The sequence below is a fragment of the Chlamydotis macqueenii genome, chromosome 3 (assembly GCF_036417535.1).
Source record: "Chlamydotis macqueenii isolate bChlMac1 chromosome 3, bChlMac1.mat, whole genome shotgun sequence".
NCBI lineage: Eukaryota > Metazoa > Chordata > Aves > Otidiformes > Otididae > Chlamydotis > Chlamydotis macqueenii.
This window is the reverse complement of record NC_141558.1, coordinates 109,479,973-109,613,032: the sequence shown is the minus strand read 5'-3', so window position 1 is coordinate 109,613,032 and position 133,060 is coordinate 109,479,973. Positions and strand designations below refer to the sequence as shown.

At 41.8% G+C, this 133,060-nt stretch overlaps 1 protein-coding gene across 2 annotated transcripts; it reads left to right on the top strand.

Annotated features, from left to right (window-relative positions):
* The first annotated feature begins 23,550 nt into the window (after positions 1 to 23,550).
* CNKSR3 (CNKSR family member 3) lies at positions 23,551 to 89,223 on the top strand. Of its 2 annotated transcripts, none has more exons than XM_086743519.1 (13): positions 23,551 to 23,658; positions 57,841 to 58,004; positions 65,658 to 65,860; positions 67,225 to 67,312; positions 70,912 to 70,953; positions 72,869 to 72,988; positions 74,761 to 74,820; positions 77,607 to 77,675; positions 78,447 to 78,593; positions 80,948 to 81,072; positions 83,478 to 83,686; positions 84,168 to 84,257; positions 85,782 to 89,223. In XM_086743519.1, exons 1-13 carry the CDS (start codon positions 23,607 to 23,609, stop codon positions 86,078 to 86,080), a joined length of 1,668 nt encoding a protein of 555 aa, XP_086599645.1. In that variant the 5' UTR covers positions 23,551 to 23,606; the 3' UTR covers positions 86,081 to 89,223. The 2 variants fall into 2 exon arrangements, with proteins under 2 accessions (XP_086599645.1, XP_086599644.1); XM_086743518.1 differs by having other exon boundaries at positions 78,447 to 78,680.
* Positions 89,224 to 133,060: the final 43,837 nt, after the last annotated feature.

Genomic DNA, 133,060 nt, shown 5'->3' with positions numbered 1-133,060 from the left:
AGGTCTCCCCGGAGCCTCCTCTTCTCCAGGCTGAACAGCCCCAACTCTCTCAGCCTGTCCTCATAAGAGAGGTGCTCCAGCCCTTTTATCATCTTCGTGGCCCTCCTCTGGACCTTCTCCAACTGGTCCATGTCCTTCTTGTGTTGGGGGCTCCAGAACTGGACACAGTACTCCAGGTGGGGTCTCACCAGGGCAGAGTAGAGGGGGAGAATCATCTCCCTCGACCTGCTGGCCACGCTCCTCTTGATGCAGCCCAGGATGCGGTTGGCCTTCTGGGCTGCAAGGGCGCATTGCCTGCTCATGTTAAGCTTCTCATCCACCAGCACTCCCAAGTCCTCTTCAGGGCTGCTCTCAATCCATTCTCCACCCAGCCTGTATTTGTGCTTGGGATTGCCATGACCCAGGTGCAGGACCTTGCACTTGGCCTGGTTGAACTTCATGAAGGAGCCAGAGGTGACGCTGCAGCACATTGCACTAATGGGGGTTGCCTTCACCTAGGTGGGGATGCAAGACTTGCTGGAAAGGGCTGCTACCAAAATGATCAGAGGGCTGGAGTACCTCTCCTATGAGGACAGACTGAGAGAGTTGGGGCTGTTCAGCCTGGAGAAGAGGAGGCTCCAGGGAGACCTGATAGCGGTCTTTCAGTACCTCAAGGGGGCCTACAGAAAAGACAGGGAGAAACTCTTCAGGAGGGCCTATTGTGATAGGACGAGGGGTAATGGTTTTCAAACAGAAGGAAGCAGATTCAGACTGGACATAAGGAAGAAATTTTTTACCATGGGGGTGTTGGAACACTGGAGCAGGTTGCCCAGAGAGGTGGTGGATGCCCCATCCGTGGAAACATTCAAGGCCAGGTTGGACAGGGCTCTGAGCAACCTGATGTGGTTGGAGATGTCTCTGCTCCTTGCAGGGGGCTTGGTCTAGCTGAACTTCAAAGGTCCCTTCCTACACAAACTATTCTATGATTCTATGGTTGTCCCTGCAGACTGTCGCACTGGAGTTACAGGTCCCACCTCCCCCTTGACACAGCTGTTGCCCTTGCAGGTTGAGATGGACTCAGTATCTGTGCTGTCTGTGGACAGACTCTGCCCTAAAGGTGAAAGGAGAAGTGGATGACCTTGTCCATCACGAATTCCTACAGTGGGCCTTTAATCTGCCTTAATCCCCAGGTGCTCTTACCGACGCAAACTCCTGAGTGCCCCTGCATAGAATTGATTTCCTCCAGGAACTGAATGAAGGTGTTCCAATGTTTTTCAAGGTCAGTCTCAGGGACTCGGGGCACTCCTCTTTTCATATGACCTGGGCTAACTAGTAATATTTCCTGGGATGATTTTAGGCTTACTCCCTAAATTTGAATTTCCAGGTGCTGGCAAAAGAAGATTCTTAGTGGAAAGTCCCTGGGACTCATTTCCTCTTTTCATTTCCATTAGGGTCCAGATTTTCTGACTTGCAGCGTGCACAACCAGGAATGCTTATTTAATATAGCATTCCTGAGTCTAGGCAAAAAGCCAGGAATTTATTTTATCAGTGGGTGGGGTGGGCAGATGGTGGCATGGCTTTGGGCATGTGCCAGGGGTTGGCAATTTTGTTTGTTTATTTTTCTTTAACTGTGCACTCTGCCTACACATGGCGTTATGATGATGGGGGCAAATACACGTGAGCAGTGCTGAAAGAGATCAGTTTCTAAGCTCTCCGTTACGGTGGAAGGGTGTTAAACTCATAGCCTATAGTCATCTGTATGGACACCACGCAGCCTATTAGCCCAGTTCAACAATGCAAGTTGGTTAAAGCATCAAAGCCCTGCTCAGGATAAGTTTCTCTTCAAGGGTAGCAGGAAGTCTTTAAGTTTAAGTCAGTGGGATTTAAGCATACGCTTGTTTCCTGAAGTAGGACTTTGCTAAGTTTCATTCTTTCCAGCTAAGCCGCAGCATTGCTGTCTATTCTGCAGGAAGAAAGAACGTTTTCACTAAGATTAGCTCTTGCACCCAGAGCCACTAGACTGAAATTCCATTTGGAAATGGACAAAAATAGGGGGGAAAGGGTCCTGTTTCCAGGACAATTGCTGGACTCGTAAGAGCAGAGGTACTGTATAGTAAAGAATACAAGAACAATGAATATGTTCCTGTAATAAAGACTAGACTAGTTGCAGGCAGGGCACAATATGCAAAGGAAAGTCTCATTCAGTGCCAGTAAAGCTCATAGAGTTGAGCCCAAAAAGCAGCATCTGGAGGACAGGAAGTGCCAGCTGTGTCACACACTCCGTGTGTGTTAGTTACCCTCTTGTGACGTTGCCTGAAATTGCTCCCACGCTTGCAGGCTTACAACACTCCAGGAGACCAGGGTGGGTAGAGCAGCACTTCTGGGGTCCAGCGTTGCCCAGAACGTGATGTGGCCGTTGCCTAGGATGCAAAAGGCTGCAACTGATATTCATTAAAATGCCATCAATGCTTTTATCAAGGCCATAAATAAGTAGTTAGCCACTTCTGTGCACCTTTTTAGGATAACACTTGCTTGTGTAAAGTTGATTACTATGAAAACTTGCAAGGGATAAGCTTCAACCCAACCTTGAAAAGGCAGACTGTTATACGAGCATTGCTGGTAGATGTGACAGCCTGCATTTGAATCTCAGAAACTTCACCTGGCTTTTTTTTTGAGTGTTGCAGGTGCTCTGATCATAATTCCAGCCCACAAACACTCAGTACAGTACATAGCCAGCACTCTGTGGTGCAGCTGAATCTTGGGTTTGCCTCATGGTGGTCAATATTAATTCTATTTTAAGGGCCAAGCTTTCTGGTTAAGTGATACCTCTCATTACAAACTGTATTCAAGTGAATCCTGTGATGTGCCATGTCATACTGTCAGGTGATGGCTGTTTTGCATCACTGGAGTTGCTGTAAAAGCACAATGCCCAGCCCTAAAACAGCAAGGTGTTTGGTCTAGAGCTCATATGAGGCAATTGGCCATAGGAAGGAAAAACAATTTAGCTAACTGTCCTAAAATGAAACATCTCAAGTCAATTCAAGAACTCAAAATACTACTTTTCCCTCCAAAAATGATATTTAAATATAACTTTCCTCTGAAAAGCAATAGCTTTATGGGTACTGCATTTTCTGTTGGAAAGGCATTACAGTGAGAGATCCTTGATCGGCTCTAGTAACTGAAGCACTGTAGCTTTATGGGTACCATTATTGACTCTGGCAAATAAACAAATGTGTCCTTTGTTCCTTTTTTTTTTTAACCTGCAGTGCCCTCCTTTCCCTTTCTCTGTTTCCATTGCATTGGCCCTAAAACGCTGAATAGACAAACAGATCATTTAACCTCACCCATCTAGTCATTTTTCAGCTAATTACTTTGTGCTCCCAACCCCCAAGCAGTTTTCATGTAAACATGTTTCAGGAAATATGTTTCATTGTGGAGAATTCTCTTGCCAGCTCAAGTTCAGGCAGGTGTTTGGTTTGGTTTTGTACAGATTCTTATTCTCTATCATTAGTCTTTGTAAGTCATTATTTTTGTTTTAACTGCTTTGATCTATTCATGAACTTCAAACTAGCCTAAGTAAAAGTTGACTCCTGTATGTTTTCGTTGATTGATTTTCATGTTATATTAATGTTCCTAAACACAGCTTAGCTTCATTCAGCTCTTCAGGAGTGCTGAAATAAATGAGACTTTTGCCACAAACAGGAGCCACAGATATTTCTTTCCCACAAGAAGAAATACAGACCATCTCACGGCAACAGCTCTCAGGTAAAACCCCAGCCTACATCTCACTGGGGATGCAGGTACTGCATGGTGACCTGTGGGAGATCTCCTGCGGCTCTGCTGGATGCTCACCTGTGGCAGGTCATGCTGCAGCAGTCCAGGTGTTTCAGAAGAACACCAAAGGTGTCCAGAGTGATAGCCCCACTCCAAATGCCAAACTTCAGCTTGCACAAGAGGGAGAAATGAACTCAGGTGAAGCAAATTTATGTCTTGAAATCTTCTTTCTTACCTCCAACTTTTACCTTTCTCATCTCTTATCTCCAGCTGAGACTAAGCTTGGCTACATATAGATGATGTTGATTATACTGAGGTATGTAATTATTGTTCAGTATTCTCCAGCAGATACAGTAGGTCATGCTCCTAGTAGTTCAAAAGTAGTTCAAAAAATTACACAATCCTAGAGGAAAGGCAGGGCCTTTTAGTCTATACACCTTATGAAGAGCAGGTAAACATGCTGCCTAAAAATGTGAGTTTTCAGAGATCAAATCACATGACAAAATAGACTACAGGGCATTAGTTTGTTGAGGTGACCTTCGAGTCTTCTCTCTCTACATGCTGAAAGCTGAGATGACGTGTCAGATCACTTCTAAATTAATTGGAATTTTGTGTTTTATTTATTCAAAGTCCCTTTAAAAACAGAAAAAAAAATTGTTGTTTCTCTAAAACTGCCGAAGGGAAGGTGTCAAGCTAAACTATTACCAAGTTTTATTGTATTTAGTGAAGAACATAAAGAAAGGATGCAAAATCACAGAGGGAAATAATAGTATCTACCTAAAGCCTTTCATGCCTCCACCTGGTGTGGTCAGGTATACACAAACCTGTACCAATGCCATTATGCTCTTTCTTCTTCAAATGAGCTAGGTAGGGTTATTCTGTTTGTAAAAGGGAAACAAAGGAGAATTCTTAGGACAAGTATTCTTCTTCATAACTGATTTTAGTAACATCTTCGTTAGTCCCCAGTGGGAAATACATTGAATCCTTTGTAGAAACCCTGTTGGCTTCAGCCAGGAGAGCAGCAGAGACACTGCAAGTTTCCAAGACCTAGCTGTCACATACAGCATGTAGAAAGCTATGATTTAGAATTTCCTCTCCAGGGTTTCCTGGTAGAGAGTCTAAATGTAGAGTGTGGCTTAGGGAACCCACATTCTCTCCAGGGAGATAAAACAAACACACCCAACAGTCATAAAATAATCTGTTCTCATAATATTTCCAGCTTGCTTTCAAACCAGCTAGGATTTCCGTGCTGTGAAACTTGGATCCATATGGGAACAACCGTATATTACTCTGACCCTAATTTTACTTTCAGGCTTTGGAGTTTTGTCCACCTCAGGGAACAAGGCAAAGCGGAATCAGGATGGACCTGGAGGAATAAACACACTTGTGCAACACAGGCATTCTTGCCACTAAACTCAGTCAGCAAGTCATTCATAGCTTTCATAGAAATTTTTGCCTCTTAGTGCAGAGATAAATAAATGCAAATATTTCGTCCTTCCCAGAAACAGAAGAGGCATGATTTGACTTGACAGTAAAAACAGCGCTGACGTGGCTGTACCACCAGGGTCTAATGGGCTAAAGCTTTAATTCACTAGGCTATACTGCCAGCTTGGCTTTCCCTTTCCAGCTGTTGTGAACAGAGAACTACTCTTCCCCTCATTCCTTATGCCAGCCTGGTTGATGTGCCCTTCGTATGAACATAGCAGACCCCACGATAAATCAGTACATATTTTGTTATTGATATCTCCAGATTACTTCAAAGGTAGACACTTTTACGACACACTGGAGGGAAGGGATACCATCCAGAGGGACCTTGACAGGCTGGAGAGGTGGGCCTGTGCAAACCTCAAGAGGTTCGACAAGGACAAATGCAAGGTCCTGCATATGGGTCTGGGCAATCCCAGGCACAAATACAGGCTGGGCAGAGAATGGATCAAGAGCAGCCCTGAGGAGAAGGACTTGGGTGTGCTAGTGGATAAGAAGCTCAACATGAGCCAACAATGCGTGCTTGCAGCCCAGAAAGCTGACCGCATCCTGGGCTGCATCAAAAGGAGTGTGGCCAGGTCGAAGGAGGTGATTCTCCCCCTCTGCTCTGCCCTGGTGAGACCCCACCTGCAGTACTGCATCCAGCTCTGGAGCTCCCAACGTAAGAAAAATGTGGACCAGTTGGAGCAGTCCAGAGGAGGGCCATGAAGATGATAAAAGGGCTGGAGCACCTCTCCTATGAGGACAGGCTGAGAGAGCTGGGGCTGTTCAACCTGGAGAAGAGGAGGCTCTGGGGAGACCTTCTAATGGCCTTCCAGTAGGTAAAGGGGGCCTACAAGAAAACTAGGGAGAGGCTTTTGACAGGGGCATGTAGCAACAGGATAAAGGGTAGTGGCTTTAACCCGGAAGAGGGTAGGTTTAGGTTAGACATAAGGAAGAAATTCTTTCCTGTGAGGGTGGTGAGGCACTGGAACAGGTTGCCCAGAGAAGCTGTGGATGCCCCATCCCTGGAAGTGTTCAAGGCCAAGCTGGATGGTGCTTTGGGCGACCTGGTCTAGTGGAAGGTGTCCTTGCCCATGGCAGGAGGGTTGGAACTGGATGATCTTTAAGGTCCTTTCCAACCCAAACCATTCTATGATTCTATGACTTTATTGCTGTAGGATGCAGGCAGGTCTTTTCCAGGTAAGCATAACTGCATTTTCAAGGCATAGTAGAATGTATTGCCAACATTGTGTGTCAGGACAGGAGTAGTAGCAATAACGTTACTATAGCTATGATGATTGCAGATATGAGAGGGCATTTTCTTGAGTGCTTGGAAGCTTTCCTGTGTCTTCTACCTACATCACACAAATGAATCTTTTCCTGCAATGCTTACTCCTTTTTGCTAGTAACTTTAGAGAAAATGTCCACATAAATTCATCTGTAGCTAGGATTTTAGTTTACTCCCTTCCCTAGGCTTCTGAAACTAATTAGGACTCAACTATTTATTAAATAAAGGATCCCTTTACTTTTCCATCAACTTGCAGATCTAGAAGCAGGGTGGAAATAGACCTGACTCAGTGTAATCTGTAATATTACTTACTTTCATTATCTCTTTTTTTTTTCCCCTTGAAATCTATTTCCTCAGGGCTTACAAATTCGTAGCTAATTGGCTGATGATTTCTTTCAATAATTTGTTGATGGAAAAGGGTGCAAACTGATCCATGTAATCGAATAAGTTTTAAAATAAGTCTTCCATGACACGCAAAGCCCTGGTTTGTCTTCACAAAATTAGCTTGTTCTTGTAAATAGGCAGTGCTTAACAGAACACAGAGATTTTTTTTTTGAAGTGCGTTTTATTAGTATTGCAGTGTAGTGTTGTAAGGTCATAGCAGCAGAGAATTGCTTGAATTTACTCCAGATGTTGCTTAAAAAAAAAGAAATTGATTTTTGGCAGATGTCTGAAAACAAAATACAGACCAAGACAAGTAAGAACTTTTGAAAATGCAACTCTATGTTATAACCGTCTCATCAAGGTGCAAAGGCTCATTGAAAGTGTTTGGTGCAGAAGAGAAGTTGTGCCCCTGTTGAGGGCAGCTTCTATAAACGAGCTCAACTATAACACCAGCCACTAGAAAATGCCACATGGGAGACAGACGATAGCAATTCAGAAATGCTCTGATCAGACACCGCGCTTTGTTACAGAAGGAAGTAAATCACATGTCATACAGAGACATACGAAACTGATCTTCACAGCTCCCACTGCCAACCAGTCCCTTTGATTTAAATGAACGGTGTTGCATACATCACTGTTGAAATATTATTTTGATAAAAGCAACAAAAGTAGGCGGCTTAGATTAACATTTAAAACAAGACAGTAGGATGCTAGAAATCTAGAACACTATTTATTCCATCTTTTATTGATTTTTTAAATTGTACGAAACCTATAGAGCACCTTGTGCTGAGCACTTCTGGGACTGACGTTATCACTGGTTTCTAAGTTTCCAATCTTCATTTGAGGCTCTGACAGATCCCTTGCATTGAATATATCTACTTCCCCTAGCTGCACCCCCACCAGCTGTCCACTGCACCTTTCTACTGGAGCTTATCTTCTCTGCTGCCGAGTTGCCATGCAGCCTGAGTGTTTGTGCCTGGGCTGTTCCAGTGCACACAAATAAATAAGGCTTGAGCTAGGGCCAATAGCCGTTTCAGTATCCTAATTTAAACCATCTTACCTATATTCATCAGTGGATGGTGGCCAGTCTTGTGAAATAAAGATGATTTCTCTTCTTTGGTCCCTTGCAGTGATGGCTGTGTTTGGATGAGGCAAGCCGCAGCCTGGATCTTTTTTGTTTGCTGACTGAATGGGTACAGAAGTCAGATGTGGTGTAAGCTTCACCAGGCTCCCTAGCAAACACAGTTAGATCATGATTCAGAAACGTGCTTAGGTATGTTCATTGCTTTAAGCACCTGAGTAGTGCTCAGATACTCAAAATGAACCTGCATGCTTAAGCCAGGCATGATCTTAAGTGTGCTACTGAATCAGCAGCGTGGCTGTTGGTGCAGCCAGAAGATGAGAGCTCTGGGCCTTTCTCTGCTACTGATTTTTGAATGACTGTGTGCAAACCAGTCAATGTTTATCACTTTCTCTAGTCTCTGAGACTCACTTAGTTATTTGTGAACTTTCTTGAGCTCCTCAGATTAAAGTCTATGCAAGGGCAAATCAAAATACAGCATCATGATGTAATTCAGTGAAAGGAAAATATTCCTTCTGCTTAGCTTTGCCTGATAAGGTCAACATTATAGGTTTTCCTTTCCTTCTGAAACCAGACTCCTCATGTTTGCAACATCATGATAAAACAGATGAACAAGAGTCCTCTTTCTTCTCTGATAAAATACATGTGACATTGTGATATACATGACTCTTCTTTCATCTCCACTGATATACACGTGATACGGATGTCCATCTCAACTTGTTGCATGAGAATTTGGCTGCTCAGTTTCCACTAGCATGAGGAATTCCATGTATTTATTTGGCAGCTCAGATTTTGACCCATGACAACACTGCTGAAGTATTTGGGGAGAAAAAAATGGATAAAAGCCATTATCTTTCTATTTAAACTTGGACCATGTTCTGTCTTACATCAAATGACAGTGTTAATTATATTTCACAGAATTACTGAGCCCAGTGTTACAAAATGACCTTTGAGAAAGAGCTGAATATAGACAAATGGCCAAAGATCACGGTAAATATCTAATTGGTATTATCTGCTTTATCAAAAAACAAATTCTCCTTTTGCTTCTTCTCCTTTCTTTCTTTGTAGAATGTTTTTTTTCCACACATTTCCAGAAATATGTGATGAAATCCAAGTGGCTATCTTGCTCACTCCTTAGATACATGAGTCTTATGTACGTGACTGGGCACTAACGTTTACATTATCTCATTCCTTGGGATTTGGAGTACAAAGGACGGCTACTGGGAGACACAGAAGTTTAAGTTGCCAAAAAGTAGGCATTGCAGGCTAACTGCCCGAGTACCCTGTTAGGTATTATTACTTTCCTCTGCAGTATCTGTGTTTTTGTTGACGCTCTTTAGTTTTATGCTCTTTGACGCATTGGGCCTGCCAGCTCGTTTCCCTAGAGTTTCTCCATTGCTCTCTCAGGCTGTCCCTGGCAGTGGGAATACCCTCCTGCAGCGAGCGCCGTCCCCTCGAGCTTTCAGTTCCTTCTCCAAAACACATGAATGTTGCAAGGCCAGTACCAGCTCCAGTGTACCGCTAACTAAAACTAAAACTAAACAATCCTGCCTTCTTCTGTGGACACCTCCACGTGTTTTCTCCACCGCAATGCTAGACAGGTGCTTGCAGCTTGGTGGTTATCTTGGTCTGGTTAGAAGCTGAGCTCCCTGAAGCACAGGTTAACCTTAGGCTATTGTCTATTAGGCCAAGTACACCACTGGCACATAGCTCCAAGTAATAAATGTAACACCAGCCCACAAAAAACAGGACCTGTTATGCTGTTAAAATCTTTCCAAGCTGCAGGTTTCAAAAGTGAAGTGCTCAAGGAGTTGTGACTCATATTGAAGGAAGAGGAATAAGTCAAGTTTAAAGAGTTATTAATGCATATGGAGACAACGTTTTAAAAATTAAAATAAGTTCATCCGGCTCCTCAAAGCTGAGTACAGACCCAATATATATTGCTTGCCCTGATTGACTCATTGGAACACTTTGGCTGCCTCAAGTTCTTTCTTTTTCCTTCCCACAAATGTGTAAACAGCCAGATATTAGGACAAATAAAAACAGATCAATCCTTTTGCAGACTTGTGGATAAGCTGAACGTATCAGGACTACATGAGAACTGTTTGGTTAGAGATGCTGTCACTTCTATAAACTTCCTAATATACATCTGCCAAGTCACTGCTGAAGCCACCAAGAAGACTGAGGTAATTATTGCCACCCCTTGTTTCAAGCAGAGTCTGTAGCACAGTTAAAACCACAGAAGCAATGCGTTGCTTGCAAAATGAAACCAAAATCTCAATAGGTTTGGAAGTTTTAATATCAGCTCTTAGCAAGTTATCAGAAGGCTAAGGAGTTAAATGGGGAAGATAAGTTGGTGGGAAATCTGTAAAGATAATTAACCAGTGATAGCTAAAGAGGGATGTGACAGCAAATCTCACAGTCAGTACTTACAGCTTCGACTAAGTTTCAGCAGACTTTGGCAAGAACAAGACCAACATGGGATATCAGAGATTAACACAAAAATGTGGCTTAGTTCATTTAAAAAGTTCCAAATAAGACCATTGGTCTTTAGAAATAGTAGTTGCTCAGTGTTTTAACAAGGTTCTATATACTCAGGAGAGTCTACACAGAAGCTGCCATAAACCACACATGTGATATCTCAAAACTGTCTGTACAAGTGTAAAAACATTGCATGTTTTAAGAGACTGTGGGAAAAATCGAATGTAGTGGTATGTATCCAGGGAAAGATTTATCTAAGGCCTGATCTTATTTCTATTGGATTGAACAGTTAAATATGTCAACAATAAGTCATTCAAAGGTTTAAAATATCCTAAAGACCTCATTCCTTAATTTGTAAGAAAATCTTCTGAGGCATGATTTTAAAAGATAAAAAAAAGTAAAGAACTCACAATGGCTAAAAATGAATAAAATCTTGTAATTTTGCTGCCAAAAAAAAAGGATAAACTAAATGCAAAATCAGGCTAGCTCCATGAATGCATTTCTGTACTTTTTTTTTTTTTAAACAGAGATCTGTGAAAAATAGCCCCAAACTGCAGCCATTAGAGACTTTGGTTTACTTGGCAGAGGAAGACAGTATTACTTAAATATGGAACTTTTGTTCTGGTTTGTTTTTGTTTTTTTTTTTTTTGTTGTTGTTGTTGTTCATCTGCAATTTTTGTTCCTGCAGCTACAATGTTTGGAAGAGCTACCTGTTGTAAATGGCATTCATGAAAAAAAAACATATGGAATCAGAAAGACCCAAGAACGCAGTACCTGTTTTTGTTTCTGAGATATTTTGTGTAGGAAAACAAACAGTAAAAGTAAAATGCCCACTTGAGCCTTACCAATTTTGTAAATATTCCCAAATGCAGTGCTAAGAATTGTTTACACAAGTTATGCCAGCTGCTTAATGGTTAAAGACTTTACCTTTCTTCACATGGAAGCAGCAGGGAAGGAGAGACATAGAGGAGGAACTTGCAATTAAGAGCAACGTAATTGATTGTCCAAAGACCATCTGGAAAATCTCCCTGCTGATGGACACTACTGCTGAAGGTTTCAGGATGTTTAACACTTAACAGCCAACGCTATCCTATGCTCACAGAATTCATGGACTTAGGAGCAAACTACCTGCCACCAGTACTTTCTGCTTGGCTTTCTGCGTTACTTAAAACTATGAACCTCAATTTTCAGAACTGTTTCTTCATTTGAAGTTAGCTAAATGCATTGATCAGCTATGGTTTGCATTAGAGAGATTTTCTTTAAGAAGCTAATGAAGTATCTCCTGTTTACATTGATCATTTTTTATTGCTGCTTATGAAGTGAATCCTCTTAAATCACATATTAATGATACTACTGAGGTTTGTTCTTCCTGACTTACAGTGGTATAGTCAACTAAGAGAAGCTCATCTTTGGAATTTTAGTAAAAGCAGTTATTCGATGACTTATCAGGAACTGGGAATATTTTTTCACGTATATGAATTTTTCCCTTAAATGAGTCATCTCAGCTTAGCCCACAGCATTAAGGTTTGATTCCACAAAGGACTTAAACACAAATGTAACTTTAAACATATGACTAGTGGTACTGTTTCAAAAATAGCACCATCAGTCATGCTCCTAAATTTACAAACGCTGAAAGACCTTGTTGAATCAGCAGCTTCAGCAAAATTGGCAAACTTGCATGGCTCTGGATCACATTTAGCTGCCTTTTTTTTTTTTTTTAAAGCATAGGTCTTCAAAACAAGAAAATTAGTGGGAAAAATCCATGGTTCAACTGACAGTAAACAGAGGACATAGTGATAACAGCCAAATGTACAGTACTGTGAAACTGCCTATTAGCAGATAGTTACACACAAAGATAGAAAAAGACTCAAGCCTCACCAGGCAAGTAGTCCATTTCTAAATCTATTTTGTTCAAACATATACCGGCAGCCTTAACTACAGATTGAGTTACCAAACATAGAGTAGTGCAATAAAACCCCAGCAATTGATCACAATAAAGTTAGAATTTCATCAAAAGATAGTAAAATATTGCTACATGAAATAATTTTCCAGTACAGTAACACTGAAAGAAAAGGGAGTCCTGAAGTCTTTGGGATATATATTTTATTTTTCCATTGAATTTGGCTCCTTTTAGACCATAAACAAAGTGTTCACAGTGCTGCCCGGTTCTCCCCTACTTTTTTGGGAAAAAAGGTTTCTGTTGATCGCTTTCATGTGCAGTATATGTGTTCACCTTCTTCATCAAGAAGAAATTGCCAGGGATCCGAAGGAGGCAGGCTTCATACAAACCTGCTGCAGGCAGTAAGGGAAGAATCTCATTCACGTTAGTCTCGATTAGGCCTTTATAGGGCACATCCTGACCATGCTAAGGGTCAGTGAGTGAAAAAGCTGCTCCTGGCCTCCAGAGACAGAATTCACCCCAGAAATCCACTGGGAGTACTGCATGGAAGTATGCCCTTTCCACTTCTGGTGTTAAAATCTTGTAGCATCTCTTTCAGTCATGGTTAAAATTACCTCAAATTTGGTCCCATGGGACATGAAGTTGTTCAGCTTTGAGATATCTGCCGACTCTTTCCATCTGCAGCCATGGGGAGGGGTGAAATAAACAACACAAGAGCTTAGAGGAACCCTAGTTCCTCGTTCTTGAGCAAATTTGAACAAAACCTCCTTAGTCTTTCCTTGAAACCATCTGAAAGTGTCCCAAATCAAGATGTAAATGAAAGAGAAGTATTTCAAGATCGCTGGAAGGACTTAAGTGATCAAATCTTGCTAACAGTTGACAGGAACTTTGCATACAAATTGGTGGAGGAGGAATTCATCCCACCTCCTTCCCAACCCAACACATTTGCCCACTCGTGATCTCTCCCTGTGACTACAGAAAGGGAGCAAAGCTGCTGGGCAAGGCTCATAGGTGGCTCATAAGTGAAATCAGTCTTTCTCTTGGATATGTTTTGAATGCTGATGCTTAGGTGCTCACACAGGATTTGGTATTAAAATGAGCATCTCCCAGTGATGGGGTCAATTCCCCTCTGCTTTCTTGAAAAGGTAAGTTGTTTTGGGAAAACACAAGGAAAGGTCCTTACAAATAATAGTCTGTATATAGCAGGGCTGCAGTGCTTTGGCAAGGCTGAGCAGGGAAAATGAGTTTGTCATGAGCCTGATCCGAAGGCCACCGCTGCTGATGTGCTCAGCACACCATACCTTTCTATGCCTTGCTCCATTAGAGCTTTTGGTCTCTACATCCTCCCATGACCATGAAAATAACTTTAAAACAGAAGAACAAATGCCAAAAATATATAGTGCCATAAACTAAACCGAAACCACAATAAAAAAAAAGTAGGCCCCAAACTAATAAGTTGCAAATACACTCTGTCTGTGTGGGAGGGACGGATAATTGAGGGCTGAATGAGGATTTTGAACTCATGCCGGATCCTTGCAGTGCTGTTTCTCTTTCAAGGAGCATGTGAGAGGTGCCAGCCTTCCAATGAAACACTAAATATTTAAAAACAACAACCCTACTCATCTGGTGGCTGGGTTTGAAAGAACAAACATCAGTCCGTTGTCTGGCTTCTGCCGTCATCTTGCAAACACAGAAAGCCAAAGACTCTAAATAATTTTGTGGCCTCAGGCATCAACAATAAACAATGTATATTTGATGTGCTGGCCTAATTTCTGTCCACTGTATCTGCTGTTTTAAAGCCATTTCCATGTCTTTTTTTTTTTTTTTGTTATGTTCAAGTCTTTATATGCCCTGCGATCTTTTTTTGTACCTTTCTCAAGTCTTCCAGTTTCACGTTTAGGATGCTGTGACTGAGGAAGATGTGATCAAAGTTCTCTTTTACACTAAAAGACCACTGTAGACATGATTCCTGAAGAAACTTGCAATTCCAGTCTGGCGAACTCCTTGCCTGTCACTACATTTTCTAATTATATTATCAAATTTGGGGGAAAAGGTCCTGAAAGTAGGGGAAAGGAAACATAATTATCTTTGCAGTGGAGACAAAGAATATGTACTGAATGTGATTTCCAAAGTTTTTTTGCCAGACTTCTACTATGAAAATTATTGTCCAGAAGGGAGGCTGTAAACCTATTTTTGAAGATCAGTATATTTCAAGAAGGACTATTGTACTTCAGATAACTGCTTTAACCTTTCTCATGTGATTTATAAGGTTTTCCAACACTTTTGGTACCAACATTTGTTTGTGAGTTTTATTGCTCTCAGAGCAGTCACTGATTCAAATGACAGACCTACTCCTTGGTCTCTGCAGAGCTGTATTTTCCGAGGATTAAATGTCCCCTTTTCCCTCTCCGTTCCTCTGAGCTCCTCTCCCCTGTGGCTTCACTTGCATCCCAAGCTCAACACAGCCAACGAGTCAACTCTTTGCACAAGTAAGAGTAATATACAATCTAAGGAAGCGTTACACATAATGTAGTAATTTATTAAAGGAAAAAACTTGTGATGAATGTACAGGAAATATTTCAACACTGCTCCTCAAAGAAGGAATGACAGGTATAAACTTCTCAGCAATGATGATAAAAAAGCTGTAATGTACAAAGCGAACTGTTGAGTGTGATTTACCATTTCATTTTAAAGCAGTGTTTTATAATAGCGGTACTTTGCCAGTATCAACAGCACTTGCCACAAGGGCAAGTGCTACAGAGCTAAGGCATTTGCTTTCTCCTCAGATTACGGAGGCAACACATGAGGAGAGCTGGATACATAAAGGGTATAAGCCACGAAATCTAAAAATCTTTGAAAAAAACTAGCTGAGCCAGCCCACGAAGAAACACTGCTAGAGCTAAACTGGGGAGGTGAAATCTATAGCTGGAAACGGCCCTGGGAAGCAAACCGAAATCCTGTGGGGCAGAGGTGGGAGCTGAACTGAGATGCCCCACAGCCTGGGTGAGGCTGTGGCTCGCCCAGCTGGTGGATGGAGCCCCAGTGTTTTCACCCAACTGGTTTGATCAGACCTGCTCTGAATATGCCTATTAACTCAGGATCCCCACGTGCCACAGGGAAGTGAACAAAGCTAGCACGTGAACCCAGAAAAGGCCTGGGTCAAGAGGCAGTCATTGCTCTGTAGAGCTTGGCCAAGCCTGGACCGAGGGCCTGGGCAGATGTGTGCCAAGACAGCTGCTGATGTAGTTAAACAGTTGTGTTTCAAGATGTTGTTTCTCTCCCTCCTTACCCCTGCTCTGCTCCTTCCAGCAGACCCTCTGCCACAGATCCTCCCTCTGCAGGGGAGTATGTGGAATTATTTTTGGAAGCTCCTCAGGTGCTCCAGTGGACAGTCGGAGGAGAGGCTGCTAGCAGCTGCAGAAGGGTTGTGTGGACTTTGAACCCAATGGTACCCTTAAATCCCCTTAATCTGAAAACATGTAAGCACGTTCTTCCCACTGAATTTAACAGAATTACTCTCATGCCTAAATTTAAAGCACTTAAGGATCAGAGTCTTTCTTAGTCTTGCATGAGCTGGCTTTGACAGATCAAGGCTTTGAACCTCTTTCTTTTGAAATTGAGTTGGGCTGTCTCAACCACAAGACCACAGGTATTTTGTGAGACTGCTCATTAATGTTTGCAGCATGTTTTAAGATCTAAAGATTTTAGAATGCTATAGGAGATACTACAACAGTAGCTTGCTTTCCAGCTTTCTAGATAAACTGTTGCTAAAGTTAATGAGGTCTTTGATTCTTGATTAGGTTTATTTTCTTGGCTGCAGTAACCAATTGTGATACTGCTGCCAATTCTCCTTAAAACGTTTAAATACATGACAACTAGTGAAAAAAAAAATTCAAACCTTCTGCTTGGATTTCAGGTATTATTTTTAAAGATAAGCAAATATTCAAATAATTTGTTTATTTCCTATTACTTTTTTTCCCCTTTCAACTTCTGTTTGCAGGCAAAACTCTAGCAGGTAGAGTTAATGCACCTTTCTTACATTTCAGACTCTGCAGATAAATTTAGGGTATTCAGAAAAATGGCTGAATTATACATGCATATCTAGCACCCTTTACAAAGCAGAAACAAGAGGAAGACTGCAAATGAGAGGAAGAACTTCTGTCTTCTTTTTAAGGCCACACAGCTTTCCAAAAAGCCTGTTTCTAGCTCACAGTTCCACTGCTGCATGTGCACAGAGACCCAGATTCAGGCAGCCTGGCTTTAAATCCCTTTGGCCTTTGTTTCCTAATGTCTTAAGTAAGAGAGGGAGGAGGAGTTAGAGAGATATAGGTAGAACATAGGCTTCTCGAATCAGGGTCTTTAAATACAATATAAAAAGGACTGTCAGCAAGTTCCATGCAGGAATAGCTCTAATTTTCCATCAGTAAATTTGTATCTCTTAGATCGTATTTTGAGCAAGTTTCCAGAGAAACGTGGGACAGGGTGTGCTGGTGCCATCTCTGATGGTGTTCCCTGCTTTGGCCCACATGTTCCCCTTCAGCAGGAGGAGGAGGTTTCCACCATCTTCAGGGGTGGTGGGGACATTCTGTCTGCTCCGGTGACCCTTCTCCTCCACACCGCCTGCCATCGCACCCTCACTCTCCATGCTTCCTCAGCCCGGGGCAGCATGGTGCTCGAAGGAAGCCGAACAGTACCTCTGCCTCCTCCTCTGCTCTTGCACTGGGGCTCAGCACCTCAGGCGTCAAGCAGGATTGGGTCCGAGTCCACCTCTGTGTGCCTTTGATAAATGACTGCTGGACAAACATCCACAGCAGATGGGGCAGGTGCTGCTTCTGCTAATTTTGCAAAGTGCTTTCCCTGCTCTATCAGCAGAACCTTCTCTTTGCTAGTGTTAAACTCCCAGCAGTTGTTTTCCATTTGGGAACATAATTCTTCTGTATCTGATCAAGCTGACTGACAGGGTGCGTGCAAGACAAATCTTTCTCCTTGTGTGCCATTTGGGCAGGGAAACGAGGACCAGGTAAAATCCTCTCCCTGTTTCTGTATACAAAAACACTGCTGCTTGACTTTAAGTTTCTGTTTAAGCATTGGTGAGTTCTGCAGTTTTACACAAATAACTTTTGTCCTCTATTTACCAGAAACTCAGATAGTTTCAAGCCAGGTAAAGGGACCCAAGACAGGTCAAAATAAATTTAGAATCCAATTTCTATTAACTATAAAATACATTTTTAATAATTTTATATTTTGCAAAGCAGATTTGTGATCCTCTTCTAAAACATGCTACCTCAGCACAACGTGTAGTGGAGGAAATTATTTCTGTGCGGTGATTTGAGACTCAATTGATAAAATCTCCTAGTGGATTAAAAACTTAAATATATGGCAATTCAGGTTCTATTTCTGCAATCTTGAAGAAAAAAAATACTCAATAAATCTTAGAGGATGTTGCTTTGAGTAAAAACTTCAGGAGAAGACCTTCCTTCTTACTGCTTAGCTCAGTTTAACACAGTGTACATACACACACACACATATATTTAGCTGCAGACATATATATACACCTATGACAGCAGGCAGTGGCAACTTTTGCCCAACTAGGAACTTTGCGTTGTTTTAAAGGTTGTTTTAAAGCTGAATGGAAGAAAATAGGGACAATCCAAATAGAGGATTCAATACAGCTCTATCCTTAGGAAAAAAAGTAGTGCAGGAACCTTATCATGGGAAAAAAGAATAATAAATCTACAAAATCTACAAGAAGTCTGATAGAGCCATTGACATATGTAGGTCTTCCTAGCTCAACTTTGGTTCCTGATAAACCAGCCATAACCATAGCCCTCATTATTCAATATGTGTTGTGCTATGGCCAACTGTAGGTACATGTAAAATTAAATTAATTTAATAAAATTGTTAGAAACACTTCACATCCATCCCTTTATCCAACTATTCGTTTCTTACTCCTTTGTACCCAGAAACATTTCAGGGCCTAGAAATCTTTCAATTAACTGGAGTTAGCAAGTTAGTTTTGCTTCTATAGATATTTCAATTATTTAGAAAGGAAAGAATACAGCGGATAAAGGAAAATAGGGTATTTCTCACTAATGTGAGATTATTAACCTTTGAGTGGTGAGGAGATGGAAATACAGAGATTAAATTACTTGATCCAGGTCACCAAGGGAACTGGCACAAAGACTGAGGCCAGAATTCATACCTTTCTGATGTTTCCTTTTCTTGGCAGCCAGTATTTTGTTTAAGGCAAGACTTTTTACATAGTTGGTCCAATTTGAAATTATTATTTTTTGTTTTACTGAAAATTTAATTGCTTTATCAAAATCATTCTGAATTCATGAGAGTATTACATGAAATGACAGTACACCTTGGTCAGTCAGTTGTCTCCAGGGCACCAGGAAGGCACGGCCAAGACATTGTTTTTCCAAAGTAAATTCCAAAGTAAATTCCAAAGAAAAAGCCAGGAAGACCCTCAGGCTATCCTTACCCTATCCAGTTGGAAAAGACTCCCTTTGAATACACTGTATTCAAAAAAGGAGGAGGCAGACCTATGTCTTTCAAAAGGCTACAAGATCTCCCACTCTCCCACTGTCATGGATGGAAGAGATCCATCACTAGCAATTCCAGTATAAAGGCGAGAAGTAGGATGTTGATTCTTGTGTAACAACAGTTTCCCATTAGTGTGAATTTTAATTACATGCTTGTAGAACCAAACCCAGTTCTGAACCTGACTCACTCTGACTCAGTTAATTTACCTGTTGCAATTTCCAAATGAACTTAAAATACTCACTGACCTTACTGGGAAGCTCTGAATTCTAGTTAAGTAGGGTAAAATTCCCTTGCTATTGTGCAAAAAGTCCTACTGACTTCTGTGGACTGTGAGTAAGGTAATGCTTGGAAAATCATATGTAAATCCTAATTTTTTTTTTTTTTTTTGTAGTGACAGTAGTAGTGAAACACTATGAGTGACAAAAGGTCAGGGAATGACTATTCCCTAATGATCATCTGTGGATTGTCAATAGAGGCAAACTGCATTTTCTACCCGTATACTGGCTTTTGTTCATGATGCTTTAAATGTGTCAGTTTTCACAGTTTTCAACTGTGAGTATTAAATAAATAAATCTAAAAGCCTTTCATGTATTTCATGTGCTGAAATACAGTGAAACTTTCTCAGACAGCGCTTTGCCAAACAGGATAAATGACCCTTTCACTCAAATATATAAATTGCAATACGCTGACCCCTCTAAAAAATTTGAATCAGTAAGAAAAAATAACTTTTTGTGGCTCTGAACAGAAACCACACTTTTTAAACTTGGTGTATGGCTTTTTGCTAAACACTTGTTTCTCCACCCCTCTAGAGATAAGTAACAGCAGTTACCACTCTTTAGGAAAGGAGTTTAAGACTCAAACCTGCATCCCCGCAGGCAGAGAGCTCTGCAGCTGTGCAGAGCTGCTGCTGCCTGTGCAAATCCGCAGGACGCGAAGGGACCTGCAGCTCCGGCAGCTGGTAGCAAGTCTGGTAAGTGGCAGACTGCGATGCAGCGGTCAAGGGACCGGACACGAGCAGCCACATGTTGTAACATTATAATCTGGTCCAAAGTCACTGAACTCTGAACTGTTCAATTGATTTTGTTGTGTTGTCTCTGTGCTGTATTGTCTTTGTGCTAGATCAACCGCTGTCTGTCCCTCTGATGCCAGCTTAAAATTTGAATACAATCCTTGTTTTACACCTCAGCTACTTTGTCAGAAATGTGGTCATCTACCTATCACGCATGATTCAGATCCAAGCTGGTGACCTGGGAGCGCACAGATTTGGTATTGAAAACTATGGCCCAAGAGGCAGGGTCAATCAGACTGTATTTAGATAAAATGGTAAGTCCAGTCTTAAGCCAGACTAGACCGAACACAGCTGCTGAAAGGATGCTAAGCCTTTCCAAAGATTCAAATATACTTTTTTTTTTTTAAAAGAATAAGTTTTTCCCAGCAGACCTTCTGTTATATAGAATCACCTGCCCTCCTTCTACTGCCCAGCTGCCGAGACAGAAACATGAAGGTGACAAACACTGTGTAGCTTCCTCTGCCAACTTGACAGGGGCGCAGCGGAGGGTTTATGACTGTTTCGTAAGTCTTTGCTGTGGGGTGATAGGAGAGCACGCAGTGCTCTGTCCCTGGCTGTGGAACCACTGAAAACCTGGTCTGCAAGGGGAACCAAAAAGAAAGAAAAAGCAAGCAGGGAATCAGCAAACAGTATGTCTGAATGTCCTTCTCAAATCAAATCACTTTTATTGCTGGAAAAGTATAGCCAACGAAAAAATGTGCACTTCTGGAGAGCTGGTAGTCTTGTCCTTGCCGCAGCAACAAACTCCGCACAAGGCTGCAAGCAGGGAAAGGGAAGGGACATCTTTCCTGATACTCCATACTGGCACAAAACTTGTAAACTAACCCACAGAGTGTCTGAAGACAGGCAAAGGGGTGGTGTTATTTTTTTTTTTATTTGGCATTAACAGAAATCAGATAAAGGTTGGGTTTTTTTTCTTTTTTTTTTAATTTCTTTTGGCAATGAGGATTTTTTTTTAACGAAAAGTACCTTATTCTACAAACAGAACTTCCAATTGCATCATGCCAATTGACGACTAGTTAATCTAAAATAAAGACAAGATTGAGGTGATGAAATCATGAGAAAAATCAAGTCAAAAGAAGAGTTGCAATCTGGGCTTTGAAAGAGTAACTCAGCTATGAATCCCTTTGAGAAACTGGAGACATGCTGTCTCACTCCCTCAGCCCCATTTCATTTGTCCAGAGCAAGCTGTAAAGCAGCTGGTGTTGGGGGACATACTGTAATAAAAAACCAGAGTCACTGCAATATCGTCCTGCTTAAAAAAAAGAAAGAAAAAAAAAGTTGTCATGTTGCAGATTACAAAAAAACACTATCAATGAATAACGGATTTATCAGATTGGCAATCTGCTAGCAAGTGACCAGATCTGCATGCCTTACTCACAAAATAAGGTGCTCATCTTATCCAAACCGGACACAGGGACCGGCCCAAGAGGTGTGACAGAGAAGGATGACAGCAGATGAATGCTCCAAACACCAACAGCGAGAGACATTTGCTTTCCTGCCTGCAACCTAGGAAGCATCTGTGTAGTTAAGACAGAAGCTCTGTTACATTAACCCTTGTGAAACCATCAGCAGGGCATACAGCGAGGCCCATCTGTTTACTCAGGCCTCTGGGATAGGGGAGGGCTGCTGGTTTTGTTGCTCTTTAAGTGCTAATGACACACGTTTCAATGGGGAAACCAGAGACTTTTGGTTATTGCACCAGTGTTAAAGCTGTGGTGAACTGCATTTCAGTCTTTTAAACAGGCAGAGAGGTTAACTGACAGGCTGAATATTTCACAAACTAAAAAGTAAATAAATTTGCTATAATGAATTGACCTTATAACCAAGAACTAAAAATACACCTTCAAACACTGTGTAACCAAAAGAATGAACAAACTACTAGTTTTCAGGTATACATGCAAAAAGTCCATTTTTTTAGCTATTAATTCCCAAAACGAGAACTTGTGAACTGTCTCTTCTTGACTCCGTGGCAGGGCTCTGCAGCAGCGCGTGCAAGGTGGCAGCTGTTGGTGCTGTGGTGGGAAAGCTGGGCGCTGCACAGCCACTTGCAGAACTGACAGCCCCTGTCCCAAGGAGCCTGTGTGTCAAGTGCGTGACTGGGGATAACAGATGGATGGAGATGGGAGCCGATGAAAACAGTGGGATACTGGACAGGCTGAAATCCGAGCTGCTTACCCGCTCTCTAATATTGCCAAGTTAAAATTTCACAGCCACAGTAGAGTTCACTCTGCTCTTCCTCACTGAGGAAGAGGAGCAGTGAGATCTTCGTGCGTGTTACAAAAGGGCTTTGGGCTGGAATCTGTTGCTGAACCAGATCCGCTAAGTGATGTGGGCGACAAAAATACCAGGTTTCCCTACGTCTCCTTTGCTGCTTTGCTATTGGAAATGTGTTTGTAGGCTGAGTTACATGTTTGGGAGCACGGAACAGTGGAGGTCAGTGCTTACACCTCTGAGTAGAGGCTGAGACTCACTAAGGGCTTGCATGGGCTTCAGGAGGTGGCCAGGACTCAGGAGACACATTTCTGACTATGAAAACCAGCCTGAGATGCAGCTGATAGTTTAACGTAGCTCCCAAGGGAGAGCAACAACACAGAGGTAATCTGGTATGGTGAAACGGCCTCCACACCTGAGGACTATTTTAAGTGCAGGATTCAGAATTAAAAACCCCAAATGCCAATACGGGGACAAGCGCAGCTGAAGGCCGTCTCCAGTTGCTGCTAAAATTGTCATGGGGCTATGACCCACACAGAGGCACCACTGAAGCGGGGTGAAGAGCCTGCTCCCGGGGCAAGGACGCCCAGGTGGCTCACAAATCATAGAATCATAGAACAGTTTGGGTTGGAAGGGGCCTTTAAAGGCCTTCTAGTCCAACTCCACTGCAAGGAGCAGGGACATCTCCAACCAGATCAGGTTGCTCAGAGCCCCGTCCAACCTGGCCTTGAATGTTTCTAGGGATGGGGCATCCACCATCTCTCTGGGCAACCTGTTCCGGTGTTCCACCACCCTCATTGTCAATTTTTTTTTTTTCCTTATATCCAGTCTGAATCTGTTTCCTTCTATTTTGAAGCCATTACTCCTTTTGCTATCACAACAGGCCCTGCTGAAGAGTTTCTCCCCATCTTTCCTGTAGCCCCCTTGAGGTACTGGAAGACCGCTATAAGGTCTCCCTGGAGCCTTCACTTCTCCAGGCTGAACAGCTCCAGCTCTCTCACACTTGGGAGAACTTTTGACAAGAAAAGTGAGATTTGTGTCACCACACGCTCCCAAGCACGGTGGCTTTCGGGCATGAAACACTTGAAGGGGAGAGGAGAGGGAAGTCTTGGGCCCTTCTCAGGAGAAGGGTCCTCCTCGGGCCGGGCCGGGCGCAGCCGTTAACGGACGGTTCCGCCCCGCAGCGGACGCTGCGGGGCGGAACCGTCCGTTAACGGCTGCGCCCGGCCCGGCCCGCCTCGGGCCAGCACCTGTGGGCGGAGCGGGAGCGGGGCGGGCCCGGCCGCAGCCGGCGGGAGGAGCCAGGCCTGAGGGGGAAAAGGGGGCGGCCCCGGAGCGACGCTGCCGGGATGGGAGCTTGAGAAAGAGGGAACGAGTCGGGTGTCCGGAGGAACGGGGGCTGCGGGGTTTTGAACTCAGCATGGAGCCGGTCACCAAGTGGAGCCCGAAGCAAGTGGTGGATTGGACTAAAGGTAAGAGAACGGCCCGGTTCGGTTTGCGGCTGCGGGAACTTTCCGGTTAACCGAGGCTTCTCTCCCCGGAGCCGGGCTCCCCGCCGGGGCGAGCGGGGCCTTTGCCAGCGCCACGCCGGTGCCGGCCCCGGGCCCCAGTGGCTGAGCCCTCCCGGGACCCCACCTGCCCCCCCGGCAAGTTGGCGGCTTTACCGCTTCCTCCTCACTCGTTTCTTTACCTGTTCGTGCACTTGTGCGTACTTCGCCTTCTGGAGTCGACTTTTAATTTTTTTTCCTCTTTGGGTGTTTTTTTTTTGTTTTTTGTTTTTTTTTTTTGTTTTTTTTTTTTTGTTTTTTTTTTAGATGTGGGAAAGCGGGGGGAGAACAACTTTGCACTGGGCTGTGTGGGGTGAGAAGGTTTGCAATGGGGTCTCCCCGGGGCTGGGTCCCCTTCTCCTGTGGCTGATCTGCTTGCGGAGATGGTGACTGTTCTCCTTCAGGCAGTTGGAGTAAGCTAACTTCCAGCTTTTCAAACAAAAACTGTTCGCTGGTCAAAAAAAAAAGAACTTCGATTCCGTAAGTTAAGCAAAAACTTTATAAACCAGCTCAAGTAAGCAAGAACTCTTAATCCCGTTTAACGGTGATGGCATTAAAACGCTGGGCTCCCGCTCGGTGAGTTGAATAGCGGCCCCTTTGTCCCTCTGTCGCTCTCACCTCTGGTGTGCTGTCCCTCTGTCGCTCTCACCTCTGGTGTGCTGTCCCTCTGTCGCTCTCACCTCTGGTGTGCTGTCCCTCTGTCGCTCTCACCTCTGGTGTGCTGTCCCTCTGTCGCTCTCACCTCTGGTGTATGCGCCTGCTTCTCTCCTGCCTGTCAGAACTTCCCGCTCCGCTTCGAAGTTTGTCTGCGATGTTGACATGGCTGTGGAAAGCCTCGGCGGGACTGGTGTGCAAAGGAGAAATTTGGGAAGCCTTGCCACTGCATCCCAAGGAAAAGGGAAGGTGGGGATGAAGTGGGTGCTGGGCTGTGGGGTGCCCTCCGTTCCTGCCATGGGGGAACCTCTGTGGTGGTGGGTGTCTTTGGGTTTTCCTTCAAAGGCAGGTTGAACCTCAGTTTTGTCAAATCTGGTTGGACTCTTCAGTGCTTTCAGAATGCCGGTTGGGATATTGCCGTCACAGTTCCCACTCTACAGGGAGTAAATCAAAAGGGAAATAGCTATGAATTAGGTGAGGGATTTATGAGTTAGGAAATGTCCTACAAGAAAACAGAAGTACTACAGTTTAGTGTGATCATCTTTCGTTATGTAAAGTATCCTCCCAGGCTTTGCTGGAGTTGAAGTTGAAGTGAAGTTAGGAATGCTTTCAGAGGTGAAAGTTTCCCCGGATTAGAAGCGGCATTTACTTGGAGCAGCCATTACCCCTCTGTCTCGGGACCACAATGCTGATCAGCCTGCGTGCCTGTGGTCAGCCCTTGGCAGTAGCTCGGCTCAAGACCGAGGAGGATTTGGAAAGCAGGCTCGTGTTTTCACAGAGCGAGAGATGGATACTCCTGGCCCTCCTGAGCGTGAACATGTGCGTGGAGGGGCCGGTGCCAGTGAGGGACTGTCCAAGCAGCCCTTGTGAGAAGAGGATTCCATGCAAACGTGCTGTGAAGTTATGCGTTAACATACAAATAACTTCCACAGAGAGAATTTGGTGTGTGGTTTTTTTTTTTTTTTTTTTTTTTTTTTTTCCCTCTCTCCTCTGGTTGGTATTGGTTTAAACAGGAATGCTTTGTTCCAATGAAATAAGCCTTTTGCTTTGGCATGTGGAATATTTATATAATGCTTTTCCCTCATTGTTTTGCTATTTTTTTTTTTCTCTTGAGTGCTGAAAGTTTGTTACCTTGCCAGATTGAAGAGTAAACCTGCAAATCATTTTAAAAGGCTTTATTATACTTAAGCATGCTTGGCTTGCTTTCTTGCATAATTTATTTTACTCGCAGGTTCCTTGAACAGGTAACTCTTTAGCTGGACCCTCAATTAGTGTTGTGCAGAGTAATATAAGGGCTGGCTGGAGTTAGAAGGTGGATCTCCTGACTAATGCAAACACGTGGCCTTTGAAATGCAAAGGAATAAATTAAAGACTGCTGGTGACTCTTGCTTCTGCTGTTGTTTTTCAGTTTCTAGGTAAGCTTTTGACCTCCTTGGTGTACAGAGTAATTTTATGTCACTCCCAGCATGACAAGACTGTATTAAAGAAATAAGATGTGGAGAATTTTTTTTTTATGGTTATGCTTTCATCTCTGCACATTAAAATTGATACTTTAATAGGTGACTAACAGCCTTATTAGTGCAATGTTTCATAGTTTAATCTGAAATGGTTATTTACTGTGTAGCTCGCAACCACTGGATTTTATGCTTGGCCAAAGACAACAAATATTCTTTATTTTACATTATGAAGAATACATTTAATTCACAAGGTTAGTTTTTTGGAGGGGAGCTTATAGCATTTGTTTTCTTACACATGCCATCTAGGAAGGATGACACCATGATCTTCACTGAACTGGTCAAGCTCTGGGAGAAGGTATTTGGCTGGTGATGTCTGCTGCCCGTAGTGAGTGCTGTAGTGCCATGAGGATGTGTTCTAGAAGAATGACATAAATAACTGTGGTGGGAGATGCCAACTCTCACTGGGGAGACCAGTTTTGCAGATAATGATGCATGTTTATTGTACAGTGATAAAAACATCTTGGACAAACGTAGAGAGTAGCAGACATAAGTGGTCTGATAGTCAGATTTAGTCCATTTTAATGTTCAATCTAAAACTGAGAATATTTATCCAGGAACCTTTTTTCATTTTTTTTTTTTTTTTTTTTTTTTTTTTATAACTCTTCCAATCCAAAAGAAACACAGAAACTTCACCTATGTTCCATGAAACAAACCTCAAAAACTGAAGTCCAAAAGTAAACTATATGACCACTGCTGGACAGTTAGCTTATTTGTTCTTGGTGAACTTGCCTTTTTTTTGAACTAACTTCTTTAACAAAGTAACTCTTATCCTGAAATGTTTTTTTTTTTTGTTTTGTTTGTTTTTCTGTGATTTTTGAGCTGTTCACTCTTAGGTAAACACTGTAAATAGCATTTGTCTAGAATTTAAAATAGAACCTATCAAGAATTAGTAAGCTGAACATGAGTAATTTTAGATTTTTGTAGTTAAGCTTTAAATAAAAAGTGCTCTGTTCATTGTTACCAACATTGGCTGGTACAAAAGGCAGTTGCTTGTCTTCCCTTGCTAATTCAGACTAGAATGCTGCTATTTTTTTGCAAACAAGGGTGTTTTTTGTGGCAGAGTGCACTGTACTGACAGTAGCAGGCTATGTCAAATAAGAGTGGGTCTAGTTAAACCAAAGCTGCTGAGGAAGAGTTGTACTTTTAGTCACTAGCAATTTTCTGTGTAGGTGAAGCATTTCTCGAGCTTTGACCGCGGATGTGATAATGTTTTAGCTACAGCATCAGTGTTTGAAAACTATTCGTTATTTTTATAAGCATCTCCTTGGTTTCTGTCTGAAGAAGTGCTGGTGTAGTTGAAGGTTTCTCTTGAAGTGTGACACAAATTCTAATAGTATTTACAGGCCATGTTCATCAGTGAAAAATTACTTCTTTGTCTAGGATGCTGTGTTGATTTGACTTGTGCCTGGCTTAACATGGAGTTTACGCTCTTGCAATGGTATAGCCTACAGTGTTTTCCTGACTATTCTGAGATGATGTAATTTTTTTTCTTTCTTTGCGTGGTGTGTGGGTGGTTTTTTTTTTTTTGTGTGTGGGTGTTTGTAATTTTTTTTTTTTTTTTTAATTGATCCTTGTTAGAGTATAAACTAACCTCTGGGTGGTGTTGTGGTTGACCTGCGGTCTCATTCCTGTGGACACCAAGATGTTCACGAGCTCAAAGTCCTCACCTGTATTTCACAGCAGTCCCTTGTGTGCCCGTGAGACTGAATTCACCCAGAGCTCCTCAGGAGGGATTCCTGAAGTTATTCAGGCCATTATGGGACAGGTGTATGACCACAAAAGTTGCTGGTATTTGTTTGATTGTGGGCTTGCAGTTTTCTGGGCTATCATGGGTCTGGAAAACGTCAGGAATCCATTTATTTCTATAGAGCTATGCACATGGAGAAATCTCCAGCACAAAAGTGGCGTAACTTTATTGGCATAGTAGCAGTTTGCAAGAAGGAGAGCTATCTGATCACGTAGAGAAACTTTCTCCGGTCTTGGAAGCCTGTGGCTACTGAAAACCCTGCAGCTAAGGTCATTCATAAGAAGATGTGAGAGGAAGGAAAGCTGCATATGGGATAGAGACTCCCGTGTGAGAAATGTCACTGTCTTATTAGAGAACATCACTGTGCCTCCTCTTTGTTTGCTGTAGCCTGATCTGTCTCTTCCCCACTGGCCCCAGGCCTCACATACTTATGTGAGTTGTGACTTCAAGCCAAATTTTACACGGTAAAGACAGTTTGACGTGCTTGTGGTTAGGTGGCTCCGTTGTTGTGAGGCTCTGTTACAATTTGGCCTTTGTTGCTGTAAGTGTAGGCTGAGCTCACTGGGGATCACGCGTCTGCTTTGGTCTTTATACTGCACTCCAGGTTTGGTTATTCCCTTCCTCAGTAGTTCATGGATGGCACTTATTCCTGTGCCTGTTATATCATGAAAGACTCTGATTTCCATTCCTGGTAAAGCTTTCAGGCAACTATATTTATTTATAGATACGGCTGGGAGAAGAAGGGAGAAATATGCTAATTTATTAGTAGTTAGTAATTAATTGTGAGGGCCTGTTGTTCTTTTTTTAGAGCTATCTTGCTTACACAGGGAGATTTCAACAAGGTCAGTTGTGTTAGCTGTGTGTGCTGGGAGCTGAAAACCATAGCTGCGTGTTAGAAACAACTACAGATAACGCACAGTACTGAAGTTGGTTGTGTTTTTTGGTTGGTTGTTTTTTGGTTTTTTTGTGTTTTTTTTTTTTTTTTTTTTTAATCCTTCATTTTCTTTTTAAGTACTCTTAAATGCTATTGTGTTCAATAGGTTCAGGAAAATCTAAGAGTAATAAACACCTGGTTGGTTTTTTTTTTTTGTTGTTGTTTTCTTTTTTACTTTCAGTGAACAGGAGTTGAGAGCCACTTCTAAGTGGGGCTGCAGAAGAATCCTCTGTTTACTTGGTTACTTCAAAATATTTTTGAAGAGTATTTGTTAAATAGTTCAGAAAATGACATTGAATGAACACTCTTTTCAGAGCTCAGCCAAAATTCTGAATATAGCTGACCCGTAATGTTTTGTTAGCAGAAGGTGAACAGACCAACTAAATCTACTTATATTTATTTGTGGGTTGAAACAGAGTAAAAAGTTGCACAACAAGTTTGTACTACTGCAGTCTTAAAATTATTCATTCATTGTTGCTAAGATCAGTGAGTGTATATGAGGAAAAAAAAAAAAACAACCCAAAAACCAGAGCAGTCAGCCTCTATGTTCATGTGTTCAGAACATGTTTTCATGGTATTTTGCTGTGTTGCACTTTCTTGAGTTGACTGAGTCCTGTGATTTTTTTTTTTCAATTTTTTTTTTTTTATTTCCTGGTCTCTTCATGTTATCTCTTTATTTGCCATTAAGTTGCTGTTCAGTCTATGTTAAACAAACGTCAGAAAGTCTAAAAGTTGAATTCTGTCAACATAATGTCTTGGAAAGCAGCATTTTCAATGCTAAAATCACTATGGGCATTAGTGTAAAGTAGATTGTAAACTTTGTAGAGGAATGTAGTGAAACTCTTGACAGTGAATTTTAGGATACAAGGTAGTAGGTGATACAAAGTATATTTATGTAGTACGTAAACATAGTAGCATTAAGAGCCAAGATGCTGGCTCAGTATTAAACAACTTGAGGTGTAAGATGGTGTACTTATTTAGAGAAGTTTCTTCTAACTGCTCGGTAGAAGGTGCAGAGATTGGCCAGTGAGTTGGTTCCTTTTTTCCTTTCTTTCTTTAAAGCTTTTCCTTGAGTGATAGGAGGATTTTGTATCTGTTGCTGGAGACTTCTGTAGAAGCAGCCTAATTCTTGAAGAAATGTTGTGTCAGATTTTCTTCTTAGGTGCTCATTCCTTGCTCACTCCTTGCACTTCTGCCTGGGATCTCGTGTTTTCAGCATGTAAATCCTCTTGGCTAAGGACCATGCCTCTCTCTGTATGTTGTCTAGTACAAGATAAAGCACAAGGCACTGGATAAAATGCATGTTGAAATTTGTCATGATGTTTTATTTTCTTAAGTAAGAGACCCTGACAAAAGGCTGTTATCCAACAGATGCTACTAGATGAGATGCAGTTATGAATGATGCATGCATACAGCCTGTCAGCAAGTATTCAAAAAAGTATGTGGGTTTTTTTGGGTAGTGGTTGTTCCTTCCTTTTGATTTCTTAAATCTAAACTTCTGGATTGCATGATCTAAGTCATGGTCTAACAGATGAGCTCCTTCCAGGCACATCAAACAGACAATGACTAGTGACAGCTAGGGATTGCAGAAGAGCTGGTGAGACTGCTCAGTCTTCAGTTTGCTGCATCGTCTTAGGACAAGATTTTCGCTTACAGGGAAGCTTCACACAGAGGGTATGTTGATGAATAGGTCCAAACAGTGCCTCTGCAAATTAAGTGGAAGAAGTTGATTGCCATTGTGTTTTTTGGTTTTTTTTTTTTTCACTAAGTGATTATGTTGGTCTTAATTTGTACCTTGCATTTTCCTAATAATGCAGACTCTGTTCTCACCTCCAGAGAGGGATGGTGTTTCTGCAGTGCCTCCTCACTCTATCCTCCGCATACTTCAAATATGTAAGTCCTGGCAAAAGGAGGAGGTAATGAGGTACTCATGTTTTCAAGGCTAACCTGGGGAGAGGAAAAGCAGGGTGGACAGAAGTTACTGGAGCTGAGGCCTCTATAGCAACCTCTCACATATTTATGATAGTTCTTTAGGACCTAGTTTCTTGTGGTCACGGGATTGCTTGCAGATTTTAGTGTGTTTGTCCACAGGGCTGCAGTAAGAGATGGGAAATTCAAATAAAAATGCTGTTTGACTGTGGATCTCCATCTGATCTTAGGCAGGGTATACAGTCCTTTTGTCATTTGGGCTCTCATTACCAGAGCGAGATGACTTCGGAGTTTGAGGCTATCATTCAGATCGCTGGGCCACGCTTCGTTTGCATGAGGAAACTGCCTGCAGGTTTCCATATGCGTGCCCTCATCTTTTCAGAGTACAAGCAATAACATTTCACAGCTTGGAGGATCTGCAGGGGGTACACTGAATTAGCCTGATCCGTTTCACTGGCTTTAAACATTCATTACCTATTAAAATAGATATTTATGTTATTAGGAAATGTAGCTAATTTTCATCAAATGTCACAGATGCTGGACAAAACCAAGCATCTGTGTTTGATTTGTTGAGATCAGATCACTGACCTCTGTAACTTCGGTCTGCAGACATGTATGCAGTATCTGGCTGAATTATGTTATAATATTGCATCAGTGCTGAGTTGATATAGTTTCTTGTACGTGTTTCTCTAATATCATTTTACATCAGGACAGTTCTTTATCACTGTAATGACAGAATATTTTTTAGTTTTTTTTTGACTGTTTCTTAAACTAGTAGTTAGGTGTAGGTAAGCAAAGCATCTGGTGTGCTGTTGCAATCAAAGCTCTGTGGCATAAATGTGATCTTATCTTGCTCCCTGATCAAAGGAAAGAACTCCATTTAAAACTTAATTGGTACTCATCAAGGGCTAAGGCTTCTGCTAAAGCAAGTGTTGGTACACGCTTCTAGGTTAATGATCCTGATGTCTCTGTCTTGTGTGAGCAAAATGAATGTTGCTTATGTTGCCATCCTTTTATCATTAATATCTTTCCTTATCTCCCAGAGTCTTGTATTACTGGAATGAAGTTTGCTGGGTGGATGCTTTATGAAAAGCTCTGCAATATGCCCATTTTGTCATTAAATACAAGATACCTGGTCTAATACAGATGCTTTCCTAGCCAGAACAGAAAGGAGAGGCGCAAGGTATTGCCTCTGTTTGATGTATCGCGAGTGTAGTGGGCCAGTGAGGCGGATTGGTTAAGGGCTTCTGTTGGACTTTCTCGCTTTTGTAGCTTGTAAAAGACCCTTATCTAATAAGGGAGAACTTCTGCCTTCTGTTGTGATATTACTGCTCTTCCCACTTCCAAAGATGCTTTGTTCTGAGCTGCAGGTCTTGGCAGTACTTTTTTTTCCTCCTCCTGGATTAGCATTGTGAAAGAGCTGTGTCCTTGCTGTGATGGCCAAAAGGCAACCCTTTGGTGACAGGTGGACATGTAAGTAGAACAACAAAAATCTCTCAGTCTATTTAATCAACAGCAATATCATAACCTCAGTACCTTGAAAATTTAATTTTGAGTTGGCTGCTATCCCATTGTTCCAGGAGTCAGAATGCTGTACCTGAGCAGGTATCTCAGTGCTGCACTGCTGAGAAGACATGTGCTTGGCTATGGGTCTGGGGAGGGAGAAGGGAACAATAAGAGATGAAGATTTTTTTTTTTTTTTCTTTTCCTCCCCTCTCTCCTATGTAGGACTTCTCCTAAGGAGGGCTATAAGAACAAGTTCAGACATGCCTGAAGAATGTGGACTGAAAAACATGTGCATGGACCAGGGGATGGAGCTGTGCCCAGAGAGTATTGTAGAGGAAAAATGGGAACCTAGTGAAATGCAGATACCTACTCTGACATGAGTGGGGTTGTTTTTATGCTTTTCTTATTGCCCCTGAATAGTTCTAGTATTCATGTGCATTCACTGCTTCACTCACTTATCCTTTTCAAGGTGCAGGATTCTTGCTGTTTGTAGTCTGTTAGCTTCAGCAAACAGAATTTTAAAAGGATTATGGCAAAACCTGAAACATAGTGATTGTTGGTACTCCTAACACAAGCTGTGATGAAAACTTTGGAAGAAAGAGGAGACAAAAAGATAAATATGTTATAAATTCTGAGTGCTTGTATTTTTTTTTTCTTTAAAATTTGTAGTATTCCATATAGTATTTGGACTTAGGCTGTACTCGCTAGAGGATGTAATATTATACCTCTTGTGAAATATAATTCCTTTGTAAACATAGAAGCATCATAATTATTTCCTTCTATTTAAAAGCAATCCTTAATCTCTGCTCTAACTTTACATACTTCACGCTACTTCAGACAATGACACTAGATAAATCCATATGTGATCAAAACAAGAACATGGTTTGCCCTCAGTTATGATTACGATGTAATGGTAATCTTGGAGAAACATGTAATATTGGCAATTGACTGAGAATGAGATTCATTGCTGATTTGGGAGAATAGGTGAGGGTTTAATGCAGCAGTGCTGAAGCTGGAGCATTAAAATAGACTGAGATGGATGCTGTGCTTCCATAGCAGGGACTCGCTGGCTAGTTGTGGTACTTTTATTCAAATTGTAAAAGTATGGAGAGAAATGACCAGAGTAGAACCTTGAGAAACTGATGGGGGCTGATGAAGAGTTGGCTTTGTGTCATGTGCAATTCTTATCTTGATTTAACTTTAAACACATCATTATCGCAATATCTCTGGTGCTTCCCAGTCTTTATTTTATTCTTTCAGCACCACTCAATAGGAATTTGCTGTTATTTTCATGTTAAAGATAGGGAGTGAGGAATTTAGGGTGTGCCTACTTTACACAGTGCAGATCCGACTAACCTGAAGTACTTTATCTATGTAGCAGAAAGAGCATTAACCATGATTGTGTTGGTTATTTTCATCCCCTAATGCAGTTACACTGCTCATAAACTCCTGAAATGTCTGTTTGGGCTACTTCAGATGTCCATTTATGGCTCTGCATTGTGGAGCATATGGTGAAAGAAAGTGATTGGCCTCTGGTCATACAGTGGGTGGCATTCAAGTCAGGATTAAGACATGATTAATTTAGATGTCTCCACTCCTGTTATAGTCACTGGAGCCTAGAGAGTGGCCCAACAGATCTTGTGCTCGGTGTCTGTTTCAGGGCGAGTTGAACCATGCTCTGGGCTCTATCGAGTACAGAGTAGGTCTCTGAGTATCCTGGGAGTTTAAGCATGTCAGTCTCCAAACAGGTCTATCCCATGATGTTTGCAGCAGGGGAAAAAAAAGCTTGCAGACCTTGGTTCAACACTGTAGTTATTGGATCCTCCTTTCTCCATCAGTCACCTAAGAACTGCCGGGCTGCAGGAAGTCACGACAACAAATGAGGGGGCATGCTCACTTAAAAATTGTGGGTATGCTTGCTTAAGAAAATAAGGCATGGCTGCATTTAGGGTTGTTGAAATACTACTGGTCCGTAGGCATTGGGTGCACAAAAGAGTTGTTGAATGTAATCAGTGTGAGCTGTATGTGGGAGAGCTGTAATTATATGTTGTGCTATTCAGCCTCTGAAAAACTTGATATGTTTTAACACAGGGTTCTTAAAATATTGCATGTGAGAGAAATAACAGATGCAAGTGTGATAATAACTGACCTCTTCTGTCCGTCTAGCTCCAGTGCAGTGTCTTTAATTGGTGGACCACCTTGTAAAGCTACATAGAAAGATGAGCAGCATCACATGTTATTGCATGAAAAGGCAGCATCTAACAATTGTAATTGAATCAGGCGTTGCTGATACTTTGTAGATCTTTGTGGTATAATTAGAAACACTTGTAGCAGCCTTCTGGGGTTACTTTGGTTTCTTTTTACAGCAGAAACCCTCCTCTGTCATGGTGCTAGCCCTGATGGGAAACCAGTTGGAAAAAGTTGGTTTCCATTGATCTTGTTGGAACCAAATCTTTGATGAAGCAGCTAGTCTCGAATATTTTGGGAAGCTGTTTAATATTTTGTCATCTTAGACCACATCATGGTGCCCACATTCCAAGCTTGTGAGCATCTTTGTTGTATAAAATTGTCTCTTGAAACAAAGCAATTGACAATTGGATATTGGGATGTGGCCATAGTATCACTATGCAACACTGTATGCTTTTAGTGCAGTAAGATCAGTACTGGCTCCTCAGGGCAGTGTATTTGGAGCGGATTTTCATCTCCTAGTAGAGTCAGTCCCGTGCTGGGCATGCCTGGAGACTTTTGTTGGACTGTCATTCACAGAAGTACTCATTTCCCAGATTGTCAGTTTGTACGTCTGCTTTCAGGTTTTGCTTAAATTAACGTGGCTTGATTGCTGCAGAATACTGAATAGACTACGTGATTTCTAACCTATGTATAATTGAGCATAATGCATGTAATTTTATTGTCCACTATCACCCTCAATTTTCCAAGCATTAAGAGTGTGTTCAAATGATAGTTAGAAACTTACTTAAGTGTCTCTTGTGGCTTTACTGAAATACATTTTGCTCTTTAATATTCTCCCCTGCCATTGAGTGTTCTCAAAAATCTGTTAACTTTTGAAAACTAGTTTTCTATTAAGACTTTAAACTATTTTCATTCTGCCTGCAGCATCACTGTAACAGCTTTGTTAGCCATATATGTGAGGGCCCTCCCTAGAGATGCTTTGGCATCTAGGAGTTATGCAGTCCCTGGAAGCTGCGCCAATAAAGTGGTATTCTGTAACAGATCTTTCAAAAAAAAAAAAAAAAAGCCAAACAAACAACCACCAACCAACCAAACAAGACCAAATTTAGCTGAAATGCTGTGAGAAAGAAGCAAGTAGCCATCAATCCAATCGACTGACTTCCCTAAAAGTACCTGATGGTGCCTTGAAATTATCGGGAAGGCTTGTTTGAAACTTCAGTGGAGGGTCAGACATACTTTGTCACCGCTCTTCTAAAAGGGTGGAATATCTATTCATACTTTTCTCTTCATAATCACAAAAAAAAAAAATACTATGAGGATGTCAGATGGAGTGGCTGAGATAGATACAGGGCTCTTCCCTGCCCTCCTCCATTTCACTTTACATCTGGGAAGAAGATAGGGCTCCTGGTCCAGTTGGTGGTATTTTGGACTTGTCTATGATTCAGAGCCCTCAGTCAACTTTGCCACCATTGATCTTGAATGCCTTTGGCTTTCTTACAGTCACATCTTACAGCTGGGCTGTTGCACTTGAACTCTGAAGGGGTCTCTGCTATTTTACGTAGTAGCATCATTAGTGCACACCTAACTAGGGCTGTAAGACGATGTGGAATAATGAAAATGTGTCAGACAGCTAATTGTTTGAAGCAATCATTTTAGATATTTAAAGCAATTATAAAAATATAGAAGCTGAGAGATTTGGTGATTGACTGCTCAATTGATAAGTCTTGCTTTTTTACACAATCTGTTCAAAGGAAGCTGAGATGCTTCTGTGATATGCTTTAAAATGCCTATTGTACTGGGTGCCTCAAGGCAAATCTCTCCTGTCACTGGGACAATATTATCAGCATGTTTTACTGCTGCAAAGTTGTCGTGGTGTGTGTGGTGTGTGTGTTTTTTTTTTTTTTTTTTGTCTAGCTAGGTGTGCTGCCTTTACTGCTTCAAATGTATGCTGGCTGCTTTTGCTCTCAGAGATCTTTGTGGCCAGGCCTTTTCCTACCCTTGCTGTGCACATCTTCCCTCACCAGGTGTTGGGAACCCAGTGGCTACTTCACATGAACACCTTTAAGCTTTCTTATGCTTTTCACATTGCTGCGAAGCTCTCCTCAAAGCAATCAGCTGTGATGGCATCTACCTTCCCAGCCCTTAGCAGATGAAGGCTGATGGCCAGCACAGTGAAATAGTTGCCTGTCCAATGAGGTGTCTTATGTTCCTCTCTGTTTCAAGCTTCCTTTGAACAGGAGTTGGGATTTTTACCCTTGGTTCTTGAGGCTCCTTGTTTGTCCTGGCTCATGGAAGGGACTCCATTGTGCTATATAAAGTAATGCAAACAATAACATTTAAGAAGCTACAATTCCTGACGTAAATATTGTGGGGATTTTTAACATGAAGTAATATATGTATCCAAGTAACGACAGCGTCTCCTACAAGAATCCAGTAGTGAGTCCTGGGGATTAGTCCATGATGGAAAGAGGTATGCACTGTCAGCATTTTTCTGTTAATGTCATTCAGCTTGCTATGACATATTAATGTGATTAGCAGGTGCTGATGGCTGGTGACTCTCATGTGCCTGTACTTATGCCGCCCTAGTGACCGTGAGATTGTAAGGTGCTAGTTATAAGTGTTTCATAACCATGTAGGAGGTTGTCACCTGAAAGGCTGGCTATCTGGCAGCTACATCGGCTGTTGCTTTACAGCAAACTGCTCCCTGAGTAGCTCATGGGTGTAACAGTAATCACAACGTTTGCAAGGGTGCATACACAAAGGAGAGGCCGATGTGAGTAATGGACCTTGCTGCAGTCAGCCAAAACAGTTCCACATGGTGGTGCGAAAAGGCAGCCAAACCAAATTAAAGGGATCACCCCATTTCTTCTTGGGAACCAAGAGGCAGTAAGTTTTGCAATGTTCCCTCTTGTTTCCACTGTGGGAACAGACAGCAGAGTGTTAATTACCAGAGTTCAAGAAAAGGAGCTCTTCTGACTAATGAGCTACTCCTCCAACCACAAAAACCTTGAAACTTTTAAAAAGCGAGCTCTTAATTGCATGCTTGAGATGAAGGCCCTAGGGCGGGGGGGGGGGGGGGGGGGGGGGGGTGTTGTTGCACCGTATGAACCACACAAAGCTATTGGGCACCCAGGCTTCATGTGCTAGGCACAAACAAGTAATGTGGAGCGTACAGTTACTGCTTTTAGAAAATGAAATTACTTCAGGCTTGACCTGTTGAAGAATAGTATTTATTTTTAAGGCCAGCAAAGGCCTTTTCTTTTTGTACTTGTTAAGGAGCATAAAAATTACTCTTGCTGCAAAGACCTTGACCTGTTTTCCTGATGGAGGAGGTCTAACCTATTAAAGTTGACAAGCCATGGAGGCAGCCACTCTGGAAAGTATGCTTCAAAGGGGACAGAGCTTTTGTGTTACCTGTAGTCAGTGTATAATTACTGTGATTAATCTTAATATTGCATGTGATTGAATTCTGTGCTCGTACTTGCTTCTATTTTATTTCTTTGTGAGGACATTTATCCATCCTGTTATAAAGAATTTGTTAGCAATAGTAAACCAGATGGGCAGAGGCTTGGTGAGAGGATGTATGGGCTGATGGAAGTCCAGCTTTGGTTAAAGAGAGATTAAGCTTTTATTTTTGTCTCTGAGTGGAGTGAGTTGACTGTTTTTTAAGTTGTCACTTTGCCAGAGAGTTTTGCTATGCAATTGTCTCCAAAGGCTTCCCTTGCTGGTGGTTTCAGCAGGGAGATGGAGAGCGTGGCTGGATGAGGGTCTGGCCTGTCTCCTCTGTCCCAAAGCTCCCCAGGCCCAGCCACTTCCCCCTCTAGGAAGCAGATGTCAGCTGCTGCTGTCAGCTCTGGGTCTGCAAGTAAATGCATGGTTTTGGTTTCTCCAGCTTTGACTCCAGCATCTTTCATCAGGTTTAGCGTGTGTGCGTGAGAGGGGAAACAACAGTTGAAATTTAGTGTCTGCAGACCAAAAGGTTTGTGACAGTTTTGTATCAATTAGAATAAAAAACATTGAGAGTAAAAGAAATGACTGTCTTATTTCACATGAATGGGATAGGATGTCTCGAGAGAGTAACTTGGGGACTTCTATGTTATCCCATTTACTAAATGTCTGTAATGCTCTTCTGTGGATTGCTTGCTTTTGAGGTATTACTACTTCTGTAATTTGAAATAAACACTAATATAAGAAAATAATGTAAAAAAAAAATGTCTACTTACTGTAGTTGAAGCAGTGTGACTGTTTAAAGGTCACTTAAATTGTCTCTCTTGGGTGAATTACTCAAATGAAAATTTTCAGTAGTAACTTTTCCTCATCTTTCCTCTTGTGGCTGTATTCCCTTCATTCCCAATATTTTCCTGTTAGGTGGTCTTCTTTCTTGGATGGTACTTTGTCACATTGGTCTTAGTTGGGTAGGAGCAGCCTCACAGTCTCCTGATTGTTTTGTAACAGTTTTCAGAGGATTTCAGACTTTTTGGTTTTTTTTTTCTCAGTAAAGAAAATGCTTATAGAAGTGAGTAAGAGCAGAAAATGTTTTGATGAATTGCGTTAGTCCTTTGGTGAGGAGCCCTCATTCTTTTCCAGCTAATAGTAAGCAGAAGACAGGAGCACCTGGTAGCCTCTGTGATGACAATTTGGAAATAAGTTGGTACTTCACAGCTCTCTGCTTACAGATATCCATTACTCGTGGAGAGGGCATTGCTGGAGTAGTTTTGATTTTTGAAACGTGAAGCTGAGTCTGCATAAAGAGAGAGAATCTGTGCGAGATACTGTGTCTCTGCTGCTGTTTTGATAGCTTGTAAAAATCACTAATGCCTTCAGTTTAGAAAATAAACCCTCCTTTCCCTCTCTCTCTCCATGCCTTACCTTCACCCACTGTTCCCCACCCTCTGTAAGACCTAATGATTAACTTGGGTGTAAATAAGGTCACTACAGTGTCTGTAAGTGAAGAACAAAGATAAACAGTGATCAAACAGGCTTCCATAAATCACCATCCTAAAAGTCCATCGTCACAGAGTTGACACACAGGAGTACTCTCAGGGGTTGAAGAGGATGAACCTGGTTGCATGTTCTCTTTCCCCTTACAGAGCAGCACACTGAAATGTTGCTTCTGAGTTTGCGTTTCCAAATACATTCCTGGGCACAGTAAGCAATTTCTTATGATTTGAACATTTGAAAATTTGATCGCTAGCTGGAGATTGCTACACAGTACTAACCATGCAGCAGATCAACTTGCAGAAGTCCAAGCTGTGGCAATAAGCTCTAGCTTGAAGAGGGTATTTGATCTCTTTAGCCTTTGGAAGTAAGGCTCTGTAATACTTGACATAGTGTATGCATCCAGAAGAGAGGCTGCTTAGGCAGCTTTAAGTTGGTCAAAACAAACAGATAACAGTGTATGAATAAAACTTATGCTACCTTCAATCCAGAAATTTCTTGTTTTTATTAGTGGGCAAACTGCTTTTTCTAAGTTTCTATCCCTCTCAGTGTTATACAGTCTTTATACCTATCAGATAGCACATTTACAAAAATGATGCAACTTTTAAAGACGAGAAAGGGAGAAGGAGAGAAAAAAAAGGGTTTGGTTTTTGTTGGTGGTGGTTTTTTTTTTTTTCATCTTAAGGAATTGTGAAACTCTTTATGTATTTTGAATTAATGGCTCTAGTAAGTCTATTCTGTGATTAAGGTGCCTCTAACTACTTTGAAAGATCAGAAGAAGAGAGCATATCCTATCAATTTTGCTCTGGAAAGTTATGTTGAAGACAAGATAAGTATTTGTTAGAACAAAGTGACTAGGCTTCTTCCAAATCTGTATTTCAAGGACCAGCAAAGCTTTGAGAATTTTACAGTGCCCATGAAATATAACTTGGTTCTTCCTTATACCCCATTCTTCTCTTCAAGTATAATGTTATTTATGAAGCTACATAAGGCACTCAGTTTCACATGAAACCTTCCATTTACTGCTTCTCATTATTTCTACTCTTTGTACTGATTTGCAAAAAACACTGAAGTCTTTAATAGCTGGTAGTGGACAGTATGAAACTCTGAGCATTAACAGAATGCTTGATTTTTAATTTTTTTTTTAATTAAAAAACTTAATGGTATTTGAAAGGTAAATAGAGGAGCAGCAAGCAGAAGAAAAAGTAAGACATGAATGTCTAGGTGACTCTATAAATAGAAATTGAAGGAGAATGGTGCAAAAATGATTGCACCCACTGTTTTTAGGACAGTATTTGTAATCTTTTGTTTCTAGCCTGTTTTTCACCTGTTTCAGAGACTTCTGTATTGAGTTCATTCTTTGTGATTAACTACTCTGTTAAGAATAAGTGCAGTCATCCCTCCTCTATTCTTGCAGTTTCTCTCACATGTTACCATAACCCAGGCTAGGGATGTGACATTGAAAACACAATCCACAACACATTGAAAAGTTTTTGTCTGTGATTTTATTACTAATAGGTATCTCATGGTGTTAGTTTCCAACTAAATAGCCATGTCCTTATAATTATGTATTTGGGGTAGCTAAAGCAGGGTCTAAATTCAGGAAATTGCAATATGCTCTGAATGATCAACATAAGTGTACAAGAAGTATCTGAGGGGTTTTTTTTTTTTTTATTTTATAAAAAGAACAACGAAGAATATCTGGATTTGATGTGAAGCAGGAACACAAACCTGTCACAGTGATGCAGAAGTTAGTAGGTGACACTTTGGTCACTGCTCTTAATACAGCAGCAGAACCGTAGGTTATTTTTGGTGCTTAAAGTAATGTTACAGGTTCAGGATCAGGGCCTCATTGTAGAAGATTGCATGCAGTCTCCCACATACACGCACGTAGTGCGCTCCCCAGGGACTAAATTGTGTCAGATATTAAGAATGCAAACCATTTATGGGATTTTCATCCCTTTGTGCATCTGTTTTGCACATACAGAACTCAAAGCCTTAGGGGAGACTGTCCACTTGACATTTGATTAGAAACAGAGCTGTTAAATGGTTAGTTTATAACTTTCACAAATGTTAATTTTTTAGCCTTACTTAAAATCCAGTTCAGGTAATCCTCTCCCTTGATTAGTGTACAGCTGTAGGTGTGGCTGATCTGAAGTTTGATATAACTGAAGTTGGGAGTAGTAGTATTTGGGATGAGTGAGAAATATGGTCCTTACAAAGTAGATCAGCTGGTGGGTTAATAGATATTTTCTGCTTCAGTGGCTTGTAAACTTTTATGAGGTATCTACCCTCTTGCAAGGGTTGCTCTTCTCTAACAGTTTGTTGTGGTTTAGCCTCAGCCAGCAGCTAAGTACCATGTGGCTGCTTGCTCACCCTTCACCCTCCTTGAGTGGATGAGGGAGAGAAAATATAACAAAAAAGCTTGTGGGTCGAGATAAGGACAGGGAAAGATCATTCAGTAATTACTGTCACGGGTAAAACAGACTCTACTTGGGGAAAATTAACTCAATTTTGTTAACAATCAAACTAGAGCAGAATAAATAGAAACAACCCAAATCTCAAAAACACCTTCCCCCCCACCACTCCCCTCTTCCTCGGTTTAACTTTACTCCTGATTTCTCTACCTCCTCCCTCCTCAGTGGCACAATGAGATGGGGAATGGGAGTTGTGGTCAATTCATCACATGTTGTCTCTGCTGCTCCTTCCTCCTCAGGGGGAGGATTCCTCACGCTTTTCCCCTGCTCCAGTGTAGGGTACTTGCTACCCATGAGAGTCTTCCATGAACTTCTCCAGTGTGGGTCCTTCCCACGGGCTGTGGTTCTTCACAAACTGTTGCTGTGTGTGTCCCTTCCATGGGCTGCAGTCCTTCAGGAGAAGACTGCTCCAGTGTGGGCCCTCTGCAGGGTGACAACCCCTGCCAGCAAACCTGCTCCAGCCTGGGCTCCTCTCCACGAGGCGACAGGTCCTACCAGGAATCTGCCCCAGTGTGGGCTTCCCATAGGGTCACAGCCTCCTTCAAGTATCCGTCTGCTCTGATGTGGGGCCCTCCATGGGCTGCAGGTGGATCTCTGCTCCTCCATGGGCCTCCATGGGCTGCAGGGGGACAGCTGGCCTCACCATAGGCTGCACCATGGGCTGTAGGGGAATCTCTGCTCTGGCGCCTGGAGCATCTCCTCCCCCTCTTTCTTCACTGGCCTCGGTGTCTGTAGGGTGAACAACCCTAAAACCTCTCACATATCCTCTCTCCTCTCTCCGCTGCTGTTTTTCCCAGTGGTCTTTTCCCCCCTCCTTAACTATGTTATTCCAGAGGGGCTACCACCGTGTCTTAGCCTTGGCCAGCGGTGCGTCCATATTGGAGCTGGCTGGCATTGGCTCTATGGGACATGGGGGAAGCTTCTGGCAGCTTCCCATAGAAGCCACCTGTGTAGAACACCTGCTACCAAAACTTTGCCAGGCAAACCTGATATGCAATTTCTGTCCTTTTGGCTGTTGGACTTGTGCTGAACTGAGACAGGTATGAGAATAATGAATTTTTAAAAAGAAAAATCACCATTGATTCATTTATTTTGTCTGAAAGCCAATCCTAATTTTAACAGTTAACATACAAAAAAAAAAATTGCTCAAAAAAATCTTTGAAGGTGAGGTTGTTCTCTCTTTGAAAAGAATGGATAGTGGCATAGAAAGAAGTCAGTATGAGGAAAAATTGACTGTACATAAGAAATTGGTGATGCCATGTAGACAAAGAGAATTATTAAATACATGAAAATAATGAACTGAAGAAGCTTTGCTTTGAAGTGTCAGTAGGCAGAAGAGGATATAGATGGAAATGAAGATGGCTGTATTTTACTGAGGTTAATTGTCTGAAGCATAAACATTTCCTTGTTCACATAGCTTTGAATTTTTGACACCTTGAAGTTTCATGTTGTGATGGTGCTGATGTAAACTGCTTGTTACTGTGAATGCATTAACATTATAATAGAAATTACAAGACATTATAAGGGGAATGGCTCATTAAATTGTCCAGGAGTGCTCCCATGTCTGGTACTGTTGTGAAAATTGTTTTTAAATTTGATTGTGAATTACTTTTAAAGTATAGTAATAACAAAGTTAGGCAAGCTAGAAAAGTACAGTGGTAGGGAACTGCCTCTTGGTAAGTTTAACTTCATATATCTCCTTCATAGAAAACTGGAGGAAAATGTCTTGAAGGATGGGGTGAAACCTGCCAAAGGACATGCTCCTAAGTAAGAAGTGAAATATTGCTTCGCTTTAAGCAATATTATACAAAATGATTGATGGTACTAAAATGTGGTTTCCAGATGACCAGTCTGACCAGCAACCTGGGACACTGGGAGACTGATGTGACACAGCATAGCCAGTTTTGAATGCTTAGGCAATAAATGCACTTGGTATGTCTTGAATATTTTGTATCTAGGGTTATGGCAAGAGCAGTGTAGCGCAGGAGAGACTTTGTTGTTTTGTCAGGTACCAACAGTGCAGAGACCTTTTCTATTTGCATCCCATCTTCTCCTCATCTCTGCCCCACTGGCCCCCAACCAAAATACTTATGGGGCAAATAGGATTGTCAGCTATACCTTGTAAGACCATGTATTAACGTGCAAGCTGTACAACTCTCCATCCCACGCCATACCGCACTCCGCACTGTCCCCTACATTTTGTGCCATTCGCTGCCTCTTGTCTGACATCCTGTCAGTCATTATGGTGCCTTTTCACATTCATTAAGTCAGCAGTGCTGAATACAGCCCTGTGACATCTCTCTGGTTCCTCCTATAAAGCACTTATAGAATCATAGAATGGTTAGGGTTGGAAGGGACCTTCAAAGGTCATCTAGTCCAACCCCCCTGCAAGGAACAGGGACATCTCCAACCAGATCAGGTTGCTCAGAGCCCCATCCAACCTGGCCTTGAGTGTTTCCAGGGATGGGGCATCCACCACCTCTCTGGGCAACCTGTGCCAGTGTTCTACAACCCTCAGTGTAAAAAATTTTTTCCTAATATCCAATCTAAATCTATCTCCCTCTATCTTAAAACCATAACCCCTCATCCTGCTGCAACAGGCCCTACTGAACAGTCTCTCCCCATCTTTCTTGTAGGCCCCCTTTAGGTACTGGAAGGCTGCTATAAGGTCTCCCCGGAGCCTCATCACTTATAGTATATTTCCCAAAACCTGTGCCTTGTATGGAGTCATTCGCTGCCAGGCTATGCAGTGTCTCAGGGATGATGTATGTTGGTCCACATCACAGAGCTTGTCCAGCCTGCTGTCTCTGCATTTCTCTGGTGTACCAGCCTGCCTCCCAGAAGATGCTCAGACAAAGCCAGAGCACCTGATGGGGCACCTCATCACCTCTGACTTGGCGATTTGTCACCACTTTTGCTATGGATAGGACCTGGAAGGTCTTCTGGCAAGGGGGTAATAGTATGGTGCAGGTGAGAAAGAAGGGGATCAGGGATGTTGGAAAGAGGAGTGGGATGGATGATGGGAAGAATGAGACTATAGAGGTGGTCTTCAGCCATACATGACTTACAGACTGTGTCGTAATTCTGTTATTTCCACAGCTTCTAGAGTTTTTTGCCTCTGGGGGCATAAATGATTCCATATTCCTGGTATGGATTAAGCTACAATATGTATTTCACTAGAACAATAAAACAAAATTAAATTGTTTCCATTAAAAAAAAAAAACAAAAACTGGTTCCCGTAATTTTGTGGATGACTCCAGCTAGCATTGAGACTACCATTTAGATCACAGAAGTATAATAGCACTGAACCTAAAATAAAGTGTTTTAAAGGCTTGTTTTGAGTAAAAGTTCTCCTGTAAAAAGTGTGTGTTAGAATAGTGGTATAAAGAAGAAACTACCCAACCAATTTAACATGGTTGTGAGAGTTACAAAATTCTGGGAAATGTATTTCTCTGTGGTTGCATTGATTTAGTGAAAACATCTGTACCTGTTAGTAGCAGAAACAAGATTTTTCTCAGTCTTCTCTTTGGAGCTGTTAACGAGTGTGAGGAAATACACTGCTCTGTAAGTGGGCTCTGCAGCTGGTTCAGTGAGGAGCAGCATGGGGGTCTCATCAAGTCAGCTCTGACAGCTGAGCTCTGCTGGGTGTAGCAGCAGAGCCAATTCCTGCTATTTATCCTCCCTCCCCTTGCAAATTTTTGCCCTTGTCCTCTGCAGTTACTCCACAGCAAAGATGGCAGACCAGGTTGTGTCTCCCTACATCTTTTCCCAATTCACAGCCCATTATACTAGCTGAAGCTGCTGCTGATATTGAGGTCCTATTGCAGTGACTGAGGCATAGGCATCCATGCAGCTTGCCTTCTCCTGTCAAGATGTTGATGTTAAATGGCTGGGACAAATCCGTCTCTGGTAGTGCAGGGCAGTTTTATCTCAGTTTTGGATAAAAGTGAGTTGGCAGTAACCAAATATGCATCTCTTTGTGCCATCTGGGATCCACTGAAGTGAATGTTCTGAGGTCATGTTGTCCTCTGGCATATGGCCTTCTTACTGAGAGAGTGAGTCAGGGTGTTGGACCAGCCTAAAGATGAATCATAGAATGGTTTGGGTTGTAAGGGACCTTCAAAGGTCATCTAGTCCAATCCTCCTGCAGTGAGCAGCAGCATCTCCAACCAAATCAGGTTGCTCAGAGCCCTGTCTAACCTGGCCTTGAATGTTTCCAAGGATGGGGCATCTACCACCTCTCTGGGCAACCTGCTCCAGTGTTCCACCACCCTCAATGTAAAAAGTTTTCTTCTTTATATCTAATCTAAATCTACCTTCTTTTAGTTTAAAACAATTACCCCTTGTCCTATCACAACAGGCCCTGCTAAAGAGTTTCTCCCCATCTTTCTTAAAAGCCCTCTTTAAGTACTGGAGGGCCACCATAAGGTCTCCCCGCAAGCCTTCTCTTCTCCAGGCTGAACAGCCCCAGCTTGCTCAGCCTGTCCTCATGGGAGAGGTGCTCCAGCCCTCTGGTCATGTTCGTTGCCTCCTCTGGACCTGCTCCAACAGGTGTGTGTCCTGCTTATGTTGGGAACTCCAGAGCTGCACACAGTACTGCAGGTGGGGTCTCACAAGAGCAGAGCAGAGGGGGAGAATCACCTCCCTTGACCTGCGGGCCATGCTTCTTTTGATGCAGCCCAGGATGCGATTGGCCGCCTGGGCTGCGCACGCACATTGCTGACTCCTGTCCAGCTTTTCATCCATCAGTACCCCCAGATCTTTCTTGGCAGGGTCGCACTAATCCATTCATCCCCTAGCCTGTATTGATACTGCGGTTGCCCTGACCCATGCACAGGACCTTGCACTTGGCCTTGTTGAACCTCAGGAAGTTTCAACGGGCTCACTTCTCAGGCTTGTCCAGGTCCCCCTGGATGGCATCTCGTCCCTCCAGCGTGTCAACTGCCTGCAAACTTGCTGAGGGTGCACTTGATCCCACTGTTTGTCATTAAGATTTAAACAGTACTGGTCCCAGTATGGACCCTTGAGAGACACCATTTGTCACCGACCTCTATCTGGCCTTTGAGCGGTTGACCACTACCCTCTGCATGTGACCATCCAACCAGTTCCTCGTCCACCCATGGAATTCTTCTCTCTAAATTGGAGAGACATGGATGTTGTGGGGGACTGTGTCAAAGGCCTTACAGAAGTCCAAACAGACCACATCTGTAGCTCGTCCCTTGTCCACTGATGTAGTCACTCCATCACAGGAGGCCACTAGGTTTGTCAGGAAAGTCTTGCCCTTGGTGAAGCCATGCTGGCTGTCTCAAACAACCTCTCTGTCGTCCATGTGCTTCAGCATAGCTTCTAGTAGGATTTGTTCCATCATCTTCCCAGGCACAGGGGTAAAATGGCAGTGAGGTCTCCTACCTCAGTTCTTGTTGCCACCTAGCTGTGGAAGAGACAAATGCTGTGGTACGCCTATGAGTAGTTTACTTCTGAGGTAGTCATGCCATATGTCCTGTACAGAAGAGGGCATGTGGTGAAGTGGCTGGATTCTCTACAAAGCCTAGCATTGTACTGAGGGAGGAATGAAGGTCTCATTTGTAGATTCTTCTCAGCTGCAGCTTTCAGTGGCCAGATACCACTCTGCTGTCATTTCTGCCAAAACCCTGCTGTGCCTAGGCAAAGCTGTTGTTTGCATCAATAGAATGAACAATTAATTTTTCATTCAGAGAGGAAAAACAGACCTACCCTGACTACAGAAGTTGCAAATTCCTGTTTGAGTATAATTTAAAACGTCTTGGCCGGCATGTCTTAGAGTACTTAGTGTGAGGAAGCAGCAAACCAAAACAGGCTGTAGTGGGGTGAGAAAAAGGAATACTGGAATTATTTGGTTTTCTTCACTTCACTTTTGATTTTACCACTTGCTTCTGTTTCCTGCTGGAGAAAGACTTAGTGGTTCTTTGAGCCTGTGTGCATTGGAAAATGACTTCTGAGCACTGAAGAGGAATGAGATTTTCAAGCTTAGGGTGGAACAAAGTCCCCACATTTAAACTTTGCTGAAAGTTTCATTGTCAGAGTTTTAACACAGTATGTGAGGACATCTCTTTGTCACTGAGAGCCTGTAGGACATGTTCACTTAGCTTGATGTATGTGGAACAGTTCTACACTCACTGCTTGAATGGAATTAATGAAACCACTCTAAGCTGGTAGAGTGAAGTAACTAACTTCTGTTGCTGCTCTGTTTAAGCAACACCTTTTGATTAGTCACATGTATCAGTTGCAAGCAACAAAAAAAGACAGAGGAGAATTTTCTAGGGTGTAGGAAGGAGCTGGCAGTGTTTTTAGACCTTGTAAATCCTGTTGCATCTATCTTTCACCACAGCCATTGAGTTGTCTTTCTTACCTCCCCTAATGCGTGCACGTAACTTTAAAGTCATATTAAGTGATTTTTTCTTTTACTGTGCCAAAAGCTCCATATTTGCTGACAGTCAGTTGCGTCTTCAGAAGAAAAATGACTTTATTAGGTTGTGACAAACACCAGGGGTATATTCACTGGATGTGATGGCTGTCAAAGGAGTTTGAATTAATTAGTTCAAGAATAATCTTTTTTAGTAACAACTAAAGTGAATTTTTCTCCCATTGCAGTAGTCTACTACAATATGCAGTACCAAGCTCTGTGGGTTTAAAATACTTTTTTTTTTTTTTTTTTTTTTTAGGGGGGATAAGTTGATTGCTAGATAGAATGATAGAAACTTAGGGTGAAAAAGAATAACAAGATCTGGGTGATACTTGCTGGAAGTGCTTCTGTGTCAGAGGAGAGCCATTCTAAACCCATTTAATTGCAGCTATTTTAATGCAGCCAACCGACAAATAGGTGCACCTTTGCACATATTAATGTGTTGGGCAAAGAGACGTTTCACTTTGGAGTTTATAGTAGTTCTTAGGTACTACTTGAGCAATAAATGTTGATTAATCAAGTGTCTCGTTACAGCTACAATATACTGTCATTTTATTTGGTTCGTCTTGCCTTGCTCATGCTGCAGTATACCCAGGGGATGAATGCGAGTTACATCTTGCCGCAAGTAGGATATTGCTTTTACTGTGAAGTCAGGGAGGATGTTGTCAGCAGTGTCCCTGAAGACAGCTTGTGGTATTGGCTAGGAAGCTACTTGGGCTTGTCTGCCCAAGGCAGGTGTGTTCTCTATTTTAATGTATTTTGCATGCATTTGCTGAATGTCGGCTTTCATCACATATTTTGTTGAAACTTAAGAGTGCCAGGTCTATCTGCAGACAACATATGGATATGCTCTGCTTCCATCTCATGTATTTAGTTTGACAAACAAAATCTGTTAAAGCATGGAAAGACTGCTTTTGCCAAGCAAAGCTGGCCAGTGAGTGATGTAGTTCATTCTTAAAAGAGAAAACTAAGACATAAGCATTGTATTGTGTGAAGCTACATCATCACATGGAGCGTAATCCTTGATGCGTAATCCTTGATGCAGACAGAGAATGTACACCAAAGTCAGCAGGAAAAAAATGATGTGCATAATTTTTTTTTTTTTTCTTTCTTCTCTCTCCCCATCCTTCATCTTTCTCTGGTCAGCAGTCCTGTTCTGCTGGTGGTGCCTGGGGTTAGCTAAGAGTTACAGCTGAAATGCTGCCAGGGAGATGTCATGCTGCCAGGTGTTTTGAGGTCTTTAGTTTGAGCCCCTGTTTGTGGTTCTTATTCTTCCTTTTTGGAAACTCATTTTCCCAAGGTGAGTATTTGGGGTGGCATTGCAGAGTCTGGCTGCCTGGGGCTGAGTGGCAAGTCCTGAACAAGGATGTCTCTCGTCTCTTCCTTCTTCCTTCCAGGTGAGTCAAAATTTCAACCTTAGAAGCCAAGTGATACTAATGGCCTACTATTCAGAGATGGAGTCGATCACGTTCTCTCAGGGAAGTGGGTGACAATAGTGAGCGCGGTGGCAGCAAAGCCTTACTAGGTTATGGCCCAATATGTGCATGAGTGGCCCACAGCTCTGCACAGATGTCCAGTCCAGCTCTGCTGGTGAAAAACGTGACTGCATGTGTGTTCTGACCCACCTGCCTTCAAATCAGTGGGAAAGAAATACAATAGATTTTTTGTTTGTTTGTTTCCTGGTATGCTCTACTTTTTCATGTCTAGAGGGAATGCCTGGTCAAATTGAAAAGGCTTTACTTTGTGTTTCTCTGTGGTTGTGGCATAGTGATCTATTTTTCAGTGTAATATAGTAAGATTGGCCTATGTCTTCATGCTTTCATGCTTGTAGCTCTTTTATAAAGGGAGATTTTTCTAGTTAAACCTGTATTTCATTACGCTGTATCCTGGTGGTGTGGTTTGTGTGTTTTTGCGGTTTTTTTTTTTTTAATTTTTTTTTTTTTAATGTGGCATGCCAGCACAAGTCACTTTTCAATTTCTATATTGTTACATTTTAATTTTACCTTCAATTTGAGCCTTAAAGCTGTATCATAATAAGAAACCCCCTATGGAAAATAGTAGAAATAAGTTTATTTTCCTCCACCCCAACTTTTTTTCATGAGTTCCCTCAAAAAGAGCTGTTAAAAACAAAGAAAACTCAACTTTGAGTTTTAGCAGAAATGCTTTTTGGAATTAAATACCATTAACTTTTAATTTTTTGTAGAATTGCTTTTATCTCAGTTTATTGTATGCTGCCATTCACTCATGTCAAATATATTTTTGCAGTCCTGATGCAATTTTAGTCATTGTCAACTGAAGGTACAATTTCTAAATTAATTCACTCTTGCAATTTTCCACTCACTGTTAATATCACAAGCTGGATCACAACCCACGAGAGCAGCTGTGTGATTCACTGTGATCTATTTCCTAGTATTGCTAGGGTCTATTTTTGCTATGTATTTTTTACCAGTCTGTAGAAGATGTGGTTATATATTTGGCTTAAATTGGTATCACAATTCAGTATTAGTGTTTAGCTTCTTTCTCTATGCTCCTCTCCCCTTCTATTTCACTATATAGAGTTTGCATTTTGGGGAAAATGTTCTGTCACTATCACAGTAAATACTAACACCAATAGTAGCTTTCACTAGTGAAGAGAGAACTACTTTTATCCTAAGACTTAAGGAAATTGTTGAAAGGAAGCTACCATCTACATTTCAGTGCTGTGTATGACACAACTGTGGAAGTCCTGTGCTGTCTAGCTCAGCGTCCCATCCCAAATGTTTGCCAAAAAGGGATATGTTAGAGGATCATAGGAAAGATGACATATTGTGTGTTTCCTTCTGTAGGCTTCCTCAAGCCTTCAACCATTTCTGATTTCAGAGTCAGACATGACTTCTGCGGCAGTTTCTTTCATTAAGGTGTTCACCTTTCCCTGAACCCGTACGGATGTTGAACATTCATTGCATACTACTGTGTGAAGAATCGCTCTTCTATTGCTTGTTTGGACCTGTTACATGCCAGCTTCATTGGCTCTCTCTAATTCCTGTATTGGAAGGGATTATGTGTAATTACGCTCTTTCTGTTTTTCTGCGCCACTTCTGGCTTTATAGGCCTTTGTCATGTCCTTCTCCTCCCTACAATCTTTTATTCTGTAAAGACTTCACTCTTACTTACTCCGTGTCTCTTTAGTTTCCTCAAATTATTTTAAGAGAAATCTGAGTGAATTTTTCTGGCTTTTGTGGAGAGAGGTCTTGCTTTGCAAACCTGCAGTTTTTAGAAGGGCTCAGCAAACGTGTGGACAAAAAGCTTTTTTGACTCTTCCTTAACATCCTTTGTGATTTACCCTGTGAAACGTTGAAGGTTATAGTTGTCCTCAAATTTACAGTCTGGAGCGTGATAATGGGGACTTCTGGATTGGTCTTAATCAATGGCTTTGTAGGGAGCACTGGTAAAAAGTATAGCACAGCGGAAGGTATTTCAATCTGAGATTGCATCTATAGGGAGTGACTAAAGGTTAAAAACCGTCTCCACAGCCCTTCTGGTCAGGATGGTTTACAACTCAAATTTACCCACCAGTTCTTTCATTACAAGGCAAAGCTTGCAGTTTTGCATTCAAAAGCAGCGAAGGGATTTATGGTTGGATTTGAATGGAATGAATGGATTTTATTTTGAGGTAGTGTGAATGCATGTGTACGTAGTCTGTTTTTTCCAGGCTAAATATGTTAGTTGGAAATATTGAAAATAGGAACATGTTGCAAAAGGCTTTCTGTGCAACTCAGAGGGGATTACAGAGGGGGCAGTAACGTATTCATTATCAAAGCTGAAGACTTCACCCTTTCCCTCTGTCCTGCTGTGACCTTCATGAGACCTGCCCTTTGCATCCCTGCTGGCAGCCAGAGGCCAGCAATTTGTCTGGTTCTGTCCCTGTATGAAGTGGGAGGACAGACAACAAATTTCTGTACTGTTCTGGCTCTTCTAGGCAATGCCTGTCCTCAGCAAAGCCAAACATGACGCCTGGTGAGGCAACAGGCCATGCCTGCTTGGATAGGATGCAGATGATCAAACAGAAACGTGAGAGTTGCATACCGTTGCATACATGATGAGAACTTACTTTATATACCAGCTGTTTTACGAAAGAGATGTTTTGTAATGCCTATAATGAGCGGCTCTTGCTCTTCAATTTTGTTTCTTTGTTTTGGTTTGGTTTTTTTAAGTGCTTGATACTTCAGATGATGGCACTGTTATGAGTGAGTGTGAAACAACTTGAATTAAAAAATTGAACAAGGAAGTTTTTAGCTTTGTTCCCTAGACAGTAATTCAAAGATCTCTTGAAGGCTTTTATTTTTGTCTTGTCAAACTAAGGCCTCTGAACTCTCTTCTGGCCACTGTAAGTGGCTCACATCAACTGAAACTCAACTTCTGTTTTGAAATCTTATGACATGATAAATGCTAAAACAATCAGGCATGTGGGTACTATAAAGTAATTTCTTACTTAAGCTCAAATTATTATTGAATTAAGTTTTTACTGACTGCTCTAGATTTTTTTTTTATCATCCTTTTAAAGGACCTTAAATTCATTTGTTGAAGTCATCCCTGACTCTGTCTGTAATATTGCAGGAGGAGAATGGCATCTGTGGTGTTACAATGGAACAACCTTCCCACTGCTTTGAACAGTTCTATGTTAAAGAAAGCTGTGTGTTTGTTTTCTTTTTCCTTGAACTTTTGAGTTTGTTCACTTTCACCCTATACCTCTCCTACTGAACCGCTTTAGCTTCTCACAGCTGTCTTGCAGACCCTTTTTCCTTACTTTCATCTGCCTTCTCAGATGCTGGTTTACCCACTTATGAAGAAGATCTTTTCTCTTTCTAGTGTTCCTTTACTACCTTGATTCCCTCCTGCTTTCTCTTTTATTAATTTCTTTCAGTCCTGGAAAACTGATGGAGGAAATGAAGGGAGGAAGCTATCACAATAACAGTTACAAAATGATATGGAATATAAATGTTAATATAATGGCATGTACCATGGGATATATCAAAGATTCTCCTAGAATTGATGATCTTTCAAAGCTTGGGAGGATGGAGTGAAGTTGCTGTGTGCAAGGAGTCTTTGGAGACTGAAAGTGGCAAATAAATAGGCTCTGAAGGGGAGACCAGAATAAGAGTAACTTTCTTAGGAAGGTCAGATTCTTACAACGTTTGATTGTGTGTGTGTTAAGTTGATGAGGCAAAAAATATTTTGGCAGTCCCACCTAGCAAGCTATCCAAGGTCCAAGAGAGACCCTCGATGGGCTGAGGGTTGTAGCTGAACCTTAGTGCTAGCCTGAGACACCAGGAGCTGCCAGTTTTAGTTACCCAACAGAGACTGAGTACACGTTCATAACAATAATAAAGGCTATTTCCTTGAGACAGTGAGCAATGATCCCCATGGTGGTGCTATGTGAAGGAGAAGGTCTTGTACTTAGGTCTTCCTCTGTTCAAGTGGCTTGTCCTCCTCCCACTTCCTTGTGTCAGCGTTGGCATTTTATGAGCTGTCCTGAAAATCTGTTCAAGTTCCAGAACTAATGATCCTTCTCATCTTCCAGTTCCCCCTCTTTGTTCCTTCCTCAGTTCCTTGCCCTGTCTATCTCCCTTTCTCCTTCCTTGCTCCCCTCCCCCACGTTGGAGTATATAGACTCTGTGGTCTCTCAAAAGAGAAGAGAGTGAAGAAGAGTGAGATGGTGAAAGAAAGGAAGATGGGACAAATCAGCTGGTTTTGGACCTGTGGCCATAATACATTAGTTAATTGTGTTTATAGATTTATGGTAGGTAAATTACTTGGTTATATCCAGCACAGAAGTTCAGCAAAAAGCATGAAACTACTTAACGACTCTATAAAACATGTCCCTAGTGCTTTGGGAGTCAGATATTGTCATTGCTGAATGGCTGACATCTATCAACAGCAAAAAATGTTAATTCTCTCTGAATAGTAAACGGATAGTTATGGCTTAGACTCAAGCCTCCCCCTTAACTGTCTCAAAGTTGTTTTATTCCCCCCTCAATTCTTATTCAAAATTACTTTCTTAATCTTGGAAACAGACTGAGATTGGTATCAGTGCAAATGTGTAAGTGTAAGCCCTGTCCTAATGTTTTCGGATGAATGCGAGGTATTGAATGTCTTCTGGGGCGCTTTGCGTGGTGGTAGAAGGTTATTTTAGACAGAAAAGTCTAGACAGTTCTTAGGATCTGTTGCGCATCTTTACACCTGCCAAAACTTGGGAGGGAGTTTTGTTCAAGTTACACTGCAGTTCCTCAGAAGGGTTTTTACAATGTGAATAACATTGTGATAACTCGTCTTTCTCTCTTCCTCCTGCCCTCACTACCCACAAAATCACTGCTACTACTGTTGTAAAACTCGGGTGATATTCTGCAATTGCTATTTCTATTTCCACCTTCCCTCATTCTCTAATAATTATGTAAGTAGGAAGGATTTTCTTTTGTGCATGGGTTTGATGCATGTGAAAGGAATAATATAAGGATTTCTCACATACCATTGAGACAAATGCTTTTTAAACACACTTTGAGAGCATGAAATTAATAGATTAGGCTTCAGAAGAGCTCTTCAGTGGGTGAAGGAGATAAATATAGACATCTTTCCCAATGTCAGTGTCTTAATTGTATATTTTTGAAAATAGACAAAACAATTTTCTTGCTTGAGCCTGCTAATATTGCACTGCTGAAAATGATCTGGCATGTAAGAAAGCATCTTTGAATAATGTAGATTGCTTTTTATAGTTTTTAATTACTAAGTTTAAAAAAAAAAAATCCAGATTTTGCTAATACCAAGTCTATCTGCGGCTCTGAAGTTCACAAAGAAAATATGTGGAAAGAACTGAGGTGTTAGGAAAAAAAGAAAAAAATGGGCAGTTCATTTAATTACCAGTGGCATTTGAATGCTGACTTTTACAACTTTAAATATTATTTAGTTTATTTTATTGAACTGATTTGAGTCCTTTTTTTTCCCCCTTCCCCTTTCTGTCTTGGAGAAATTGGAATTTTTTTTTGTTTGCATATGATGTTTAAACATTTCACTCATATGATGGAAAATCAAACAATAAGCTGTGAATGTGGTTGCAATCTCAATTAAAATGTTTAAGATTTTTCCATATGTTTCTTAGTAAAAATAATAACAGCACTAATGTTAGTAAGCTCGTCTTAAGCTGTTCGTGTCGGCTTGCCATGAGTGTGTGGGTCTGTCTTCGCTTCCTGTTTTGCATAGTTTTGGTCACTTAATCTTAAATACATTTCTAGCTGAGCGGCTGTGCCCCTGTGACTGTTTTGAATTAACAGTTGTGCGATTTTGTAATATTTTACTTCACAAAAGAGAGTCTTATCATGTGATAGTAGAAGTCTTCCTTTTAAGGACTCTCATTAAAAACATTTTAGAGGTAGCTGTTCAAGTTGTAATACACCTTCAAGAACAGACAAGGATCAATTAAGGAAAAGAATTAAAAAGCACAAGCAAGCTGAAAGCCATAGTTGTGTTTCTTGGGGGGGATACATACATTTGAGTCTCATGTTTTAGCATAGAATGAGGATCTAGAAAGTAGAGTCAACACACAGGATAGTAGGCAAAAGCAACACTGCATGCAAAAAAACTTAAAAACTTCATTGCATGCTGAATAAAGTATTTTATTTTAGATGTTTGTGTAATTTGTAATGGAAACTATGGGCTTACAATGGCAAACGATGGGAAAGAGTGGTCTGCAAGACGGCATTAAAAATTGGGAATGCTAAATATGTGCACTGTATGTCAGCCTCAGTTGAGAATTTGTTTTGAAAAAATAAATTGTTAAACAATGAAGGCCAGATCTTTTTATTATTTTTCCTGGGAAGAGAGTTTGTATAGCCTAAGGGAGAATTTGGTGCCTGTGGGAAAGAGAACACTGGGCTCCATTTTCAAAATTTATATGGCCTTGCCAAGACAGATGGGAAGAAATAAGAGTGCACCCCAAACAGCTATAGCCCTGGGAGACTGCTCATCTTGCATGCAGGTTTTCCCATTCACAATTAGGCTTAAAAATCAAGCTGTGCGCACTAGTAGCTCTGCGTGTGGAGGAGTGTGCAGCCAGATTTCGATGTACTGCAATGATTAAGCTTGCCCGAGTCATGCAAAGGGGTGACTGTTAAGTACCAGGGTGTCTGTCCTTATTAATTTCTGAGTGAATATTATGAAGGCAAGTGATGTGTATGAGAGTCCCTAATCTACAGATCTGCTGCGACCAGGCACTGTGAGGCAGCAGTGACTGCTCGTGCTGCTGTTATGAAAGGAATATGTTTCATGTGACTCCTAGAACCACCCCCCCTTGTGATTTGTCTCAAATGTTTTCTCGGCAGTAGTGTGTACTGGGAGTGCTTGTTTTCCAGACTGCTACTGTGGCTCCATGAGTAGAACTGAGCGCTGATCTTCTGGCTTTTGTTTCCTTGTAGTTCAAGATGCTGTTCGTGTTTCTCATCTGCAGCGTGCAACATCCTGTCCATCTCAGTGGCTTCCTTTTGAGCCAGCATAGTGGATAAACATCCTTTATACAGCTTAAAAGTTCAATTTTAAAGAACCGAGTGGCCAAACAATGTAGCTGTTGTGGATGCTACGAAGTAAATGTCAAATATGTAATCTGATTTTTTTTTTTTTTTTTTTTTGATGTCAGCTGTTTTCGGTGAATGTGATGTATTTCTACAAAATGGATCTAATTGAATCTGTTCCTTTTGCTCTGGCTAATCTGTTGAAGTGGAACAGGGCATCATCTTTAAAATAACACATCCATCCAAATGTTTTCCCCAGATTGTTGCTGCGTACAGGATCTTTAAGAACAGGAATACACAAGAAAACAGGTTTAACACCTGAAGTTCAGTTAACTAAAACAAAATGAAAACCAGAAATCCTTTCTCTAATCAGTGGAAGAGAATGCTGTAGAAAACAGGATCATATAATCACAGTTTAAAGTGAGGATATTTGGGATATCACTGGGACGAAATACTCTGAACTGTATAGTTCTATACTTCATAGATACAAAAGTGAATTAGATTTCTTACTGATGTGTGCCATAAATCCTTAGCAAGGGGAAGGAACGGCTGATCCAGGAAGCTGCTGGGTCTCGTAAATCAAGGGAATAATGAGACTTGAGCCAAACATAATTGTGATTGCTTTGGCTTTGATTGTTCCATTTTCCTCTCATAATTCATTCATCCCTTTTATCTATAAGTGGATGGGGAGCTGCGGGTTTTTGTGCTTTTACTTGTTTGCTTGTTTAACTAGGTTTTGGGCAAGATCTTTATTCTTGCCTTGCCTTGTTGTATTTATCTTTTATTTATTTATTTATTTATTTATCAGTTGCTATTTGTTGTTGTTGTTGCTTTGGTTGTCCTTCGGGGTTTTGAGTTACCCTAATAGCTGAGTCTATGCGTGCCCTCTGATAGCTTTGCCTATGCAGACACCAAAGGGACATTCTCACCTGCTGAGCTTGATCCACAGGGAGCAGGTGAGTTGTGCGTTGACCGAAGAGCCACGTAACCTGTGTGCTCCGTTTCTATGCCCCTGTGGTACAACTTCAGTCACACTGCAGGTTTTTTCTATAATTTGGTATCCCATATTGTATTAACTTGCAATTTGTGCTTTTCAGAGTTTGCTTTTGTTGTATGGTGGTTTTTTTTTGTTTGTTTGTATATTTTTATTTTTAAAATATTTTTTAAATTGGGGGAAGGGGAAGAAAAGACAGAAATTTGTAATCATACCCCTTTCTTTCTTTTGTCTTTTGGTAGGCCTGGATGATTGCCTGCAGCAGTATGTCCATAAATTTGAACGAGAGAAGATAAATGGTGAACAGCTGTTACAGATTTCTCACCAGGACCTTGAAGACCTGGGTATCTCACGGATTGGACACCAGGAGCTGGTTCTAGAGGCTGTGGATCTCCTGTGTGCACTGGTTAGTTAAGTGGTGAACAGATACACAAAGAATTTCTTAAAGTGTTCTTTGGGGTGCATAGCTAAGGCAAGTGTGATAAAACCAGAATACTTGTCTCTCTTACTTTCTTTGACATCATGGTAAAAAAAATAAAGTAAGAATTTGTTTAATTCTCATAAGCTTTGTGCTAATAGCTCTTTAACTCTTTTTTTTTTTTTTTTTCTGATAAGAGGCAATGCTAATTCATTTGGTTGCACTTCTAAAAGAAGTTGTCTGGGTAGCATTGTTAGATCTTATGGCTCCTGTTAGGGAACGAAGTGATTAAAATTGCTATTGAGTGAATTGCTATAGAGTGAATTTGTCATAGAAGACAGAAGACATACTGCTGAAATAATAGCTACTTATGGTTCCTCAGATCAGTTGAAATGGGTTTAGAGCAATTCTGTGGTCTACATAAAAAGTGAAGAAAATGTTCTTGAAACAAGGGATGTTTTGCTAACTCAGCTACAGTTAAGGTCACCTCTCATTGGATTCAGAACTTAAGCTGTTTATCTGTCTTACTCCTGATGTATAACTACACAGATACTTTTAAAACAAACACATTCTGGAAGGAATAAATATATTTTGGATTGTTTTGCTGGTATAGGCTTTATTTAAAAGCCGTAATTTGGACAGAGTCTTGAAGATGTGTTTGATGTAACGCAGTGAATAAGCACCAGAGGTGTATATATGATTACATCAGGGAGATGGGTGGTAAGGCTGCCCAGTGATTCCTCAGCCAGCACTGGCCTGGCTTCCCTTCATTAGGCAAGACTTGCAGCACCGAGCATACTCTTCTTAGTCTTTATTGCCTGTATGATATGTGTTCTGTTTGCTGTATTGAGGTGTTACAGGAATCATTGATATTCCACAATCAGGAAGAAATTGGACAGCCTGTACTGAATGAAGTGTGTTTAATGAAATCACTTTGTGCAATCTGAAATATTTCCCAGAGTTGCTCTTGTATTTCAGAAACATTTTATTTCCTCTTCAGTATTTGTCCTATCAAAAACTTTTAACATTTAACTTGAAAATCTAATAGAAAGAACATCATTAGCCTGAAATGCAGTTCACGTTGTGGGAAGGGATAATCTGCTGGGCAAGTGAAGGGGTCTGGTGAGTTAGTAAATGTGTGCTCTATACAGTCCTGACTGAAGCAATAGATGTGGCAGCCCCCAAAGGCACTTTTTTTTCCTTCTTACTTTTAAAAATATTAGAATAAAATGAACAAAGCTGGATGGCTGCCAGAACCTAAAGCTGTGTTTTATCTCCTACAATTTCCTTCTAATTTCCTTTGTAGACAAAAGTTTTGACCTCAGACTCGTTTCTGGAAATCCTTTGTGAAATGCAGCTGAAGTTAATGCATTAGACAGAGTTCACATGTTGCAGCTGAAATGTCCTTGTTCCCTTTTAAGAGGTGGAGGAAGAGTTCCCATGTTTCAGGCATGCCCTTTGTCAACTTCTTGATGCCCCCTCCCTTGATTTTTTGGGACTGTTTTATAAAATCAATGGTGATTTTTTTTTTTTTTTTCACAAGGGGATGGTGTGTTTTAAGTTCTAGTGACAGCCAATTTTTTATTTTGCTGTCTCTGCTTTTTGTGTGAGAGAATAAAGATTTCCCTATTCCACCTGTATTAGTTCTTTGAAAGTGGGTCTACATTTTTATATAATTCAGTGGATGGGGTTTTTTTGTGCATGTGTATATATGGTGACATTTCCCTAACTTTTGTGGCCTTGAATTAAAAAACAAAGGCACTATTTTGAGGATTTTTTTTTCTTTCTCTCTTCCTTGCCCCCCCACACCATGCCTTTAGCTTACAGTATGGAAATGTGGCATTGGCTGGGCCAGCCTGAGGTCAGGCTTTGAAAGTTGTCATTATTGATGGGGTGGGAAGGGCTGAGAGGGGGTTTCAGTGATTCCGCAGTCCTGGAGTTCTCAAGAAGAATTTCCTTTTTGGTTTAGTTTTTCCTTGGCAGTCTTCCAGCTGAGCTTCCTTCAGACCGGTGCTTTGGTTCCCTCACACCACAATAACACTTGCAGCTCTGAAGGCGACAAAGCAGCTGTCTGGAACATCTTTCTCCTACAGTAACTCTTTTCAAGCATTACCTGTACAGACTTTTTCTTTCCAGCCTCAGTAAATCAGTCTTAAAAAGACAGTGTTAAGGTAGTCCTTAAGAAAGGACACCAAATACACTTTAAAAAAAAAAAAAAAAAAATTGAGTCCTCTCCTGCAGCTACACTGCCAAGCTGAAAATATGTCTGCAAGTTATGGTGTTTGCTGCCACAGTATGCAAACTGTAGAACCAGTACAGCTGAAAAAGAAATGAATGTGTCTTTCTCTGCTGCTCTGGTGATGTGGCAGTGTTCCCTCATCTCCTCTCAGCATTGGCCACACGTGTAGCAAAGCTGCAGCTGAAGAGGCGGCAGGAGTGTGGACAGGGATAAAACGGGACGGTTTCCTGTCAGCACACATTTCTATTGCTTTCGAGCTGGTCTAATAGACTTTTCTGAACAGGTGTTGAAGACTTATTTAGGGAATTTAGAGGACATATCAAAGAAACCGAATTCCCCAGAGGGGAAAAAAAAAACATTGACTTGAGTGCCACCATCTTTTTGTCAACGACAACATTTGCTTGGAGGAGAAAAGAGATGAGAGGAAGACGTTTCTTAGTTGACTGAGACATTTAGGGAAGAGGGAAACAAATATACATAAATATGCTTTTTTAAACTCATGCAAACCCACAAAATTAGGGGCAGAGATCCAGAAAATAAGTTTTCTCAGCCAAATAATTGGGACAAAAACCATCTAGAGTGGTGGTGAAAACTGAGTGCTTACTCATCATTCCTTGATGAGTAGCCTTCCTTGTTTGGGCTTAATAAATATAAAACAATGTGAGCATTAACAGGAAACTGTATGCAAATGTTTTCATGTTTAATGTGTTCTGTGGATTGAATTTCTGAGTCTTTATCTACACTGTATGATGGGAGAGTTTGGAAGCAAAAAAGCAGTTGATTTTTCTTGAGGCTAGAATGAAGAGATACTGATTTTAAACAATCTAAAAAATAATAAATCAAAGCACAAAACAAAAAGAAGAGCTTTTAGCATTGTGCCTTGATAATTTCACTGGTAGTAATGGTCTGCCATCATTTTTGCCATACAACAAAATATAACATTGTAACATAAAAAAGAACATACATGCATGAAGACACATCCTTTATGGCTAATCTTTGTCGAAAGCACCACATCTATGCACCACCTCATAAGACTTCAGTTTTCTAGAGGTCTCAAATTTAGTGCTGTTTCTTAAGAAATTTGAGACTCCAGAGGATTCTCTAGGATGCATTTTTGTTAAAGAATGGGTGACTGTGACAGTACCTTGTGTTAACTCTAGTGTTTATATAGGCATGCAGTGAGTTGGATCAGCTTTTGAGCAAGCATTCAGTCTAGTTTTAGTAATTGCTTTTTTTCCCCACAGCTGGTTTTCAGTTGCATCAGCCAGCAGATCCAGCTTATCACACTGTGGCGCGTGAACGTGGCTGTGAAGGGGAATGTGATTCTGCCCCTGATCAGTAGCAGAGCTCTGAATCAGCCCAAGTCAGCTCTGACACAACTACTGTGCGCTTTTGACTTTGGTTAGCCACGCCTTTTTTTTTTTTTTAATTATTTTATGTTGGCTGCCTGACCTTGAGCAATTATTTGTCCAGTGTACTTTTCCTCATTAAATGTAATGGGGTTTGGAAAGAGAGCGCCCTTGTGCGCATGTGCACTCTCATGCACGTGTGGGTGCTGTCTCTCGCTCCAGCCCTGTGTGTGGTTCCTGAGGTTAATGAGTGACAACCTGGGAATGTTTGACATAGGGTGCTCTTGACTGCTGGCTTTGGCCTGTGTTTTGATGAAAGCCACTTTGATGTTTTAAATTGGGAGCAATAGGAAAAGATAACATGTTCTTTGGTTCCTGAGCAACATCTAAAACCTTTTGGTTTCTTAAATAATAATCTGTTCAATAATAATAATCTGTAGCATCGGCCCTACTGAAATATTTTTAAAAAGCCTACTAAGCTTTGCACTTCAACTGTGTGTCACTGTGAAGGCCGTTTGGTGTGCTGCCATGCTATCAACATTCCTATCTGCTCTGAATTGAGCCTACAGCTCCATGACAAGTTAAACTAATCCAAGTCAGCTGCTGCCTCCACTCCCTCCTGTCCTCTGATCAGTGATCTTTTGTGCTTGCTCTCACCTGACCCTGAGGTGAGCTATTTCAGGGAGCCAGACCAGCTGAGAGCACACTACAGTACAAAATGGAAGAGATTTTTTTTTAATGGTTTAGTTCCCCAAACCAGCCCTCCCAGCAGACTGGATTCTGCAAGTGAAAGAGTAGAAAAATAGCAGAAATAGGGGTTTATGTGTTAGGTGGTCCAGATAGTACCAGCTTGGATAGAAACGTTCTCATATCTGGTAAAGGGGCATAATGTTTTCTGTGTATTAGAGCAAACAAGTGAGGAGACTGGCTTGCCCCTGGAGCAGAGGTGGTTTGGATTGTGATGACCCTTTGTTCTGGGGAAGTTCATCCTTCGGGGCTGATCAGTAGTTGTAGAACTTGGTCACCTGTACTGAAGAGCTGCGTGCTCCCTGTTGTGCTGGCCAGGCATAGTGCTTAGCCAGGACTTTTCCTAGAACAAACTGCTGGTTTAGGTACCTCAGATGCATTCCATAGAGTCTCTGGGGGAAGCTGTTGGAGAGCTTAGTGCAGTGACTTGAGAGCTTGGCTGTGATGTGCTCTTAGTAGGCTGTTAGGGAAACCAGTTGCAGTCATAAGCTGGAGCCCCTGTATCTCCAGAGGCAACACCTGTGTTGAAGTCCACCTCAAGGCTGAGAACTGCTTGACAGAATTATTTAAAAACTAGGTGAACTGGAAAAGTTACACTGGAGTGACTCACTGTATAAATAAGGTGAAAGAGGTGCGATAAGGAGTATGTGAATGTTTTAGGGCCAAAACCAAAATCTGACCTGGTACATCAATGTGTGTCCTCTTAAGTGCTGGGGCCATCTCTAATCGCAGGCACTCACAGGCTGTGGGCACAGTTTCTGCACCTGAATGCCAGAAAGAAAGACCTGGAGATACTTAAATATATGAAGACTTTTTCAAGTTCTGACGAGAGTGATTAGGTGGTTATACGAGTGTACAGAAAAAAATATTTTGTATTTTCTGTCCCTTTATGGAAAGAGGGTGGTTAGTAACTTCTAATTAACATGTTAAAGAGGGAGATTTCTGGCACATGGCTAATTCTTGTGGTCACAGGAACTTATCCCACTTACCCCACTTTACCTCTTAGTGAAAAAGTAGTCCTCAAAAAACAGACTAATATGAAACATCTTGTGACAAGGATAAGAGTAACTGCAAGAAATGCATCTGAATGATGCTCATAGTGTGTGGGTTTTTTTGTTGTTGCTGTTTTTAAAATTAAAAGGTGAGAAGTTCACACATGACAGTGTGCGAATACTTTAACATTGTTTAGTAATCCAAATATTTTCCTCTCTGTAATCTTGGAAAATGTAAGGATATCCTTTGCTGTTGCAACAGTGGCACTTTTAAAATTGGATATATCCTCTCAACCCCTACGCCTGGCTGCACTTTAAGGGTACTTCCTTGCCAAGAGCCCTCAGGGGGAGGAGGGAGGCACTTGGGTAACTTACACCCACTGGGATCTTATCCATAGGAGGCTGTAGGTATTTGGAGCCACAAGCCAGTACTGTGCCCTGGCAGCAAAGAAATTAACAGCATCCTGGGCTGCATTAACAGGAGTGTGGCCAGGAGACAGAGGGAAGTGGTTGTTGCCCTTTACTTGGCACTCATTACTTTACATATGCCCTCCACCCCCAAGTGCAGGAAAGAAGTGGACAAACCAGAGCAAACTCAGCAGAGGGCTACTGGGTTGGTCAGAGCTGGAATATTCACCTGTGAGGAGAGGCTGAGGGATTGGAACTTCTTCAGTTTGTGAAAGAGATGGCTCCAAGGAGGCCTAACAGCAGATCACCAGCACCTACAATGTGGGGAGCATGGCTGGCAGAATGACAGAGCTGGGCTGTTCATGGTGGTGCCTGGTTGGGATGATGAGAGGCTGTGGGCAGAAGTTGAAATGAGAGCTTCAGGCTGGGTTTAAGGAAACACTTTCTCACCCTGAGGACAGTCAGATGGTGGATCAGTTTGCCCAGAAAGGTTGTACAGTGTCTGTCCTTGGAGGTTTTCAAGACCTGACTGGACAAAGCTGTGAACAAGCTGGTCTTGGCTCACAGCTGAGCCTACTGTGAGCAGGCGGTTGGACTGAGAGCTTCTGAGCTCCCTCCAGTATTGCCTGGTGCTGCGTTCTGGAATGGAAACACTGGGATCCACTGGAAACTTAGAATTGAACGGAATTAAGATTTGCTTTAGTTTTTTTGAGAGGGAAAGGAGAAAAAGTAGACAGTACAGCTGACTTGGAGATTGGTAGTAAGAATCTGCAGCAGCAAAAGAATGGAGAAAGGCAGGGGGGCTTTGTATTTTCAGGTGGGGTTTTTTGTTTTCTGTTTTGGCTTGGTGTGGGTGATTGGTGGTTTGATTTTTTTAATTTTTTTTTTTCTTTTTTTTTTTTAAAGAAAAGTAGGAATTTTCACTCTAAAAGAGCTACGCATTGCCTGAGACTTAACTTTTGGAAGATGCCCACAGAGGTTTTGCAGTGTGGGATAACTCAAAAGCAAAGATACTCAGCAACATATTGCTGTATAATTCACACATTGATAATTCATACATTCAGACTGAGAGCAAAAAGAAAAAAATCTTGATTACAAAACTGAGTTGCCTTCATAATATATAGATAGCATTTCTGACAAGTTTGGACTGAGATGATCAATGTCTTGCTTAAAACAATTGGGTTTTAATTTTACGGAACGTGGTTTGGTTGTATTTGAATTTATAAAGCTGAAGTTACAGGCAGGACTTACAGATCTTTTTTTTTTAGTATTCAAAAATTTTTTTAAATATGCTGTTGAATGAAAACATGGTGTCCAAGAATGGTTTTAATTACTCTGTATAGTGTTAATGCAGTCCTCAAACTTGCAAAAAATCGCATGCCTGTAATCAAGGAGCACAGTTACTGAAAACTTGGGATCTAAATATTTATTTCAGCTTTTGACTGTGAAATTACATTGCTTCCTCTTGATGTTTTTTTAATGTCTTGCCAGATGAAACTTATCTGTAGTTGTGAATGAAATGTTACTTCAGTGTTTATGTACCACAGTATAGAAAACACTTTAAGAAAAAAATAGCATTGGTTTAACAAAAAGAGAAACAACACAATCCTGTTACTCCAACTACAATTTAAAGATAAATGATATCTGGTGGGACATTGGGACTTCATTCTGATTGAAAAGTGTCCTCAAATCTCATTAATGTCAGAAACTGAGGGGGTTTGGTACCCCACCAAAGTATTCTTTAGTGGCTGTAGTATAGAACAAATCTTAGAAGGCATTTTTGCCAGAAGCAGAAAAAAATTGGGCAAATCCCTAGACCTTTCATCCCATATGAATTTAACTTGTGATATAATAAACAGAAGGACTGGATAGGGAGATTTATCAAGCTTAATAATATTCCTTGCAGAACTATGGCCTTGAAACAGACAATATGAAGAACCTGGTTCTCAAGCTGCGAGCATCATCCAACAATCTGCAAAATTACATCAGCAGCCGTAGGAAAAGTTCAAATTATGATGGAAACACCTCTCGCAAGCCCCCCAATGAATTCCTTACTTCTGTGGTAGAGCTTATTGGTGCTGCTAAAGCCTTGCTTGCATGGTTGGACAGGTAAGAATAAAATCTTTAAATTTTAATTTATTACTATAATGGATTGCTGCCTCTTGTATGGCAACTTCAAGATGCTTGGGTCTAAAGATCTTCTTGATCTCACTCACCCCTTTTTTGGTGTTGCCAGAAGGACTCTAGATTAAATCTGTCCACTAGGTAAGCTACTCTTGTGCTTCCGCTCTTGCTAAAACTAGTGAAACTCTTAACATTGCGTCCAGACTGGTATTTATAAAAGCAGGAGTCTTCCCATTCAGATCAGTTTCTCATACATGTGACTTCCTCCTCTTCCCTTCCTGCCTTCTAAACTAGTTGTCATTGGCAGGTCCCTTTCTAAAATAATTTTTAATGTTCTGCTGAAATCACGGCCTTGGCTCTGCGATTTGAAAACTGAACAGTGGGAGAGACTCTCCTTCTGCCTGTTGGTGGGGTTCTAATTTTTTTTAGGGTTTTTTTTTTGTTTTTTTTTTGTTTTTTTTTTTTCCTGTCAAGAGCTAGAGTTGTTTTGTGACAGCTTGCAGTGGAAGCAAACAGACAACAGAGCCAGTCAGGTGCTGGCAGGGATGCTGTCCGTAATAACAGATGAATGTAAATTCTCAAGACCGTTGCCAGCTTTCCTGAACAGGAAGATTAGGAGGAGGGCTGCACCGGGACTGGCAGCAAGGAGCGCTTTTACCCTTCAATATTCCTGCTCCCCAGTAAGGAGTCAGCTCTGTGTCCAGGCACTGACGTTAACAGCTTGTTGCCTCTCACCCTCTTGCTGGCAGCTCGCCCTAAATTTCTTCTGCAACTCAGCATCAGCAAGGTGGCTGGCTTGCCCACTTCTAAAAATACTGGGGTTATTTCTCAAACCCCCTTTTAGCTCTTTCAGCTGTCTGGAGGGTCTGAGGTGAGACTCCATAGACTCTAAAGCTAAAGTCTATAATGATCCTTCTCTAAGATTGAACCTGGCTTCACCTCCCTGTGTAAAATGTGAAAATCCATTTTTCTTATTTTTTTTTAATTTTTTTTCAGTCTGAGTTCAAAGTCTTGGAAGGTAACATCTACTCACTGGCACACCCAAGGGCGTGATTTTTACAACACAGTCAGTGTGATCTGACTCAAGCATGCAGCTGAGAGAACTGTCGTTTGAAAAAATGACCATTTGTTCTGGTTTTGCTCTCTGAACTTGCTTACCACAGGGCTAGATATTCACCAGTTTTGGTGCAAGAATGGAGCAGGACTATGCAGTCAGGAATATTTATACTGTAAAACTTGTGTGGATATCAGAGTTGCCGCTTTTGCTCTCACATGCTGTTCCCTACTGATAAAGTAGGATAGGAGAAGACTAGTCCCTTCAATCTAAGGGGAATTTTCTCTTGTTGCAGGACCCCATTTACAGGTATTGCTGACTTTTCATCAATGAAGAACAGAATCATTCAGCTCTGCTTGGATCTCACTACTACTGTTCAGAAGGTCAGCTGATTTTTATTCCCCTTTGCTTTCCAAAAGGGAAGGAAGGGGGCTGTTTGAGGAAGTAATGTGCTCGCTGTGTACAGAGTGCTAATTGAAAGGCAGATCTGGAAATGAGCGCTTACTTGAAACTTTGAAGGTCTGTGAAGGTCAGTTTCAGTTGTCCATTTTTCTTTTTTTTTCCCCACTTAATTTCCAATTTTGCTGTTGCTAGCTGTATCTTAAGTGACTGTGGTTTAAAGGCTGCTCATATTTCCTTCAGCTTTAATGGAAAGAGAGTTAGCTTTTGAAATAGTTGGTCTGCATTTGAAGACTTTCAAGTTGTGAACAACATGTTGAAAAACAGTTATCAGTGCTAACTCTAACCAGAAATATGACTCCATTGGTTATTATACCTATGCTTGCAGACTCCTTAGGCCTTGCCCAGTACAGAGTGTTTGAGCCATCAGATGAGAAATGCTGCATATAAGGAGCTGCCACCTTTATGATACAAATCCCACTAGCCAGACTTCTTCTGCCTATAGTGTGAGACCACAGTGTTTTGTTTCAAAACTTTGTATTTATCAGCTGTGTGATAAGTGCTCGTATTGGTAACAGGTAAAAGAACACATGACAACTGTGGCAGTCTTGGCAAAAGACGTCATTTTGGTTTGTGAATAATATTGCTTTTCTTTGAAATTGTTCTGACAGTGTGCCGCTGCTTTGGCTGCGAAACATGACGTGCAGGCTTCAACTCCTGCCAAACTTTCTCGTAGCCATTATTCTGTGGCTGTATGTTGTTTGAATTCTGAGCCGTGTCCTGTGATATAGGTGATTCTCTCTCTGTTTTGGGGGGATGATGTCAAAGGACAGAAACATCCTGTGAATTGTCAAGCTATGATGACACCCAGTTATATCAGCTGGATTGCTGTGAAAGGATAGTGTCTGGATATTATAAGCTCAAAGGCGCGCAAGTCTGGGTTCCTGCTGAAGGCCCTTCTTGTTTGGGCACTGTGTGTGCAGTTGCAGAAAGTCAGTGATTTATAGCTACAGATTTGCAGATTGTCAAGCAGAACTGTACATGTTTCTACCAGCAGATAGTGTTCACCCAAGAGTGCTACAGGAACTGAGATATGAGACTGTTGAATTGTATTAATAAAGCTGCTAAAAATGGTGTCTAATCTGTCAGTTAAATCAGGCTTTGATGGCAGGGGAATGGAAACTGGTGAACCAACCTTAGCCTTTTAAAAAGCAACAGAGTACTTCTGCCAATTTGGTATGAGCTATAATAAAGAATGAGATTGGTGTATATGGGAAAAAAAGTGTTAATTGGGGAAGAATCAATGCTGTTTTATATTGGGAACTGAAGATAAGTTAGAATTATCTGAAGGAATCCACTGACATGGGAAAGAGAGATACAGTTAAATCTTTAGGTGAGTTTTTAGGCTTCAAAAGTATTTCTTATTAGGTAATAGAGTGTAGGAATAAATCATACAATCATAGAATGGTTAGGGTTGGAAGGGACCTTCAAAGGTCATCTAGTCCAACTCCCCTGCAAGGAGCAGGGACATCCCCAACTAGATCAGGTTGCTCAGAGCCTCATCCAGCCTGGCCTTGAATGTTCCCAGGGATGGGGCTTCCACCACCTCTCTGGGCAACCTGCTCCAGTGTTCCACCACCCTCAGTGTAAAAAACTTTTTCCTAATATCCAATCTAAATCTACCTCCCTTTATTTAAAACCATTACCCCCCGTCCTATCGCAACAGGCCCTACTGAACAGTCTCTCCCCATCTTTCTTGTAGGCCCCCTTGAGGTACTGGAAGACCGCTATCAGGTCTCCCCAGAGCCTCCTCCTTCTCCAGGCTGAACAGCCCCAACTCTCTCAGCTTCTCCTCATAGGAGAGGTGCTCCAGCCCTCTCATCATCTTCATGGCCCTCCTCTGGACCTTCTCCAACTGGTCCATGTCCTTCTTATGTTGGGGGCTCCAGAACTGGACACAGTACTCCAGGTGGGGTCTCACCAGGGCAGAGTAGAGGGGCAGAATCACCTCCCTCGACCTGCTGGCCATGCTTCTCTTGATGCAACCCAGGATGCGGTTGGCCTTCTGGGCCGCAAGGGCGCATTGCTGGCTCATGTTGAGCTTCTCGTCTACCAGCATCCCCAAGTCCTTCTCCTCAGGGCTGCTCTCAATCCATTCCCCGCCCAGCCTGTGGACTAAATGGTTAGTCCTCATAACGGAGGAGAGACCAGTGTGGCTCTTGTGGAACCAATGCTGCTCTGCATAATCATAAGTGATGTGTAGGAATTACATAATTCCTGTAATAAGCCAGGACTGGAATGCAGTAATGTTCCAGTTCACTTTAGTGACACCTGTGGAGACAAAAGGGACAGAGTTCTTCAAGTTTTATGGCAAACTTCAAGGTTAAGAAGATATTCAGTGTAAATAAAAATGAAGAGGAGCTGAAGGACTGTGCAATACTGAGCAAATGAGCTAAATGATGGTAGGTAACATTCACTATTGATTCATGCAGATGTATTTAGCAGAGAAAAATGATGCTGATGCACAATGATGGAGTCTAAATTTGGTAGTCATGTTCAGGAAAGATGTTGAAGCTTTGATGATAGGCTGTGAAAAGTGTGACCTGAATCCTCCGTGGTCATCACAGCAGTGAACAAGGTGTTAAGACTTATTAAAACACAAAAGAGAATGTAGCTGAGCTATTTTATATATCTCTGGTGTGTCCATATCTGGAAGACTGTGCTTTTTTAGACTTCTGTCTTTAAAAGCACAGATTAGAACTAGGACACAACAGAAGAAGTGTTGGAGATGATCAGAAATATGGAACAGCTTCAATTCACAGCTCCTGGATAGAACTCTTGGGCATTGTGGTAGTTATGCAGGTTGAGATGTCAATGGCAAATATCTTAGAACTTAAGCTTGTTTAAATGCTTGGAGTTTGGGAGTTTTCTCCTTATAGATACTGCAAATCTTGTTTCATTATTTACTTGCTGTTTTAACTTTTTAATCTGAGAATCTAATACCATTCTCTAGTTCAGCTGTTCTTGAAGAAAACAATAACAACTTCTGTAGCCTGTTACATGAACTTGTTTCAGTTCAAAGACTTTTGTACCTGGGCTGTGTAAATAATGCTTTGTGTGCAGTCCTCTAGCCCTCAGGAATGTCATCGATAGCGTATTTAAAAAAAAAAAAAAGCCAAACTTTTCATTCTATTTTTAACAATATGTTTCAAATCCATTTTGATGCCTGGCACAGAGGAGCACCTGAGTCGGGGTTTATCAGTGTAAGGCAAGCTTATGTGCCAAGCCTTCTGAGAGTCTAGTTTTATTGTGCAGGGTTCTGCTTTTCTGGAAAAGTCTGCTACTGCAATTGAACCCCATGTTCTCTTAGTTTTCAAAGTTTATTATTGCGTTCTACCAGGGCCAGAAAATAGTTGTTTAACAGTACATTTGAGCCCTGGGTGAAACTAATCTGATTAATCCCTGCAGCACAAATAGCTATTTCGGTTGGAGGTTAAAGTGGCAGTTTTGCAGCGTTTTCAGAGGCAATGTGTTTACATGTTTATTGGTTCATGTAGAGCTTTTGTTCTTGTTTTGTTTTTAGGACTGCACTGTGGCTGACATGGAAGATAAAGTTCAGACTGTAGTAAGTACACATTTCTGTTGAAACTCAGCTGCCTGCATTCACATTTATTTCTATGCTGACTGTACTGACAACTGCGTTCCAATCCCACACATACAAGCATATAAACATTGTTATGGGCCATTTTATGAATAATCTTTACTGTAGAGGAAATCAGTGACATCTGAACAGACAAATATTGTGTGTAATAGCACGGAGTCAAGTATTCTTTAAAGTTTCATTGCACAGCTATTTTTTCAAGAGAATTTAGACCTCAGATTTTCAAGGGAGGGGTAGGTAGTACTGTAGAACGATTGTAGGCTAAATAAACCAATTTTGCCTACGATGACCATTTAGTGCCTTAGTAAGCAGACATTGTGCCTTACTAAGGTTCTGCGTGTAAAATAACTGCTCTACCACAGAACTGAAGTTCTGATTGTACTTGAGCTTGAAAGATCTGAGTTTTCAGAGTTGTTTGAAGCAGCCTTGTGACCAAACAAGCAGCGTAATGGAATGCTTTTTATATTTTGTAACAGTTAATCATGGCTTCCTGCTTTTGACATGAACCAGGCTGTGCTCTTTGATAAGGCCTTCCGCTAGCTCATAGATGCTTAGGAATTTAGTGGCAAAATAACTAAAAATAATTTTGTCCATAAATAATGAGACCACGTAAAAGGGAGCTTTTTGCATCTTTCTTTTTCCATTTGTGCACACCCACTCTGGAAGCAGGTATTGTTGTTCGGAGTTCCCTTGTTCCAGGAGTTTCTCACATTCACACTTAAGCATTGTTTTGATTTATTTTATTGCTGCTCTATAAAAATGATGTAAAACAAACCAAAATACGTTGGAACTATTGTTTCCAGGGACAATTGTAATCCAAACCAATGCCTTCCTGTGAGACAGCTCCCCCATCCTGCAGTTGTCTGCTTGGACTGAAGGATTCAAACCCTTTGTGAAAGGTGGCTTACCTTGCTGGTTCCCAAATTGGGTATAACTACTGTAATGTGTATTAATCCTCCCTGCTCTCTCCTTTAAGCTTTTGTAACCTACTTTGAGTTTCAATATTGCTTCAGTTAACGTTAAGACACAAAACACGCTGTGAAGCATTAATGAAATTTGTGAGTGTAGGGATGGCACAGATTTTTGGACTATGATTTTTTTTTTTCTTTTCCTGATTAATTAGCCATTCTGCTAGTGAAAAGTTCTAGAAGAAAAAGCTTTACTTTTTACTTTTTTACTTTTACTTTTTTACTCTGATTTTACTGACACATACACAAGGTCAGAATTCACCTTTAGTTACAATGTTGGCTTAGGATCAGTTATGTTTTGGTCAAAAGGAAATATGAACCTTGCTTGCGTAAGCATTCCAGAAGAGGTCAGCTCAGAGGCACAGTGGAGAGAAGTTATGCTGAAACGCTGAAGTGCTAGATGTCTTACCTTGTATACTGTAAGGCTGTGTGCAGATAAGTCAGTGGCCAGCACCTCACTTTTTCTGACACATAGCCAATTTTATTCTTGTAGCAGATATAAAGAACAATATGAAAAACTGTCAGTTGTTCCCACAAGGAATCATCAAAATGTTTCAATATTTTAATGGGTTTTATTTTGGTTAAAGCAAACATAACTCAAATCCTTCCCCCCCCCCCCCCCCCCTTCTGTGTTTCGTGTATATATTTTTTTTTAAGCAGAGGATGTGCTGGCATTTATTAAGGATGATGAGGTGGCACTAATGGAACCAGGTTGTTTGTACTAGGTTATAGTAAGAAGATAAACATGCTGTAGAATAGATTGTACAAATGAATCTTCTATTTTGGTGATTCTTAACTATGCTTTATTAGTGGACCAAGCTTTAGAACTAATTTCCTTTCCATTTTTAAAAACTGAAAGAAGAAGCCAGGAAATAAACGTTGTAACCATCTTCTGTATGTTCTCATTGTAGGCCAAGACTTTAAACGGCATTTGCGACAAAGCCATCCGATCAACTACAGATCCATTGTTGAGCCAGTGTGCATGTCTGGAGGAGGTTCATTTAACCAACATTAAACCTGGGGAAGGCCTGGTAAGAGCAGATTCTGGAGAGTCCTGATGTCCCTAGTGTTTCATAGGTAGTCTTGTGAGCCTCTGCATGTGTATGTGTAGCAAGATATTTCAAAACCATTGATGTCCTACAGGGAACAGAAAAAGGCATGGGATGATCTCTAAGTTAACTGGCAGGTGGTGTGCTGGAGTGGCTGCCAGGGATGGGTATGCTTGTTAATAGATTTGATCACAAATATAGTTTTGGATGGTGAAGTACTGGAGATCCCTGTTTTAACCAGGATATTGGGAAATTTACAGATGCTTGTGAAATCAGTAGTTTTATTTTTGCAAGTTACCTTAACTAGCTGTTTTCCAGAGATGGGAGGGACTGGGGGAGGGTGTGATGACCCATAAATGATCACCATTTATCAAGGTGATGAGAAATGGTGTTTGTGTTTTTGAAAGCCATTTTTCTGTGTGTTTATACCAAGACTGTGAAAAATATAAGGATTTTAGAGGTTTGCTGTTAGCAGGAATATGAGAAATTGTTTAAAATGTTCAATGGCCATGTAACTTTACTGAGTCTGGCTTCTTCAGTGGATGCCACTGCTTAGCTGAGTGCTGATTATGAGAAACTGAATTTGAAATCTTGGTGGATTTTCTAGCTGGGGAACAGACATGCTAGAATGAGTTGGAAGGAATTTAAATTAAGTGCACTTTCTCTCCCCTGGCCCCAAAGGCAGAAGAGATTAACATTGTTAGAGGAAGCTTTACAGTCTTACTGGGCTATATAGTTTTACCTAGGTGTCTGGATTTGACTGAATCAGTCATGCATTCTTGAATTTATGGGGACCTCTTTGTTTATGCACAAGCTACAACGAAGCAGAGTCAGCCTAGGTTGGACTAAGTAAGAAATAAGGAGGTAGGTGCACACAATTGGATACCAGCAGGCAAACAGGGAAGGGAGTTAACTGGAGAGGAAGGGGCAGAACAGTCTTCTATTTTATTCATGTACCCCTAAGCAAGTATGAGCTGCCTACAACTCCAAACATCCAGTTCTGTACAGCTCAGTGTCAGTGCTTCTGACAACAGACGTAGGCAGGAAAAGCAGAGGTGTATTTCTTTATAAATTATGAAACCAATACATTGGTCACCTCTTATGGGGAAAAAACTATGCAATTATTAGTTAATAGCCTGCTGGTGATGTTGAATTTGGTGTTTTGTATGATCAATACCAACTTAGTCTGTGTTTGTCCTTTCATTCGCTCTAAGCATTAACGTATACAAACCACAAATACTTCGTTCTGCCAGAGCTTTTATTGCTTATGTCAGCACTGTGGTTACAAGACAGTCTGTATATTGACTTGCCAAGATAAATTGTAAAAGAACATGTAGGTGATATTTTAGCAGACTTGTTAAGTGTGCTTTGTATGGAGAGAGCTAGTGGCCATCTAGTAAAACCTGTAATTCTCTACTGCAGACAGGTGAGTAAGGAAATAAAATTTTATTCAAGGCCAAAGACCGACAAGACCAGCAGTGTTTGATATTATCAACCAGACAGCGTTTCTAAATTGCTTTCCATATATTAGCTTTTTAAAGTAATTATAAATATTATAACTAATTACAGTAAAAGTGACCTATGAAGACATTTAGAATGCTGTATTATTAGACCACACAGTTTTCTAGGGAAAATGTGTGAATTGTTAAGTGTTTTTAATAATGTTTTAAGTCTGTTGCCAACAGTTGTTTAATCAGATAAGTTATGTGGTTTTTTGCCTTTAAACTTGTTTTTTATTTTCTGCTTACGTTTAGGGAATGTACATCAAATCAACTTATGATGGATTACATGTCATTACTGGAACTACAGAAAATGTAAGTGTAGTAAATGTAGATTATCTCAGGTTATCTGACAGTAGGTTTGAGTGAGTTTGACTTCTTACTACTTTTTCCTGTTTTACATATGACTTTCATGATTTTAGCGCTTTAAATACTGTGTGATGTATCAATAGTTTATCCACAATTTGTAAATATTTTGTGTCTGCATGTTTCGCTGTTAGTCTAATTAAACCAGTTTCTGCAAGTACATGAGTTAGTTCAAACGCTTGACATTAAAATAATTGCTTTAATAAGTTACTGTATCTGCTGTTCTGAGCTCTGATGGTGTCTTGCTTAACAAAGTATTTACTCTTTACTGGCAAAGACAATCTCCCCTAATGGGAATGTTTGAGTGGTAGTCTGCTAAATTCAGTAATGAGTAATGAAATCAACGAGCTGTCCAGTGGCAAAATTACCTTGCAAAGTAAACAGACTGTGGAAAAAGTAAGACTTGAAGAGCGATCTGCTGGAAGGAAACGATGGGCATGATAGGCAACTGTTTGTGGTTTTGGTTTGGTTTTTTTTTTTTTTTTTTTTTCTTCCTGCAGATGGTTATGTGTGTTATTCCTACACTATAAGTTCTCTGTAGCTGAGACTTCATTAAAGGCTTCTGCATAGTTGTTGCAGCGGACCTCTGGCCCGCAGCTGAGGCTGGTTGGTGATGTTGTGGTGTTGCCAGACATGCCACTCAGGAGCAGTGACCGAAAGAAAACGGAGCAGAGGAACTTGGCTTTTGCAGCAATGCTGCTTTTTGTGAACAGGAAAGAAGCAGTGGTTCTAGTTGTACTGCTGCCGAGTCCAGGGGCCAGGGAGGAGTGGGTGGAAATCTTTGCTTGCAGTTCAGAGTGAAAACTGAAAGCTTTTATAGCTTTTATGCTATTGCCCTGACATAGCTCTGTATAGGATCTCCAGCATAGACCAAGGCCATTTTGACAGCAATTTCAACATCCCATAATTGCGTAAGAAGGTAGCACTGACTGCTGCTAAGCTCCCTGTGCATATAGACCTAATTTTGGAGATCAAGAGTGGGGCTCTATTGCTTCTATAGCTTTGAGTGTTGACCTAAATTTCCACTTTTTTATGAACACTGATTCTTCCTTTGGAGGAGCTCTTTCTTTCGGAGGAACAACACTTGAGAAGTGACAGAGAGCTGCAAACAACTGGTGTCTTTCTGGTGGCATGGAATTGGGCCGGATCTTACCTCAATTTCCGTGCTAGGTTTGAAATGGTATTTTAGCAGCTGTCCCTAGAAGTTGGTGTGTTGGAATGCAGTGGAATTGCACCCCAAAATTGCACCCCAGTACAGTACTGTACATTGGAGGGACTGGGGAAGTCGATTCGTTTGATGCTGGTCAGGCAAGAGGATTCCTGAGTTGTGCTGTCCTAGTTGTGACTTCCTGCGTCACCTTGGCCTAGAAAACTTTGCTCTTTCCTCCGCTCTCACAATGCGGTTGCAGTGCCTGCTGTGCTAGCTGGCACTTGTTGTAGGAGTCCTCTGTACAAGGGTCTCCCACCCTCCTCCAGACAGGCCGTTGATCACCCAAAGGACAGCTTGAAATAGCTTTGTTTTTCACAAACTTGACTTTGGCCCAGCATTTTTTCATGATCTTGGTTGACTCATATATGTATGCAGCCTTCCACAGAGACATTTCCTCTCAGAGGAAGCGAGAAGACAATAAAGAAATGGGATTACTCATGATAGCTGGAGCCTCCCAGAAATTCCCCCATGTTCTTCCCTTGTTGCACTGTTTATTCCTACAGTTTGTTCTAATAAAAAAGTTACTTGAGCTCTGAAGGTGTGATGGTGCGGAAAAGGGAGTCCTTAATCCAAGTGCTTGGTTCTGGAGTCACTAGGAAAGGCTGGCCTGCTGCCAGGTGGTTACTCATGGGGTGGGGGAATGGGAGGAGAAGTTGTCCCATGACTGGGATGTAATATAGCAAGGTAGTATAGTTGTGTGCTTTGGGTGTTGTCAAAGCTGGTCAGAGTTGGTGTGTTATAGCAACGAGACCATTTTTAATAACTGCAGTGATAGCTGCTACATGGCACCTGCCATAGATAAATCTAAATAAATATTGACACTTTTAGCAGTTCCTCGCTGATGGCTCCCCAGAGCTTGGTTTTTATTCCAAGGAAATTGTATTTTAAGGTGTATTATTATTAGATAGGTATTTGAAAAATACCTGTCTTCGCACACTTGATGTGTGCAAGCATATATTTTATCTGTTGACCTTGATGATGGAGGCAGGTAATTTCACATTAAAGTCGGTAGCTCCTTTTTACATTAGGAAGCAAAAAGGGGAAGTGAAATAGATTTATTTTGTGGGTTGGATGATTTTTGCTCCTTTGTTCTGTACATTCAAAATCTTAGTGTATTTCTTTTAAAATCAGGATACATTTATTTGAAAGCTAAGTTTAAGTTAGTTGCTATGTTAGGACACAGCTCTTCTCTTCAGTCCTCTCCCATTGCTGTCTGAAACTACAGTGCAAACTGGAGGCAAAGGGACAGCGGAGACCATCCCATGACTTAAGTACAGTTTGACCTTTGATAGGTATGGGCCTTCTCCCTTTGCCCCTAGTTCCCCCAGTATAAAAAATAAATCATAAGTTGAATTCGTTTCCATTTTGTCAAGCCATCAATGGATGTAACGTGTGAGCTAGCTGTATGAAAATTTTCAGCAATACTCTTTGTTATAGATACAACCTTTGACTTAGCTTGGTGGGGGTTGTTATGGGACGGAAGAAAGCCTGCTGAAACACATGCCTCTTGTTTTCCTCCTTGTAGTCTCCTGCTGATCGATCTCAGAAGATTCATGCTGGTGATGAAGTGATCCAGGTTAATCGTCAGACTGTGGTTAGTGTAACAAACAGCCTTGCCAACCTTCCCTTCCGCTGGCTCTGCAAAGCTCGCTCCCGCCAGGATCTGAATAGATGGGAGCAGGAGACGATTCTGGTGTTTTCCTGTTGAAATCTTTGAGGCTTTTTAATGTTTTGCTTTCAAGACAAATTTTACTTGGACTTAAAATTAATTCTTTGCAATATTTGGATAAAAAAATATGCAATATTTTGTGTTTAAATGCTGTATGCATCACATTAAAATATTTCATGTTATATTTAAAGCCTGATTTAAAATACATTGTTACAATCTGCTGGAATGCAGATAAAAACAGCTTTATAAAAACCCTGAATTATCTGTCAAATCATTTGCATCTGGGAACTTAGATAGAAAGATTACATTTTTGCTTAGCATAGGTAAGTAATGCCTTTCAATGTGAGAAAGAAACATGACAGTAGTTGTTCACTGTGAATCCCTGTGTTAACGCAATTTGAGCGCATCCATGCATCCTTCTAGGACTGGAGCTGAGGTATAAAGAGCGTTGCTTGATATCTCAGTGTTTAATGTACAGCTTAAGTAGAGATCTTTCTTGGAAACAGAACAAAGATGATCCTTCCAAAAAAAAAGAGCTTTCCAATTATTTTTCTTCATTCTGGCTTTTAAAAATTTCTTTTCTCTCTTCAGGTTCATGTTAAAACAGACAGTTTGACTTGGGGGATTTAGTTTTTTCTTGTTTGTTCACTTTCAGAAAAACAATACTAAATAAAAGATGTCTTTATCCTCCTCCAGGTTGGATGGCAACTAAAAAATCTGGTGGCAAAGTTGCGAGAGAATCCTGCTGGAGTTAGGCTGCTGCTTAAGAAACGTCCCACAGGCTCTTTCCATTTCACTCCTGCTCCTCTAAAGAACCTGCGCTGGAAACCACCCTTGGTGCAGGTGAGAGGCTGCCGGCTCAACTGTAACATCAGGACGGGAATGCCTTGGTTGCAACTTGAAAAAGAGAAATACCAGAAATGCTTCCAGGTACTCATGTTTAAGTACAGGTCAAGGAAGGTTAGGTGAAATGGGTGTCCTCCTCTGGTTCCTAGCTAAAAGGGAAAATGTTATTGTCTTTTTTTTTTTTTAAGAAAAATATAAATAAATCCCTAGATAATGCCCTTTTGATACACAAAGAGACTAGGTGTGTTGAGCGTTTTAATCAATCAGTGTGCCACTGGGAGAACTTATCTAAGGCAAAACTGTTGAAACCACTGATATATATGGAATTCATCAGCATGGAGTAATAAATGCTTCCTCTGTTTAGCAGGGTAATACATATTTTGCTGACATAGCTTAGATTATTCCCTCTATTTGTCCTTTTTTAGTCTGATGAAGGGTGGGAAAGAGTGAGTGTTTTTCAAGAAGTTATTTAAACTACTTGTTTAAATAAGATTTGATTGTTGGGCAATTCACAGATTGTCTAATGACAGAGAAAGTGAAGTTAATAACTTAAATAACAATGTTGAGGAATGACATGTTGTATTAGGAAGATTAGGGCTTAATGCTTACAGGAGGAAATAACCTAACTGAATATAAATTGATTAACTGAAATAAAGAAAACCAGGGAGAGTTCCCGTTCTGACACAAGTCTCCCTAGAGCTGTGAAGATAATTTATCAACCTGTGAAATGCCAGTGGCTATCGCAAGTCTTGAGGCAGGTAGATTTCTTTCAAACTGGGTAGAGGATGTGTGCTTGACTCCTTTCTTGTCCTTCCTTTTACCAATGCCTGTGTCTTGTTTTTGTGGCATCGTGCCCGCTGTTTAATTGGAACCAAAGAAAACACCATTCTGTGAGTTTTTCCAGGGTTACCTAAAGCAAGGGCTGTGTTACTGATGTGAAGAGCTGAGGTGGGCTGGGATATAGATTGTGCCAAGCAGTGTTTCCTTGGGAGAATGGGTGACTCAAGAAGCCTGTTGACAGTTCTGGGCTACAGCCTACTGACCGATAAAAGGCAGATGCTTGTGCAACTGCCATTAACTGAGTGGCCAGAGTGAAAGCCTGGGCAGATCCTTGATCAAAAAAGGGAAGGTGCAGTCCTCTTGCCTGACAAAAGTGAAAGGGTCCTTCAAGCCTTTGCTCTCCTAGAGACAGGCAGGAGCCTGGCAAGATGCTGGGGACATAAAAGTGAGCAACAAAGAGCAAAATGGCAAACTTGCTGTTGTGGTTTGACCTGGCAGGCAGGTAAATGCCACACAGCTGTTTGCTCACTATCCCTGCCAGTGGGATGGGGGAGGGATTCATAAAAAAGGTAATACTTGTGAGTTGTGATAAAGACAGTTTAATAGGTAAAGCAAAAGCCACACACACAAGCAAAGCAAAATTAGGAATTAATTCACTGTTTCCCATCGGCATGCAGATGTTCAGCAAAGCAGGGCTCCATCATGTGCAGTAGTTACTTGGGGAGACAAATGCCATAACTCTGAATGTCCCCTCTCTTCCTCCTTCTTCCTCCAGCTTTATATGCTGAGCACGATGTCACACAGTACCGGATATCCTTTTGGTCAGCTGGGATCAGTTGTCCTGGCTGTGTCCCCTCTCCAACTTCTTGTGCACTCCCAGCCTACTGGGGTGGTGTGAGGAGCAGAAAAGGCCTTGACTCTTTGTGAGCACTGCTCAGCAATAACTAAAACATCCCTGTGTTATCAACGCTGTTTCCAGCATGAACCCAAAATATAGCCCCATACCAGCTACTATGAAGAAAACTAACTCTATCCCAGCCAAAACCAGCACACTTTCCAGATGAGCAATACCAAATATATTTTTCCTTTGCTTCTCTTACCCTGGTTATATCCCTTGATGTAATTTGTGGTGAACTCTACCACATTCCTGCCTGTGCCCATGCCTCAGGCATTGGACTGCATAGAATAAGGGTAGCATGAGCTGACTTTGTAAGTGTTGCAGATCATATCTATATTTAACAAATTACATTATTTTAATGGATCTAGAAATAGGAGAAGGGGGTTTGTCTCTGTTGCTTTGTATGTCTATGGATTTTGCAGGAAAAAATAGAACTGGAAAGAGCAAAATATTCTTGAGCAACGCATTACCTGTGATAGGATTTCTGTAGGAGGGACTGCATAACTGACCAAACTGGGGTTGAAGGAAAATGCAAATGCTAAGACTTTTTAGTATGTTTATTAAGCATAGAAATAGTTCACTAGTGAATGAAATAGTACTATTGATTATTGAATTATCTTTTTGTGAATGATAAATCAATGCTCAGATGTTTGAAAGCTGTCTAACATTTCAGACCAGTCCTCCGCCAACTTCGATACAGTCACCAGAAAGCACCATGGATACCTCACTGAAAAAAGAGAAGCCAGCCATTTTGGATCTGTACATACCACCTCCACCAGCTGTTCCGTATTCCCCTCGGTATGCAAATAAACATGCACTACTGAACAAAAAACTCCTTTATTACACTTGTTTCTGAGCTGGCTTGCTGTTAGAGCTTCTGCGCAAATTAGCTTGAGGGAATTGCAGATCTCAGACTTTCTTCTAGTTGCTTAAATGCATAGGATTGCTTATGCTTATGCTTAAATGCATAAACTACCAGGATCGTAATAAACTTTAGTATTAGAAGATTATGTGCCACATAGATCAGAGTTGTTCCCAAAACATGAACAGATGTCATCCCTGGTTTTGTTGTATGGTTGTGGTTTTGATTTTGTTTCAATCCAACAAGCAATCCAGCAAGAACTCTTTTTTTGTCTAACGTTTTCCTTTTTTTTTTTTGGGTGGGGGGTGGTGGGTTTAACAAGTAACTGTTGTAGGATTTAGGATAAAAAATAACTTGTTTTAAATTGTTAAACTTGCAAGCTGTATAAAACAGGAATGTTCCCCCACTGAAGGAAAGGGAGAGTAAATTCACTCAGCTTTACTTTTTTCCCCTACTGTATAAGCTATAAAAATGCAGACCTGTCTACACAAAAGAGGCAGCTGTGGGGAGAGTGTGGTATGGCTAGCTTTTGTTTGTTCTGAATTCCTTGTTGACTCATGCCAGAACCCAGCTAGCTGACTTGGGAAGGTGATGGACAAAAGGGTTTTCAGGCAGGGCATGTGTCCTGGCCTGTCATGACACTTTAGGTTACATGTAGATAGCCCAGCATAGAAACTGTGACCTTTTACTGCAGGATTCACATGGGAGGAGAGCTTGCCTCCTGTCACATAAGGCCTGATATAGAGACAGAGGTTGTCCTACTTCAGTCTTCAGGGCAGTACTGTGGCAGGGGAGAAAGGGTTTGTCTGAGGTAGAGTCTCTTTACTGAAGTTTGACCCACCTTGACCTGCTGTCTCCCTGTTTTTCATGTTTATGTGTACTCAGTTCTTTAAAAAAAAAAAAAAACAAATTTCTTGGCATAAAAACAAGTATGTAGATTTAACAACTGAGTTTAGACTGCCTTAGTCTTTTCTTTAAATCATTACATTTCAAGCACATTGGTGAATTATATGCATGTACTCAGTGTGTTCATCTCTTTCCTAAAGAGTCACAAAATTATATCTAACTTTAGATGCCTTTAGACCTGAATCCCTGTTGACAAGGAAGGAAGTAGCAATGCGAGCTCTGAAACTTGTCCTGGATGATGTGTGGAAAGGGGAAAGCTTCTTGACTTTGACATTTAAAGAAAGCAAACATGGGAAATTGTGGCAGCCAGGAAGAGGAGAAAGGACAGTTCTTTCACCTTCTGTTTGGCTATTTAATTTCACCTCTGCATGTTCTGGTCGTCTCTTGAAACTGTGGCGCATCTGTGCCGTCACTTCTTTTTTCACCCTTAGTCATCCTGTTCTCTTCCCTTCCTGGCATGGACCTTCTCTGGCCCATGCTGGGGAGCAGAGAGCAGTGACTGGTTTCCCTCCCCACGGCACAGTCTCCACATGGTGGTGTTGTAGGAGAGCTCTCTGTGTACCTATTATTGTGGTGTAACACTTCTGTGCAATTTTCAGTCCCTGAATCTGCATAAATAGCTCCCTCCCATTCACTGAGCTCTAGAATTGTTCTTGATGGAGAGCTGGAAAAAGTGATGTTCACTGGCTAGGAGGCTGTTCTGAATATTGGGGTATGTATGTGCTTAGACAGTCAGCTGTGTATTTTTATGGTTGCTTCAAGCAATAAGACTGTAGCTTGTACAGGGAAGGGGGAAAAAAAAAGACACAGACACATCTTAACTTGGAGGGTAGCTGTGCTTCCAAAAGTACTCACAAGGAGTGGTTCTAAAAATGGCTGTTCCTGGCTTTTGGAATGAAGGATTGCTCTGGGAAGGGAGTTTCTGCAGAAATTGCTCAAAATCATCTGTATATACACTATTAATTTATTACTGAAACTCTCAAGAGGGTCTCACTTTTGGATGGAGAGACAATGTGATGACTATCCAGTGGCAGTTACTGGGCTCTTAGAATGACTGAAAAGTGAAGTCCCTCAGATGGAGGCAATAGGTGTTACCTTTACATAGAGATGGATAAATCTGCATATGCACTCTTCTGTCACAACTGTGTCACAGGCAGCGAATCGGGAGCTTTTATGTCCTCAGGGCAGAAAGGTCTCACTTCTCAAAAACTTTTTTTCAGGCTTTTTTTCTAAACTTCTCTGTGTGTTAAATTACTGGCTCATTAAAAGTGAATCAGCATGAGGAGGATAGCTTTCTTTTCTCCTTGGTAAATATGTTTATAATTAAGTTTTCCATCACCTGACTTGTTGTGTTTTTGTTAGTTTTTTGGTGGGCTTTTTTTTTTTTTTTTTTTTAATCTTTTAAGGTACTAACTGCAGTGAAATGTCCTTTCAGAGATGAAAAGGGGAGTTTTGTATATGGAGGAGGCAATAAACTGAGTCAGCCCCTACCTGGGTCCAAGGGTGCCGAGTCTCCCAATTCTTTTCTGGATCAGGAGAGTCGAAGGCGAAGGTTTACTATTGCTGATTCAGATCAGTTGCCTGGGTATCCCATGGAAGCAAATATCCTGCCAGCCAAGATGAGGGAAAAAACACAGTCCTATGGTGAGTTCACTCCTCTTTCATTATTGCTATTACGATAAATGCTTTGGTCAGTTTGGAATAATTTGTGTTAGAAAACTACTTGTTAGACTTGGTGGATATTAAAGGCAGTCTGTGTCAATTGTGAATGTGACCGAAATTCCACATCTGAAATAATTTCACTTAAGTGGTGTTATTTCTTTAATGAATGTAATTCAACTGGGCTCTGCTGCCATGTCTGGACATTTCCATGTGTGTTCTGGTTATAATTTGTGGTCATTATGTCCACTGCTGCTGTAAATGAGCAAGAGTGTGCCTGTTCAATCTCAGCACATTACTTTCTTGTATTTCACCAGTAGAAGTGTCTTGAAATATTTTTTTTCTGCAATTTTAACTGCTTGTTGATGTATCTCTCCCTTTGCTTAAGTGTGAAAAGCATCAATTTAAAAATTGGATTCCTAAACTTAATTCCTTAATTCCTCATAACCTCCTCTGTTGCTTTTAGGAAAACCTCGTCCTTTGTCAATGCCTGTGGATGGGACCTGGATAGGAGCTGCAGAACCCTTCTCCAGACCACGAGCACCAGGGAGAAAAGGCAAGGTTTTAGGTCTCGTCCCTCTTTCTCTTCCCTTCCTCTCCAAAATTTCCTTGGGATAAACTGAATGGAAATATCTGAATTAGGAATGAAGGATTAGTGTTTGCGTATTACGGAACTGATCCAAGATAGTGATTGTTTGGTTCTAGCAGGAATGCCAGATGGTAGTTGTGAGATTTGTGAGGCTATTCAGTGCTGGGGCTCAAACTTTTGTTATTCTGTCTTTAGACTTCTTGTTGAAATCATTAAGTGTTAGAAGTGGACTAGAATGGCTAGGGAAGATCAGTACCTGTCTCTTTATAGCACAGTTTCACCATTTTGCTCTTACACACCACCCCTTTCCTTTCTTCTGCATTTAATCTCGATCATAAAACTTCTTTTGGTAAGTCTTTCTGTTTGTTTAGCTCACTGTGGAGGCTGTTGTAGAAGCAAGCTTGTTCTCAAAAGTAAAATGTAGGGCTGCTTAGGAGTTGCTTATTGATGCAACTGCTGTTAGAAAACAACATATTCTGCAGGTGTCACAGAATGGGAGAGAGACAGAAGCTGATAATGTTGGATATTTGGTTGGGTGCCTTTTTTTCCTTCCTCCGCTGCCCTTTTCTCCCTCCTTGCTTTTGCATCTGAAAGGCTATGAGTCCTGTTAGTCATCCTTTCTTATATCCTACTCTATTTAGTTTATTTTTGAAATCAGTTATGAAAGCTGATGTGTAATTCTAGGGAAACCAGAAGCTGAATTCTATTATTTTAATGCAAAAAAAAAAAAAAAAAAAAGCAGCAGCAACCTGGAGGGATATTAGAAACAGGCTAAGCAACAAGTCTAACAGAACGATCACCAGGTGGCAGGGCTGTTTTTTTGTGTGCATGTTTTTTTGTTTGGTTTTGCTTTTGGTTTTGTGTTGGCTTTTTTAATGCTTGAAACATACTTAAGTACTGCAGGCTTGTATGCAAGCCTGTCTAGCTCAGTAGGATGTCTCTAGCAGCAGCCATAGTCAGGTGTCTAGGGAACAGTAAAAACAGAGGAAGCATCACAAACTGGTGATCAAAACCAGGGAAGTGCTTACATCTTTATCTGCAAAATTGATTTCTGTTGTCCAGAGTAATATTTCTAGCTTGTAAGTTAGTAATGAGTTACATTCAGATAGATCTGGATTTGACTCTGGTCTGTCAGCATCTTGAGTAATGTGTAACAACATTTGTTAGGTCTCACTCATGGTAATGATTTGCATGAAGGTAGTCTATGCTAGCAGTTTTGGTGTATGTGAATTGGGAATTTAACAGTCAAATGGTATCCTCTGCATGTGAATTTCTTTTGTTGTTCTATGTGTTGCTTAAAAAAAAAAATAAATTAAATGTGCAAAAAGCCATAAATCTGTTGACGGTTGCTTATGTCCAAGTGCGTTGTGAAAGGTAACCAAAATCTGAGTAATTTTGAAATGTAACCAGAATATTTTTATAAAAATAGAAAATACTAATGGAGGGCTTTGAAGTCAGCAATAATTGATTTTCCTCCTCCTATTTGCACAGGTGAAGATGTCCTCTGCAGGTACTTCAGTAACGAAAGGATACCCCCAATCATTGAAGAAAGCCCTTCCACACAACATCCCCTTTCAAGGCCAGTGTCTGACAAGCAGTTAGTGAGGGGAACTGATTATATTCGAGGCAGCAGGTGTTTTATGAATACAGACCTCCACAACAGTGCAACAATTCCTTTTCAAGAGGAAGGTGCTAAAAAATCCTCTGTTACATCGTCCACAAAATCTTCCTCCGCAGAGCCCTCGCTGCTGGTCAGCTGGATCACGAGACTGAAACTGTTGACTCATTGACTATTGTTCACAGGACTGTTACCAAGTGCCTTTGCTCATCGGTTAAACTTCTCTACTTTCCAGCTTAACTGATGCATAGTGACTAATGTGGTGTTCTTTTCCTGGAGAATCTTACATTTTTGCTTTTTTCACTTATGATTTTTGATGGATCAGAGGGTTTCATAGTGCAAGGAGGGAAGAAAAATAACGATCAAGTTCCTGTTCCTGCCCAAAAGCTGAGGGCATTTATTCCCCTGGAAATGAGTAAAATTTCAGTGATCTAGAGACCACATGACCTGAAATCTGCATAATGACTCAGGGGAAGTCACTACATTACCGTAAAGTCCAGTGGCAATTCATTTGTCTGAATGCTCGGAGGCTGGTGCAACTGGCTGGGTGTCAGAGTACGTAGAGCTAAGTTGTGTTACTTTCCTGACCAGGAAAAATAAGCAGGGAAATGGCAATTTCATGCAAACTAGTGATGCTGTTGCAAATGCTGCATGAGATCGACCTTGTGAGGAAGAAGTACTAGTGTTGCTGTTACTTCTCTGATATCCAGAGATCTTAGGAAGTCTTAGGAAGAGAGTTCTCTTTTTTCAGAGATCTGAGGAAGTTGGACTAATTTAGTTATAAATCAATCCAACCTGATACATAATCCATTTTACTGAAATCACAGTACAAATAAAAAGCAACTGCTGTGCTCATCTGTAAAGATATATGGATTGCTACAAAGTGCCAAGGAAATGCATCTGTAGAGGTGGTAAAAGAATATATATTTTTTTTCCTTAATTGTTTAAGAATGATTTGCTGTTAACCAAAGTAAGCTTTGAAAGACAGTCCTGTTGGACTTCTCAGAACTTTTACAGTGGTTCAGTTTTTGAATGATGTGTTGTTTTTATGAAAAATATGTGCTATGATGCATTACAATTGTAAGACATCTTGCTATTTTCTATATAGCTCAATTTTTTCCCCCTCCAGAATTTTAAAGTAGCATTGGGTATTTTGGGAGGAAAATAAACCTTGTTTAACAAAAGAGGAGGATATTAAAGAGGTATTGTTTAAAACTGAATGTATATAAGATTGTTAGTATGCAAACAACTGTGTTTAATTTAAATGTTAAATATAGTTGTATATATTTTTTACACTTAAACAGATACAGTTTGTACCTTCCTGTCTGCAGTACTGGGCACAAATTAGTCAAATGAAAAGAAAAAGAAAGTCTTATATTCCTCACTAATTATAAGACTAACTATTTTCATAGATGATGCACTGCCAACGGCCTTTACTCCTTTGGTCTTGCTGAAGAAAAGAAGACTAATTTGTATTTAATAATTGGTGGCGAAGGATGTTAAAAACATTTTATAATTCTGGCTGTGAAGATGTGACCATTCTGCTGGAACAAGTTAATGGAGTTGTGCTGCAGCCCTGCAGAGAGACAGGGTGTTAAGTTCAGTTCTCAATTAATTATGTTGGATTCTGACTCACTGGTGATTTAGGTAGGGGCTGATTTGGACCTTTTTGATCAAAGCAGATATAATATGGCTGTCGTGTGCCACTCTTCACCACCCTCCTGTGATGGCAGCCTGTACCAGAGATGTGACCAAACACCGTTGCAGTACAGTTGGATCCTAGACCAGTTTGGTCCTGCCTGAGGAGAGGGCTGAAACTGTCATGTTGTAGGCACTGTGTTGTAATATAGTCCAGCCCCAAATGGAATGAACTGTTTTAATTTAATTCACTTCATTAACTTTAAATCAAAGTCAGAGATGTTGTCTAAAGAAGGCTTTATAATACAATATTTGCTTGTCCTTAATATCCTGTTTTCCATGGTTTAAAAATTAATGGGGAAGGACACACTTTGGTGTATGCATTCATGCGTATATTGGTGTGGAAGAATCTGGATGCACTCGGTTTCTTTGGGTTGTACCTGGACACACTTTCAAGACACTGAAATTTCCTGCCTTTCTTCAGTTAGGTTGTCTTGAAGTTTGATCTAAGAGTAGTGAAATAAGCTTGTCCTAATTTAACAAGTAGATTTAGATCACTGCAGGTATGAGGAAAGAAGAATTTGTAAGCATTTAGGCAGAGCAACACTTTCAAAATCTGTCTTGTTACGTAAATACAAGATAATTCCCTCTCCCCTCGGCTCCCCCAAACTAACAACTGAACAAACCCAACCAACCAATGTCCTCTCTGTGTTCATCTTCTCCATGCTCCAGCATCCTAACCATGCTGAGTTAAGGTACTGAATTTAACCCTTTGCCAGTCAGTCATAAAGATATCCAGTAGTTAATTGTCCAGGGAAAGAATTGCTTGGCTCTTATGAACAGGGGAAATTGAGGTACTTTTCTGAAATTTGCCAGAAGTGGTATTGCAGTTTCACAGAATCATGGAATGATTGAGGTTGGAAGGGACCTCAGGAGGTCATCTGGTCCAACCCTGCTGCTCAGGCAGGGCCACCTATACCTTATGGCCCAGAACCGTGTCCAGGTGGCCTTTGAATATCTCCAAGGATGGAAACTCCACAATCTCCCTGGGTAACTTGTGCCAGTGCTTCATCACCGTCATAGTAAAAAAGTGTTTTCTGATGTTCAGAGGAAACCTCCTGTGTTTCAGTTTATGCCTGTTGCCTCTGGTCCTATCACTGGGCACCACTGGAAAGAGCCTGGCTCTGTCATCTTTGGACCCTCCCTTCAGGTATTTATATACGTGAGTAAGGTCTCCCTTGAGCCTTCTCTTCTCCAAGCTGAACAGTCTCAGCTCTCTCAGCCTGTCCTCAGAGGAGAGGTGCTCCAGTCCCTTCATCATAATGGTGTCACTTTGTTGGACTCTCCAGTATGTCCATATCTCTCTTGTACTGGGGAGACACAGTACACCAGGTGTGGCCCCACCAGTGCTGAGTTGAGGGAAAGGATCATCTCTCTCAACCTGCAGGCAATACTTTGTCTAATGCAACTGAATTTCCACTGTAAAGCAGCCAAGATCATTGAAAACAGTCATGCATGGTTTTGTAATCAAAAAGGCAAATAATACTGGCAGAGTGGGGGGAGTTTGTCCCTCTTGATCTTTATCCATCACTGTTGACGGACTTTTGGCCATAGGAGTGTATGTATGCAGAATAAAAGTAGCAGAACACGATATATGTGTGTTTGTTGCAAAAGCCACGTCCTTACTACTGTGAACTTACTGTGCGCTCTCGGCTTGAGCTACCTTGACTTCTTAATACTCTTGTCTCCAGGTACTGCTTGCTGGAAACCTTTTTATGTAATGTATGGTATGTAGGAATCTTTCTCTGGGAAGCTGACGTTTTATTGGCCTCAGCAGAGGGATTTTTTTCCCTCTTTGATTATCAGATGGAAAAGTTCCAGTATCTATTCTCAGTAGTAACAGCCCATTTTGGGTTGCAGTATGAATTGTAGCTGTTGGAAGTGTGCACTTTTCCCCTGCTTCTGTACCTTTTACAACTTTTTAATGCAGTGGCTTCACTTATGGGAACAAGCAGTTTAACAGAGTGACCTAAAATGTGGTCTTAGCTCTGGTTTTTGAAACATGAGGTGGTAAGTGCAGTTGAAAAACTTAGGGGAGCAGACTTTGCTCTTTCTGAAATATATAAAGTAGAGCTTTTTGCTTCCTGTGCTGGTGACATTGGTTACCAAAAAGCAAATGCATCAAGGAAACTTAAAGGAACAAAAAAAAATAGATAGCTGTAATTTTAAACACTCGGTAAGGTGGATTAAACACCAGACCCCTTCTTCCTCTGCCTGTATGTCTCTCTAACACATGTAACTTGACCTTCTTCCAGATGTCTGCATCTATTTAAAGACCTGATCTGATCTTGCTACATAGGGTTAACTGTTAAGGTGCAAGATTCTCCTCTAATAGAAAGCTTTATCAACTGTTGTTGGGTTTTATGGTTATGCACTCACCATTCACTCTAGAAATCTTGATTCAGAGTGAAAATGAGTTTTAATTGACCCATTTTGTCCCTTTACCTGAGAGAAAAGAAGGAAAACAAGGGAATATCTATGGGAGACACGCGTTCATAAATTAAGTTCAAGGAGAAGTAACAGTTCGCTCTCTTCCAGTGTGGAGAGGGGAGGAGGTCTGAAGAGCTCAGGACAGGCTGTAAGCCCATAGCCACCTGCAGGTATTTTGAGGGAAAACCACTGCTCCATAGCCCTACTGATCAAGATTATTCTTAACCAGTATCACCAACCCTAGCAGAAGGAACCTCACTTACCTTTTCAAGTACTTTCTGGTAGCTGCTTTACCCATTTATATGTCACACCAAAGCTTCTCTGTTTTATTCTGTGGAGTCGTTTGCTATGTGGCGTGGTTGTGTGTGGCTCTGAGAGGTGACCACTAAGCAAGGGTGATTCAGGTATGCACAAATAATGTCCAAATGGTTTCTTTACCGAAGAAGGAAGCATGTGGCTCTTGTTTCCTTTTCTTTACACTTGTTACTAAATGTTAATAATACTAGCAAGGTCTTTCCAAGAGAACTGATGGAGCAGATGGGGGAATCAGGCTCTGATCTGGAGATGGGCTAGGTGTTGTGTAGAGAACAAGTGTGCTGTTGCCACTAGATGACAATGCAATCGATTGAATAAGCTGCCACAGATGTGTAGCGGCAGCCAACAAAGTCCCATATTTTGTTTCAGGGAAACATTGAAGTTCCTCACTGCATGAACCCCAAATGAGGGGGAAAACAGAAGCACCAGTGTAGGAAAACAAAAATAAAGTGAAGTTGCAAGGAACTGGTAGAAAGCACATCTTTAAAAGCAGGTTTTACACTGTTCTATGAAAAGCTCTTGTACTTTAGATGTTTTGCTTCCCTACACAACCCCTCTTCCGTAGCAAAGAATAGAGATTAAAACCCCAGCTTTCTCTGTGTGTGTGCACCATGTGCGATATTAACCAGTGATGTTCAGCAAATAGCAACATGGCGCAGATCACTTACTGCTATCGTGGTTGCAGTTTGGGAGAAATGCTGCTGTTGGTTTGGGAGTAAGGTTTAAAATGCAGGAAAGACCCACAGCAGCGCATTTCGCAGTATTCCCAAGTGTATTTATTTTCTTCTTTGCAGTAACAGCTCCTGTTAGAAGTTCTAGCGTATGGGGAAGTGTTAAAAATTCAACTTTTTCAGATCACTCCTTTTGCATTTTAATCTCATTTGGAGAGGGTGAAATCTGTCCTGTGTTCGTGGAGTGATTTCTCCTGCCCACCTCTTCTGCTCTTCCTCTTTTTAGCGTATAAATTGAAAAGCAAGGGGAAACATTTGAGAAGTCTGAACTTCCAAAGACTAGTGCATTTTCTTTGTGCAAGGGTTAAATTTGAAAGATGTTTATTTCTTAACTTCTTACTCTGCATAGTGAACATAGAGGGTGTTATCTAGTTTGTGTGTTTTGGTTTTTTTTTTTTTTTAAAAAAAAAAAGACCCATAGATCTAGGAATAAATCACAGGCAATATCTTTCTGGTTTAACCTGAGAAAAATGTAGGTAACAAGTTAGAAACTGCTATTAAGCAGAAACTTGGCTCATCTCTTGGTGTTGAAGTACACGTGTCTGTTATAACAAAAACTATGCCTAAGTTGACTTCCCTAATGAGTACAACATGCATATCCAGATATCCTGCCATGATACTCCACAGTGCTCTGAATGCTCTGTCACAGTGGCAAAGCAAGACAGTGAATTTGAAAAGACTGTAAAACTCACAAAATTGAAAAAGAATATTTGGTACTCTGGCATGTATATATAGTGAGGTTTTGGGAATCTGCACTTCAGAAATATTGAGCAGGCTTCTTCTGTTTTACAGTCCTTGCAAGGCAATAACTTGGGTGTTCCCTTATATAACCGTTGTCAAAAAATGCTATTCTGGATGCTAATGTGCAAGAGGAAATAAGATATAAAAATGAATACTAATGGCTTGTAGAGACAGGGTTCAGGGCAATTCTTCAAGCAATGTGTTTCCTCTAATATTATGGATGATGAAATTAATCAGTGTTTGAATTCTGGATGACCAACAGAGGTGGAGAGAGTACTGTGAGTATTACACTGATTTTATAATCGATGAAATGGTAACCTTTTCTTCCACGTAAGCAGGGCTGGTTTTAACAACATACTCCATGAGCTGGGTGCTCACTGAACAGAAAGGGTGGGGGGGAGGGAACAAAACTTAGCCAAACCAGGAAATACATGGTGAAGACTAGCTTTATACTTGGAGAGGATAAAGTATTTTCTTTCTGGAAAAATTATTATTTTTTTTTTGTCCAAATCTTTTGTCCTGTTTTTATTACATTGCCAACAGGCCGTCTTCACAAACTGCTCTATACCTGCAGCCATGTCCTAAACAGACCAAGTTAAACCCTTCCTCAGGCTTTAATTTGGACCTTGATAAGTTAAGCTCAAACCTTTTCTGCACATTTTATTTCCTTGGGAGCTTTGCTGCATTCATCGGTCAATTTTTGGAGTCTTATGCATGATCTGGGCAGCAAGACTCTCACGTGCATATGTTCTCAGAGCTGCCTTTGCCAGCAGGATTGGTATCTGTGGAGGAGGGTGGTTGCTGGCTTGTGCTTGTGGTTTCCGCGCTCCCTTGACTTCCACTGTATCTCCTAGTGCACTATCTCAGAGCATGAGTCAAATGCTTATGCCCAACTGGAAAGAATTGTTGGGTCCTTTGAAGTAAACTGACTTTGTCCTGCTGTACAGCTGTGGCTTCTTTCTTCTCTTTAGTATGAATTTTCCTTTGCCTGTGCTGTGTTTATGCAGCATGCGTTCTTTGTGGCCGTCACATAGAAATGCTTTTGTCATCTTGCAGGCTGTAAGGTTTTATAATGGACAAGAGCTCTCAACAAGCCATGAACTTAGACTAAAATGTAGAAAGGGCACTCCAAAAAGACTCAGTTTGGAGAATGAAGAAAGAGGGGCCAGGCTAAGCTGAATGCATGGGTCTGTGTTGTGTTGAACATCCTTTCAGCATTATAGCAGTAACTCTGCAGAGAAAACAACCCACACAAGTGCCACATGCCCATTTGTTTCTACTGCTACATTTGTGTGGTGCTGGAATATGAAACAAGGGCAGTCACTCAAAGTAGCTATATATAGTTCCGTGCACAGCACTTGAGCTGTAAGATGCATGACAAAAGCAGTCAAGAGCTGCTGTCAATATAGAATTTCACCAGATCCCGCTGCCTACGCTGCTGCTGCTGCATCAGTTTAAAACAGTAACCCTTCTTTATCCAACCTTTCTTTATCCTGTTGCCCGCACAATGCAAACCCAGCTCTCTGGCAAGCGCGTAACCATCAGTTTTGCCTTCTTTTGTGACAGTTGGTAACTGCAGGTGAGATTGTGTCGTTCCCACGGGGCCTCTCACAGTGGTCCACAAGCTTAGTTTGGGTTACTCTGGACTCTGGGCCAGTATCAGTTAGAGCTGGGATTTTTTAATAGATACTAAATATGAAACAGGCAGCAGTTGTCTGTTGTACATACTTTGCCAATAGGAAGAAAAATGAGGATTACATATTTGGTGAAGGAGAAAAACCCAGACCTTTGGGTGTCCTCCAGTTCCTGCCAGTGGGAGAAATGTGTTTGTTTTAGCATGACATAAAATAGATATAAACATTCCTTTTTAAAACCTCCCTGTGTGGCCACCTCAGTTGTTCTGGATGATGTAAGCCACTGACTTTCCCCCTTAAGTGGTTATGGAGTTAATCTAATATTTTTATTTTTTTTTTTTTTAGGGAAGGCAAAGATGTCTCTTCTTAGGTGACTACCTGATTTGTTAACTGGCTATAGCAACAGATAAATTAACCGTAAAACAAATGCTGGACAGGGTTGATTTGCAGGAAAAATAGTTTAGGTCAATTTGTGCCTGCAATTTCTGTTCCCTAGGCTTTCTTGAGGATGAAAGTTGACCACATATGGTAGCAGGTGGGCAACTAGGCAGCAGCCAAAGAATAAGAGGACAACCAAATCTGATTTACAGTGCACCTTTCAGCAAAGTGGGTTAGTTGCTGCTTTTCTTTTTCCCTGTAAATGTAGCCCTGCTTCAGTATGGATGGGCCAGAGTAGGTCCTGTTGGAATGGGCACGCAGAGCAAACCCGATCAAGCAGTGGGCTGTGCTGGCTGTTGGCGCTCAGCTGCTGCGTGTTTTGATGTGCTCTTGGAATGCCTTTGCAGTAGTGAGACTCAGGCCCTTGTGACCTTCGCTTAGAGGCTTTTTGAGGTGGTAAATATTTACTGAGAGCCATAGAAAATGCCCCAGTCTAAATTGATACGTGTATTTAATGGCTTTTCCAAGTAATTGCATACTTGTGCTACTTACTAACGTGTTTCCCTCTTCCATCCCCCATTAGCTGTTTGCAGTGCAAGTGCTTCTGATGAAATCCTTTCATATTTCCAGTGAAAATGTTAATAATGCCAAGTATTCACAAATGGGCCATAAAGCTTTATCTGTAAACTGTAAAAAAACAACCAAACAAGAAAACAGAAAACAAAAGCCAAAACACAGGAAGAAACCCTTATTTTTTTTTTTCTACCTTACGAATAATAACTTCATGAACAACAATAATAATAATGACGCTAAGGATTTTCACCCTGGTGAAACGATCAGCCAAACTTTAGTGGCTGCATCTTGGATGATTTATGTGGTAGTGGGAAGTGAGGGCAGTAGTTCAGGGGGTGTAGGATCTTGTACAGTGACTGAGGTGTTTAAATTTCTCTCCACAGAACTGGAACAAAGGTTTTCTTAAGCATAGCGCAGCTGTGGCTGAGACCATCTTCCCCAAGCCCACTGACTGTCCTGCTGAACACGCAGCAGTTTTAATATCTTCTGGTAGAGCTCTTGACCCTTTGTTTCTGGTGGGAAGTTGGTGTCAGTTGCTATAACTGAGTAGGATGAGAACAAAAAAACGGATCTGCAAAATGAATTATTTCCCTTTCCTTTCTTCCTTCCTCCTCTCTGGCCTTCTCCCTCCCTATGTTAAGGCCCAGAGACTTTCCAGGAATTTCTTGCACAAACAAACAGCTATAAAGCTTTTAATATTTATAGCATAATCTAGATTGTTTTGTTGTCAGAAATAGCTTTGGCCAGAGCTTATCCAGCACTGCCGGCAAGACAGTATTTCCAAGCTCTTGATTCGCATAAGAATTCCTCACTGTTTAGTAAGCTGTCGGCTTAGACTGTGCTTTGAAGCTGCTTAGACCACCCCAAGCAGTCCTTGGCCCTTTGGCTCCAAACACATCACCGACTTATCACTGGCGAGGAGGAAAGGTCTGCTTTTTCTCCAGCTCCGAGTTTCGTAACTCTGGATTCTCGGGTCCTGTTGGAGAGATGGGTGCGGACGTACCACACAAGCCTCCTGCCCCACTCCCTCTGTCTGCATTACCTTGGAAGGACGGAGGGATGGGAAGGCGAGGAGGAGCCTGGCAGCTAAACCACCAGTCCCTCTGTGCTCCTGCTCCTGCTCAGGACCTGGGCAACCGGCCTCTGGTCCAGCCTTCAAAATAGAAATGTAGAAAGTTTTCAGCTGCAGAAGCAACAAGTAATTGTTCAGGGTTTTTTTTTTAGAAGTAATAAAGACCCTTACACAACTGTGTCCCACAGCACGGTGTTAACACACAGGTAATGTGAGGGAGCCATTATTTAAAAAACCAAAGATGTGGCAGTGTATGAACTCCTCGTATGGCATGGGCATGATTCACTGAGTGCTGCACAGAAAGGCCTTTACTAAAGCAAAGTGGACGAGTAAGCTGGGGCAGACACCTGGGGTGCGCGTGCATGGGTGAGCCTGGCCACAAGAAATGCACTTGACTTGCTGCTGACTGGAGTTTGCTGTTGTGTTTGGGCTGGATATGGTCTGTGTGTGGGGAACAACGTGTCTAGCAGGATGCGGAAGAGGCTCAGGTTTCAGTATCGTGACTCATTTTCCCAGTGGTTGACCAAAGAGAGGTAAGTGTGATGGGAAGCTGTGATGAGAATACTCCTGTTGCTGTCAAGAAAGGGCAAGGAATGAAAAAAATACCATCACCAGAATTTTGAAGTTCAGAAAACCTGAAGCTCTCCTGGTAATCACAGCACATGGCATCTCCCACAGCTCACTCCTGCAAATGTGGATTCTTTTGTCTAGTTTTCAGTGAAGTATTTGATGTGTTCTCAAAATGCAGGTGATTTCGGGCACGCTCTGGTGTCACACAGGGCTTGCTGCTCATGTAGTTGGATGTGATTGGAGACATCTTGGTGAGGGTGGGTGAGTCTGGCAGTGTTGACTCAGGGCAGAAGCCGCAAGGTGAGAGCTGCACCAGCCTGACTAGCTGGATACGAGCTCTTCAAGTTGGACATACGTAACCTGTCTACATCTTAAAATGAAGTGAAAGTCTGTTGTGAAACAAAAAACAACACCAAAACCAAACACAAACAAAAGCCATTAGTGGAAGAAGAGATGCTACCAAAGCACGACTCTCTGGTTGTTTTCCAATACTCTCACCTACTGTGCACCCCTAAGACAAAATCTGATGTGGTGCCCTAATGGAAAGGGACACAATAGGTGACCCCAAAGGCTTCCTTCTGCTGGTCAAAACACCAGGCCAAGCAACGTTATTTTTCTATAGTGACTTCCAGTGATGACCAGTCCATCTGATCTGTTGCCACTTTCTCCCTTTGCTGAAATGAGGTGACCCATGATGGCACGGGTGCTGCACGTGCCCTCGGGCAGCAGTTGCGTGTTTCTCTACATGGCCCCGGTTTGGCTGCCCTTGCCGAGCACCTTGGGCAGTTTCTGTGCTGTCATGCTTGTGTGCCTGCAAAAGGCAGCGTCGTGTGCGATGTGCTTGTGCTGCTTTTGTTCTCTGAGATAAATAAGTTTTTCTCCTGCTAAGTAAACAGGTCTTGTCTGGCAAGATGTTCTGTCCAAGGCAGCGCTAAGTCTGATTCTTCTTTTTACTTTTTGTGTCCCATCTGTTTGGTTTATTAGAGCTGTTTCTGATTTATAGGTGCAGGGGTGAAATGAAAAAAGGATCTTGTTGATGAAGAAGATTCAAGTGAATATTTGGACAAATGAGAAAAGGCCAAGGAAATTAAAGAAGTAAAAATAGACACTATTTCTTCATCTTTGAGCCATGCTAAACCAAAAATACACCAAGGAAACGTGTATGCGTTTTGCATTTTTGTGATTTTTTTTTTTTTTTTAATTTACTTTTTTTCCCCTCAGCTTACTGACTGGAAACTTCTATTATTATTTTCCTACAAGTTTCTAGACAATGAGAATATCTTGAACTTTCAAAACATAGCTGCAGGTAACTTTGAGGGACATTTGTGATGAAGCTGCTGCTTATTGTGCTGCCATACCTGGGAAAGCAGGCTGCCGGCAACATCTGGCTTTTCTGTTCCTTCCCAGCCCTCCCACTATAAAACCAATGCACATCGCATCAGGTGGCTTTCAAAATGATGAGCTTGTCGCCAGTTCCTCTTTTCACTGCCCTGTTTGGTGCAACTTTTGAGAACAATATAAAATGGATTTTTGAAGGCTGGAGATACTGCAGTGTATGAGCACAGGCTGATGTAATTACTAATAGGTTTGGGAACTGGAGCTGCCGTAAGGTAACAGATACACAGCTGCATTTTAGATGAAAAGTTGTTCAAATAGAAATCGTGTTGATATGTACTTGGACTCTTAATTATGCGCCTGATTCAGAAATCCACAAAGCACCATTTGTGTGTAACTTCAGTAAAGTTCACGTGGAAAAGCTGAATCATCCAAGCCATCTGAATGATGCGCACTATTCGGTGGTTGTTTTCTTCAGCAGGCAGCTGGTGATCTCTCTTCCTGTATTTGGGGCCCGGGCAGGGGTTGGGGTGGGGAGAAAAGGAAGATGAGAAGGAGTCTTCTTGGGGGGGGGAGACCTGTGCAAACTTTACAATTTTCCTGAGATCTCTAGATTCGTCGTAAGTTAAAGCTATATTCAGAGGATTGGAGAGGCAATAGGTATTATAAGTAGGTTATAAAGTGTTTTTATTTTAAAATAATAATGCTTTAGACACTTTTCAGGCATGATTTGCTTAGTAGACGTTATATTTCGAGCAGTGCTTTGTGGGGAGGACATGGGAGTTGCACTAGGGCTGGGGATCATTCAGGCTGGGCGGCTTCTGTGTTTCCTGCTCCCCTCTCAAAATCAGGAGGTGAACTGTGAGATTTGGTGCCTCCCAGCCACCAGCCAGAAAATGGTAACTCAACATACCTCATGTGCTGCCTATGTTGTAAATGTAATAATTAATTTACATGTTTACCTATCTAAGCTCAATGTTAGTGCAGGGCTCTTTAGTGCTGGAAAAACTCCCAGCTAAGGAATGGGACGCATGGGTGATAGGGTTGGGGGAAGCAGTAGTTTTGCAGATGCCCCCACACACGTTCCCTGCAGCTTTAGTTTTCCATGTATGGGATATATCTAGTTTTCTCTGGGATATTTTGCTTACACTGACATTGGCAAACAAGTTAACTGGTTTTCATGCTTTATCCCTTTATTAGGGTCTATCTTATCCATTTAGATCATAAAGTTTTTTTTTTTTTTGTAGCAAGCCGTATCTTACAGTTCTAACTTCCCAAGCATGAAGGGTCAGTGATTTAACTGGCCTCTAGGCACTTTCTTACTCGATAGTAGTAATACAGTTCAAAAGGCCTAAAGAGCAGCAGAATGGAAAAAGCAACAGAAAGAAGCTTTGCTCAGAGATCTTCTTGTTGGCTTGATTTTTATTTATTTATTTTTTTTTTCTTCCCCCTAAGCTGAAGAAGGACACAACCAGCAGGCCTACAAGTCTTCTTTTGAGTCTGTACCAAGCTCTGTGACTGTGTTAGTATGAATAACAATCTGCCTGGGAAATGATGCTGTATGGCTTGTACTTCTAACCAATGCAGAACAGAAAAAAGGGTCGAGGCTCTTGTTCTCAGCGTGTTCTTCAAGAGAGTCTCTCATTGACTGTGCTGGGGGTCACTTCCATTCCTTTTGGGGACTGTCACTTTAGGGCTGGCAGTGCCTGTCACATAACCTGAAGGACTCACCACAGCAGGTAGTTCTAATGAGGGGGCAACAGCCCCCTTATAGGGCTCTTTGCTTAGAAAATATTGGCCTTTAAGGAAATATTAAATAAAATTATGTCACATAGTCTTAAGAAGAGGTGACAGAATTCATGTCATAAGAAAAAAAACATGATAAAATTTATGTAAGAAGAAACCTATAGGACAGATTTTTTTTTTTTTTACAGGACAAGAGACAATAGGCTTAAATTACAGCATGGAGCTTGAAGCTGGTAGAAAAACCTGATGTCAAGGAGGGTTAAGCACGGGTTTAGGCTGCTGAAGGAAGCTGGGGAACCTCCATTATTTGATGTCTTTAAGAGCAGGTTAGGCAGCCTCTGTCAGGAACAGCCCAAGGATAATTGATCCTGCCAGGAGGGACAGATGTAATGATCTCTTGATGCATCTTTCCAACCTTATGAATCTGCAGAGATGTGAGTAGGCTGCATGTAATTGCATCCTAGTAGAGTTCATCAAGTGCTTTCAGGTTGTTCTGGATAAAAGCCACCATATGGACTTCAAATCGCTATAACCGTAGTGAAGTTCTGAGGTTTAAAGGAGCCTGAAGAAATCAAATGAATGCATGAGAAGATTCAGTTCAGTAGAACCATACAGGAAAAAAAAAAGGATAAATAACACACACAAAAAAGGAGCAGTAACACACAAAATCAGTGCTTCTGTAGTTTTCTAGTTATCTAGAATGAAATCATCATCTTCTGCAATTACCATTGTCATTCTGTCAGTTGAGGCACTTGCAGAACGTTGGAAAACATTGCTATTTATTTTGAAGAATTATGGGGTTTTTTTTCCACTTAACAAAAGGAAAGTACTAAGGATGGCTCTACACTTCTGAGTCTTCAAGGGAAAGCATATTTATAGCTCTAAAAGATATTTTAGTCTTTGAGAACGAAAACAACAGATCTAAAAAATCTACTCTTTTATATTGTTTCCTTTGATAGAATAGTGTTGAAAGACCTCTCCCCCTGCTCCTAATTTTTAAAAAGGAAAAAAAACTCACGGACAGGCAGGGTAGCTCAGTGCTTATGGAAGTAGCTTGTTTCTGTATACAAGTTCCTTGTTAAAACAAGCTGTGAAGCAAAAAAAGTACCCACCCTCATCTTCATTCAACCAATGGGTGGCCCAGGGATAAGACCTTTGTGGGGAGACAGTGATGGCATTATACTCAAAATTAATTTCTTACACAGTCCAAATCATCAGTGACCAGAGCCTTCAGAAAGCAGCGCCAGATGCCCTGAATATTGTGGCGTGCAAGTCTGAAGAAAGCTCCGAAGAGGTGGAAGTGAAAGAACGGAGGCAAGTCTCTTGTAAGCAGTTCTAGAGATGTGGGACCTCATTTGCACAGGAGTACGGCAACTCTCTTCAGCGAAACGCATGGTGGGAAGTGGGAGAGACTATGTCTTTTCTACCACTCAAAGGACTGAGCCATCTGGTTTTTCCACGTCATCACTGAACGCTGGCTGTCTGGTCGGCTGTCTTTATCTCTTCTATGGACTATTCATTCTTTCCATGAGTAACGCACATGCTTCTTCAGGCCTGTCGCTATTGCCTTCACTGCAATTCAATGCACATGTAAAGGCAATAGTTATTTTAGGAAGCAGTGTCTTAGTCTGTGCATCAGATTCCGAGGTATGTTCTTGGGCAAGTTTTCAGATAATCTATTTATATGCAATTAAAGTGCTTTGAAGATATGAAGTGCCATGTTACTGATAAATACTGATTAGTCATGCAAATAAATGGAAATATTTTAATTAGGGCAATTTCAACATGACTTGTACTGTGGAAGAGAGCCTATATAGACATATTAAACAGCTAATTTATTAGTGGGAACAAGCTGTGATTAGGGGCATTGTGTTTTAATTTTTTTTTTTTTTGGAGGGAGTAATATACACAGCAAAGTAGCAATGCAAGAGAATAACAGTCTGATAAACTAAAAAACAATAACTAATAACCTCTGCTTTTCTAAGTATGCAGAAAGCTACAAATGAGGTATTTGTATCTCTTTATCTATGCTTGAGCCATGGTACCACTTGGAGAAGGTTGGGAATGCTTGGATATGTACAGCCTGAAATGTGGCAGCTTTGCCAGCTGGTCACTGGTCACTACCTATCCGTCCTACGGTGCTGTAGGAGTTCTGTTCTAGGATTTACCGTCACTTTTCTGCCATGACTCTTCTTTTTTGCAAAGGTGGTAGATTTTTTCGTAGGTTGTTTTGTTTTGGGTTTGTTTTTTTTTTTTTTGGTGTGTGTGGTTTTTTTTTTGTTTGGTTGGTTTTTTTTTGTTGTTGTTGTTTTGTTTTTGTGGTTTTTTTTTTTTTTTTATGATCTGCCAGCATCCTGACTGAGAGTAAAGCAAGTGACTGGAGCATTTGCCACAAGGCCTTCTGGTGTTATGTAGGAGATGTGTGTCAAATATTGCTAGGTCACTTTATATTTACTTCGTAGTCACTTTTGCATGTGTGTACAATTACATGTAAGGTAAATAGAAATGGAGAGCCAGGATCAAGGTGTTGTCTTATGCTATACATGTTCAGGAAGGCTTCAGACAGTTGAAGACAGATCTTTAACGTTCTTGGATGTGGTCGCACCCTACGCTTTTGCTTCCCGTGGAAAGCAGGATCAGGTACGTCTGTGATAGGGAATGGAGCCAAATATCCAACTGTTATTATTGATATGTGTGTGTTTTTATCACCTTTGACAGAGTATCTGGGCAATGTAAGTGATGAATGTTTGATGGACCATGGGAATACTTTAATGAAATGATGCCTTGTCTTTTTGTTTTTAGTACCAGGGCTTGTTTATAGTGGAGCGTGCCAGAATTTAATTAACTTCCAATTAAAAATCAGGACAATCAACAGTTTTACCTCATGGTAAACACCATGTAGTGCCTCAATTTACCATCTGCCAGTTAGTCACAACACCCACAGGCTACTTAACTTATGAATAAAATGCAAAGGCTTAATGTAAACTGAATCTTCCAGTCCAGCTTCCTAGTTTCGGTGGAATTTGCCTGAGCTTTGTAAGAGTGCATTTATGTGTGCATATGTCTGTGGGTATACATGTATATATACCCGTGTATTTTTGACTCTTGCCCAAATTTAATCTGCTCTTCTATAATGTTCATCAGAGATGGACCTGCAGGATTTAGCTCTTCGGAGTCACTTTCACCTTTGCTGCAATCCTTCCCAAAGAGCTGAGACTTACAAACCGTAGTCAAGGCTCACGGGTCTGCCAGTTGCCACATTTCTGTCCCCACAGCAAGTCCCCTTACTCAGAAAAGGAGTAAGGCCAGGCTCAAGCGAAAGCTTTAACGATGCAACTTGTGTTTAACTTGCAACTTTACACCTGTTTGAGAGCTATATTTCTCTTGCTTTCATTTTTTTTCTTAAAGAATATACAAGAATAAATTTTCAGTCATTGAGGCTGTGATGCCTACTGAGTAGGTATTTAATTTTTTTTTATGACTGTCTACACAAAGTTTGGTGCAAAACATCTTGTTAATAATTGCTATTCTCTTTCTAGCATAAGGGTTACACTCCAAGTGCAGCTGGATCTGTCTCTGCCTTTAAAAAGAGGTCAAATTTACATTTAGAGCTGTGCATTGAAAAAAACTGCTGTGACTTCATGACCTTTCTAAAACTGGTATTCTCTGCCTTTTAAATAGCGACTTCCACTTGAAGGAATTTACGGCAGATTTTACTCTCAATCCTTCGCACTTAGCTCCTGGCTTCATTCCAGATTGTAGAAACTACATTTGTAATTGCCTTATTTACAAGGTAGGGCTTCCCTCCCTCCTTGTTTGCTTAACTTGACAGATCGTAGACTATCGGGCGCCGCTTAACCTTTTTTAAAAAAATGTTTTATTTCAGTTCTTTTTCTCATAAAGATCCATTTCTTCTCTCCAGAAACTATCATTAGAATGAATAGAAAACGTGGATTATTCTGGATCAAATTTGTAATACCAGAGATTCTGTCAAATTTTGGGTTTACCAGAATGGGAGAAACTAGATTAAAGCTGTGTTCAGTTTTATTAGCAGAGAATTTGACCTGAAATTCCTATTGCTTTTTTCCCATGAATTTGCAGATTTTGATAAAATTTGGATAAAACAGTGGTCTGAATTTCCATTCCGAGCTTAAAATAAGACTTAAACATGGTAAATGTTTCAGGGGAAAAAAAAAAACCCTCACGCCAGATGGCTTCTGGCTTGAGACTGAGGGTTATTTTTTTTTTTTTATTTTTTATCTTCAGCCTCTGCCTCTTTGATTCCTGAATAGCACTAGGAGTCTGAGGCACAGCTGGGAGGGACACACAGCCGGCACAGGGACACTCATTGGGAAAACTCATGCATTCAGGACATGCTTAAGCCTTCTCTCCCAAACATGCCACCATGTGCCCTTCTACCTCCTCGCTGCCAAAACCAGCTCATTGTTAGTACCGTCCTCTTCCCAGCAACCCTACACTGGGCCCAGCATTTTCTTTAGGAAGAGATAGCTGATGGATGAGAGAGGATGTGGTCCAGAGTTTGTTTTGGGACCAATTGGCTGTAAGAAAGCTCCCAAGTGAGCTGGTTGTCCTCCTGATGTCTGTGATTCTCCACTGGGCTTCCCTCTGGGAAAGGGCTGCAGCAGTGCCAGGTCCTGCTCCTGAGAGTGGAGGTGGAGGAGGAATGGTGTCTCCTCTTTGCTCCAGTGGCAGGGGCTGGCACCAAAGCATGTTTGATGTCGACAGAGTCCATTCTCGCAGCACCGTCATCGTGCGAAGTGAAAGCAGGCGCAGTGGTACCACTGCCGAACCTCACTCCTTTGAGACTGGCACCAAGTGACTTTCCAGCATTGGTGCCTTGAGGCATTAGTGCCTGTGGCGCTGGTCAGAAGGTTGATGTCTGAGGAAGGTCTTTCTCTTGGATATAGCACCTGCTGGAGTGTCCTCACCCTGCCCCTTTCACAGAGCATACGAGGACATTAGTGGTACAGCTGGAGAGATCTGGTGCTCTTCTGCAAGCTGCAGCACTTAGTGTTGGTCACGCTGGCAGACCCTACATCAGTATCTGCTGATTTTGGCCAAGACAGGAACTTCTGTGTAAGTGTGCAGAGAGTGACTGCCAAAATGTGTATTATTTATACAGCATATTCTCATATAACTTGAGATTTATTTCAAATGGATCCATGCAAAAGGCTGGCCCTCACCTGGAATTTCTGACAATGTTTTGTTGCTATATTACTTACTTTTTTTTTTTTTTTTTAATATCACCATGTGAGCAGATGGCGCTGGCAGTCTGACTGGTTGGGCGGTCTGGCTTTCATCTGTGTGACTCTGCTGTAGGAGAGCACAACAGTAACTATTCAGCTAACCGGGCCACCAAGGAATTGCCGGCGGTGACTAGAGCTGGTTGGATTTTCCCGTCCGCTCAGCTCTCTCTTTTGTCTTATCTGGAATAGATTGCGAAAAGATTCTGAATCATACAAGTGGACTTGTCATCTGTAACAGTGTGACAAGCAGCTTGTGTTTAACAGCCTGATGTACATGTCCTTCGGAAACTGGTGCTTCCATGGTTTCCTGGTTGTTATTCATGGCCTTTGAGTGCCTGGATAAACTATATGGGGGTCTCTGCTCCCTGACAAACTTTTGCAGTGGGAAAAAGATGGTTTTTTGTCCTCTGTGGATGAATACGGGTATTCATAAAAAGCATAGACTATCCAGTCATGCACATAAATAAAAATCCATTCAAGATAATGACGAAAAGGGAATGTAACACAAGTGGAATAGATCATCTTCTGTAAATCCAGACAATAATGAGGTCTGTAGAATCTACTTAATTTAGACCCTGGTCCTGCAAGCATTTATCAGTGTGTGAATACATTTATGTAGCACTGTTGACTTTTAGATCACTGCCCGAGTTCATAAGATTAGTCCAAACGCTATGGAGTACTCAGAGTCATTTTGTTAAATCTCTCCTATTTTGATGTGGTAGCATCTTCAGGCTGTGGTCATATGTGTTTTGTATTTCATAGGCAGGGGAAGGCTATCCCAGGGGTGAGTACCTGTTACCTGAGTGCTTGCAAGTTGCGAGCGTGGGTCCCACGACTGCTGCAGCGTGCCTGCTGTCTTGTGTCTTGGCAGTAGGAAAAGGAAGGTCATGGTAGAGAAAGTAACGTTTCACTCTCATGTTTCAAAGTCTTATAAGAGGGAATACTTTCAAAACTGTGAAGCAATCAAGAACTAGCCATGGCTTTTTATATTTCCTATTTTGGGGTCAACAGGGTGACTGACATTTGATAGTGCTTGTAGCTTGTTGCAAGGTTCAGATCTGAAACTTCTCATAAATTAATACCTTCAGGTAAGAAAGAAAGAAAACTTAGAATGACTTATTTGGCCTCATCCACAAGCTATAACAATCAAGCAAAAGGGCTTTGGAGCTAAATGACTGTTTAAAACCACTCTGGTAGCCAAGACTGAATTTATTAGTTTTGGGTGGGTTTTTGTTGGTTTTTTTTTGTTTTTTTTTTTTAAGAAAATAGATTTAAAGCATATATATGTTAAATACAATGGCAATGAATGTTGATAGTAATTTGTAACTATGCCCCTTTTTGATACATTGAAGAATTGTAGGCTGTGGTTTCTCAGTAGACACTCAGCAGGAGAATGATCCTCATTCCTGCACCATCATTGTTGTTGAACTGACTAAAATGTGAAAATCCAGATGTCTCTTTAGGGGATAGTCTCATGCTTTATCATGTATGTGTGTATTATCAGAATTTGCGTTTGAACTGATTCCATGCCAGTGAAAAATAATATATAGTTGAGTTGTAGTGGAAACCTGGATACAATGAATAACAGGAGAAGAACTTGAAGGGAAAGAATGAGAACAAGAAATCTCGTCGTCAGCTTTTCTATATATAGAAAACACCTCAAGGGCAAGCACACACTGTTTTGTATAAATACATCTAAAATGTGTTTTGTAGGCACATATTTTCAATGTGCTGTCATGATCGGAAACACATGTAGACTCAAAAATTATGTGAAGCATGCAGAGCCCTTGCCCATGGCTTTACTTACATAAGTAAAAGCTATGCGCAGCGTATACGTGTGTGAATATTTAGCTGGAGGAATAGCTGCATGAGAACTACTTCAGAACAATCCCCAAGTCAGGAAGCCACAAATTATAGGTCTGAGATTTACTACGCTGGCATGTCTACATAAATATAACCAACTGGAAAGATAGGAGGGAGGAAAAATGCATTTACAAATAGTATTAGATTAGAGAAGATGAAAAATGCTAAGGAAGGCAGGAAGATTATTACAGGCAGGAGCTCGCAGACTTCAACTAAATAACTTCCCGGCACTGAGTTTGAGTCTTGATTTTTATTTACATGTATGCATGCAATCAGGGCTTTACAGATAATCATTATTTTGACAGAGGCCAAGAGAAGGCATGGTTGGATTTGTTCATCCCCTTTCCAGGAACATTGCCGTCATCTTACTCCCCCTTTATCTTTGCCAGCTCTTGGGGATGGGATGAGGTCATCTTCTTTATCTGCCTAGTATCTACCATGAGGAGGCCTTAATCCTGACCAAGGGTGTTGGCTGTTCCATGAATGTTGAATTGGGGAGCAGCCATAAGAAACCTGAATTTCTATTGCAGACAGCAACACTTCAGCTAGAGTAAATACAACTGATACTTGTAAAACCACTGAGACAACTGCTAGTTGTCACAAGGCCTTATACAGGCATTGGTACGTCAGACCCTCTTCCAGTCCTCTCGCCCTTAGCCTACGCTGGAGTAAACTCCTAGAGCTTCTCTCCCCTCTCACTTGCAACTCGAAATCAGCTGCAGCCGGGCTGCTGGAGGCTTGGAAAAAGTAGCTGCTGAGAGCGATCCGTTGCTTCTCACATCCAGATATTCCTGGAGCTGGAGGAAGGACAGCAGGTAAAATACAATCCTTTGAACTGAAGAGTAGGAAAAGGGAATGTCACTAGGTCTGAAGAGAGAAAGCAAAGCAACAGTGTATGTTTGTCTGGAGTTGTCTCCTCCTCCTGTCTGTCTGAAGAGAATCGCTGATCAGAGGTGTAATTGTCTTTGATGTGGAGCATCCCCATGTGGTAGAGAAAGTCTGACGCTCACCTCATCTCCCAGTTGGGTCTGAGAGGTCTGTAGTATGACTGGTGAGAATGTAGCAAGGATCACTGCTCTTCTTCATGCAGACTTTTTGAGGCTTCATCCATGTCCTCTGCTTTGCCGGCTTGGAGTATGTAAGGGAAGAGGAGAAGAAGAGAAAGCATTTATGTAAGTAGGGGAAACTCCCTTATTATCTAGCAATGTCTGAAACTTAAATGGGAAGGGGAGGGAAGCAAGCATTTTCTGGAGGCAGTGTGTTGTGAAACTACAACTTGAATACACAGGTTCAGCTCAGTCATCTGCCTTCTCTGGAAAGAAAGTACAAAGAGTTTATTCTGTAAGCACCTGGAAGCTGGAGGCTTGCTGTTGGGAACTCTCCTGCTCCAGAAGAAAAATCGATATGTTTAGAAAGTTTAGTTCTATCCTTGGGCTCTACTGTCAGAGATTGTAAGTGGACGCTGCAATAATCCTAAGGAAAACGACTGTCAAGAATGCATCAGTGTTAATGTTGTTATGTGGCAGCTCCTGGGAACTGGAGCACTGGTAGCACCTGGACCAGAGGAATTTCTGTGAGAAGGTACCTCCTGTTCCTGCACCAAGAGGTGACTTCTGTGTTGCTGTAGCTATGGCATTGTCATCAGCTTTATTAACTTAAAATCATGAGAGTTTAGTCAGCAATTAGTAGTCTTTGCATCTTTTTAGTTCCTCTGGTTGAAAGGTTAACTGCTGCTATTGATGAGGTCAATTGATCTCGATTGGTGTCTGATAACAAATACTTGTTCTGAGAGGTACTTGAGGACTTGAGTCCCCACGCTGAGGAGCCGAAGTTCCCCATAGCGTTTAGTGGATTTGTGTCTGCTGTTTGCAACACTGGCATCTGTGGGAGAGAACAGCTGTCACTTTCCTTGTGTGATTTGGGGAACTGAGACAGAGGTAAGCCAAGTTTGCTCAGCACTGCAAAGCAAATGTGGGAATGGAAAGCTCTTGAATTGTGAGCTAGTGCTCTTCTACAGCTGGACTATCTTCCCTGCCGGCAATCTCTTAACTATTCAGTGGCTGTAGATCATTCATTAGTACGTGGTAGTCGTCCCAACCAGCTATTTCGTCCTTGAAATGACCTCTGCTTGATGGGGTTCTTGTGCCTGCAGAGAATTCATCAGAATTGTGTTTAAGGAAGAACACTAAAAACTTAATTCTGCAAATTAGCACTGAGGAAAAACATCCGGTCGGATATTTCGCTGTCCAGAATGAAATATAATTTTCTGTTAAGATTTTTAGTCACCACGTTGATCTGTTTGGATTCCACTTTCTTTTTTGTGGTAACAGAAGTGGTCAGGGTCTAACTCTTAATTCTGTTTAATTCTCCTGAATTAGAATGCGCAGTTCCCCTTACTGGAGAAGGGGGAAGGAAATGGTTTGAGCTGTGGTATGGAAAAGTTGTGTAACAAGAGGCTCAAGGTTTGTAGTTTGTGATGTTTCCACTGCACTGCCTGCTCTGTTGTATGCGTATAGACTGTAGTCTCCCTGGGGACAAGATATGCATGCTGTTGTCACCTTCTGCAGCAGAAGGCTGAGTAGACAGCTGAAAGGACGGGAGTCTCTGCTGGACTGTAATCATTGGAACAAAGCTGTTGTCTTCTACAGATTTTGGTGTAGTCGGATTTATATAGAATCATAGAATGGTTAGGGTTGGAAGGGACCTTCAAAGGTCATCTAGTCCAACCCCCCTGCAAGGAGCAGGGACATCCCCAACTAGATCAGGTTGCTCAGAGCCTCATCCAGCCTGGCCTTGAACGTTTCCAGGGATGGGGCCTCCACCACCTTTCTGGGCAACCTGTGCCAGTGTTCTATAACTCGCATCGTAAAAAATTTTTTCCTAATTTCTAATCTAAATCTACCCCCCTCTATTTTAAAACCATTACCCCTCGTCCTATCACAACAGGCCCTACTAAATAGCCTATCCCCATCTTTCTTGTAGGCCCCCTTGAGGTACTGGAAGACCGCTATCAGGTCTCCCCGGAGCCGCCTCCTTCTCCAGGCTGAACAGCCCCAACTCTCTCAGCCTGTCCTCATAAGAGAGGTGCTCCAGCCCTTTTATCATCTTCGTGGCCCTCCTCTGGACCTTCTCCAACTGGTCCATGTCCTTCTTGTGTTGGGGGCTCCAGAACTGGACACAGTACTCCAGGTGGGGTCTCACCAGGGCAGAGTAGAGGGGGAGAATCACCTCCCTCGACCTGCTGGCCACGCTTCTCTTGATGCAGCCCAGGATGCGGTTGGCCTTCTGGGCTGCAAGGGTGCATTGCCTGCTCATGTTAAGCTTCTCACCCACCAGCACTCCCAAGTCCTTCTCCTCAGGGCTGCTCTCAATCCATTCCCCGCTCAGCCTGTATTTGTGCCTGGGATTTTTGAAAATATCTTCCTATGTAATTCCCAAAAGCTTTTAAGCTGTATATAATGTTCCTCTTGGATTTCCTTGTATGTGACAGGGCAGGATTGGGAAAGGACACTTTAAATATTTAATCTGACTATGATTAATGGGATTAAAAGTTGGTTATTACTAGTGCTTTCTTGAATATCTTGTATTACTGTAATCTCTAACATTTTACACAACTGAATGCTGTTCCAGCATAACTAGCTTCTCCATGCTTTGGTTAGATAGATCTGATGGAGTCATGCACAGAAACTATGCATCTTATTAGACTCTCCGTATCTCATCTTGGAGCATAAGAGGTCCAAGGAAGCCTCCCACTGAAAGCTGATCTCTCAAGGGAGAGATGGAAGTGCAGGTCCCTGCTTCCCTCTCTGCTGGAGGAGTTCACTTCCCCAGCTGTCCTATTCTGCTCTTTAAATGAGCGCTTCATCCAGCCATAACACAGTGGCTGGACGAGGACGTGTGCTGCTGATCTAAATCTCCCCTGGTCCAATGAGTAGTTAATAGTTAAACACTCGATGGCCTGTGCAGGCTGAGTCATACGCTGGTTCAAATTTTTTTATGCAGGGTTAGGCTATAGAGAAATCGTGAGCTGCTTCAGTTGAGTGTTTCTGGCAGGCAGCCTAAGGGATGGGATAGCAAGGCTTCTGTAAATGCACTGTTGTACAAATGTACGCTGGATGTGTGCACGCACATGTAGTATTTACTAAACAAGTAGCTTTGCATAGCAGGACGCACAGGCAGCTGTTCTGCATATGGCTGGGGAACGATGCTGCTTCCGGGCAGAGCCTGGTCCCTGCCCTCTCCTGCCCGGTGCCACCAGCCCCAGAGCAGGCCAAAAGCAGCACCCTGATGCCTACTGCAGCATCCCCAGCTCCCCACGGCTGTGCAGGCACTGCAGCGGCGGGAGCACTGCCCCAGGCCCTGGATTTGGGGTGAAGTTGCTGCTGGTATTATTATTATTATTAGTAGTCTTCCAGCTCAGGATTTCTGAGAAAGCAAAGGTCAGAATTTAATCTATAGGGATTTTCCTTCTGAGGATGGACAAAAAAGCTCTCAGTTACAAAGATTATTCAATAGGAAGTGTTAATTGAGAAGAAAGAAAACATCCTGGATAGAATTTTAATTACAGATGTCAGCAGCAAAAAAGAGGGTGGTGGGGGGAATGCCAAAGAAAGTATTGCATCTCTAATCTTCATTAGGCTAAGTAAGTGTAGCTCTATGACTGTAAATACTAAAAATGACTCCTTCCTGAATTTTTTAACAAGGCAACCCATAAGATAAGAGCTTCCAGGCAGGATGGAGCAATGCACAGCAGCCTGGTATAAGATGTAAGGACCGCTTTTCAGTAGGAATCGGGGTGACTTCAAGTTCAGCATCAATCTGGTGGTTAAGGAACAAAACAAAATAACTTTAAAAATTGGATCTAAATAACATGAGAAAGTGTATTGAGAGAAAAATTAAGAGGAGTAACTAAAAGGATAAGCTGTTTGAAATGACATCAAGACTGTTTAGACATGCCGTTATTAGAAACTAAGAGTAAATGTTTATCATTCATCAAGGAAAACATAAATAGTACTACTAATAAAATGAAAAAGACAGTATGTGTAAACAGGAAATTATAAGCCTATTAGAAATAAAAATGTCTTTCAAAAATAGAAGTAATGGAAAGTAAAACGGAAAAGACCATGAGGTCTGGTAAATAAAGTTGTTAGTCTTTTAGGTTTGATTGCTGAAGTCATTAATAATGACCTGGGGAGGGGAACACACCAAAATCCTTTCATATCGTTAGAAACAGAAACCGGAGAAAGATTTTGATACTGTTTGAGTTGTAAAAGAAGTGGGAAAAGATGACAAGACCATAAGAAATGATGTTAAATGAGCCCTTGTACTAAATGTTTCTAGAGGAGAGTCTTTTTGTGGGAAAAAAGTCTAAGAAACCGTCTCCAACTGAAATACTACAAGAATATATTTTAAAACAAATAAGTAAAAAGGCTGATAGATCACCAGGACTTGGCAGTGTTCTTGCAGAATTCTAAAGGAACTGGGAAAAGGAAATGCTGAATTATATACTATGGTATGTAATTTATTAGCTAAATTAGTTACGGAGTACCAAAGGAATAGAAAGAGGCAAATTAATGACCAGATCGATTCACGTGTACCAAGAGGGAGTAATACTAACTTTGGGTTTTTTGGGGTAAAGATGATATATTTCACAAACCTAGAGTTCTTTTGGATTTGTGAGCCATCCCGAACCAAAGGTGCATCCAGTTGATAGAGGATGTGGTTTCATAGGGGGATTAATTTACATTAGGAGTGTAATTCTGAAGCAAATCTTCCTGTTATCCCCACTTACTTTGCCATGGTTCACACGACAGACTGATCTTACATTGTATGAAATAAGTATCCTTTAAATAAAATTAAATCAGGTGTTCTCCAAGAATGCACTGCTGATCAGTCTGAGACTAAACTATGGCTACTCCTTGGCACCACTCTACAAATTCATTGTTGTTGGTCTATTGTACTCCTTTCCCATGTATCATATAATCATGAAATAGTTTGGTCTGGAAGGGACCTTTAAGAGTCGTTGAGACCAACCCCCATTGTAAGGAAGCAGGGACATCTCCAACCAGATCAGGTTGCTCAGAGCCTCATCCAACCTGGCCTTGAATGTTTCCAGGGATGGGGCATCCACCATCTCTCTGGGCAACGTGTTCCAGTGTTCTACAACCGTCAGTGTAAAAAATTTTTTTCCTTATATCCAGTCTGAATCTACCTCATTCTATTTTAAAACTGTTACCCCTCATCCTATAGCAACAGGCCCTGCTAAAGAGTTTCTACCTATCTTTCCTGTAGGCCCCCTTGAGGTACTGAAAGGCTGCAATAAGGTATCCCCAGAGCTTTCTCTTCTCCAGGCTGAACAGCCCCAACTCTCTCAGCCTGTCCTCATAGGAGAGGTGCTCCAGCCCTCTTATCATCTTCATGGCCCTCCTCTGGACTCGCTCCAACAGGTCCACGTCCTTCTTAGGTTTGGTGCTCCAGACCTGGACACAGTACTCCAGGTGGAGTCTCACCAGAGCAAGTAGAGGGGCAGAATAATCTCCCTTGACCTACTGGCCACACTTCTTTTGATGCAGCCCAGGATGCAGCTGGCCTTCTGGGCTGTAAGCGCATATTGCTGGCTTATGTCCAGCTTTGATCATTTTAGCTATGCTGTTGCTTGCCTTCATTTCCTGATTTCTTATCCCGGGGCATCAAGAACTCTTGTGCTTTATGGAAAGTGTCCTTAAAGACCTGCCAGCTCTGTTCTGCTTCCTTGTCCCTGAGTGCAGTTTCACAGGGGATTCTATTGACTAACTCTTTGAACAGCTGGAATTTTGCTTTCCTAAAATTCAGGGTCCTGACTTTACTCTTCACCTAGCCCATTTCCCTCAGGACTGTGAACTCCACCAGTGTGTGATCACTGCAGCCCAGGCTGCCTCCAATCTTGACGTTACCAGTTAGCTCACTTGCATTCGTGACCATCAGGTCCAGTATTGCATCCCATCTGGTAGGGCTGTCTATCACCTGGCTTAAGAAGTTATCCTCAATGCATTCCAGGAGTCTCCTGGACTGCCTACTGCTTGCTGTGCTACTTTTCCAGCTGATGTTGTAATGGTTGAGGTCCCCCAGCACGTCGAGAGCCTGCGATCGTGATGCCTCCTGTAGCTGGAATAAGAAGACTTCATCAATAGGCTTCCCTTGATCGGGCGACCTATAGTAGACACCAACCACTTTGTTGCCTATTCTTCAGAGACAGCTCTTCACGCTCTATCCATTTTGTAATGTAGAAGGCAACCCCTCTGCCCCTTTCCTCGCCTGTCCCTTCTGAACAGGCTGTAGCCATGAATAGCTGCACTCCAGTCATGGGATTTGTCTCACCAAGTTTCAGTAATGGCAACTAGATTGTAGCTTTCTAGTAGCATAGTGGCTTCCAGCTCCTGTTTGCCCATGCTGCCTTCTTGGTGTAGAGGCATTTCAGCTGGGCTGTTGGCTGCATCGCCTTCTTAGAGGAACAGCCCTTAACTCCTCTGAGGTACTTCACTGGTGTTTCCCTCTTGGCTCCTATTACCTCAGGAGCCCCTGGCTTATCTCTGTAAGACTTCAAGTGTGCTCCAGTGTAGCCAGTGCATCTCAGAGCAACAGACTGAGGGCCCTCGCTAGCACCCTGTCCCTCTAACCTTGGCATGTAATCCTGCAGTTTGTCACGGGCAAGCCTGATGTTATTCCCCCCCCATCTTCTGCTTTAAGGCTCTGTCAACGAGCCCCGCTAACTCCTGAGCTCAGATATACCAGTGCAATGGACTTGGATTTCCAGAAATCTTTGGGCAGGGCTATCGCCCAAGGCTTGTGACAGCTGGGAAGCTGCAGGTCTTCTGTGGGTTAACAGCTAATTAAAAGATGGGAAGTGAAGGTCAGAAACAAGGTACAGAAAAGGGGAACTAGAGTTTCAGTACATTTGAGCTCTTCAGCTTAAAAATGAGGATTGAGAGGTAATGAGATAGAGGTCTGCCAGTTATGACTGACACAGAGATGGTTACAGGGTGGCAGTGAATACCCACTTTTTCACAGGAAAACTAATATGCACTGTCTATTAAAAATACCTAAAACAAAAAAAAAAAACCCCAACCAAACAACAAAAAGAACCGAATAAACCTGACAGTAAACTTAAGCAAAAAAAACCAAGCACATTCTTGCACACCAGACAATTAAATTGTGGGAGTTGGTGTGGATTTTATTTTGCTGAATGCATAAATAGGTTCAAAAAGCAAAAAGAAAAGTTTGTGGAAGGAGAGGCTGTTGAGAGCTGTTGCATACAAGGAAGCTGTACAAATCTTCCTTCAGGATGCACCCAGACCATGGAAGGGCAAAAGTCCCCAGAGAGGCCTGACTACATTGTCTCCATTCCTATGCTCTCTATTTTGGTATCTGCTGTTGGCCACTGTTAGAGGCAGGGTTTGGGTTTACCTTTACTTTGCCCCAGTTCAGATCATTGAACAAAAATTCCACTTTTCCTTTCCAAACCCAGCATGTAAGTAATTAAAAAAAAAATGACCCATGAGATCAATTTTCTTCAGATTATTTTTGAAGATACAGGTGATTCACCTCTGCATCCCCTTGGGACACCCATATCGTCCATACTTCTTTTTATATAGCGGCCCTGGGCCAAGCACTCTAGAAAGTGCTGAGGTTGAAATCTGCATGTGTATTCTTCTTGAACAGCATTGCATTGCTTTGTCATGGCTGAAGAAGCTTACTTCAGTTCTTCAGATCTTGCTGGTGCTGTGAAGACTTGCACAGACCCTCTCAGACTTCCTACCCCTCCTGTAATCTCTGGTCTTACCGTAATATCCAGCTGTGGGAAGTATCTTACTCGTACTGTCTGTCAGCATTGGGAGTGACGCTGCCCTGTGCATTTGGGCCAAAGCTCAGCGGTAGCAGGGAGGTGGCTGGTGGGGCATGGGGCAGGAGTAGAGGTGCTTTGCCAAGGACTAAGACAAGCAAGAATGCCCGTAGGGTAGCTGGGCAGTTTCTGAGTGTGGGGAGCACCAGGGACATTACAGCTGTGGTTACAACAGTTTGTAGCAGGATTTACCACAGGAAGGGAACTACTTTAAAATTATGACACTGGGGAAAGCACGTAGAGCTCATGAGAGCTGAAATTGGAAGAACGAGTGTCCTGGCAAGCAGAGTGGGGCCAGGAGGCTATGGAGATCTCCTCAGAAGATATGGTTCTCTTCTAAGTTTCAAAGATCCTTTGAATTCTTCAGCAAAGAACTGGTGCAGTCTCTTGGAAAAACTCTGTGTGGTAAAGAAGGAATCTGTACCGTTGCCTTGTCTAATCACATCTTCTCTCTTGTCTTCCCATTTCCCCTTTTACACTCTTTCTGTAACCATTTACCTTTGTTCCCCTTCATCTCTTCTGAATAGACAAGAAACTCCTATATAACAGGAACTGTTGGAACTGAAAAAACATAATGCCTGAGCTTGAAGTGTTTGCTGAGTGCTGTTATGCCCAAAGCCTTGCTTGGCGAGTTTTTTGGGTCTCAGCAGTGTTTACAGTGGTGGAACAACTCTGTAGGAGTAGCGGTGGGGTGGAGGAGCTCTGAGCCCTGCTTGAAGTGTCAGAGGATGATGTGTGGCAATGCCACTGAGTCACGTTTGCTGAGGAGGTGGAAATCAGCAGACGGGCTCTTCATCTGCTTTGTTTCCGATGGCTTGACTCTTGCTGCTTTCAGAGGAGCTTGCCCAAAGACTAGTCAGTTCTGGTATAAAAGGAAAATAAATTTCTGCTAGTTGGTGATGAGCTTGAAAGTTAGAGTTCACAATACCGTAGATAACATTGTCTTTTTAATCAAGGAATATTTGGAAGGCTTTTCTGAGAACTCGTTAAGCAATTGCTCCCTTATGACAAAGCAGAAACAAGTGGGATATCCTCAGTGTGCCTGCACTGGACGTTTTCAGTGCTTTTGCACAGAATTGCTGTCATTAGCAACATAAAAGTGTTGGTAGAGGTATCACACAAGTTCTTAGGGTTTTGTTTGTTTAATTGGAGTACAGTCTAGTCTTAACATTTTCATGTTCCTCATCTATACAGTGTGCTTAGCAGTGAGCTGTCTTCCTCAAGATGTTTGGAGATCTCCAGATTTAAGTCTTTACCAAGGTGAAGCGATCTGTGGAGGCATATGTAAACCTAGAAGAAAAATGACTTGGTAAAAAAGGAACAGTGAGTCCCAGTTAGATTTCTTGAAGCCTAGTGCTTAGGTGCTAGCATAGGAGCCTGTTCAAAATAAAGAGGTGTTTTAACCACTAGACCACAATGACTCAGAGGTTTACTGAGATGTATCACAAAATGCTCTTTTTTTTTTTTTTTTTTTTTTTTTTTCCCCCTTCTCTCACCTTATTATGGCTGACTGTTGATGATGAAAAATGCAAATAAGCTGGGAGAGTGGAGGAAGGGTAAAAATCATAGCTGGGCAGAAAGAATGACTGGAGAGCATCCTTCACCCTCCTCATCCTGGTAGGTTCGTTGCTGTGCTGAGGATCAATGCTGTGGGGGAGGAAGAGAGAGAAAGAGGAAGTAGCAATCGCAGACACTTTGCAACCTCAGCAGAAAATACTGATGAGCAGCTGAGGTTGGCGCTCTTCCTGGTGAACCTGTTAACGTTGCTGCATGACCGCCTTTGCTCCTCGGAGGTGTCAGAGCCCAGTAGTCAGCTTCCCTCATCCCAAGAGTACGCACATAAGAAATAAGCTGTGAGAGAATTTGATTTGGGGAAATTCAATAAATCCAAAGGAATACAGATGCCCAATGATAGTATCATTTGAAAAACTATTACTTAATAAATAGATCTGCAAACAAAAAGACCACAGTATGTCAGCCTTTTCTTACCGCTGTTTCAAAAATTGACATTTTTGCAAGTTAAAGATTTTTGAAGGTGATGGTTAGGCTCTGCATTTCAGAGAGCTGTATCTTCATAGTATTTGGATTTAAATGCAGCACATGGGATGAGACATCCTTCTTTTGGGTTCTTTATGAGTAGATGGGCTAGCCTTAGGAAAGTTAAAGCACAACTCTGGAGTTATTTTTAAAAAATATTTTTTAGATATGTGAAAATAATTTTTTTTTTTCAGAAGACTTTCAAACATTTTAAAGTATTTTCATTTTCAAGAAATATACTAGTTTTTTTCCTTTTTAATTTTTGCTTTTGTGAAATGACCCTGTGTTTGGAATAGAAACTGTTGAGTGAGAATACAAAAAATATGGTAGATGTGTGTGGTGTTGGTTTATTTTTCCTGTTCAACTATTTTTTTTTTTTTTTTTTTGCTTCTCAAGAAAAGCATTACATCCAGCAACTTTCTTCTTCTCTCAAATATTTTTTTTCTAATATGAAGTAATTGTTAGAAAGGTCTTATTCCTTTTTCTGCCTGTGAAAAAGCATGTGTTAAAAACGTTAAGTTTGGATGACTTGACAGAACAACTGAAATATATGAATGAGAGAAAAGGATGTGTTGGCTTAGTGAGAAAAGAAAACTTATAAAGGAACATATTTTTTGAAGGTGTATAGTCTTAGTTCACTACCACATCTTTAACAGTGATATTTTGTGGTTAGATTTTAGCATAGATTTTTTAAAATGTACACAACTACACAGATTCTCCTAAACTTGTCTTTTCATTCATACGTATCCTGCTTTTTGAAAATATATGCATCTTTCTGCTTCTGGGAAGATCTTCACTGGATCTTTGTGGGATGATTTGCTACTTAGAGGTAGGTTTGGGTCTAACAGGAATGACGGGCTCATTGCACTACCCAGGCTGGAGAGGACCTGAGGAGGTCTCGGTCCAAGCTCCTGCTCACAGTAGGTTCAACTGTGATCTCAGACTGTCTCTCTCAGGGCATTATCCTGTCAGGTCTTGAAAACCTCCAACAACAGAGATTGCATAAGCTCTCTGGGTGACTGGTCTCACTGTCCTCATGGGGAAAGAGGTTTTCATTATATCTAGTCTGTAGCTCTCCTGCTTCAATTTCTGCCTGCTGTGTCTCATCCTCTTGCCATGCCCTGCTTTGAAGAGCCTGTCTCCACCCTCTACTGACCCCTTCGCAGGTGGTGGAGGGCTGCTGTTAGGTGGCTCCTGAAGCTGTTCATTCCCCAAGTGGGACATGTCCCAGTCCCTCAGCTTCTCCTTGCAGGACAACTGCTCCAGCTCCAACCATCTTGGTGTCCCCTGCTGAGCTTTTCCCAGTTTGTCACTGTTTTTTCTGTCTGGGACGTCTCAAACTGGATACAATATTTGGATGTGGTTCAGCCAAGCAAAGGGGGATGATTATGTCCCTCAATCTCCTGGCTGTGGTCCCATCAATATAGCCCAGGATGCTGCTGACCTTCTTTTGAGTCCACCACACTCCCAGTATATCTGGAACACCTGGTTTCTGTCACAGGGTTAGTGATGAAATTATCTACATTATTATTTACAATGGGAATCTGTTCCAGGCTTTCTGGCAGGTGAATGCATTTTGAATATATGCAGCTGCAACAAGCAGGAGTAGTGTTAAAGCCTTCAGCAGTTCCAGTCATATTTTATCAGAGATGAAAGGAAAGCAGTGGCATAAGGTTGAGCAAGAAATTACTCTGAAGCAAATAGTGGGATCTAGGATGCTGTGCATATGATCGCTCCTTGATTAGTATAGTGCTGCAATAAAACAAGTGTCTAATGTTTAACTTTGCAACCATTTGTTTTTGAGACATTTAAGCTATTTTTCTGATCACTTTAAAGATGTTCTGTTTTTTCTTTTGTGATAGTGCTGTCATTGTAAAGATAGATAAGATACTGTCCTCCTGTGAAACAGTTAATCTGGGGAACTCCAGAGTTATTCATTAGCAAATTTTCATAACATTCCTCCAATGTAGGTAATTACTGTCCACCTCCTTTAAAAGTGTGGAGGTAAAGCTGTGGAAGTGGTCTGTTCAAAGTCAAGTGGTCAGCCAGTGCCAGAGTTGGGGCTGGAGCCTCTGAGTACTCGTTCACTGCTCAAAGGTTGCCAGTCCCATGTAATCCAGCAGCATTTTGTTCTCTAAGTCTCACACTGGGATTTAGCCAAGTGGTAGAGGTGAATGTACAGCTGACTTCCTCTCCTTTGGTTTTGCAAATATTGCTCCCACAAGTTTGACTTGATCTCAAGAAGAGTGCAATACAAAACTCAAGTGATATGTATAAAACCCCACCGTTCTCTCAGCACTGAAGCGTTCAAGGGCTGGTTAGTGCTCTCAGTTTCAAATTCACTTAATTGTGTGAAAGAAGTTAAAATAGAAAAGAAAACTTCACAGAGGAAGCTGGAATATCTGTACTGCTTAGAAGGAAAAATTTACGGTAGTGGGAGTGGGTAGCTTTCAATCATAAATGTAAAGTGCCAGCAGCAACTGGTTTGCATGTAACAGATGGGTATGGCAAATATGAATCATATTGGTTGACAGAGACTCATCTCGTCCCACTTGTGGTCTCTGCAGCCTCTGGCAGAAGTCGTATAACCAATAGGGTTTGTTGGTAAGTGATCTGTAATTTGGTTTCAGTGGCTTCCCCATGCCTTTTGGTATACATTCATTGGTTACTTAGTTGGCTGGATAGGCAAAGGAAGGCTCAAATGATACCTTACTTATCTGGTAAGAAACAGACAGTCACAGAACATTTTTGAATAAAAAAGGCACAGTGTCTACTGGGATTCCATTGCAAATAAGCTGCAAACTGGGTCACTTTTTTCCCCAATTCCTGTGGCAACTGCTGTGTAGCTCAGGGAGAAAACACAGATACTGTGTCTTGAATTTTCAGCCAGACAGATGTGTTTTTTCCTGGGCAGTACCCAAATCCAATGGATTGGAGATGTGCTGTAGGAACACAATAGAAAAGCAGTTTAACGTCCCTACTTTCACCAATCTTTACTCTTCTCATCTCTGTGAGCTGCCCTCATGTTCCTGGTACATATGATTTTGGTTATTCTGCTTCCACAATCCATTGCTTCCTCACAGGGGGCTTGTCAGATAAATTGGAATTGAGAATCCCTGAATCTTTGTGGTTTCCTCTCCAAATTTTCTCATGTCCTTGTCCTTTCTCATGTCCATGTTGACAAGTTGTCAAGGACTTGGCAGTCCCTTCAGAAATCGCTTTTCTGCCCAGTGCCTCGCCCCCCCCCAACCCCCCTTATTGAAAGCCTAGTAATTTCTACAGCCTATATTTGCACAATATTCTGCACAATTTTTTAAACTCTTTGCATCACTCATCCTACTGAAATTTTTATTCCTATGATGTTCAGCATCTACTTCAAAAGCTAGTGAAGGTCTCTTACTCTGTGTCACTGCTGTGGTGGTGGTAAGGAACTAGTAAAACTTACACTGTGAAATTTGCCATGTATGTTTCAACCTAATGTTCCTAGAAATTACCTCATTTACTTCTCTCTCTGCACATGGTGAATCACTATTTGCTCTGCTTCACAGAGTAATATTTTCAATTCTACACCAACCTACAAGCTCAGCTCACTGCAGCAGTGAGTTCCAAATACTGTGCTCAAACCCACTTCCTTCTGTCCATTTTGTTTATCACCTTTAATTGTTTGTGCCTTCCTTGTATTTTTATGACTGAGAAAGAGTTGTGTTTTTCCTATATAAGTCATAATTTTAAATATTTATGTTGAATCTCTTATCAGTTATGCCACACTACAAAGCATTGTTTGTGTTAAAATCCATCTTCCTACAAGAGCTTTTTTTCCCCTGGCAATTCTTGATTGTTCTTTTCACTCTTTGCTATTTAGTCTTATAAAAATCTTTCTATTGTTTGTTGGTGATGGTTATTTTACATAATTTTCCACACAAAACTGCCTTGGATTTAAACAAAAGCATTCTTAAACTCATTCTGTTATTCACCATTCCCTTCCTCACTTGTCTGAACATTTTGTTCTGTTCTTGACCACAGCTGAACATTAAGCAGAAGCTGCCTTTGAACATGTTGTATACCTCCTCTTTTAAGTTTGTTTGCAGTAACAGAGCTATTAAGTTAATCAGTTAAGTATTTTTCGCTTCAAGTGTTATTAATGGAAATTTAACAACAAAGGTGCATATACTTACCTTTGTCTTACTGTGTATCTTCAAATGATACATTGGAGAGATGTCTTCACAGACATCACCTTAGCTGATCCACTTAGGAAAAGTGGAAAAATGACTCTGGTGGTAAAGGGGGTGAAAAAAAAAAAAAAGAGAAAAAGCAACATAAAATAAGTTTATTAGTATATTCTGAAGGATATATGAGTGCTTCTCAATGCTGATGCAAAGTGCCATATGCATGCAATGTGAATACTAGTCACCAAAGTGTGATGCATTGAGTTACATTGTCAATAGCAAAAGAGTAAATTGAAAGTGCAAAAGTTTTGGTTTTGTTTATTAAAAAAAAGGATGTGCAGCCATAATGAAAACTTTCCTCAGATTCATCTGTTTGAGGGTGATGACTTCCTTGGTTGGAAGCAATTGAGAATCTGGCAGTTCCGCCTACAGTGGCACAAGGTCTAAGGTGGCTGGACTATGAGTGCACAGTACTGGTTCATCCCACTCCCACAAAAGATTCACCTTCATAGCAAGATATCTTCTGGGTGCACCGCGGTACTTAAAACAATGTATGTTACTCAGTCTGAGCAAGGCTTTCAAGTTACTCCCTGTAGACTGACATGAGTCATCTGTTTTGGATGACTTTGGCTTCTGCCAGGACTACTAGAAAGCCCTATAATTATAACAACTGACATTCGTGGCATCAGCAAGGCCCAAATTAGACTTCTGCTGGGTGTCCTACAGGTGGCACTGTAATTTCAGTGTCATGAATAGTAAAGCATTGAGATCTCTGGATGTCTCCTTTACCTGCCTTTGGACTCTGGAATTTCCCTGCCACAGCAGAGAAAGATCTGAGGAAACACAGGAGAATCCCTAGGCAGCAGCATCCCCCCATCCTGCTTTGAAGAAACTGGTCTGTAATATTCCAGTGAGTCAAAAAGGGAAAAAAAACACTTCAAAGCATGCAATGATCTACCTTATTTTTAGCAATGCCTATTACTTTGAAGGAGGATGAGATTTAACAGACTGTGTGCTCTGTCTTTTCTAGACTAATGTGATATAAGAAATAAGTGGAGTTGTGTAGAGAGAGCAATGAAAATTTAGATGTTTGTGCTGTAATTAGATGTTTATTTATTCTTGAAGTCCATATACCTGTGGCTGAAACTGTTGAATACACAAGCCAGAAAAGTACTCAAAAGTACAAAGCCTTGATTTTTATTTTTCTTTGTTCCCCAAGCCTGGTGAAAATGTAACTTATAGAAGCATCTGTGTCATATTTGGAGTATGGCTATTAATTTTGGTTTGCCATCGCATCAGGTAGTAAAAAAATTAAAATCGGAAAGAAAGACTGTTGATTTGAAGCTATTAGACTCATGTGTTCTTCTGCAGACCTTGCTGTCAGCCCCATCCCTGCCTGGGTGGTGTTTCCTGGAACACACCTTGCAGGTCACTCGGAAAAACTGAACCAGTAGTGCTTCATGCCCCATCCTTCTTTTTGTCCCAAGGGCTCTGGCTCCCTGGCTTTGATGTGGCTGGGCTTGGGCTGCCCTGAGCTCTCCCACACCTCAGGGTGCAGGGTTGGACCTTGGAGGGCTCCAGGAGACTGGGGCTGAAGGTATGCTGTAGGGAATGGGTTGGCAACAGGGACTGCGCTGAGGCTTGGATAATGTGATTTGGTACGGTGCGTCTGTGATATGCTTTCTCCTATCACCTACAAGGCACTCTAAGCCTCTTCTGAGAAGTATTTGATAGCAGAGTTTTAAAACAAATTCCTTTTGTGAAACAAAAAAAAAATTAAAACTAACTCTCTGGGAATACGTCTAATTCTTTAGTCCTGACTCCTACCCCATTTCTACCTAGCTTGATTCTAGTAGCAATAGTTCTGGCAGGCATGGCTTTTTGGGACTTGCTTTGGTGCCTGGCTTGTGGTTTGCATAGTCATGACTTGTAAAAGAGACACCAGCTTCCTCTTGGGCAATTTCAGCATTGCAACCAATTTCTGTAAGAGTTTCCTCTCTGCTTTGAAAGGTGTGGGAGTTGATGGGACAAGCGTGGCTGTCCGTCAGAATTCCTTGCTGGTAAGGTTGTGGATTATTTCTTTCCTCTTAAGTGACAAACGTTAGTTATTTCTGTCTAATGACATCTACTTTTTTAATTTTATTTTTTTTTAATTAATTATTTTAGCTGATGAGGAACAACACTTATTTGGTACAATAAAGGAAGTTCACACTGGGCAGTAATTGCCCTTTCTTAAGAGTTGTGTAAAAGATCTTATGCTTCCCTTCCCCTCCCCCCCTCCCACTTTTGGTTAAAAAATGCAAATGAATTACTTAAAAATAATTAAATCATTAGAAATAATGGAGTATGTTTGTGGAGGGAAGATAAGTGACAGCATGTATGTGAATGATTCCTATTTTGGACAAGTTTAATTTGGTTATGTTTTAAGATCCTTCAAAGGACAGGGTGACAGTCTAGCCATGTGATATTTGTGAAGACAAGTGTGTAATATGGCAATGGAAGCAATTTCTTTATTGAATTTTAGGTTCCTAGGGAAAAATGTGCAAATCTAGTATTGTGTAAAGAGTATTTAAGGTGCAATGTCGGGGTAGACTGTATTGTGCTGTAGTGACGGCACTGAGCAGATTGATTTCTGGTTGTAATGTGAAAAGAATTTTAGAATAAATTAATTTTAATGTTCTCATAGACATGAAATTGTTTGAGTCAAGACACAGCAAAAGTACTATGTGAATGGGTTTACCCATACTGTGAACAAAAGGAAAACTAATTAAAATCTCCTGTCCTTTGGACTGAAACAGAAAACCCCAAACCCTGACTGCATCTCTGGACTTGAGTTTTCCTCACCAAAATGTGTCTCTGGTGAAAGCTGAGATTAACAGCCTGTTTAATAATTCACTTACCTACTTGCTTCCAACAAGTCCTTTTTGGGGTGTTGGGTAGTATCTTTCTTTTAGTGGGTTCAACTGTAATAATTGGATTTCTTGGAAGGTTTGTTATCCCTGCTCAGGATAAGCAGTTCAGTTTTTCCTGTCTGCCAGTTATGCCAACATTTGATGATTTGTGACAATTCATAAAGGAGAGAGGAAATTGTTTGGTAACTTCTCCTGAAATGGCCTTTCTGTATCTTGTGGTGACATTTTTACGCTTTCTAGATGTGAAAAGTGCTTCTGTGGGAAGAAGGGACTCCCAGCATGGTCCTCTCTTGGTGTTGACCCTGGTGACACAGCTGCACGCGATTTGATCGGCTCTGGGACATAGTGGAGGCTGTGTGCCTCAGGTTAGGGATGTTGAAGCTCTCTGCTTTCAAAGGCTGCATCGCTTTGACTTTGCCCAGCATGTTGCCTCACCCCTGCCCCTAGAGAGCGAGGTCTGCTCCTCGAAGCAGGGAGAGCGGGCCCTCTCAGGCTGCGTTCCACCACCTGCTTTCCGTTGGAAAGTTGTACTGGTTTCGTAGGTGGGAAAGGTAAAAGAGGGCACATTAAAATGTATACTGTCTGCAAAAGCGTACTTCATGACAGCATCTGTACCCGAGCCAGGAAAAAAACAAGGTGACAGAAAGCTCTGTTTCCCTCTATAAATGGCAGCAGCCATTAATGGCAGGCTGCTGATGTTCACGTGAACTTTTTTGTGCAAGCTGCTTGATGCTGTACAGAAAACAGTGTCACACACTCACTTGATTAAAAGGTACAGATGTGTGGCCTGCTGCTCGTCATGTGGAGGTCCTAGCAGATTCTTAGTTGGTGTTGGATCCTGAAGTAGGAGCCGCAACCCAGAGAGAGGGCTGTGTTGCTAAATGGCAGGTTGAATAGCTTCACTATTTTGTATGCGGAACTGTCTTCAAGGGATCACTTAACCACCTGCGAACACACCTTGTACTATTTATGGGCCAATGTAGAATCATAGAATGGTTTGGGCTGGAAGGGACCTTTAAAGGCCATCTAGTCCAACGCCCCTGCAAGGAGCAGGGACATCTCAAGCCACATCAGGTTGCTCAGAGCCCCGTCCAACCTGGCCTTGAGTGTTTCCAGGGATGGGGCATCTACCACGTCTCTGGGCAACCTGTGCCAGTGTTCCACCACTTTCAGTGTAAGAATTTTTTTCCTAATATTTAATCTAAATCTACCTCTCTCTATTTTAAGACCATTACCCCTTGTCCTATCACAACAGGCCCTGCTGAAGAGTCTCTCCCTGTCTTTCCTGTAGGCTCCCTTTAGGTACTGGAAGACTGCTCTAAGGTCTCCCCGGAGCCTCCTCTTCTCCAGGCTGAACAGCCCCAACTCTCTCAGCCTGTCCTCATAGGAGAGGTGCTCCAGGCCTCTGATCATCTTCGTGGCCCTCCTTTGGACTCACTCCAACAGGTCCACGTCCTTCTTATGCTGGGGGCTCCAGAGCTGAGTACTGTTACTAGTATTGTTTGCTGGCCTGGAGAAAGTTTCCTGCCTGATGCATCACTTATTGCTAATGAAATAATGCTAAGTGTGGTTACACAATCACTAAACAGGGTGATGAGCACTGAGGTAACGTTGCATGTTAAATTATATCTGTTACCCCTTTCTGCACCTCAGTTTCCCTCTCAGCTGAAGCAGAGACACATTTCTGTCTCTTAAGGATTTTTCTGAAAAGCATTACATGCAGTTGAAGGCATAGCTCATCACAGTGCCTATGCGTGTGCTCTGTGTTTATGTTTAGTGACACACATTTCTAAAAATACTTCCCTTCTGCAGCCTCCTCTACCCTTTAATTGTTCACTTCTCTTTCCTATCATCAAGTTACAGGCTGGCTGCCCTCCAGTGTCTGCTTCTTTTGCCTTTGCTATGGGGCATCTCTGGCATGAATCCTGTGAATAGACTGAATTCTTCTGCCATGACGACTTGAGTGTGTCTGTCCTCCTTTAGCTCCAGCCCCTGCCTCTGGCTTAGCTGAGTCACACTTTCTCTGTGCATGCACTTTGTTGTCCCCAGGTTCTTGTCTCTTTCCTCTCCAAACAGGTCTGGCTGTTTGCTTTCAAGGAGGGGGTGGTGGGAATCAGCATAACGACATGGTCTTGTCTCACCTACTACTTCTTTAACTGCTGCTTCTCCTGCGGATATGGCTTCCTCATCTGGGTAGAGTTCATCATACTTTGACTTCCTGTCGTAGTTCAGGCCCGATCAGGACCAGACTATGCAGTTTCTCTCTCACTCTCCCCACCCTCCAAGAGAATAGGGGGAGATAATGTAGGAAAAACAGCTCAAGGTTTGAGATAAGGAGAGGGGTAAAATCCTTAAAGTTACCGTTACGGGCAAAACAGACTCGACTTGGGGAAAACTATTCATTTATTACTACAAACAGCAGGATAATGAGACAGAGAATGAGATAACCTCCCCCCACCCCTCCCTCTTCCCAGGCTTAACATTATCTCTACTACCTTCCCCCTCCGAGTGGCACAGGGGGGAAGAGGGAATGGGAGTTGAGGTCAGTTCATCATGCGTTGTTTTACGCCGCTGCTTCATTGTCGGGGGAAGAATTCCTCACATTCCTTCTCTGCTCCATCGTGGGGTCCCACCCATGGGCCACAGTCCTTCGTGAAACTGCTCCGGCATGCGTCATCTCTTCCACGGGGTGCAGTCCCTCCAGAACAGCTGCCCTAGTGGGCTCTCCACAGGCCACAGCCTCCTTCAGGCCTCCACCTCCCCTGGTGTGGGGTCCTTCACGGGTTCCAAGCGGATCTCTGCTCCTCCATGGACCTCCATGGGCTGCAGGGGGACAACCTGCTCCACCATGGTCGTCACCACAGGCTGCAGGGGAATCTTGGCCAGGAGCCGCATTACTCCCCCCCCTCCTTCTGAACTGACCTTGGCGTCTGCAGCCGTTCCTCTCACAAGGAACAAGGACAAGTTCTTCACAACAGGCTGGCAGACGCCTCTCAGAATCTCTTCACATCACCCAGCTCGTCTTCTCTCCACTTCTTGCAGCCGGGCCGGGCTGAGTTGGGTCCAGTCGGCCGCCTGGCAAGAGGCCAGAGGGTGAGGCCTGCAAGGCCCATGAGGCCTGTGGCCCCCACTCTGTGCCTCTGCCCCCGCTCAGCTTCTTCACATCTTCTCGTCTCTCTTTTTTTTTTTTCTTTCTCTGTTTTCCCCTTCTTAAATACGTTATTGCAGAGGCGTTATCATGGGACATTCTGCTACCAATCGGCTCAGCCTTGGCCAGCAGTGGGTCCGCCCTAGGCCCGGCCGAGTCCACTGAACAAAGGGGAGCGACTTCTAGCAGTTTCCTACAGAAGCTACCACCTTAGGCCCCCCCTCACTAAACAAAACCACAGCACTTCCTTACCTTGCTTTTTCCCAGAACCTGCTCTAGTCTTTCTCCCTTTTCTCAGCTAGTATGTTTTTATTTCTTCTATTAAATACAATCAACCAACAAAAACTTCTGTTGTCTGCTATAATTTTATCCTGGCACTTATTGTTTATTTTATCTGAAAATCTCTTTTTAAAACCTTACCATCTGTGATTCTGTTTGCCAATGGTTCTCCACATGTTTTCTGAGGCACACTTAAAAATTGCCTTTTAGAAGGTCCTGGTATACCCCAAAATACTGTCTATGGTCTACTAAAAGGTCCTGTACTCTGATCCATTTTTTTCTTCTGAACCTTATGCCCAAGTAAGTTTATTCACAAGTATCAGCATGGTGGTTTCTCCTTTGAAGGGGAGATGTACTGCTGTTAGAGAGTTGTCTTTTTTTTTTTTTTAATCAGATGTAGTTTGACCTGTCTTTCTGATATGTCATGGCTTAGCCTTTAGCTGGATCCAGCATGATCAGCTTCTGTCTCTCCTAAATCATACTTGCTCATTACCAACAATGAAATTATGGTCCAAGTGCTTTCAAATGTCTTCACTCTTTACACACGGAAATAAACTGTCATCCAAATTGTCATTACCTCATGTCACATTTACTGAAATCTCCTATTCTCTGGATTTGACAAAGTAATTTCACTATCTTGTATCAATTCAGAAACTTGCTACAAAGATAATATTGTATCCTGTCTTAAACTGGAAGCTACCAGGAGGAGAGTTACCTTCTCATTTCTTCCATGTTCCTACACTACCTGACATATGGTCCGTTATAATGGAAATAGGCATGCTGCAATCCCTATTGCTAATACTTCAGAAAAGTTTCTTCAACAATATTTTCGGTGGTAATGCTGTATGTCATTTAACATAGTTCTCTGCTTTGTTACATTGTGTAGCTCCTTCATTACCCTTGATCCTTCTTGCGAGGTCTCAGGAGAACTCATGCTCTTGTTCTTTGGTGCCTCCAAGTCTATAAGCTTCTTCCAGGAACAGCTTCTTGGGTACAAGCACCATCAAAATACTGTACCAGCTGAGTCATATTAGTTGTGCTTATTTTCTCTTAATCTAAAGCAAATGCGACTGCTAGGCAATTCAGTTTATCTTAAATCCCTTTGGTAGTTAACACATCTCAGCTGACACATACTAGCTTGCTTTATGTGCCTGAGCTTTCTGTAGCTCCCTAATACAGTTTTTAAATGATTTGTGTGAATCTCACAAAGTGTGAGGAGAACAGAGGTGATGTCAGATAGCCGAATTTTCTCAGAAAGCAACAGTGTGAAGATGTTTGGAGTAAGTAGGAGATAGAACTTCCCAAATTTGTTGTTGAACATGTTTTCAGTTAAAAGCAAAATAGGGAATTGGGAGGGGAGGGAAGGGAGGGTGGAATGGGGAAACAAATAATAATAATAATAATAATATTTTTTATTATTATGTGCTAGCAATTTAGTGCACCGGAGGGGTCCTTTTCCAGTGTGATTTTTGCCTTATGTCTCTATCTGGAGTCTTGTGGGTAGCACCCAAGGGCACTACCAGCACACTTAAAGTACTTTTCTTCCTGCTGAGATGAAGATTGAAGCTGTACTCTAAAGTGCCTCATAGTACATGTTATTGCAGGGGTAAGCAAGATCCTCCAGCGGTGTTCTGTCTTCTGGATGTGCTATCTGTGCCCAGCATAAACTGTGTTTCCAGTAAAGATGTGTTTTAGAGATACAATCCTCAAAACACAGTGAATCACAGCAGCTTAACCTCAGCCTTGGGTTCCTGCAGCCACAGAAGAGGCATCTTGGTCTTGTGTTGGTTAATTACTGAGTCCGTAGGGCTTTCTCCAGTTCCTCCACTTTGATGATTTCTGATGAGATATGCTTTCAGGTGGTGATTGCATTCTAGCCTATTTGTCTCCTGATGGAAACCTCTGGACAGCTTTAGAGACAGCTACTCAGCATGCTTAACTATTTTGCTCCTACTTTTGGCCAAAATATTGCTTTATACTATATCACATGATAGTATATTTAGATCCTGTATTGCTGCCTGTGGACGTGCAAAGACATCGGGTGCTCTGTTAAAGTTTGTATAATTTCTCCACTATTGCTTCCTCCTTCTTTCACTTTTAATGAAGTGACACAGTAGGAGCATACCAGTTGTGCATGCAATACATTATGAAATGTGCTGAAAACTTGACTGACATCCAGTTTGAACAGCTGTTGGACCTTCTGACTTGACTTATAAAGCCCTGTGGAGTTTCAGTCTTGGATACCTTGATTTCAACATTTTGGCCTTCTTTTTGTCCTAATATTTGTGATCGGCTCACCTTCTTCTGCCAAGAACTGGGGCATAAACTCTGGAGTGACAGACTTTTTCTTTTTTTTTTAAAAAAAAAAATCCCAACCAAACAAAAAAAACAACCAAACAAAAAAAACAACCCACAAACATTTTAAGAGAGTCCTCCAAAGTAGTTGGATTTCTTTTTTTTTTTTTTTTTTTTTTTTGGCTTGGAGTAGCTTGGATTTTTTTCTTCCTCATTAATTTCAACAAATTACAGATTGATGACCAAAAGTCTGTTCGCTTCATGAGAAGTGGTTTCTTATGCCAACTTTCTTTGGAATTTGAGTGCATTTTATATTATTGCTCAATTGTATCTAAATTGTATGTAAAGTCGTGGCAATCCCAGGCACAAATACAGGCTGGGTGGAGAATGGATCGAGAGCAGCCCTGAGGAGAAGGACTTGGGAGTGCTGGTGGATGAGAAGCTCAACATGAGCCGGCAATGTGCTCTTGTGGCCCAGAAGGCCAACCGCATCCTGGGTTGCATCAAAAGGAGCGTGGCCAACAGGTCCAGGGAGGTGATTCTCCCCCTCTACTCTGCCCTGGTGAGACCCCACCTGGAGTACTGTGTCCAGTTCTGGAGCCCCCAACATAAGAAGGACATGGACCAGTTAGAGACAGTCCAGAGAGGAGGGCCACAAAGATGATAAAAGGGCTGGAGCACCTCTCTTATGAGGACAGGCTGAGAGAGTTGGGGCTGTTCAGCCTGGAGAAGAGGAGGCTCCAGGGAGACCTTATAGCAGCCTTCCAGTACCTCAAGGGGGCCTATAAGAAAGATGGGGAGAGGCTGCTCAGTAGGGCCTGTTGCGATAGGACGAGGGCTAATGGTTTTAAAATAGAGGGGGGTAGATTTAGATTGGATATTAGGAAAATTTTTTTTACAATGCGAGTTATAGAACACTGGCACAGGTTGCCCAGAGAGGTGGTGGAAGCCCCATCCCTGGAAGCGTTCAAGGCCAGGCTGAATGAGATTCTGAGCAACCTGATTTAGTTGGGGATGTCCCTGCTCCTTGCAGGGGGGTTGGACTAGATGACCTTTGAAGTTCCCTTCCAACTCTAACCATTCTATGATTCAATAAATTTGACACTTAAGGACTGCAAAAGAATTTAAAACATAAATATTTTGAAATCAGGACATAATGAAATTTAGATGTGATATTGTGACTTGATTCCAGTTAATGCGGCAACCTGTTCCAGTGCCTCACCACCCTCATAGGTAAATCTAAATCTACCATCTTCCAATTTAAAGCCATCACATCTTGACCTATCACTACATGCCCTTGTCAAAAGTCCCTCCCGAGGTTTGTTTTTTTTTTTTTCAGGTCTTCTTTAGGTATTGAAAAGCTGCAATAATGTCTCCCCAGAGACTTTTCTTCAGGCTGAACAGCCCCAACTCTCTCAGCCTGTCCTCATAGGAGAGGTGCTCCAGCCCTCTGATCATCTTTGTGGCCTTCTCTGGACCTGCTCCAACAGGTCCACGTCTTTCCTGTACTGGGGGCTCCAGAGCTGGATGCAGTACTCCACATGGGGTCTCAGGAGAGCGGAGTAGAGGGGCAGGATCACCTCCCTTGCCCTGCTGGCCACGCTCCTTTTGAGGCAGCCCAGAATGTAGTTGGCCTTCTGGGCTGTTAGCTTACCTTGCCAGCTCATGTCCAGCTTTGCACAAGTATTCAAGTCCTTCTCTGCAGGGCAGCTCTCAATCCCTTCATCCCCCAGACTGTATTGATACCAGTGGTTGCCCTGACCCATATGCAGGACCTTACACTTGGCCAGGTTAAACTTCATGAAGTTAGCACGCACTCACCTCTTGTGCCTGTCAAGGCATCCCTTCCCTCCAGCGTGTTGACTGCACCACACGGCTTGGTGTCATCTGCAAACTTGCTAAGGGTGCACTCAATCTCACTCAATCCTGTGATCTTTCTCCAGGCTCTGGGCATCTGTTGCTGGCACTGGCTTAAAACTGGTAGGAGTGGGATGTATTGAGGTTCCTTTCCCCTGGCAACTTTACTTTTAAAGCCCTCTTCACCAGCTTTGCAAACCTATAACCAAAGATCCATCTCTAACAGATGGACACCATCAGCCTCCAGTAAACCAGGTTTTTCAAAGAAGTCCCATGGTCTAAGTAGCTGAACTCCTGGTTGTGGCACTAGTCCTGTAAACATTTGTTGATTCACCAGCTTCAACTGGCCCTTTCAAACCTCCTCCCTTTGACTGGAAGGATTGATTAAAAAACTACCTGTGCTCTAGAGTCCTCTTACCACTGCTCCCAGGGCTCTGTAATCCTTCCTGATGCTCCTTGGACTGCTGGCTGTATCACTGGTGCACACGTGAAACAACAGCAGCAGATAATAGTGAGTGGACTGTAGAAAGCTTGGTTGTCTCTCAGTGACATCCCTGATATGAGGCCATGGTAAGCAGCACACCTTTCCAGAGAGTGCGTCAGGTTGGCAAATGAGTTCCTCCGTACCTCTCAGAAGAGTCGTCTACTGCTATCACCCTTCGCCTTTGCTTAGTTGCACGTTTTCTCAGTTCTTACGGTGTTAACTTCTTAGCATAATAAAACTGACATTAATTGATGGGATTTGAGATTGTCATATTGACATGTTTAAGTCACTTGGGTATGATGCTTATCTTGTTCACATTTAGACTTTCTTCAAGACATTTCTCAATCAATCTAAAAATGAGGATGGAATTGACAGTAGCAGCTCTCATGATGAAGTACTTACTGGTATTGAGTAAGACTTTTGCATTTGGATGTTCCTCTCAGAGCTTGCACTCATATGTTTCTGGTCATCCTCATGTGTCTGAAAAGCACCATCACCCATCATGAGGTAATAATTCAGTTGTGACCTGCCAATGATATGCCTAGAGGAGCTGTATCCAGACCTTTCAATGCTCTTTCAAGCTTTCCATTTTTTTTTCCATGACTTTAGCAGGACAGGACTATTACAACCTTATTGTGTTTAACAATGCTGGCGAAAGAGATGTGCTAACTTATAATATCTGGTCAGAAGGCATGAGAAGCTATCCATCTGCCAACAGAAACAGAATGTGTCATGGTGCTTAC

What these genes read in the sequence shown, in the direction of transcription:
- CNKSR3 (XM_086743518.1), top strand. Translation starts at nt 23,607, where the DNA reads ATGGAGCCGGTCACCAAGTGGAGCCCGAAGCAAGTGGTGGATTGGACT. An exon ending in TCACTACTACTGTTCAGAAG is followed by an intron (nt 67,313 to 70,911) that starts GTCAGCTGATTT and finishes TTTTGTTTTTAG; the next exon opens with GACTGCACTGTGGCTGACAT. An exon ending in GCTGTTCCGTATTCCCCTCG is followed by an intron (nt 81,073 to 83,477) that starts GTATGCAAATAA and finishes ATGTCCTTTCAG; the next exon opens with AGATGAAAAGGGGAGTTTTG.